This window comes from Microtus pennsylvanicus, chromosome 15 (assembly GCF_037038515.1).
Source record: "Microtus pennsylvanicus isolate mMicPen1 chromosome 15, mMicPen1.hap1, whole genome shotgun sequence".
Lineage (NCBI taxonomy): Eukaryota > Metazoa > Chordata > Mammalia > Rodentia > Cricetidae > Microtus > Microtus pennsylvanicus.
In genome coordinates, this window is record NC_134593.1 from 57,827,104 (window position 1) to 57,967,519 (window position 140,416).

A 140,416-nucleotide genomic window follows, 5' to 3' on the forward strand; every position below is an offset into this window, starting at 1 on the left:
GGTTCATACCTGTCACCTCTCTTGTGAATGCTCTCCCAAAATCTGAAATCCCTCATCCTTTATCTTCCAGAAAGTCAAATCTTTTTTTCGGGCCTCTATCATCTGGCCATAGCTTCTTCAACAATTACCAAAATAATTACTAACAACAATGCTTCAATCTTTTAGACTCCATCTTTACCAAAAGTAACCCTCCAAAATACAAATATTTGTAGGGAGAAATTCTATTTTCATTAGTGTCAAAACACATAAGGTATCCTCTGAACAATGCCTCATTATTCGTTTTGAGCTCAGATGTCACTGCCTCTGAGGAATCTGCAGCAAATTCCTTGAGACAAGTTACTCGCTTCCTTGTCTAAGCTTCACAAGACTATTATAGCATTTAATACCTTGTATTATAATTATCTTCCAGGATGTCTGCGTTCCCCACTGGGCCATGAACTCCACAAGAGCAAGACTGCATCTTATTCACCTTTCAATCCCCATTTCAATTCAATTCAGCAAATATTCAATACCCAGAGCTGTGTCAATTTCAAAGTTAGCACTTAATAAATATTTCATGAGAGAATGAAAGGGTGAAGGAAGATAAATTTACATTATTTTAAAATACTTCCCAAAAAGTTTTGGCAGAAACTACTTCTTAAATTCTTACTTTTAAGAAGAAATGCGTTTTTCCAAAATCCATACTCAGATCAAGGAACTCCAATTTTTTTCTTCCAGTTTGTTTTTGTTTATAAATTTAAATTTAGAAGATAAATATGTAGCACAAATTCTAATTGGTCTTAATTTTAAAAAAAAGAACAGAGTCAGACATCAGGGGGTGAAAGCTGAACGATCAGAGAAGCAGAACAGCCAGCACTAGTCTTACCTCTACAAAACCCTCAGACCAAACTGGGTGTTCCGTCTCTACAAGTCCTCAGACTGGATGCCCTCTCTACGAAACCTAAGACTGAATCCTGAGCTCCTGTCTCCTTCCACCTTATATTCCTCTCTCTGCTCAGCCATATCACTTCCTGTCTCCATCTCCCTAGTTCTGGGGTTAAAATTGTAAGCCACTACCACTTGGCTCTGTTTCTCTTTTAGACTATTCAGTCTAGTGTAGCCCAGGGTAGTATTGCTCACAGAGATCCATCTGCCTCTGTCTCCTGAGTGCTAGGGTTAAAGGTGTGTGCCACCACTGCCTGGCCTCTATGGTTAACTAGTGGCTTAGCTCCACACTCTGATCTTCAGGCAAGCTTTATTTGTTAGATTACAAAGTATCACTACACAAATGAATTGAATTATATAGCAGAGTACAAGCATCCTTGAAAGCAATGTAGTCTACAGACAGCTAATATATGGCACATATGGCCTGTTCTCCTCCTCCTGAACCCAAATCAGATAGCATTGACTCACCATGGTGCTCTTTCTCACTAAGTCACGACTCCACCTTAAACTTTACTGGTTAGCACTCAGCAGACCACTGTTAAAAGAGTTGGTTCTCCAGATGAATCCTATGTGAGCAACATGGATCTAGTTCCTTTTCTCTTGTTGCAAAAAGCCAAAGAAGTCTCTGGGAAACTAAATTACTGTTTTAAGTCACAGAGACAGTTTTCAGAGCCTGAACCAGAAACCAACTAGCCTAAGTCTCTTTTTACACTATACTCATTAGAATATACTTTAATTTTTTTGTTGAAAAAATTTCCACCCCCTCCCCGCCTCCCATTTCCCTCCCCCTCCCCCCACTCCTCTCCCCTCCCCCCACTCATCTCCCCCTCCCTCTCTGAAGAGCAGTCCAGATTCCCTGCCCTGTGGGAAGTCCAAGGTCATCCCTGCTCCATCCAGGTCCAGGAAGACATGGATGGAAATAGAATATACTTTAATTCAAAATAGCTAGTCAATAATGTGCATCTATGTATATATACATATAAATGTACATATACAAAAAAGTAATATTCTCAATGACTATTTGCCCGTTTAAACCAGATTATGTGAGTGTATGCTATTTAACTATATAGTTTATCTGTGTAGTTTTATATATTCAGTACTTTCTGAAAGCATACCATTAAAAACAGATAACAGATATCAATATATGTGAGTGTATGCTATTTAACTATATAGTATATCTGTGTAGTTTTATATACTCAGTACTTTCTGAAAGCATACCATTAAAACAGTAAAGCATGGACTGAAGAGAATGCTCAGTAGTTACGGGTATTTGCTCTTCTTACAGAGGACCCATGTTCAGTTCTTATCACCCACATGGAGGTTCACACAACAGCCTGTAACTCTGAAGGATCCAAAGCCCTTTTGATCACCACAGGAACCGGAATGGAAGGATCTGATACACTTGCATACATTCAGATAAAACATTCATATGCATAAGATAAAAAGAAATCTTTTAAAAATAGTGAAAGACAAAAATCAAATAAACTGACTAGTATAATCATTTGCATCTTTCTCAGTTTCTTGTCTAAGATACAGCTGAGAAAAAGGGTATAAAATTAAAATAAGTCAGTCTTGTAAAGTGTGTTTTATCCATTGCTATGGAAAGAATATTTTATTAAATTTTTATTTTTCACTGAACAAACACTGATTCCTAGTACAAAGAGGAACTGGGAGCTCAGAAAAGCTTTAGTGGTATTTCAATCTGTTCAATTCCTATAGACTCCTATCTTACCATGCAAAAATGTGCACATGTCAAAAGAATGTATACCAAAGAAAATGAGGTTACCTAAAAGTAATCATAAGCTACTGTTTTCTGCTTCAGTACAAGCTTAAATTCTCAAGAGGAATAGACATGTTTCTTCCAAGTCAGTAAACAGGGAATGTGAAAAAAACCCACAAGGGGTCAAAATAAAATATCATATTCTTTAACCTCCTTTGCTTTGAGAAGAGAAACAGAAAAATACTTTCCAAGAATTAACACCCAGGATACCTCATTATCAGAAATAAAAAGGCAAATAAGACAAAAAGTAAGGAAAAACAACCCCACTGCCTGCAAATAGACAAAAAAGGACAAGAGAAAGATCTTGGACACAAAGTACACAGAAGTATGTCATATGAGGAAAAGAAATGAAACAAACTATTAGAAAATAGCAATGATAGCTTTGGGGGAAAAAAGCTGATCTTGTGAAAAAAAGTTGTCACTGATGTCTGATTAACACTTGGGCTCCATGTGTCCATCTGTATCACTGTGTCTTGCATGTGCCGGCAGTTGTCTTATAATGTGCTTCTCAGGCATGTGTTTGAAAGTGAGGTTCCAAATTAAGATACTGGCGCTCCTAGTTTGCCAACAACCACAGGGAGCAATGCTGGTACCAACTGTCCCTCAGACTCTGGACAATCTTCCCAGCTTCTGTAACAAACAAGATCTAGTGTCTGAAAATTCCTACACTGCCTTGACAACTGATTTCCATGTAGGTCTCTCTTTGGATCCTCATTGTTATCTACGTTGGGATTGTGAATTGTAAGCTGATTTTCTTTGCTTTATGTCTAAAAGCTACTTAGGAGTGAGTACACATGATATTTGTCTGTCTGGGTTACCACACTCAAGATGATGTTTTCTAGACCTATTAATTTGCCTGCAAATTTCAAGATGTCATTATTCTGCTGTGTAGTGCTCATTGTGTAAATGTATCACATGAATGTGGGAAGAACTTTGAGGAAGAGAGATCAACAGAGATGAGATTAGAGAAGGGAGCTTATAATAACCACAATGCATGTTACACATACATGAAATTGTCAAAGAACCTAATTTTTCATTAAAAAATTTCCCCTCTGCAGTCCTTCCAAATCATTCTCACCCACTCACCCCTTTCTTCCTCTCACTTCAAAAATCAAACAATAACCAAGCCCAATAAGCAGAAACACATACACACAGTCCTACAGAAACACAGAGTCAGAAACCATAATACAAACCAAAGACCAGTAAGACAAAATGTCCAGAGTGATATGAGACAAAGTGTACAAAAGCACCATTGAGTTCATTTTTGGCCATTTGCTACTGGGCATGAGTCCTATCCTTATGAGTGGCTAATATGAGACTCCGGTGAGGAATGTTAATTTTTCCTCTGCAAGCAGGTGTCTTAGGTTTACTACTGTTATGATTGAAACACAATGACCAAAAAGCAAGTTGGGGAGGAAAGGCTTTATTGGCTCACACTTCGACATGGCTGTTCATCATGGAAAGAAGTCTGGACAGGAACTAAAACAAGGCAGGAACCTGGAGGCAGAAGCTGATTAGATACCATGCAGGGGAGGGAGTGGTCATGCTAACTGGTCTGCTTTCTTATAGAACCCAGGATCACAAGCTCAGAGATGGCGCCACCCACAATAGGTGAGTCTTCACTCAACAGTCACTAAGAAAGTGCCTTACAAACTTTCATACAACACTCCATCTTATGGGGGCCATTTTCTTAATTAAGGCTCCTTCCTCCTAAATGACTCCAGCATATGTAAGTTGACATATCTAGGAGGGTGGGTGTCAATTGCAGACAGCTTCTTGGTCAAGAATACAATCTGTCTACTCCCCTCTCTATTGCTGGCACCATCTGGTTTGTACCTGTGCAGGCACTGTGTATGCTGCCTGTGATGGTTTAAAAGGAAATAGACCCCAAAGGGAGTGGCACTATTAGGAGTTGTGGCTTCGTTGGAGCAGGTTCAGCCTCACTGGAGGAAGTGTGCCACTGTGGAGACTGGCTTTGAGGTCTCATATTTGTCCAGCATCTTGTCTCCCAAAGAGAGCAAAGTTTGAGATTAGCCTGGGATACCATGTGACCATGCCTCCATCCTACCCAAACTGCTAAGAATCATGATTTTCAGAGCTCTGAATAAAAGATATATTACATTAACTCAATAATGTACATTTTAGGCATTCAGTGAATCAGTAACCTAAAATGTAATACTCTGCAATGAGTTATTTAAACCACAGTCATACTAAATTATACCCAAGTTTTCCTATTTCTAGTTAAATAAAAACTTTGCCATCAGGTAGATATAAAAAGTATAAATTTAAAAAAGTATAAATTATATAGTCCAATATAAAAATTTCTAGTTTTGCCACCAATCACAGAGCCTGTGCACTGGTCTGCAGGAGGCCCTCTGTATACATGCCATTGTTGTTTAGTTTGGAGTTTTTGTGGGACTCCTGAAAGTGGGAATGGGGGTGTCTCCAACTCTTTTTGCCTGTTCTCAGGACCCTTTTCCTGCTGGATTACCTCATTCAGCCTATATGAGGGTATGCGCCTAGTCTTATTGTCATGTTGTGGTCAGCTATCACTGGAAGTCCTCTTTTCTAAAGGGAAATGGAGGAGCAGTGAATCTGGGGAAGAAGGGAGGCGGAAGGAAAGGGAGGAGAGGAAGGGGAAACTGCAATCGGATATACTGTATGAGAGTAGAGTGAAAAAATAAAAGAAAAAATTCAGGTTTCCTTAAAATACACAACTATATGTAATTAAAAAAAGACTAAAAAAGAAAAAAAAATCATTCTTCTGAAGAAATACTTTTGGGTAAAGAAGAAACTGATAACATAATCTAAATATCAACAGGTGGCTGTATATTTGTGTGAATGTGTACATGTGTGAGTGTTTACTTGTAAGTAGATACAAACTTTAATAATTTCACCAAGCACCATTTTTATAAGAAATTTTACTGTTTATAAAAACTAAACACACACACACATAAATCAAGATTTACATCCTTAAAGATGTATTTTTAATCCCCAGACTGTCACAAGTATACTGACTACCATCAAGCTTTTTATGCCTGTGAGATGTATCCCTACAATGACACACAAAATAATATGTAATATTTGTAATAACATTAACTATGAAAGAAACATGCTGAACGTGAGAAAAGAAAGCCAAGTCAGACCAGTGAGGAAAGGGGTCTACATCACCATCAGGTTACAAGGGGGACTTGTGAAAACATTTTTATGAGTCTATGGATCACCACTGTAAGCATTTTATACACAATTTCACTTTCAGACTCCATAGCAGTCACTCGTAGTCATGAGTGCAGTATTTCTGTACTCATCATTCAACACAGGAAGACCTTTTTGGCCACCAAATGGAAGAGAAAATTCAGCAGTAGAGAAGCAGAAACTAAGGACAAATGGTAATTAAGGGTTGTGCATGTATGGGAAGAGGCACTGGGGCTAATAACACACTTGAATCATGGCTGACCTTAACTTCAAGTGAGAACAGAGGGTAGACAGCGAAAGAAGAAACGTGGCTGCTTCTTCACTAACAGTTTCACAAGTCTCAACTGTGTATGCATGGTGGATAAATATATTATTTATATAAATATAACTGTTACAAGATATAGGATAATTTTAAAAACATTAACAACTGTTTTTATTAAGACTATTTTATTTTTAAAATTTTCAAAATATAAAAATAATAAACATGGATATTTAATAAACAAAACATAATTCAACTATAAATAATAGAAGTGTTGACAACCCACAGAAACACAGTCACTATAAACATTCTGTGCATACAAGAGTAATTTTCAAGTTCAAGTTTTACCTTTTCAGTTCAAGTTTTATCATCACTTTTAAAAATAGACAAGGAAGCTGCTACAGCTTAACCAATTACTTTCGCTCCACTCAAAGAGCAGGGAATTTCCCCCATGCCAACACGCATTCATGAAATGGGATAATTATGGGCACAGGTACTAACCACTGGAACAACCCAGTCTTCAGACAAGAAAAAGACTCAGATTCAACAACAGTCCATAGGAACTGAGTTAAAACAAACCACTTATTAAAGGCAGTCTTGTGCCAGACAGCATGTTCAGAAGAAGTATGGTCAGAGTTGGGATTCTGAGAATCAGAAGTAAACATGTCGGAGTGTTCTGCTGATACTTCACTGTGTCTCAGGAACACTCAACTAAGGTGCTAGAATAAAGTCTTGGGGGCAAAACGGAAAATGCACATCAAGGGAAAACTTTTACAATGTAGTAACTCATCACATACTCTGTAAGTGTCTGTAGGAAACACGCTGCCTTCTGCTGAGCAAAGGACAGACAAGAGTTTAAAGCAGAGTATAATGACATAATTATTTTATGACTAGAAAAGTTTTCCATTTCAAATGAGGGGAAAGCCATGCTTGAATATATCACCTTAAAATTCTAATCAAATTAATAGCCTTCGTCTTATCAAAATAAACTATTTTCTTTTGGGAGAAGCTGGGCAAAAATAAGGGTACAGTCATTCTGCATCATTTTCTTAAACTATTAGGTGTTCTCTAATGGGGCTAGACTCTTACCCGACTTAACACATACCATTTTATAGTTCTGCAGCTAGCGGGATTATTGTAAGCGATAATAGAGTAAAGCCTAGCAAAGACTAGACAACAGATTCAATGACACGGAAAGGTTTTATAGCACCAATGACTGTTTCCTAAGACACTTGAGGGGACTTTAAAGTATTATCTTGTAAACAAGACCAAAAATATTGAATTGATCTGTATTTTGAGCATATTTATAAATTCTATTAAAAAAACAAATATAGCATGACTAGAGCGACAATAGTGTAAAATCTAAGTATATTGAAAAATATAAAGATATATAAAAGGCTTCCATAATGCAGTCATGCAGAGGTAAACTGCTTCATTCAACTACACAAAAAAACGATTCTATACAGTTATGTACATATCACTCCATGACGAGTTTATTAAAAAAAAAATGTTAAAAGCGAATCTCTAGTAACCAATATTTAAGGATTTAAGTATAACTGACCAACTGACTCTCACAAGAATTTTCAAAAAAAAAAAAAGAAAAAAAAATCACTGATCTTAAGGAGATGTCAACTTGACTTTTCATTCCCAAGGGCACATTCCACTTTGTTTTGCTTTTTGATTCAATAGCAAAAAGAAAAAGTAATAGCAAAATAAATTTAAGGTGACAGTATGTAGCACTCACCAATGAAACCATCAAGAGTTACTGGCAGGTATAGTCTGTTCGGACCATGTTCTTTGGCTCTAACTTAAGCAGCCACAATACTACCACTATAAAGACTTCTTTGAAAATAAAAAATGTCAATTATTCTGGTATGAATTCCTCATGGCTATCTAATAATTTGTGAAAAAGAGTAACAAAAAAAAGTGTGTGGGGGGAGGGGTAACAAAACAAAATGCCTTGTAGGCTATTATGTACTAATTACCTAAAATACATGCTTTACCTTTAACCATGCATGTATAATCAATGTGGATCAAGACAGACAATTTATAACATGACTAATGAGTTTGTTACATTTTATTATTCATGAAGACAATCACAATACATACTCAAGAGGGAAAAAGTGTTTGTAGGATATCAGCTTTGTATAATAAAGTATGACTGAATAGAACTTAAAAAAAATCAGAATCAATATAATTTGGTTTTTCTGAAGAGTAGCTATGATACTAGATTTCTCAAATACCTCTAAGGATCTTATAATGAATACTCAAATCAATTAGTAAAAAAAAAAAACTGGTGTGCTATAAAAAGGGTTTTGTTAATATTTAGGATGAGAACTTTCTAAGTTTAAGCTATAGTGCTTACTATTAGTACATACACTTTTAAAGCAGCTGAAAACTAGCCATTAAAAATAAACAACACTATTTCCCCTTGCTTGTAAGATTGTCTTTGATGTCTTGATTATAAGTGATGAAAATTGTATAAATTAGACAAATTTAGTAGATATATAATTTTAAAACACATAGGTCATTATTTATTACTTGAAAAGAAATAAAATTATTTTCCTTGTTTTTGAAGAGTAGAACAACAACAAAAGTTCACTGAAGTAAGTGGTCCTAGCAATCACATCAATTTATACACTCACAATAACAGACAAATTAATTACAATGTGTAAAAAGTACTTTATAGTTGTCTCGAAATTATTTTAGTGGCAATCCTAATTCAATAAATACATCTCAAAAATAAGAAAAATTAAAGACAAGCTTATGTTTAACTTTTTAATTCATTTTCTTCATTCTAAACTGTTCAGTTAATGCTTTCATGGCTTTATATTTACCAGACACAATTCTCAGTTTGGCTGAGATGTACTATATTTCGTAAGGAAACTAAAAGGCCTCGTTCCTTCCTAAGGTCTTTTACAAATTAAACTGCTATAAAATAAGGAAAGAAAACATTTATGAATAAGGTCAGAAATATCACATATTTGATACACCTCTGGACCGAGATGTGCTCGTACAGAACTGTAAAGGTAAAATGGTCATCACAGTACATGTAAACATAAACATCTATTCAGATTGGAAAGGGCAAACCCAAATGACATGATGATGATATTAACAGTCATCTCCAACAGGACGGGACAGGACAGGGCTTGCTCATGTCGTCACAAAGCTAAATTCAGGCAGTGATGTTCTCTCTCTGCTGGAAAAAGAGAACACTTATTAAAAAATAAAGAAATAAATAACAGAAAAACTCCAAAATTGAATTGCAGTATGAACTAATTCTAACTTACTGAGGCATTTTTAAAAGTCTACTTGAGAAGGATCAAAAGTTACAAATTGTATCCAAGATTATCTTTGACTTAAGTGATTTTTTAACAAAATCTCTCGATATCATGCTTTCTAAAAATATTAGGTGTCAATATCACAGCACTACAAAACAGCTGTCATTGAAACTGGGGGAGGGGCTAGAACATCTACTGAGGTCAGGTGGTATTTTTACACAGAGCTGTGAGCAGGCAAAGAGATTTTTAAAAATCACGTACAAGCCTCAAGTCACTGTAAATAAACCAAAAACAAATTTCTTACAGTTTCCCAAAGATTTTCAAAATAATCATAAGGATACCTTATTTCCTTAAACGCCATACAATTATCATTTCTTTCTTTAATTATCCTATATGACACAAAATTCTAAACCAAGCACCAAGTGCAATGACAAAAATTTAAAAAGAAACACATAATAAGACAGTGCCTGGGATGAGTGGATGAAATAAAGAAATAGAGGGGAGGTTTAGATCAAATATAAAAAGATATATAATACATGAGATCAAATATAAAAAGTTGATACAAAAAAGCTTTAAAATGTTCTCACTTAAGTAATGAACATAGAGTACTAATAAACTATATCAAATTAGATGCTTTTTACCAAGCATATCTGCTTTCATTAGAAATTACTGATAATGGCAATCATGGCCAGTAATTTTTTTTCCTTTCATAGAACTGGGTAGCTATTTACAAGATTACAATTCTGTGTGATAAGAGACAAAAAATAATAATACCACTCTTTTTTAAAGCAACACATGCACACCATGGAGCAGCCTTTTTTAGTTCAGAGAACTGACAAAAGTGAGCTCCTTATATCTAATGTAAAAGAAGGGTGTATTCTTTTTGGTTTATAAGTATTTTATACTTGTGACTTAAAATCTATTATTAAGTGTCCAATTTTAGTTCATTGAATTTTAGAAGAAAAAAAAGTACTAAGAAAAAACCCAGAGTGAGTAATACAAAACTTCTTTTAGGACAACCTTGTTTTGAAGGCTTATTGAGATTTTAAGGGGGATAGGGCTACAGATATTTATACAAATGCTAGAACTAAAACTAGTTTTCTGTAATTAGCCTACATTCATTGTAGGAGGGGAGAAAACATATTTTGATAAGACCTGCACAGTACTCTGAGACAGTCACTGATATTTCAACAAATCCAATAAGCAAACGTTTGATTTCTTTTTGAGCCATTACACCCAATGGTCAGTGTTGCAAGTAGAATTTGAATACAGCGCCTCTTCCCTCTCCCCAGAAAACAGTCCTGGTTACAAGATACCTTCTTCAATGAGACTTAGCCATACTTGCTATACGTAATCAGCTAAAACAGTAGTGTCTTTTCTTCATAGTAAACTACTGGTTTGTTACATTTGATCATATAACAATAGAACAGAACCTATGGAATAGTCTTCTATTTCTTGCAACATGTTTTCATTAAGTGTCGGGGCATCCGTTACTTGTTAAAAAATAAAATTACAATTTTCCAATAACATATAAAACATTGTTTAGAGATTAAAAATATTCAAAGTGACAACCATCCCTTGAAGTAATCCTAATCAATCTTTTAACCAGAAATACATAATTTTCCCTATAGTTGCCTACCTTGTCTCTAATCTTTTCCCCACTCCCAATTCTACCTGCACAGACAGATAACCAGATGCGTACAACAAAGCAGCGAACTTATCAGGAGAGCTGTAGAATTAAAAAGGTTTCTCCTTTTAGGTGACATATTGTAGAAGGAAAAATGGAGATGGAAAAGAAGATATAAATCTGCATTTGTTGAAAACTGGTATAATAGGCAAATAGTTTTATTTTTAAACCAAGTTTAGAAGCAAAGAGTAAAGTTTTAAGTGGGAATGAGTAGAACTTGTAAAGACAGAAGTTTACTTGTACTTTATAGGCTAAATGGAAAACTTGTGTTGGCAAATGCAAGCATTTGGAAACATACATACAAAACTTTAGCATGAGGTATATGTAAATTATTAGAATCAAAGCTAAGTGGTTTCCACTGATGAGAAAAAGAATGTCAGGTAGGAATAACTGGCTTACAGATAGACGTATTTTGAACACTAATGTATCATCACGGACAGTGGAGAGATAAAAGAGACATTAGCGATAATTTAATACAACCCTTTTCGTTTTATATATAAGGAACAAACTCTGGGAAAGGCAAGAGACCTGGCCACAGAGTTACCTACAACAGTTGAGAACAAAAGATGAATCTCTTGATCCTTGTTCAGTTCTCTAAACTGGGTCATCTATGGACCAAGAGAAATTTAGTGAGATGGTCTAGATTGGTGGCTTTCAGCATTTCTAACCATGCATTTTAATAAAAAACCCAAAGATAAATTAACCCCTAGAAATGACTACAGTCTTTAATATTACACCATCTAGATGCCTTAACTGGGGACATGTCAGAATTGGTTCTAAGTGTCTACCTCAATCACTACTTTTAACCCCTGTGATGAGACACATAGCTCTATCACTTTATAAAATGGCCTCCATGACTGAGGAGGCTATCCAGAGAGTTTAGAAAATTGATAAGAATTAACAAGGGAGGTAATTGTCAACCTCATTACTATAAATTTAAATATGCATCCATTCATTATTTCATCCAACAAACATCTAAGTGCTCACATGAGCCAGGCTTTACTATAAGCACTAGAGATAAAAAGATGAATAAGACATGGTCCCCTTCCTAGAGGAGCTTGCAATCAATCTAGTGGGGGAAGACAAACATATAAACCAGATAAATTATGTTACAACATTAAATATTATAACAGAGATATGAACAAAGCGCTTTTTAAAAGGGTAAACATATGAACTGTCTAATGACCAAAGAGTCTACTAATTCTGTGCAGTATTCTGAGGTAAAGACTATCATGGTTACTATAAACACAATCTCATGGTCGATTAGTAAAAGAAGGGAAAAGACAGCAGCAGAGTTCTATAATTTTTTCTTGTTTTGTAAAGTTGGTAATGAAATCACAAAGCTTATATCTAGTTCTCCCACTGGCTCACTAGGACTTTAGGTAAGCCACTCCATTTCTAGCAGCTTGTTTTCTTATTAGTAAAATTAGAACTACCATCTACTTAAAAGAGGTATCTTAGGTTTTAAATAAAAAATATAAATGTGGACAGAGAGTACTAGTATTTATAAACATATTCATGAATTAAAAACCTAGTAGCAATGCATCAGTAAATATTTATAATAAAAGCCAGACTAATTCTTATAAAAGTACAACTGTAAATCTAATGAATACTGGAAATATGTAACCCTCATGCTAGAGAATGATAACGAGCCACAGTTGGTCTTCTGATTCATCCAAAGCACCATGCCTTAAAATTAAATTATTAGGCAATTTCAGGCTAGGGAAGTTGACGAGCTATTTCTGAGCTTAAAAGAAAACTGGAATTTCAGTGACATTTCTAGGGAAATTTACAATAAAATTTGAAACTATAATCAAATCATAAAGCCAAAAATAGAATGGAGATTTAACTGGCCTTGGAAAGATTTACTTTCTTTATAATACCTGTTTGGTGTAAAGAGAAGAAACGTGAGCCTCTGCCAATTTGGCATCTTTCACGACTACTAAAAAGAAAAGAAAACAAACTTACCTAATGAATGAGAATAGCACAAAGTAAACACACAAGAGACTACATAAAAATATACCACAGTCTAAGCAAATGTTAGAGTCATTATTGTAGCAAATGGAATCTGAGTTTGAAATTTTATATATAAATGTGTACTAACTGCAAGTCAAACATTCCTATAAAATAGTACTGTCATAAAAACATACAACTATAAGCCCAGTGGGGAAAAAGACAAAACACCATCTGAGTTGTACTACTGCAAAAGACTGGTACTGGTGGGATTAGGTTTTGATTGTGTTGGCCCCAAAGTGGAAGAAAGTAGTTTAGATTTGTTAAAGAAGTGTTTTAAAAAAAAAAATCATAACCTTGAGAAGCAAAAATACTTGAAATAAATATAAAGACTTTAAAAAGTAAATACAGTAATCTCCTACCCTCATTCTACAAAGAATATATTTCCTGAAAATGGTTTAACTAACTTTCAATAATTATATTTACGTGCCAGAGAATTCCACTTAAAAAAAATCACAATATTGTTGTAAATGTGAAAGATTTTTATATAAGTATAGTAAATGCACACTTAAAATATCAGACGGGAACACTTACCAAACAGTGTTTTCCTAAAGTGGTATCTATAGTACATTCTTTATTCATACATCTTCAAATGGGCAAGTTCTCTTTCATACATCCAAAATGTAATATGAAGTTGTCTTAGTCACCAAATGTTAGCGCTACTTGAAGTCTGGTTCCAAACTAATCAGCCTGCTTTTAAATTTTAAGACATCTGTTGAAAATGTATATGATCAAACCAAACTGAAGTGGTATCAATTTTAGACATTGGATTGTACATCATTATAAAGGTACCAGTACCCATTATTATTGAATGATTATAGATCCTTTTGATAGTCAGGGGAAGGCAGATCATCATCTGGAATGGTCTGTTTCATTTTCTCTTTTTTTTCTTTTTTCTTTTTTTTTTACTTTTTCTTTTTTTTTTTTTTAAATCAAGGAACATTGTCATGGATTTTTTTTTCATTGCTTTTTTTTCTTTTCTTTTTTCTTTTAAAAGACCATTCCACTTTATTTTTAGCATCCAGATGCATAAGGACTCATATGTAAAGCAGTCATACACCATTATCATTAACACCCATGTGATAAAATACATACACAAATCCAACAAACGGCTAATACATAGTAAAGCCTAAGCATACTACTATGTAATATTATGAATACATAACTTGGAGACTTTAGTTAGAGTACTATGTCATCTATCCATTTTTGAAAACATTCATTAAGGTTTTAAATGCAAACTCATTCCTTATTTGGAGTAAAACAAAATCCTCTATGTTATGACAAGAACTGGGTCATAAGTATTCAAATCTATTCATTAATTTACAAATAACCCAAAGAATTCTGTAATGTTCAATAGAATTATGTAATAAAAACATTGCATATGTTCTATTGTGATGTCTTTAGCAATTGTTTACTGAAATAAAATGCAAACATCAATCTTTTAAAATACAAGATCAGAAGGTAGTTTTCTTCTCTTTCATCTATTTGTGAAATCCATCTTCATCATATTTTACCAAAAATTGTTTTTACAAACATGTAAAAGTACATTAGATAATACTAATGAAACACAGGTAGAGTCCTAGCATATGCAGATCAGTGATCAGTCAAATCATCTTCTCCAAGAACGAGATTCATTGTCCTCTTCTTCTTCATCATCATCTTGAAGTAATGAGTCATCCACCAAAGACTCTTCCTGAAACTTTAGGTTAAGATGTATTTAGGAATTTACCCAAAATAAAAAAAGAAAAAAAAAAGAAAAAAAAGAAAAGAAAAAAAGGAAAAAAAAAAGAAAGAAAAAAAAGTAACACTTTTAAATACTTTCTCGCTCAAGAGTTGAATACAAACGGTTATTTCTATAGCTAAAACATGTCCTTATCCACTCAGTCTCTCCACAGTATGTTTTACTGCTTACATGAAGCAAGCAATAAAGATCAAGTTAAAATTTTGTACATGCCACTTCTACTCTGACAAATCATGCCATCTGCTGTACTTTAAAATACTGCTCAATCCTTCTTTAAAAAGGGAATACATCAATTTTCACTGACTTACCCTAACTCTCAACATTCAAACAACCAATGACTTATAAAAATTCTACCACAACTTTAATTTGTTTTTTTGCTATCTGTAAAATATTTTTAAGGAAAACCAAACACCTCTTTCTTTTCCCCATTCCCTCCATAAAAACTTCTCACACTGCTTTCCCAAACTTCAAAATACCTAATACCAGGAGCTCTCCTGCTTTTCTCCCCATTCAATTCAAACTCAGGGAAGGACAAAGGTATAATCTAAAATATAAAATGACAAATCATGTACATGAGTTTCAAATACACATTTATTCTTGCATTTGACTATGGATATGCATAACAGACTTGAAATGCTCTTCAAACAAAGTGAAGCACCATTATGGAACTCTAACAAATATAAAACAGAATCTTTTACTTTCTTACCTTTATTTTTTAACTTCTTCAAAATTTTCCTATAGCTTTTTTCATGATTAAGCAAAACACAATTGCTTATTTTAAATTCTTTTGTCTTAAAGGCTTTTATCATTCACTGTCTTACCTGCCAAACCTTTATTCCACTGAATAGCTGGTGTTACCTGAGAAAAATGCAATCTCCCATTCTTATCCTGAAGCTCAAATTCTGCTGAAAATGCCTTTCTCAACTACATTCCCAGTGCCAGCACATAGTTACGGAATACTACTATATTCAGGACTCAGCCCCATTAGCAATAAGCCTTTAAGAGTGTTCTGGACAGATACAATTAGTCTTTCCTGAGAGCTCCCCCAGCATGTTGTCCAAGTCTGCATTTGGCACATCAATATGCCTGCTATTGCAATTAGTTCCTTCTGTCTCTGTCACCACCCTCTTTTCCAGATTATAAGCTCCTTGATGATAGGGACCGTGTCTTATTCATTTTTGAGCCTATCACAAAATCTACCACATAGCAGGCAGTCATTCTAATGTACTAAAGCAATATGAATTTAAAAAAGGCTAAAATGTTGATACAGCAATTGAATAAATTAAATACCCTAAAACATAACATATTATAAGATTTCCTGTGAACAAAAATCTAATGAAGAATTATTATCTTCTAGAGGAATTAAAAACTGATATATCACATATTCTTTTTAGGTTAGCCATCAGCAATTCTTCTCATTAATCCATAAAATATAAAGTTGTCTGAATTTATCTGATCTCTCCTGGTTGGAATATGGCTTAGGAATAAAAGTATTATGTTAAAAGCACAGCCATAAAAATACCTTTTATAAAAGAAATATGAATAATGATGGGAAAACAAGTGAAAAAAAATAACATACTTCCTCTTCATCAGGTTCAACTTCTTCCGTTTCCACAGCTGAAATATTGGTTATTGGTTTATTCCACGCCAGTTTTAAATCCTGCCCTTTGAATCGAGCTCCATGAATTGCAGCCTAAAACAAGTAAGAATATGGGGATGAAGAATAGTCTCATAAGCAAGTACTATTTCACTCTTGGTCAAATTTTAGTAAAAATTAGTATGTTTGCCAACTTACAGCCCAATGACAACTACTACTTAGACAACAATCCCATTATCCATCAAGATTTCAGCTCTAGCTTCTAACGTCTATTTTAAGATCAACATACTAAATGAATTTTGCTTCATTAACTGTCAGTTTACATCTGATACATATAGTAACTATTAACTAGAAACCTTTAACAAATTAATGATCAAAACCACTGTAAAACGATGCATAACTAACACAAACTATAAAAACCTTAAGGGAAAGGTCACAGCTCTGAACTTATCTACAAAAAAGCAGTGTTTCCTATGAAAACATTTCGAAAATGATGGTGATGACAGCTGAAAAAAAAATGTTCAGGTCTAAGGTTAGTGCTATAGTCAGTAGCGGGTACGGAAATACCATTTTTAAAATAACAAGAATGAACAAAAATCAATGCTAGCAACATTTTAAAGTAACTCATGGTCACAAAAGATTTATAGTACAGACTCAAAGTACAGAATAATAAGAAGCATAGAAACAATTATATATACAATAACACCTGAAAATCTGTTGTATGTAATATTAATGGCCCAACATACAAATTTTAAATACATACATACATACATATGGATGTTTTAGTTCAGAAAAAACTGAAAACTGAAGCTGAAATCATTTCATAAGTATATCAGATTACTTTTAGGAATAATAAACAGCACATGCAAAATACCTATAAATTTTTTTTCTATTTAGCCAAAAACATAACTATAAAAAGTACAAACTATGATCAGCAACCTATACAGTAAATTTTAGGTAAGCAGTTTATTTTGTTTCTGGGGGAAAGGGTCTTTGCTATGTATCTCTACCAAGACTTGAACTCACACTCCTCCTGCTTCAGAGTTTCCTACTAAGGAACAATACAGTTGTATAATACTACACCTTGCAGCAACAGGTTACTGACAAATTTTTATAACAAATGAATTTTGTCCATTTCTATATTCAACACATATTTCAAATTTGTAAGGTAAACTTTTGTTTTTCCCAAGACAGGGTTTCTCTATGTAATAGCCCTGGCTGTACTGGAACTTGACCAGGCAGGCCTCAAACTTACAGAGAATCGCCTGACACTGCTTTCCAAGTGCTGGAATTAAAGGCGTGCACTACAGCTGCCTGGCATAGGGTGAACTTTTAACTTTATATCATTTTAATTTTTTAAAAACTGGATGGAGGGCCAAGTAGTCTCCAAAACACCACTATTACAGTTGCTCTTGGATACTGGAGGTTTTTAAAAACTAGGTGTTTTCAATTTTTAATGAATTTTGTTCTTTAGAAACTCTTAACAATCCAGGCTATATAAACCTGTGAAACAACTTTGAATTTTTGTTCCCTGAAGATGAAAATTTAATTCAAGAAACCTAAGCTTTTCTTATAAGAAACATTAAGTTCCATGATTATTTTCATTGTAGTAAAATCTATTTATAATAAGCCTTTCAGAAATTAGAATGTAATTCAGGTAATTTAAAACATAATTATTTCTGTAACTCGCCCATTTTATCTATCTATCTGTCTATTTACCTATCTATCTAACTTTTCAAGACAGGGTTTCTATTTGTTTACTTATTTTTTTCTGTTTTGTTGGTTTCCAAGGCAGGGCTTCTCTGCATAACCCTGTCTGTCCTAGAACTTGCTCTGCGGACCAGGCTGGCGTTACACTCAGATTTGCCTTCCTCTGCGTCCCTAGTACTGAGATTAAGGAAGTACACCACTACTCCCAGGTTCATTTTATATTTTTTAAAATTCAAATTTAAGTAATATAGTATAAAAAATTATTATTCATAATTATCATTATTATAAGGCTAAGAGATAGCCACCACTATATAATTTGGGACAGAGGGCAGTGCTAGTGGAAGTCGGAAGAGGACACAGGATCCCTAGGAGCTGGAGTTATAGGTGTTGTGAGCTGTCAGATACTATCCAGAAAAATAATTCACAAAATAGGTGAAAGTGTGTAAGGTTTAGAGACATAAAAAGATAGTTTTGGGTTGGTAATACAAGTTAAAATAGAAAATGAATTAGTAGAACACTTGAACATACCAAGGCAGGGCAGGTAATGGAGTATTTTCTCTGAATTTGTCAACTGCAAATGGACTAGACATTGTTAATGTAATTATTATCTACATACATTTGTATGTAGCTACTGTATATAGTTTTACTATATTAGCTAAAACCATTGCTTTTTATTTAGACAAAAAGAGAGAAATGTGTAATATTTTGTGTTCTTATATATAAAGCTTGCTTGGAGTCAGAGGGTGGAGCTAGCCACTGGTTTTAGCCATAAAGAGGAAACAGGAAGCGATAAGGCTGGGGCAGAGAGAAGACCCTTCGGGAGGAACCCCAGGCAGAGGTAAGAAGTCACTGGTGAATACTCTGCTGCTTCTCTGATCTTTCAGGTTTGTACCCTGGTATCTGACTCCTGGTTTTTATTGATAAAGATTAATTAGATTAACACTTCACCTGATGCTAGAAACTGAACTCGGGTTTTCTACAAACAGCAATAGTCATATTTAAGCACAAAGTCACCTTTCCAGCTCCTCATTAACTTTTTAAACAATGACGCCTGCTTGGATTTTTCTAATAGAAAAAAATTTTATCATAATTATGGGAATGTAATTTTGCAAGATAATTTATTATGTTTTTAAGAAGTAGTTATTCTTTGATTTTAACAGAAAGTTTTAAATTTTTATGTAATAGAATTTATCAGACTTTTCCTTTGTAGATATGTCCTGGGATTAACTCCAACACTAGGGAGGTGAAGACAGATATGGGATATGGCTTGCCAGAGAGAAAAATATACAGTGGAGAGAGACAGGAGCTCAAGCATTTGGTCTGAGGACTTGGAGAGAGAGGATGCCCTATTCAGTCTGAGGATTCTGTGGAGGTAATAACTAGTGCTGACTGCTTTCTCTGGTCTTTCAGCTTTCACCCCCCAATATCTGACTCTGGATTTTTATTATTAAGACCAATTAGAATTTGCACTACAGTGCAGTAATGTTAATGGAAATAGGACTATATATAAAAATGCACAAAACAAGAAGAATAGAAAATAGTCCCATGTCAGTGTAAACACAGTTAAAAATCCACTATATTTTCAAAATCCTCCAAGTTATCAAAATTCACCCAGAAAGGTTGTTTCATTTGGTTTGCTTTTTGTTATTATTGTTGCTTTGAGACAGTTCTGTTATACAGTCCTAGCTGGTTTCAAATTAACTATGATGACCCTGAATAATGAGATTAGGAACACATGTCATCAAGCCCAGCCTTTAAAGGGAAAAAAAAATTCTTAAAATTTTTTATAGTAAAAAAAAGTATTATTTCAAAGTACTAAAAAAGATGGAAATTTTATCATCACATTTTGTAGAAGCAAGTATCATTAATATATAGAGGGAAATTCTTCATGTAAAACTAAAACCTCTCAGAAAATTTAATAAAGTTCTACCTAACACACATAAACTATTGTTTTTAAATAATCACAATTTTTTAAAAAAATGTGGTTTTTTTTTTTTTTTTCAATTTTTTCAAAACAGGGTTTCTCTTCGTAGCCCTGGCTGCCCCAGAATTTGCTCTACAAGCCAAGGTGGGTAATTAAAATGTTAAGTACTTCCCACATAAGCATGAGAAGAATTCAGATCTCTACTATCCAAGCAAATGCCAGGAAGGCAGTAATCCTAGAATTCAGGGGATCCTTACATCAAGGTGAGCTCATCAAGAGGCACAACCTCAATATAAAATGAGAGTAATTAAGAAAGAGACACTGAACATCAGTCTCTGGTCTCTACAAGCACATGGATACACATGCAGACACACCCACAAACATGCAATTACACAATGTACACATGCACACACACATAAAATGAAGATATTTCTGGGTTGTCTTTTGAAAGACAATTCAAGCGCAAGGCAGGGGCATGGTGATGCGTACCTTTAATCCCAGTACTAGGGACACAGAGATAGGCACATCTCTGTGAGTTCAAGGCTAGCCTGGTCTACATAGTGCACTCAATGATAACCAGAGCTACACTGCCATAAAGATCCCATTTCAAAAATACAAAACAAAAAAGACAATTCAAAGCATATCGATTAAGATAACAATATAACAAGGAATCTAAAAGCTAGAGTGACATATCTTCTCTTGGACAAATAACAGCAGCCTATTCAGGCATATACTAAACAAGAGATGCTTCTATAGAACTCAACCTGCAGGGACCCGGAACTCATAGGTGAAAAATAAATAAAAAGGGCAGGCAGAATCACACTTTCTCTACATCTACCCTAGATAACTCTTACCATTATTCTACTAATGCAGACTTTGTCCAGATAAAACAGTAAACCGTGGAAAGAGTGGCCCTAATTTCTGTAAAAGGAGCTTATGACATCTTCGAGTTAAAGCAATATTAAATTCTACTTGGTGTCTAACTTATACATGCTATATGATGTAGTAGTGTTTCATTTGCATTTTAATAAAAAAAGTTTGCCTGAAGATCAGAGAGTAAAACAGCCTCATAGGTCAGCCTTACCCACCAGGCAGTGGTAACACACACCTTTAATCCCAGTAGCCACACTAGTTGCCACAGAAACCGGGAGGTTCATGCCTTTAATCTCAGGGGTGCACACCTTTAATTCCAGCCCTAGAGAAGATTTTAAGATGGGAGGAGAGAGCTCTCAGACAGAGTCTCATTCTGAGATTTCTGGAGGCAGGATCGTCATTTCGGACTGAGGTAGAGGTAAGAGCCACTAGCTGGCTGTTTTAGTTTTCTGACCTTCAGGTTAAACCCCAATATCTGACTCTGAGTTTTTATTATTCGTGCTTCAATATTACATTGTATTAGTATTATATTTATTATATTAAAATGTTACATACAGATTCCCTAAGAAAATAAAGACATTTCTTTCATAAACGCAAACTTGCACTTCAAATATTCTACCTTCTGTCAAAGTACAATTAATCAGTAAACTTGAAATTTATATTAAAACTTAAGGAAATAAAAATGATTTAAATTGGAAGTTTTAATTATTTTAATACTTACAGCTTCTGCTTCTGCTCTTGTCTTGAATGTAATTATTGCATGAAGTGATGAGTCGTCAATCTGACAATCCTCAATTTCCCCATATTGCTGTAAATTAATAAATTATTTCCTCAAAATAAATGTTTTAAAATATCTAAAACCCCAACTGCATTAAAAAAGTAATAAGCATAATCCAAAATATATAACTTATACAGCTTAAGAGACAAATAGTTATTTCATCTAATCCCATCTTCCAATCTCAGTTCTAATTCTATACTTCCCAGAATTAGTGACATTATGCTCTATTTGAGAAATAATGGATAAAATAATAATGGTCAAAGCCTGAGGTTGCTTACCAACCTTCCCTATTACGCCAACCTCAGGACAAGGTAAATTTGTTCTTAAACAGTATACTGAATCGTCAAAACTAGGAAATTCTTGTATCATTTTTAGTAAAAGGGAGGAAAGATTCAGAGAATTCAAGCAATTTTCCAAGCAGTCAAGCAAATTATCAAGATGAAGATCCAGGCCTTCTGATTGTAAATTCAACATTAACTGAGCATGGGTTCCCTTACTATGCATCCTATTATGGCTTACACAATTTACAATACTTAAATACTAACCCAATTATACTATGCCTGATTGGAGTTTGCTGTATTTTCCCCAAATTAAGGAAGATTTTTCTAAACAGCAATTTTACTACTTTTAGTTCTTTGTATATTACTAATATTTTCCTTTTGTTCCAAAATAAAAGTACAGTCATAAATTCATGAAATACAAATTTTTGTGAACTAATTTATACTTGTACAAGTTATTTAATCTCTTCAGGTTTCATGTCCTCACCTTAAAAAAAAATGGGCAAAATAGCAGCCAATCTTAGTGTCAACTTAACTATGTGGAATTAACTAAAACCCAAAGATGGGGCACACCTGTGAGAGTTGTTTTGCTTTGTTTTTAATTAAATTATTTGAAATGGGAAGACCCATTTATAATATGGATCTTTGAGGTGGGAAAATACACCTTTAATCCAGGTAGTTTGATGTAGAAAGATCCATCTTCAATTTGACCACACCTTCGGCTGGCAGCCTACATAAAGGACATGGAAGAAGGAAGCTGGCTCTCTCTGCCTACTGATAGCACTCTCAACAGCAAGTCCATTCCTTCTCTGGCAAGAATGGTCTATTTTGGGGGGATTTCGGTGTATTACTGAAGCTGAGACAGTCAGTCTTGTGAACTGGACAACTACTGGATTCCTGGAACTTCCATTGGTACAGACAATCACTCTTGGACTAGCTGGACCATAGCCTTTAAGTCATTCTAATAAATCCCCCCTCACTCTTTATGAGACTCTATCTTTTAATTTCTGCTCCTCTAGAGAATCCTGACTAAATCAAGTGGTCATTCAAGTAATTCTTAATATCCCCAATAAATTTCAACTGTTTTTATTACCATTGTTACTGGTTTAACTAGATAAATTTTAAAAAGCATTTGTTAAATGCATTTTTTCTGTCAACGCTCCTTAATCTCTATACCCTGTCTCTTATGCTCAGAGATTAAAAGGCTAAACTTTGAAATGTATACTCTTAACACTAGTATTCTTCATGAGCAAATAACCACTTCTAACTTAGAGCTAAAAAACTCCAAGTTTATGGAACAATTTCTATTCTTAAGTTTCTGAATATTTATTTCTCAAACATCTTAGTCTCAGCAAAACACAATTATAACAAACGATTATTTTAGCATATTGATTGCTAGTCCCCTAATTAGCTCAATAACTATATACAAGACAGGTAGATTATCTGGATCTCCTTTCCTTTGTAGAGTGGGACACAGAGGAGGAAGAGCTGAGTTGCATCGCCAAAAAACATTTCTAGTTCTCAGTCTTTATGCTTCTGAATCCAACAAGCACAGGAATCACTTTAGTTACTTCATAAACATCAATTATTTCTTTCAAAACTTCCTTATATTTGGATAAATATTAACTAAAAGCTTGAAATGTGAATGCCAAAAACCGAAATAAATTTCTAAATGATGAAGACAGCTAATACCTATTCTTCTAGTTCTCAGTTTCAATTTTATTAATTGCTAAACTTTCCTCCACTGATCTTTTCACCACACGTCAGGGTCAAACTAGTCATTGGGGTCTTTTAAGTGTTTAATAAAATGAAGTTTGGTTCAACTGACCTGCGTCAAAGCAATGTATCTTAAAAGCTCTGTGAGTAAAGAACTGATGGTTCTTCCTCTCTCTGATGTAATTACCAGAATACCTAGGTTAATACTGACGTTTAGTTACTTATGTTCTGGCTAACACTAAACACTGAAATAACTACAATGAAAGGGTAAGGCAGGTATAGTCTCCATTCTGCACATTAGCCTATGAATCCCAGGAAGTCTAAACAAACAATGGACGATTAGGGACTAGAATCTCCTTCTCTTAGCCACTCTACCATTAGATAAACTCTCTTAAATTTTACCCTTGATCTAAGTAAGACAACTTTTAGATTATACATCAAAAGTGTATCTTCCTTCAATTTTACTAGGCTCTATGAAAACCTTATAATTTATTTTCATATTTAAAAATTGTCTAGATAACCCGCCAATTTTTCTTTAAGTTATCAACATAAACCTACTCATAAGGTCCCTCTCTGAAACAATGACGCTTAAATAATTAGCCTTATAGTATTTAAAGGCCTATCTAGTTTTGAGAATTATAAAATTTTAGCTGGTCCGTGGTAAAGCACACCTTTAATCCCAGCACTTGAGAGGTAGAGACAGGAGAATCTCTGAATCTGAGGCCAGACTGGTCTACAAGTGAGTTTCAGGACAGCCAGGGCTACAAAGTGAAACCTGTCCTGAAAAAAAAATTATTTCTCACAAATAGTCAAAGAGACCCTGTTTCTGTTTTATAACTAACAAAAACTAACAAAAAAGACTACTATACATTTTCCTAACCTTTCCTTTAGTTATATCTACTAACCCAACAATTATTTGTATTATTTTTGCTAGAGGTTAAGAAAGTACCGCAAAATGAGGAAGAAGATCTTCTCTGTCACTCTCTGTAAATGCGGAAATCTCCAAGGCTCTGGGCCTGTGATCCACCACAGCATGTCCAGGAACACCTCGTCCTCGACCTCTACCCCTGCCCCGGCCGTGAGCTGCACCGCGACCTCTTGGATGAATTCCTCTACCTCGGCCAGATGAAAGAATTCCTCTTTTAGCAGCCTAGAAAAAGAAAAAGTGCATAGGTTACACATGTAGTAAGTAGGCACTTAGACCTTTAATTTGAAAAGCCTAACTCTGTGTTTCTGAGCTTTCAGATTTTAAAATATTTCCGTTGATTTTCTTTACTTGTTGAACATAACAAGTAAATTCAATACTATACCTGTGTTAACTAAAGCCATGTGTTACAATTTCAAAAATGATTCTCTAACATCCATGGTCATTATCCATACATGTGGTACATATACACACATATATGCAAGCAAACACTCATTCAAAAGAATAAAATAAAACTTGGGAGCAACTCACCTAAAATTTGGTAATTCTGAATATATAGAGGTTGAACAAAGAAAGGGTGTGATCAAGACTCCCTCCATATTTCTAATTTGAGTAACTATATATACAAACGTTGTAAGCAAGATAAACAATGATGAACATGCTGATAAGGGTATTTGACGTCCAAGCAATAACATCAAATTATGAGCACCAAAAATAAACACATAAAATCAAATAATAATGCTTAATGAAATAAATAAAGCAGGCACAGAAAGACAACTACTGTAAGATTTCATTTACACACAGAATCTGAAACAGCAATCTCAGAGAAACAGAAGAATGGCTATTACCAAGGGCTGTGTTGGTGTGGAAAATAAGGGAAATGTTGGTCAAAATGTACAATGGAATAAATTCTATCATCAGTTGTATTGTATAGTGAGTACAACTGATGATAGTAGATGATATATGAGAAGAGCTAGGGAAGAAAATTTTTGATATATTTTCATAAGAATTTGAATATGTATGAATTACTTTGATAACTCATTTCATGATATATGCATATACTAAAACATCATGCTACATACCATACACATATACAACTCTTAACTGGTCAATTAAAAAATACTGAAATAAAATAATACAGTTTAAAGGGGCAAGGTTATTAAAATTAAATGTATGAAAAGTATGTCCTGCAGAATATTACTGACACACAGATAATCCCTGAAAATTAAGCTACAGCAAGCCTATAATTTGGAGATTCAATCTAAAGGTCTCTAAAAAATCCTATAGTCAAACAGCATATTCAGTATGACCTTTTCAAATTATACTTAATCTTAGAATATGTGTTAACGAGTCTTTATTAATGATAACAGAATTACTATAATGTGCATATTCTGGAATATACTACATTACTGCATATATGAGTATTATTGAAAACCAAAGCTGAGTCACCATAAAAGAACAGAAAATACCATTTTACCTTTGGCTGAATTACAACAAGTAAAACATAGAACAATAAACTTTTGTGTTATTTTTATTTATTTATTGTTATTTACTTACTAAAATCATATGTCAGAAATTTTACAATACTAATGGTACAAAATATTCTTAAGGAGAAAATAATTTTAAAATTAATGGAAGAAACCTATTGTTTTGGGTAGAATATGTAGGCAAACCAGATCATGTTTCAAGGGAATGCAAGTGTATACATGTTTAGGACAAAATTTCATAGCTTTTTCTAACTTTCAGATAAGACCTAGCCCAGGACATAGCCAGTAGGTTCTAAAAGTTAAATCTTTAAAACTTATACAGCACTAAATAGATTTCTACTGCAGTGTAAGGTGAAGGGAAAAAAAAATCAGTGTCAACATACTCTGTAAGAAAAGTTTAATTAAGCAAAATGATCTAAAATGTTAAAAAAATATAAAAATAAAAAACCTTAGATTCTATCAAGCAACAGTAAACAGACATTAATATAGTTTCATATTGTTATATAATTTTATTTCTATACATTTTAATAAATGTTAAGCATCATGTTTTATAAGAGATCAATTGCATGAGGAGTTTCTTATATAACCATTAACTGAATTATAAGGTAGCTTATCTTCTCTTTTAAAACAGCCACAGCACCATCTATAGGCCAAACTTAAACAAGCATGTGTTTAAAAAGGTTTACAGCTGAGTCTATTTTTTAGCCACTCAACAATACAATATGCCTACATAACTTTACACATATAAAGACTGTTTTCATACAATTACCTGAAAAGCCTTTAACTGTATTTAATCCAAAGAAGAAAAAGAGAACAAAAACAAAGAAGAAATAAAATTCACTAGAAATGGACACCAGGGTGTATAGGTAGAAGCAGTAAGATGTCTCAGAGGGTAAATACACTGCAGTCAATGCTCAAGAGCCACATGGTAAAAGGAGAGAACACACCCCACAAACGGCCCTCATATTCCTATGCAAATGAATAAATTAACAAGCAAAATAAACTTGTTTTTTTTAAAATATTTTCTCTAGTCATTCTGTAAAAATCCACCCCTCACAAATACACGGTGGTCAGCAATTGTTAACTAGACCCCAAACCCACATTTTCATGTTAACCATAACTGTAACCACTTCTTCCAAGTCAACTGTGTGACTGTAATAAACATACCTCCAACTGTAATTCTGTATACTTCCTCCTTAGTTCTGTGACTTCTTCTCCAGCCTGCATCTTCTTATATAAATCCAATTCTGTGTCAAGCAATTCTTTCTGCATCTGAAAAAGTTATTAATGTTCAAATAACAATTAATATTCTGATCTTATGTAAAATTTTTACAAGATCCTTTTGCTCATATTCCTTTTCTCCCCCTTTCTTTTGGCACGGGCTAGTTATATATAAAGTCAAGATTCTCCTGTGTTGACTTCATGAATGACAAGATTAAATGTATGTGTCACTATGAAAACTGACATTCCTATTTCATGTGATATCATTCTAGCAAAAGTATCCTAATCCTTATTCTCATTGATTTCCCTAAAATTCATTGTCTATACCACAGCCAGAGTATGATTTCTATGAGCTAATAATGTAATAACTTCTGGGAGGAAAAGGGCTAACAAGCAATATACGAATTTACATGGGTAAATACACAAAGTAATGACAAAAGGTACCAACAGGAGTTGTGTTAGGGATACTGTTATCAAGGGCTGGAGAAAGGAGTCTCTTATATGTATCTTTTTATGTACTTTTGAACCATGTTATTATTAGTTACTTTAAAAAATTTTAAACCAGTAAAAACTAGAATCAGAAGAAAGAATTCAAAACTGAAAACAGGCATAGACCTAACTTTATCTAATTAAGAGTATTTACAAAAAGGACTCAAAGTAAAGCAACATCATAGTCTGATCTAATCTTTTTTTAAAAAATATTTATGTATTTATTATGTAAACAATATTCTGTCTGCGTGTATGCCTGCAGGCCAGAAGAGGGCACAGATGGTTGTGAGCCACCATGTGGTTGCTGGGAATTGAACTCTGGACCTTTGGAAGAACAGGCAATGCTCTTAACCCGAGCCATCTCTCCAGCCCCGTCTGATCTAATCTTTATTGGAATACAATTAGTTTGTAAAGAATATAAATAAAATGGACTGCAGGTCAACTTGAACGATGAATAAACTGATGTTATGAAACCAAGTCATCACTATGGAAACTGACAGAGCATAATTTTTAAAGAAGAGTAAGGATGTGATTTAGATTGAAATTAGAAATGTCAGTGTGGCTTTATACACACACAAAGAATACTTTACCACCTATATTTTACCACTTGTTGCCATCTAAAAACATCTTGCTCATTTGTTTAGATCATCCAGAGTAATACATCTGAATTTTTTCCCTTTGCAAATTCTTCTGGACAGTGATAATAGGTTACTTCCTATCATGAGCCTTTTATATTACTAACTAGTAACAATACATAGTTCAAACTTCTTGATCATACAATCAAGTACCCATATCATTTTGTCCGAAACTACCTTTCCAAAATTATCCATAATAATTTTATAATAGCAGATTTCACACTGTAAGAAGTATAGTTATGATTAGTCCAATTCTGAACAAAGGATACATCCTAAAAAAAAACCTTTAAAAAATCATGTTTGATATTTTTATTTTAAAGCTCTTTAAAAAACTTATTTGTATTTATTATACATGGATGTTTCGCCTGCATATGTATCTGTGCACTATATTCATTCAGTGCACTTGGGGGCCAAAAGAAAGCATGAGATCCTTTGGAACTGGAGTTACAGACAGTTGTTAGCTGCCAAGTAAGTTGAACCTAGGTCCTCTGAAAGAGCAACTTAACCACTAGGCCATCTCGCCAGACCCATGCTTGATATTCTTAGTAAGCAGTCATATGGAAAACAAAACAGAATACCTGAGTCTTCGTTTTTATACTTTTTGGAAGACAGCGACCAGGAGATGTAGCTTTGACTTCATCTTTCAACTTGGTAATATTTTTTGTCAAAACCTCTAATGTTTTCATTATTTCTGCTTTATCTTCAGACTTCATTGTTTTGTTTTTCTCTAGTTTTGAAATTAGCATCTGGCAAGTTTTAAAACAGAAATCTTAAGAGACCTACTCCTACTACTGATAACAAAACAAATAAAGTAAAACAATTAAAACAAATACTATTTTTAGTTTATTGTTCTCAACAAAGCTGACATATCTAAGTGTATAAAGATAGAAGAGCAGGCTTGGGAGCTAACAGCATAATTACAACCAGTTTACTTTGGGAAGAACTTTACTATTATTTGGCTCTCTTAGAACATAAGATCTGAACAGGAGAAGTAAGATAGGAGATATCACATGGAATTGTGTTCTCGGAGTTAAGATAGTTTCAGTTTTGTATGAAGCACTATGATTTCACCTTAATGAAGTATATCCAAAATAAGAAAAGACCATATTTATAATCTTATGTAAGTTTTTCAACAATCTTAACGTGTAGCCTACACTACAAATTACTAAGTAATTTGACAGCCTTCGTCTCAGCTGTACTCCAACAAAACATTTTTTCTAAATTTTTACATTTCTACTACATTATAAAACATATCAAAACTAATTTCTAAGCCAGATAGTGGTGGTGCACACCTTTAATTCCAGCACTCAGTAGGCAGAAGCAGGCAGATCTCTCTGAGTTCAAGTCCAGCCTGGTCTACAAGAGCTAGTTCCACAACAGCTCTGTTACACAGAGAAAACCCTATCTCGTAAAAAAACAAAAACAAACAAACAAACAAAAAAGCTAATTTCTAATTAAAATGTCATAAATTAGAGAGCAATCTGCCCCAAAAATGTCAGCCAAGAAATGCCAGCCGCATTAAGTAAGTTTTAAAGATTTAGTTTATAATTGATGTGTATGTGCTTGTGCTGTATGCATGCAGATGGCCATGGAAGCCAGAAAACAGGGTCTGGTACCTTGCAGCTAGGGTTACATGCAATTGTGAAGCACCTGATATTGGTGTAGAAACCCAAACTTGGGTCCTCTGAAATAGTAGTGGCAAATGCTCTTAACCATTGAGCCATCTCTCCATGTCCAAATAATTTGATTGTTTTATCAATCACATTAAAAAGATAAAAAAGGAAAAATAAAGATTATGTTGGCAGAAGCCATTCGTTCATTTCCCGGCCGCCCAGATCTGAGATAACAACACAGAAACTATATTTATTAAAACACTGCTTGGCCTATTAGCTTATGCATATTTCTAGCTAACTCTTACATCTTAAATTAACCCATTTCTATTAATCTATGTATTGCCACATAGTTGTGGCCTACCCATAAGTTTCTGTGGCAGCTACATGGCTTCTGTTTGACTCCGCCTACTCTCTCCACCTCTGTCTGCTTGGAATTCCCACCTTGCCCTATTCTGCGCTGCAACAGGCCCAAAGCAGATTCTTTATTAGATAGTATTCACAACATACAGAGGAGAATCCCACATCAAAATTAATTAATTTAGCCTAGTGTACCAAAATGCACATTTCAACAATAAAAAAATTCTAAGATGTTTTTCTTCATACAATAGCTTTGAAGTCTGGCATATAATTACAATTTTCCTCACAATTTTGACTAGACACAGGGCAAACGGATCAGTCAGGTGTGGCTTTTGATTACTCTTGTATAACCCCAGAGTAGAGAATCCCAATTAGTGAAAAGCATGTCAATAATAGTAAAAAGATTTCATTTCATTATTCACTGACCAGACTACAGTAGCAGAGTTAAATAAACTTATTTTCAATTTGCGTTGATAGCCATTTCCATATAAACTATACGTACACTTCATAAATTTCTTCAACTACAATGCTAATAAATTAATACACATGATACACTAAGTTTTTTTTTTATTTTTACCACTACCAATTACAATAAATCTGCTCACACTATGAATTAAAAAGATTAAATTCAATAGAAATAAGAATGCTGGTATTTTGCCAAATACTTTTATTATTTTACCTTCTGTGTTTCAATGTGCTTTTCTAAAATTTCTTGCTTCCTTTTTCTTACATCCTGCTGAAGTTTCAGTGCCTCCTAAAAGAATCAAAATATCATTTGAGTAATATCTAACGATATCTAAAGATAGATAAAGCAATACAAGAAAGGCAATTTTAGTTGAAGAAGCGTGACAACAAAAGCAATACACTAAGTTTCTATCCGTGAAGCTTAGAAAATGCATGCAAGTGTCAAAGATCAAAAAGAAGAAACTTCCCTTTACATAAATGGAAAATTGGGGGGAGGGGGCTACTTATTTCTACACACAGATCTATCTATCTAGTCTCACTTTGTGGTAAGTGCCTTATACACACACTGACTGGAGGAGTCTTCCTAAGTGCAGATTTTATGTCATGCTATTTATGCTTACCTGTTTCTTTTTCTGTGCTTCATTACTATCAACTGCAGGGGTAGAAACTAGTAAAGTTTTCTGTGCAGCCTTCAAAGCAGCTGGATTATACACCGTTTTTGTAAGGCCAGTAGATGTAGACAACACCTACCAACACAAATTCAATTTTTTCAGAGTGTTATCATTCATAATTTCTTAAGTCTTGCTTCTAAGAAGCTCAAACTTTAAAGCATTCCTGCCTAAAATTAGCATGATGAACTAAATGTATTATATACTTAAAATAACTAAATCACATTTTATGACTTGAAATGAATGGTTTGAGTGAATAAGCCCTAAACCAAACAAAAATTTCCTAGTGACTTAATATCTGTTACAAAACTTCAAAGCCAAACATGTAAATCTTGAAATCAAAGAAGAAAAAGGACTGCCATTACTGTATTTCTCAGAAAATACTTGTGAATATATCTCTACCTATTTCTACTGAAGCAAAAAAAAAGCACAAGAGAAAAACTGAATGTCATCCTACAAACAATTTAGTATTATCACTATAATTTGAAGTTCCAAAATAAATGCAGCCATCACTCTCCATTCCCTGCAGGCTATATTCTTCCTGTCTGAAGTGATCTTAACCTCTTAAGCCAAGCTCAGATTCAGTACAAGCCAAAGCTCTAACCATTTCTCTTTTCTGCCTAATATTTAACAAACAACTTTTTATTCCTTAAGCCATGATATAAAATACCATTAAATGTTGTTAGGTAATATAAACTATTTAATACATTTTAAAAATTCTGATAGTGATGTCTTCCTTCCTATCTACACTGCAAGAGCCTTGAAACAAAAAAATACTCTTTCTCTTCTTTGTGGTTCTTGAATCTAAGTCTTACTGACAGAGAATTATGAGACTTTGGTTAAAGTAAACTTGAGAGGTGGGGTAACTTCTTATCTATAAACTGAAGGTTCACTCCAAAACACAAACTCAAAGCTCTTGCTCTCCTTGAACACAAATTACTGTTTCACTTTTATCACTATGCTGTTAGCACCTAAAACAGATGATAAATATTTCCACACTAAATTAAACAAATGATTATAGATTCAAGTGGAATACCCTTTAAAACACAAGGTTTATTTTAAAAAAGGACAGCTCTGACAATCTACTCATTTCCTTTACTAAGCTCCATGAGGTGACGGATTCCCAGAAAAGATGGTATCAACAGATTCTATTAAACCTAATCAAGTAACCATACACCATGAATTTCCAGAGAAAATATTATTGCTTCAAATGTCTTAGAGTTCCTAGGCTAAAACATAATACCCAGGGACGTAAGAGTATAAATGAGAACTAGCACCCTATTTTTAGCTACTATGTTAACATCTGGTGTAGCATAAAGCAGCGATTTGGAGAGCACTGTCTAATCTTTCCTCATGGAATTAGAAGGGAAAAAAATGGGCAACTCATTACTCTTCCATGTATCTATGAATGTCTCAAAATCTAAATAAAATAAAAACTGTTATTTTACCTCCACAGAGCACACCTGATGTTTAAAAGATAAAAGAAAATAGTATTCTAAATGTACCCAAATTTCATGTGTAATTTTCGTCAAGGTTAAAAACTGTCACATATCACTAATAAACATGAAATAGTAACTATGAAATCCTTGCATTCATTAGAATATAAAACATGGATTTAGCTTACAGTCTAATTTCAGTGATTATTAGTGAATAATTCAGAGAATGTCTTTGAACCTAGTTTGCTATGTAACAAATGTTAAAGTGAATGATTATACAAAAGAGAAACAACTTATGGAAAACATAAAACAGTCTCACTTTTTAAAGTATATATTTAACTACTTTAAGTATACCATTTTTTATAAGAATGCCCTAAAAAGTTAAACAGCTTACAGTAGAAAAGTTTTCCACACTCAAATAACTGTGATATTGAGTATCACAACCATGTTTTCAAATATCAAATATATATAAAACAATCTGTTTAAACACTAGTGTTTTCCTCACTACAGTGGTTATGGAATATAGCTTTTAAAGCCATCTTAGCATTTTATATCAGACTACGGCATGCTGGCTCAAAGTTTGTATCTGATGAGAATAGAACACTTCTTTGTTTCTACAAGCTGTCTCATAAGCACATCCATAGTCCTATCCACTGATTTCCTTCTGTAATGATAGGATATATGATAAACTGTTCCACAAAGCCTCAATATCTCAAGGACTCCTTAAAACTCAAAGATAAAGAAACAAGAGCACAGAAGTTACACTTATAACTTTATTTTCACAATGGTGAAACATAGCCCAAAAGTGCCAAGATGTAAAATTAAAACGTGTATTGGAAATAATGAACTGTAGAACTACATTGTTTTTTATTTGAACCTATTTAGTGTTAGAGATTAGGTACTAAAATAGTAAAGAATATCCACATTTCAAGATGTAAAATTTATCCAGGCCTGGTGGCATGAGCCTGCAAAGGCAGCACCTGGGAGCGGGAAGCACCGCTAGCAGCACACTAAGAGCTACTAAGAGACTGGAGGCTGGCAGCACAGTCATGGGTTCAACCTTTAGCACTGTCGATAAATAAATACATTTAAAATGAAAACAGTGGAGGAAGCAAAACAATTCCAACAGACAAGATTAAGTTACAATTCCTAATACAAAGCATGGCCTTTGCAAGTAAAGACAGCATGTTTATTTTCCAATTTTTTCACATAATGTAACTTACCATGGTGACATAATACTAGCTTAACTTCTGAAGATCTAATTGTATTCACCATCTCGACTGCTTCTAAGTTTATTTTGGATTTTCTATACATATAATAATTGTGTCACCCATATACAAACAGTTTTATTTCCTCCTTTAGAATCTTTATAATGGTTTATTTCATTTTACTACTTTACTATATTGGTTATGCCCTACAGAAAAATCTGCAAGTGTTTACAGTGGACATCTCTGTCTCATTTCCTGAACTTGACAGATGGGAGACATTCAATATGCTTCACCATTAAGTTCAATGTTAATTCTGGTGGGTAGGGATGCAAACATTCTTTATCAATGTAGAGAATCTGCCTATTCCTATTTTGTAGATTGTTAAATATTTCACCAAATGTTTTTCTACCAAGTTATTCATGTGAGGTTTTTCTTCTCCCTTCCAATACTAATGTGGTTAGTTAAATAGATTTCTTGATGCTAAATCATCTTGAGTTTCTAGACTAAATCTTTTCTAGCCACGATGTATTATGCATTTGACATTCACTGGAAATTACTAATATTTTATTTGGAATTGTGTTTATGTTCATAACTGGTGTTAGTCTATAATTTTCCTTTCTTGTGATATCCTTTGTCAAGTTTTGGTAGCAAATATAAACACAGAAGATGGGTTAAGAGGTCTATCATGTGGTAAGCTTTCATTAATATCTCCTATAACCAAGACATGTCAATTCTCTAAAGAGGTTACACTTCACTAACACATTTTCTTTCTTTTTCATTTAGATTTATTTTATATGTATTTGCGTTTTGCCAGTATGTTACATATATGCATTATGTGTGTCTGGGGTCCAAGGAGTTCAAAAGAGGGCACTAGATCCCCTAAACCTTCTGAAGTTACAAGGGTTCTGGGAAACGAGCCTGGGTCCTCTACAAGACCAACAAGTACTCTCAACTGCTGAGCTGTTTATCTAGTTCTCACATCTCTGTCTCTTACATACAACATTATCACCCATACTAGTACTAGGTCGTGGAAAAACCAAACATTTTCTTGCTAAGGATGGGAGGGAAAGACTATTCTGCAAAAAAAAAAAAATTATTTACTATTTAGGATTACTATGAAGTCATCTAAGCTTCATTTTTAAAATGTTCAAACTGAAATTTAATATAAAAGAATGTAAACACGTTAAAGAAAGAAGTTCTAGCAGGTATTTAAAGCAGAAAAGAGAAACTCAGTTAACTTTAAAAGTATCTGAGGTACTATATATACAGGAAAATTAATACACTTAATGTTTTTGATTAAGTATGCATCTATTCAATAAAGTGGAATGTTTATTTACAATATTACTTAACAGCATAGATATGCATTCTACAGCACTGGCCAGTGGAGATCTGTGAGAAGAACAAGATTTAAAGGTTCATTTAAGCATTCTGAAGATTCTTCTCAACAATATTAGGTACTTTTTAAAAGCTTAATTTAATCAACAGTAAAAAATTACAACTGCCATAAATACATTGTGTGTATATGGATGTGTATTTGTGTATCTCTTGTATATGGCTAAACTGAATACTTGCAATGCCTCACATTTTGGTTGTGAGGACACTTAACATCATGGCTATTCACTGAAGTTATCATGTTGTACTTATGTTCTGAAATTATTTTATAACCTTCAAATATCATAATTTCCTCACCCTGGAGCCCTACTAACATTACTCTGCTCCATGAATTCAACTTTTTAATTTTCCATATATGATAAAGGAATTAATGACCTTACAGAGAAACATTTTAAACAAAGAAAAACTATTTGCAATCCATAATCAATCTTGCTACAAACTCTAGCTCCCAGAAAGTGCAGCCAATCTTTTAAATAAGTCAAATTTTCCGGCAATCCAAGAAGTCGGGAGGTGGTGATGCACACCTTTAATCCCAGCACTCGGGAGGCAGAGGCAGGCAGATCTCTGTGAGTTTGAGGCCAGCCCGATCTACAAAAGCTAGTTCCAGGACAGGCTCCAAAACTATAGAAAAATCCTGTCTCAAAAAAAAACAGGGAAAAAAGTCTTCGGAGGACAATGTACTAAAAATGAAAATAACAAATAATGGGAGAGAAAAGCTTCGTTTATTCTACCAATCTTTGGATTTATATTAGCAAAACTCTACATCAAATCAAAATTTAAGAGAACTTGCTCAATGTCATTTCCAATGGCTAAATGAAAAACTAAAGTGTCTATATGAAATGTAGCTCAGTTATACCACACAATCTCCAATTTTAAAAAATTCCAAATACAAATGTTAACTTTCATTATAAACAGGATAATATATACCTCGGAGTAAAAAAAATATATTAAGTCGGGAAGTGGTGGTTCATGCCTTTAATCCCAGCACTCAGGAGAAAAAAGCAGGTGGATCTCTGAGTTTGAGGCCAGCCAGGACTACAGAGAAACCCTGTCTTAAAAATATCCAAAATAATAATAATAAAAAAAAAAACATTCTTTTAGGCCGGGCGGTGGTGGCGCACGCCTTTAATCCCAGCACTTGGGAGGCAGAGGCAGGCGGATCTCTGTGAGTTCGAGGCCAGCCTGGTCTAGAAGAGCTAGTTCCAGGGCAGGAACCAAAAGCTATGGAGAAACCCTGTCTCAAAAATACAAAAAAAACAAAAAAACATTTTTTAGTTCAAAAATGAACATTCTATGATAAGTTTAATATCTAAGACTGGCATATTAGACACCAGGGCAGGACATTTGATTGGCAAGGTAAATGCACTCCAGGAGAAGCACTACAAAGAAGCTAAAACTAGACCAGGATAGAACAAAAACAAAATAGAAGAGTGAGCTAGAAAAGAAACTGGAAGAGAACAAGACTGAAACCTTGGGTTGAAGGTCAGAGACAGTACACAAGTTATTCCTAATGTAGATAATATAGATTGCACAGCAAAAGTGAGACAAACTACCAAGGGCAGAGGTGTCTATGAACTGTTTATGAAACAAAGTAACTGTAGCCAATAAATTCACATTTTCTATAATAGACACTGGAATGGTATTGACACATTGGCAACAAAGTAAAATTTAAAGAGGAGAATGGCAAAGACACCTGCTAATAGGCACCCAAAAGCCAGGAAACTTAAGTAGAGAAAAAGTGGTAGACTATAAATACATGCATCGTGCCCATGAGGTTTTAAGACAACCACTTCTAGAGGTGAGGACTAGAAATTAAAATTAACTTCTATATGGAAAATAATTCATTTTAGGCACTGAGATGCCCAAGAGGAAGGCCTGATGCAAACTGAGTTTCAAATTTCTAGAAATGTCAAAGACTACAAAGATAAATAATAATAATTTTAAAAAAAAACAGTACTCTAAAGTACAAATGGAGGGCAGTTCAGGAGATGCTTGATTCATTTTCATCATGAATTTCCACTGTAACCTTCAGACTAGAAAGAACATGGACTAAAAATCAGAGAAACACAAATCTTTTGGGGCTTGGTTATACTTGGTCTTTAGATCATTCAGTTCGAATATCCTATAGTTTCATGTATTTCGAACAAAACAATATTATCAGGGAAGTCCCTAATACCGCAACATGAAAACAAAACACCCTATGTCTGTCTATTCAAAAGACAGAACCATAAACAGCTGTAACAATCTGTATTTACCTTCTTTTTTAAAAAGTGTATTGTAAAGCCTTAAAGAGATAACTGTCAGCAATAACTTTAAACTGCCAAAAATAAAATAATTAGATCATCCTTCCCATTTATAGACTACTTTTAAGTAAACAAAGACACACATCACCAGCCTACCAATACGTTAAAAGACTGAGAAACGTTAAATGCACTGCCAATTATCATGCAGTTAGTAAACAGAGAGCTGGGGATCAAATTCTGATAATATTCCTAGCTCATGACCCTTTCTATTACACTACTAGAGTTTTGAAACTAAAAAGCATGTCTCTTTAGAAAATAAACATAAAAGAAAACAAAGAATGGAGCACACAGAAATAAGAGAAGCAAGTATTACAATGTTGATGTAAAAAAGAAAGTAGCTAGGCTTTTCTTTTTCAGCAAATAGGAGTAAGAGCTACCAATACTATTAAGAAGCAGGAGTTTGGAGCCATGAAAAAAAAATTAAAAATGAAGATGCCACCTGGAAAACATTTATGAAGCCAAGACAAACACATCATGCTATTCTTACCTTTTCAGTTGCTGAAACAGATGGCTTTGATACAAAACCCAACCTGTCCTTCACAGATAACTTAGTTACATTCTAAAAAGATTAAAACGGACATATTCAGTGTTTCCCCAAACAAAAATTAAGTCTGTTGGGATTTTGAACATCCTGATTCTGCTATATATACTGAGTTTGTGTATAACAATACTAGCCACAGAAACTTGGGTCTTTAAAAAATATGGGAGAGAAACAAGGAGAAAGAAGAGAAGGGAAAAGAATAAGAAGATAAAAAGGAAACAGATGTTGAAAAACAAAAAGTCCTTAATATTAACCATAAAAAAATTACAATGTAAAAATCTGTCCAAGTAGTTGCCTCCTAATGTCCCTTCCTAGAACTGTACATTAATAAGTAGAAAGTCTGCACATTTAAAAATAGATGTGAACATTTAAAGTATAAACCTGCTTCATAAGCTTAAAAACAAGAGTCATTTATTCCTAAAATATGCTTATATTTAAATTCTCTATAATTAGTGATTACTTACATAAAATTTAAAAGTAACTGCTTATCAATTTGCATTCTGAACCTTCATATAGAATGTTATTATCTTACTCTATGCATCAGGAATTATCAAAAAGAGCATCTACCATGGCATCTATTAGCTAAGTAGGATACTACATCCTAACCCAATTATGTACAGCAAGTCTTAAAACATCTAGAGAAAAAGAAAAGCTAAATTTCTGAGACGGAGAGTGTAGAGACAAAAAACTGTCGCTCAAGTACAGAATTTGGAAAGCAACAACATATATAAAGAGAATCCAGGCAGTAGTAAGTGGTGCAAAGTTCTAAGCAGGGCAAGTGAGTTCCTAAAACAATGTATCATCATCCATCAAGCACATGTAGACTGATGATGTAAGTCTTCCTTTCTCAAATGTTTTCTGTTCACCCTACTGCATAATTATTAGGAGATAAAACACTAAGCAAAAGGACAATAGAAAAAATAAGATTTAGTATACTGAAACTCCACAAAGTGAAAAAGAGACCTTTCTCCTAAGTATTCTCTAGCAGAAGACAATGCAAATGTTACAGTAAAACTAACTTACAGGAGAAGTTCAAAGACATAAATACCATATTTCTGTGTAGAACATACATCATCAAAATTCTAGTTACCAAGGAAAATGAATAAGAATCTATTTGACAGACTTCTTGATAAAACCTTCTATTTACCTGGGGAAGGTCTGAAGTAGCACTCTGAGCTTCTGCTGGTTCAACAGTAACTGATGGTACAGGACCCAACCGCTCTTTGACAGATTGTTTCACAACAGGTAAAATGGGCTGTTGAACTAACGGCTGTATTACCTCGGAACAAGTGGAAAGATTAAAAACAAGCTAGTTAGTAAAGGAAGATAAAAATCCAACCAGGGTGATTTTGTACTCATTACCCATATAAAGAATGTTTAAATGTAGCTTATAATCAAACTCAACTATCTTTCAATTCTTTCAGTGTATAAATCTTCTTTGTAAGAAATGAATTATAAAAGTACAGAAAAATAATTAAATCATCATTGTTTGCTTTAACAATGAGAAACCAGACTATTCTATAACCCCTAAAAAAGAGAAAGAGAGAAAAGTGAAAGGAAGAAAAAGAATTCCAAAGATATTGTGTAGTATAAACTTATAAGATATATAGTCATCTCTTAATGAGTGATTACGTCCCAGCAAATGTTCCAGATGCTTTACACATACCATATTATAATTCTCTAAACTAGGATTAACCTCACAAGCTAATGAAAAAATAGTCTGGATAAGTAACTTTGTCAAGTCTCTATAGTAGGAAAGCCAGGCACCTCATAGCTCAAAAGCCTCTGTTTAAGAACTGTTAAAAGTCCCCAAGAAACAAGAAGACTTCACACAAATTTCTCTTACCTTTGGTGAAGTGGTCTGTAACTGCTGAGTAGTTCCTTCTCTGTGCCAATAAACCTTAATAAAGCGGTTATTTAATACTGCTTCTGTACTTGAGATTGCTTTCTTTGCCTCTTCATATGTTGCAAATTGGATAAGGGCACCTTCAGGATCACCATTATAGGCAACCTAAGATTTAACATATTGAGGACAGTTTACTTCTAAAGGAATACACAGCTCTAGACAATTTCTCAAGATGTGAAATGCTGGTCCTTCCAAGTAAGTAAGGAGCTTATCATAACAGTTCCTTAGACCTATTCTATCAATACAACGTGCCAACGCAGAGTTATTTCTAAAGAGCATGAGGAAGTTCTTTGGTTATTTACTTATTTGTTTATGGCAGTAAGAGAAAAGTTTATTTGGGGGCCAGATCCGAGTGACCATGGCCTGGATAATCATTTAGATTTCAATGTGGAAGCAGTTTCATGGCATTTTTTAGTTTCCCAGAAAAAGACAGGTCAAAACAAGCCACTAGTGCCAGCAGTGCTGGTAAGCGGTGAGAATCTTTGAAGAAGTGAGGCTAGGGGTAGGTTATCAGATCATTTAAAGGGGCTGTCCTTACAAGCTATGCTGGATAGTTTTGTGTCAGCTTCACACATACTAAAAGTCATTTCAGAGGAAGGAACCTCAATTAAGAAAAATGCCTCCATAGGCCATGCACAAGTCTGTGGGGCATTTTCTTTACAAGTGACTGATGTGGAAGGGCCTAGTCCACTGCGAGTAAGGGACCTCCCTGGGCTGGTGGTCCTGGCTTTTGTAAGAAAGCAGGCTGAGCAAGTCAGTAACGTGTACTCCCCCATGACCTCTGCAACTGTTCCTGCCTACAGGTTCCTGCCCGGCTTGAGTTCTTATCCTGACCTCCTTTGATGATGAAGGCTGATAAGGAAGCATATGGTGAATAAACCGTTTCCTCTCCAAATTGCTTTGGTCATTGTGTTTCATCACAGCAACAGTAATCCTAATTAAGCCACAAGATCTCAGGGATCCCTGGGCTCTCACAAGACAAAGGTGTATGGGAGTGAGTCTGACCACTGAATCCCCCTAGCCCAACCATCTCTCATCAGAGACCAAACTAACAGCATTACTTCATCTTACAAAATATCTCTTTTCTTTATTAAATGAGCCCTCTTCAGGTATTTCATTCTAGTAACAGGTAAAATAATCTGAACAAATTTTCTAAATCTCTATAAAGTTTTCTTAAGTTCTTTAAATAATTACTGACAATAGTATCATTCCACACCTCTTACCTGTAAGTTAACCAATGTTCCAAATCTACTAAAATGTTCATTAAGTTTGCTGATATTATTTAATTCCGGAGGAACTTTCCTAAGTTCAAGTTTAGTATTTTCATTTCCAAACTGAACCTTCTTCTGGAAACCTGGGCTGTTTGTCCTATTAAAATTAGGTCTGTAAACAAAAATCAAGTCAATCAATATATTTCTAAATGCTGACTCCAACTACTACAAAGAAAGAAGTTTTACAAGTAAAATGGATATTCTTAATTTAATCAATTTTTCTCCAAAACTAGAGGTACTAGTTGATAAGGAAATTTTAAGTTTACTTTCAACAAGTTTCCAAATTTGTAATGTTACTATCTTCTATGGACACCATATCCCTCTTTACTTACACTTTTCATCTTCTGCTAACTATTTTTATCAAAAAGGTACTACTATTGCATTTAGTCAAAATGTACACACAAATCTTTTTCTATTCTGCAAGTTAGCTTACTGAAAAGCATTTCATTTTAGGAACTCTTTACTTTTTGATTTAAATATGACACCTCAACCTGTCTCCAGTTTAAGAAACAAAATTATTGGAAATATACATGATACTTTGGCACATAAATAAAATAATATCTGTGATATATGAAGCTACCTTTTCCCTTAAATAGCAAAATCAGACATAAAAACTATTGAACTATTAGGTGTGGACCTAATCTCCCTATATGTGTGAGATTGTTTAAATGCAATGTCAAACTGACTTTCTTCCTTTCTTCAAAGTTCTTCCTGATCTATTCAGTGCCTCTTCAGCCTCTCCGCCGCCCCCCACCCCCAAAGCCCTTTTCAGTTCCTAAAAGGAAGTGTCTACATGCTGCAGTCTCCACCCAGACCGTCTACATTCTTCTCCCACGCCACTGGGCTCCTAACTATCCTGTGCACAGCTTCTACTCAATAATACAGCTAACATGTAGAAGGGGTCGCTTCTTTCTGAGGTGGAAGAAGAAAGCGTAAAATTGTGTTCTCCACTATTTTCTAAGAAAAAAGCTTTGTACTGCCAAACCAATTTGTATAAATTTCTAGAAAACAAATATTGTAGCTGAAGACAGCCTACATATCAGTATCTTTTAAGAGAAAAGACTACATAGTCATAATAATATACAGTAGTAATCAATGTAAAACAAAATTTATTAATAGAATTAATTCTAATTTAAATAAGTTTAATATTTAATTACTTATCAAACCACGTCTTCTTTGTAGAAACTCCAGGTTCTCCAGACCCAATGGTTCTTTTCCTTGATTCTGAATCCACTACTATCCTCATACTGCTTTTATTAGGAGGCTTTTCTGTGTCAAAACAAAAGTAGACATTAATATTTTTGTGTTTATCTCAGCTACTTCTCCAATGAAAGAGTTCATTTCTCTCCAAATGAATATATTTTATAATCAAAAGGGTCAATATACATTCAAGTACATTATTTCAAGAGAATTTTAGTCTCCTCGGAAATTTTAAAATTTCAGATGCAGTTTTTTAAATTCACACTTAGCTCTAAGACTCAATAAAGTTCACATGACAAATATGGTTCTATAGGCTACTTTTTTAAAGGCAAAATCCACGCCACTCCTCCAATTTGTATCTTTTATCATAAACCAAAACATATAGAAATAAGTCACTTTAGACTTTAAATTCATAGTTTTGAAATCAAAGGCACAATTATAAGCTCAAACACATCAAACTGCCTTTGCAAACTAGCAAATTGCAATTATACTGCTTAAATAGCAACATTAACATAATTGAAAATATATTTTAAAAGAAATATTCAAGATTGAATATAGTGCTAGAGAATTATAAACATCTATTAACCAATATTTTACAAACATTCTGCTAAAGCAATCTTACAAGCTTGTCTTTTTACATAGCTTGTTGTCTATCCTGGGCTTCTAAATTCCCGCTTTCTCTAGCTGTCTATCTAAACATAAAGACAGAGCCTCCAATCTATGTCTCGGAGCCCCGCTGCTTGCTTCCATTTTCTAACTCTCCTATGACACTGGAACATCAGCAGCACCTGATATTACAGTTCATATTCCTCCATATTTACAAAGGGGCTTCTCCTTTTACTCCTCTAGTTTCTCTCTACATATCCTACATCTAGTCCCTAAGAGATATTTACATCTGACTATCTCTTCTTCCTTACCACACCCAATCAGTCACTAGTCCTCTGGAAATTGGTAGCTGTTCACATTACTAGACTTATCTTGTTCATGGAAGAAAAATAAATAACTGATGTCACAATTTGATACTTAGGAGTATGAATATTCAGTCTTTTCCCAGTTGTGTATGGGTACTTTGCCTGAACACTGTACATGGTGTATATGCCTGGTGACTGCAGAGATGGATGGGTCAGACGTGAGCCACCATGTGGATGCTGCGACTGGAATGAAACCCTGGTCTTCCAAAAGAGCAGTAAGTGCTTTTAACATCTTAACCACTTGTCCAGTCCTACTTCTCAGTTTTTAACTGGCCTCCAAGAGACATTTGCTGCTGCTGATTACCTCCCCTCTTAGGTATCACCAGTTCTGGATTTTCAGGAATCCCTTTTGTTTGTGGCCTTTTGTTTCCAGTCCCTAGTAAGCCTGGCTCCCTCATCTCACTTCATTATCTCCCTAGTGTCCTCCTTTTATCTACTATCATTCATCTTTCCCGGTGTTTCTCAGGAGTTCCGGTGTGTGGAGAGCAGGGCAGAAATATGGGGGAGGGATGTGAAAATAAACAGAAAAGACTCTTTGTTCCATGTGAGTCAGCCATGCAAGAGTCAGTGTGGTTCATTCTATTATTCTTTACCTCCATATTTATGATTCCAAAGTAATTTCCAGTCAGCTGTCTTCAGGAAGCTGAGACTTAAGTATTTCTAATCAGATGACTTAACAGGCATAATAACTAAACAGTAACAAAATTTATTTCTCTACCAATCCATTCTTTTTGTAGCAAATGTTATTATCACTTCCTAATTATCAAAACAAAAACTGGTATTTGATTTCAGCCTTTACATTACTCTTCCAATCACATTTAGTAAACCATGCTGTCAAAATCTCAGTTCCCACGACTGCTAACCTAGACCAGTTCTATCACCTATTTTAAAATTCTTCAAATTGTCTTCACTTTCCTGTGAACTTCCACACCTCCTTCCTTTTTGAGACAAAGTTGAGTTTCTTAGAAGTGTGAACTGTATATGCTTTAAACTGTTCCCTTTCTCTCACTGACCAACTTATTAGTGTACTGTATGAATTGTTGGTACAAATGTCATGTCATATTGATCTCAGTGGGAAAAGATGGCATTGGAGTTAGTGGTGATCAAAGTGCAAGTTGTGGTTTCTGTGGGTAGGAATGCACTCACATGACCAGTTCTCCAAGAGTACTTAGTCCCTTAGTGTAGGCACTTAGCTCATTGGCTCGTTTGAAGAAGCTCTAAGCTATTCAATACCCTTTTCCACTAAAACAAACCTCAATTATCTGAAAACTAAGAAACACAGTAAAGTGTTTTTCACCCAGTAATTGGCACATTTGCTACACCTCTATTTTCTTTCAGATTCATTTTCACTAAGGTTTACTTGAAAATAAGCATTATAAACAAAGAAATAAGTATTTCATGATATGCAATTAGCAAATGCATCTAATCATCTATATATAACATTTCCAAACAATATTATCAGTTCTATAGTATTTCTGGTTAAAACTAACAGCACCAGATAGTTGCCTTAAGCTATTAAATTCTTCCTGCCTATATCTACCTGTGGGAACATCTATCCAGTTCTTGTCCTTAGAAATATAAAAATAATTTCAAGGACAAAGAAGTCATTTTTATATTAGAATTCCATAGCATAAAAAGTGCCCAAGATGTTTTATTTAATGATTACCTCATATCAAGATTTAAAGTATGAAACCTAAGTCAAATTATCAAATAATACCCCCCATGACAAACTAATGCCATGGTTCAGGCTATCAGAAATGCATAGTAATTAAGTAATTCATATCACTACAAGCTTTTCACACAACTGTCACAATCCAGAACAAGAAATTTGAAATCTAAAATGGGGATTGAAAAGAACATATTGGGATGAAAAGAAAGGACTGAAAAAAAGACATGAAATTCATATAAACAATCCTCAATTTAAACAGTTTGCTAAATCAGTTGACAAATTAAAAGTAAAAAATGCATTTCTAAATTATCACACAAAAAACATGATGTATCTAACTAATATTAAAATAATCATTACACAATTATGACTATGAGAAAAGGCAGTGTACATTCATCTCTCAATAAGAGCACTTCATTCATGTATCCTGCAACATTATTCAAAGAGCTGAAATTACCATAATGCCAATGGCTATGTCATAAAATTTACATGCAAAGGATTTGATTTCTCTTCCTTCTCTCAATCAAAACTAAAAATCGGTCTGGCACTGAACAGGGTTTAAAATATTATTACCCATAGCAGCATACATTTATGCCAAACAAAAGAAGCAAAACATGAGTGAAGTAGTAGTTACCAGTAACAGCAAAGACTATTGATAGGACTTTTAATGAAAATATAGGGCTGGACAAAGAGCTCAGCAGTTAAAAGGGAGTACTACTCTTGCAGATGACCTGAGTTCAGTACCCAGCACCCACATCAGGCAGTTCATAACACCAGAGGAAATAACACCCTCTGCTGGACTGCTTGGGCACCTACATTCACATACAAACCCACAGACAAAAATACATAATTAAAAGTTATTGTTTTTCTTTCTAAGTGCTAAACTGACCCAAGGAAAGAAAGAAGACTCCTGTATACTAACCAGGGTGGGAGAGAAATTCAGAGGATAAGTAAACATTATTAACAACTATAATCTGAAGGGTCTACTTTCCCATTATATGCAATGTATATGTCTCATTTATAGAAGCAACTAAAAAAAGAAAACTTGCTTTCCTGCTATCACTGATGATTAATTATTGAATATCTTAGAGAGAATTTAATGGTGCATTGGAGAGAAACATGCATGAAGGTTCTCAAAGAGGGCAAATATGAACAGATGCTGTGATACTTCAGAGGATATAAATTTGAGTTAGATTGTTCTTCATATCCTGCCACACATGCTTTTCAAATAGACAAAGTAGATATTCAGAATCTGACAAATTCCAATAAATAATAAAAACCTCAAATTATAAGCAATCCTAAATTTACTACTCCACATAAGTACTATTATTTAAGTTGGGCATTTATATGCAACTGAAAAGTCTTAATACTTTTACTCTACATAAGCCAGAAAGAAAAAAAACTGGAATGCAAATTTCAAATGATATGATTAAAATAAAACACCTCTTTCCGCCACCATAATATTTTGTCTAACAATCTTTCATCTCCTTTATCATGTTATCTGTAAGTGCTATACTGTTTCATACTGAACCACTGTCACAGCTTGACGCTAGTAAAGAAGTTTTGTGGCCTGGCTCAGGCTAAACACTAGTTTTTAATAATTTACTGTCTCTCCTAGAATTTGAAAGATGAATTAACTGCTAGCCCATATTTCCTTTTGCTAAAGTATCAAATTTTAACATGTCAAGTATACAAAAAATCTGCATATGGAGTGCAAGTTTTAGATAATTCCATTATCTAAACTAGGACAGACGTCAAGACAAAGAATTCTATCTTACTCTCATCAATGTTCTCAATGCTGCGACTCTTTAATACAGTTCCTCATTTTATGATGACCTCAACAACCATAAAATTATTTAATTGCAACTTCATAGCTGTAATCTGGCTACTGTTATAAGTTGTCATGTAAATACTTTTGGAGATATAGGTTTGTCCAAGGGTCACAATCCACAGGTTGAAACTCTCTGGTTTAAGTGAATCAGAAAGACCACACATGAAACAAAACAATAAGTTTCGTAAGACATAACGTACTTTGGGGGAATTTCATAAATATGGAACTCATGACAGACCAGAAAACCAAGTGAGCAAACCACCACCATCCCTTCCTTAAGCTTTCCTCCTTTCTCTGTCAGTTGTTTGTTTTGTTAGAGATCAACGCAGGGGACCCTGTGCTTGATAAGCAAGCTTCCTGCTACTAAGCTAAACCCCATCCTGCTGTTCCATCATTAATGCTGTGAAATAAGAAAAGATTGATCATAATACCTCTGGGTGGCAAATCCATATCCCCTGATGTTAGTCCTATCAAGTTAGGCCTTTGCGCATGCACTCTGTGTCTATACATAGGTCTGGAAGTGTTTGTTATGCTTGGTGCTTCAGGATTGTAGCCATCTGTATCATATGTATCTGGTAACACAAAAACTGTAATTAAACAACAATTATAAAAAAAAACATTTGGTAACTTTCAAACAGTGATAATAGAAAAAACAAAAAGCATAACTTATAATTAGTTTAAAAAAAACATAAAACTAATGTGTTTGAAATATATGACAGAGTTGTATTAAAAAAGTTACTAATAGAAGTCCTCCAAAAGATCTTAATTGAGTGATTTAATATTAATTCATCAAGTCCACTTCACACTGTATAATTTTAGTGAGAAATTTCTTCCCATATTTTTAACTGACTAGGTAGTTTTAAAGCAGAGCTTTACATTACAAATTTAGAGGGGACCAAAACTGCACCTGCAGTAAAGAGAGAGGGTGGAGCAGGAGGCGGCTGGTGATGAATGCCAGTTGTTACTACAGTGGGGACAGAGCTGGTTGCAGAGTTGGGTGGAGCATCCATGCCAGATGGCTGTAAAGGAGGGAGTGGAGGAGGTGGTCCTGTCAAAACCAAAGAATAAGAAATATCATCTGAAAGCAAACAAATAAAATAAATTATTATACATTCAAACCTAAAATGCTCTTTTATCAACTAAAATGTTTTCTATAAAGAATAAACTCCTACAAGTAAGTTAACTTTTTTACAGTAAATATTCTTTTTAATTTATTCCAAAAGTTTGCTGTAAACTATAAAGACCTACAAGCAAGGGAACATTATCCTAATGTATGCAAGCCACAGGCTGTTACAAATCACAGTAAGTAGTTTATAGGAAAGGTGACTTGTGCATGGTATCCAAGTGGGGGAAGAATACTTCGTTTCTACCAGGTTTACTTTAGAAATTATTAACAAAAACAAGTATGAAATTACTAATTTCATAAAAGACTATAAGTAAGCAATATATACTAGGAAACAACGTAATCTACTGACCTGTGACAGGTGGCAGACTGGGTGGTAATGGACCTGGTGGTGGCACTGGGGGTCTGAGATTCACAGGTGGGGGTGTAAGAATTGGAGGAGGTGGAGGCAGTCCAGGAGGAGGTGGTCCTTCAACAACAGGTGGCTGTGCTGGAAAAGGCAGCATCCCAGGCAGGTTCACATCTTCTACCACTACTGGATCACTTCCATGATCAAAAGGACACATGTCTCCTCTCATACAAAACCCCTTTTCTGAAAGTAAAGGATTATTAAAAATAAATGTGAAAAGCTCTGGAAATACAAATTATCTCTGAGTTACCAAACAGCAAATACGAGTATTTTTAGTATTGGGCAAAATTATAATTTACACTTGCACAAGAGCTCTATTCATTCCTAGTAATATAAGCGATTATCAACTAATAATATGCCTAACATACAAAATGAAAAGAAAATTTAAATAAGCATAATAAATAAAATAATATAGTTACATGCAACTTCCTATTTATCATTAGATAACACACTTAATACTTAAGTCTCTCATTTTACACCAAAAACATATTGCAACTCTGCTTTCAATACTAAACAAAATCTTTCATATTAAATCCATACGTCTGATTCTTTTGAAAAATCTTACATAGGATGTGTTTACTTCATAGGTCCTACATATACTTCAATAATCACTGATGTCATAAAAATGATTTCATCAAAAATGTTCAAGTGAGCAGATTCCTCGAAAGGAATGGTACTTACTTGAGTTAATGGTAACTCAAATGGTATTTACTCTTTTTTGGTAACTCCAACATTATAAACACAATCTAAAGCGTTAGTAGCAATGACCTAATGGGAAATGACATTATGGAATTCATAAAGTGATAAAAAGCTAATCTGTCCTTTCTAATATTATAAACTCCTTTTGAATTATTATACAATCTAAACAAATAAAATATATAAACACAAAATAAATTAGACAAAAATAGAAAAAAATCCACGAGTGACTTACCATCATAATCTCTACACCGTTTCTTTGGCATTGGTGGCCTCACATAAGAGTTGTGATCTACCTGGTCTTCATGAAATTCAGACCAGCTTTCAGTGGTGTTATTACCATGATGAGTGGGAGCAATCACAGTAATGGTGCTGCTCAAAGTAGGCACAGGATAGTGGCCAGATGAAATATTAGATACTGAAGAGACTGGTGTATAATTATTTTCTAATGGATCTGTTCTGTCCAGGTCATATTTAGGTTTCACCAGATCCCTTTCTGAAATAAAACATAAATAACTTGCAAAACTATATTTAAAAAAAATACAGATTTTAAAAAAACAGTGTCAGTTTTTGCTAAATACATATAACAGTTCAAACTTTCACAGATGTTCTCCTTTATAAGTTACTTAATAACTCGCTGATCAAAGTGTAGACGTAAGGGACTGTCCTACACAGCTCAGTCCTACACAGACAGCTAGGTCCCAGCCTTTCCCAAATATCTGAGGAGGAGACAGAAAGGTTGTAGAGACACAGTTCAGAAGACCAGTGTAAAATAGTGTCTTCTGGATTCTGCATTCATGAACACACAGCCGATATGGCTGCCTGCAGATCACACTGACTCCAGCATAGAGAGAAGAGACTCAGGAGGCCCCACTCTTAGCTCAGGAGCTATCAGCTGCTGCTGGCTGCAGGGGCAGGAGTCAGTATACTTCAGTAGCACAGCCTACGGTAAGCTGGCTGTGCTACAGTGGATGGTAATCTAGACTCATGCACATCTTGGCAGCACTAATTTGATTTGATGCGATATTTAAACTATTAAAAAAACCTCAAATTGGAAAAGTGAGGGGAATAGATCTGGGTGGATTTGGGAGTATAATAGTAACAATATGTTGTATGGAGCAGCAGAGCTGCGTCCCGCCACCCGGTTAGCTTTACAACCGAAATAACAACACACAAATTGTATTCTTTTAAACACTGCTTGGCCCATTGGTTTTAGCCTCTTACTGGATAACTCTCACATCTTGCTTTAACCCATTTTTAATAATGTGTGTAGCACCACAAGGTGGCTTATTAGGGAAGATCTTAACGTGCGTCTGTGTCGGGTGGGAGAATCATGGCGATTGACTCGGCTTCTTTCTCCCAGCATTCTGTTCTGTCTACTCCACTTATCTAAGCTGCTGTCCTATCAAAGGCCAAGCAGGTTCTTTATTAATTATCTAGGTGGATTTGGGAGTATAATAGTAACAATATATTGTATTCACATATAAAATAACCAAGAAATATTTTAGACTTTAAAAATAAAGCTGTCCAATAAATACACATTGTGCCAAGCTCAGTCAATATACACGAAATAAAAGTCTTTAGTAGAAAAATTTAAAGAGTATTCGCAAGCCAGACTTGGTGGCACACACCTTTACTCCCAGCTCCTGGGAGGCAGAGGTAGGTGGACCTCTGTGAATTCAAACTGTCCTATCGATAGTGTGGTTCACGATGGCCAGAACTACATAGTTAGGCATTATCTTGAATGAAAACAATAAATAAATATGTAACTTTTTTTAGGAAAACATTCCTAGAAGCCAACCATGGAGATGCATGCCTTTTATCCCATTACAAGCATGCAGATCTCTGGGTGTTTAAGGACAGCCCGGTGTACATAACCAGTTCTAAGCTAGTCAGGGCTATACAGTGAGAACTTGTATTCAAAAGAAAAGAAAAAGAGAAGGCATTCTCAAAAACTATAGTAGGAGACTGAACAGAGGAGGTGCATGCCTTTAATCCCAGAACTTGGGAGGCAGAGACAGGCAAATAGGAAAGATAAAAGACGACACACTGAGCAGCATGGAAGGATTTTCAAAGTGAAGAACTATAACCAAACCACGAACACATGGATTACTAACCCCGGCTTCGTGTCCGGCTTCTGCTCCTTGTCCTGCTTCTATCTCTGTCCCGGTCACGAAGCCGCTCTTTACTCCAGCTTCGGCTGCGACTCCTGCTGTAACTGCGACTTCTCCCTCGCCTTCTGTTATACCGGTCTCTATATGAATCTCTTCGAGGAGGATTTCGATCATAATCTCTTTTGCGAGAACGATCATCTTTTTTCCTCTCATCGCGGCTTCTAAAAAATGTATCATCACTTTTATGTGAATAATGCTGAAGTACATGTAAGGAGAAAAAAATCTTTCAAATATCTAAGTTGTATCATTATCATAATACAAACAAGGGCAACTTCAAAAATTGAAAATTCTGAGTTTGTTTATTCTAAAAGTTTTTAAAAAGAAAAATCAAGCTGGGCATTGGTGGCGCACGCATTTAATCCCAGCACTCGGGAGGCAGAGGCAGGCGGATCTCTGTGAGTTCGAGGCCAGCCTGGTCTACAAGAGCTAGTTCCAGGACAGGAACCAAAAGCTACGGAGAAACCCTGTCTCGAAAAATCCCCCCCCCCCAAAAAAAAGAAAAAACCAAATCTCTTAATTCTTAGTCTTATGTACAATATCTATTCAATTATGTATCTACACAGAAGGCATCTACATGCGTCTTATATTACAAATAGTCTATACATACAATCACATTTACAAGTATCACTTATATAATACTCCAAACACTTTTGAAATCATAATAGGAAAAATAATTTAAACACACTAAAGGGAACCTTCAACCCCCAACCCCACTGTTGCCCAAAAGAGCCCCAAATAAAATCTTTCACTAAGAGCCACTGCATCTGAAGTTAGGGAAAGCAACATCAATACCAACCAATATACAAAGCACTATTCCGATCTCACGCTCAGCACATGGACCTAGATATTCTTGGTAGAAAAGGACCCAATTATACTTTCCTGAACAGTAAGAGAGCATGAGTGCTGAGAGTGCTGATGGCTCATGTCTGCAATACAATCCGAGCACTCAGGAGGCAGAGGCAGGACTGCCATGAGTTATATGCCACCTAACTAGCAAGATCCTAGATTAAAAATAAATATATATATATATATATATATATATATATATATATATCTCCAAAAGAACAACGAAAATGTAAATGCTACGTATCCCTATGTAAAATATAACCTAAATAATAAAAAATGAAAGCTAAACAAATCACCTGTTGTCTCTGTAGCGGGAGCTTGACTGGGGAGGACTATGATTCAGCCTTCTGGAAAACTTCTTCTCTCGTTCTTCCTCCTTTGTGAGCTAATATAAAAAAAAATGGACAACTTTACCAATAGCAATTCTTTGCCACATTATTATTTAAAAGACTTAATATTAAGCTTAATTTATGTACTAGAAATACAAAACTATTATCACAATTTCAAGCAAAATTAATTTCTCTACCAAATTCCTTTAATTTCTTTAACCTGTAACCTGTAATTGTCTAAAGTTAAACTGAATAATAGTCATAGACCCTTACTTTAGAAAATAGTGGCAAAAAAAGAAATGTAAACAAATGTCTTCAATTCAACATTTGAAAGCCAATTACTTCAAAAGTCTGGCATACATCCATACTTCTGTTTCATGAACTCAGTCTGACATCATAGAACAGAGAAGACATTAGTACTAATCAAGTCATAAATAAAAAAGACTACACGAGACTATATAAAATGAAAGTTTATTTAGTATAATATACATATAATAATACAAAACAAAACTGTCATTTTAGAGCATCGTGTCAGCTCTAAAATGTATATATCACTGTTTCCTACAGGCTCTATTCATATTTTATAGTTATAAAGCTATCACAGGAATATGCCTTTAGTCATTACTACACTATCTGAATTATACTTCTCACAACACTATTCCGTAGGACATTAGTATGAGATTAGAATTTAAAAGTTAGACAAATCCAGGATATTGACAAGAGATTCTGTAAATATGCCAAGGCTTTGAAACTTGTGTATTTTAAATAAGGACATAAAGAAATTCTGATGCAGACAATTTATTAATATACATATCCAAATTTATGTCAGCCTTCCCAGAAACCCTCTAGGATACACACACACACACACACACACACGTAAAGCCCACTGGTATGAAACCACATGAATTAATTAATTAGAAACATATCAAAAGTCTAACTTGAAGAAATGCTTCTTTCAATAATTTGCTCCTCCATTGTTTTTCTCTTCCTACCCACTACAAATTCTCTTGCCAATCCATAAAAAAACAAGTACTAACAAAATCCACCTGGGTAGTTTTATTTCAGACTTAGACTCACTATGTAGCCAAGGCTGGCCTGAAACCTTTCTTTTTTTCTTTTCTTTTTTTTTTTTTTCTTTCTTTTTTTTTTTTTTTTGATTTTCGAGACAGGGTTTCTCTGTAGTTTTTGGTGCCTGTCCTGGAACTAGCTCTTGTAAACCAGGCTGGCCTCGAACTCACAGAGATCCTCCTGCCTCTGCCTCCCGAGTGCTGGGATTAAAGGCGTGCACCACCACCGCCTGGCTGGCCTGAAACTTAAAAACATTCTATCTCAACCTCAAGTGCAGGTATAAGCTTAAAGATATCTAGGTCTCCTGGAGCACTTTCCCCCTTCTACTTGCCACAATGTATTCTTCCAAGCAGAACAAGTTACATTCCATCCTACAAACATACACAGCAATATAGTAACATATTTTACACACACAGCAACATCCCATAATACATGTGCAACCAGAAATTTTTTAGTGTTCCCACACTATGTGGTATTTTGATAATTCTGAAAGCTCATCTACAAAAACCTTCCACAACTAATCAATAAAAATATTAAAAATAACAACTTTGGCAACAAAGAATAATAAGCCTTTGCCATCATCATGCACTGGGACAAGGGTCCAGAGTTACTCAAGAGCTCTTGAGAATAAAATATAATTTAAAGCTAGATACAGCAACATGCACTTATAGACTGTCACTGCTGCTAGGTGTTGCTTCCTCTCGCCCACACACGCGCTCTCCTTCCCATATGTATATGTGTATGTAAACATGGACATCTAAGTACATACACACAAAATTAACTGCAAGTAATCCAAACTTCTACCAGTAGGCAAAGTTTAATCATTTTATGTTTCCATGCAGGCAAAGTAATGATCAGTAAAATGGTGGCCTCCTTACACTGTATCTACTATATTGTCAGGATTACAAAACAGTCACAAAAGTATATTATGATCCTCTCCTTCAGAAAGCTGACTAAGATAATGTGTGTGTGTGTGTATTCATATTCAGGTACAGAGATTAAAAATAGTTTTGAGAATTATTACATATTTATTATGTATCTACCATTATACAATAAGATGTGTTACTTATAGGATTAGAATGGATTAGGAAGAAGGAAAAAAACCAAAAGCCACACCCACTTCTCCCATAGTACAAGAATCTTCCAACAGCAATGGACAGTACTATCAAGTTTATCAATTGCTATATATACATTATTTTACTTGTTCATCACTATAACCCTGCAACAATTCCATTTTACAGCTAAATAAAACAAAGCTTGGGAAATTACATTTTCAAAATCATGCCAAAATTTTAGTAAGACTGGTATGTAGGGCCTACAGAGGTAGTACAGAGGATAAGGGCATATACTGCTCTTGTAGAAGACCTGAGTCTGCTTCCCAGCACCCATGTCAGGCAACTCAGAGATACCTATAACTTCAGGACATCTGATCGTGGGCATTGGCACTCATGCCCACACAGACATACAAGCAAACATCATTAAAAATAAGATTTTTAAAAGGATAGGCTGGGGTCAAGTATGGTGACATACAACTGCAGCAGGAGGCAGAGCTAAGAGAATTATCAAAGAACTGGAAAACATCTTAGTATATACTTCGAGTTTCAGTCAAGATAGGAATACATAGTCCCTGTTCCAACACTTTTTAAAGTAAAACTAACTGAATACAAAAAAGTACAGTATGAATGCCAGATACTGTTTTCTCTGGCACAACTGTCCTCGGTCATCTTGATTTTTACCAAATTGAGAAAAATCTTAATTATTAAGGTTATTAAGCAAATGGAAACACAAATTATAAAATGTAATTTAAAACTTCCAAAAAATTTTAAGTATAAAGTAATTTCTATTGCTTTGTGAAAGTTCCTCTTTGACTATGTTGAAAATATTTTGACTAAACATATGAAGGGCAGACAGTACATTTCCTGTTATCCTGATGAGTTTCACAGAACAACTATAGGATTCCATGACCAATAGAGTTCAAAGCAGACTTAGAATGCTAAGTTTTAAAAAGGCCTACATGAATATAAGACTGGTTGATCTTCAGCTACCTTCTGAAATTTCCCCACCATTTCCTGATAAAGATGGCTCACTGTACTGTCTTTGCAAAAACACAATGGTTTATGCCAACACTTGCTTTTCTCTTGGGAGTCTGGAATTCTGTTACATGTTATATAGTAGGTGCCTACTCCAAATAAAAATTAAGCACTGCTGCTCTTCCAGAGGACTCAGGTTCAATTCCCAGCATCTACATGGTGGCTCACAACCATCTATAACTAACTCCAGTTCCGGGTTGATCTGAGACCCTCTTTTGTCTTATATGTACACACGTCTTATAGGCACACACATGATACATAAACACCTAGGCAAAACATCCATAAACACAATGAGATAATTTTTTTTTAATTCAAAATACTTCTTGCTGCTATAACTAGTCTCGAGGGGAATTAATCATATCCCATGTGACCCCAGTGAATCTTGATACTTGCACTAATTTTCCACCAGATTTCCTCGCAAACCATTTTTCTTTGGTAACTTTTAACTCTTTTGTATTAACTAAATCATTGCCATGATTACAACTAAATTCCTAGTTCATTAATTACTCCTAGAGAAGTCCCTAAACTTAGGAACAAGTATTTAGGACACACAGTAGAAAAATGCAGAAAACTTGACTAATTATTCCTTCAAAGAACTTAAGGAACCAACACAATATAACGAATCTCACCTCTTCTTTTTTTATATCTTTTTCTTGGTGCTGAAGAAAATCTACCTTCAGGCTTCCTGACGATGGTTGCTCTGGAGGAGGTAGGTAACTCTTTGTATTCACAGCATCAAAAAGCTTCTCCACAAATATCTGTGTCTCTAAAAATAAAACCAAAAAGTTCACAGAATAAAATATATTCAGTAAGACTTTAATGGGTTCTACACAGCAAGTTCCTTAACACCCTGATCAATAGCTTGCCAAGCAGTGTAATGGAACAAGTTCCATGACAACAATTCATTCATGTCTCAAGACTAGAATGACAAGTTTCTCGGTCAGCTGCTTCCATCCATGACTATTCTTTGACATGTAGCACAACTAATACATAAATACAAGAACTAGTTGTTATCTAGATGTGGGAAACATATAACAAAGTTGAAAAGATGCCCTATACAAAAGTCCAAGATATTTTCTTAGTATTATCTAAAATAGGCAGCCATTTCCTGAATATGTTAGTCTATGTTACAAAACAACTATAAAAGATACTGAGGAACCTAGTCATATATATAATCAGTAATATGTGTATTCAATATTGTTACAGCTAAAAGCTTTGTTACAACGAGGGACTAAATTCCTTTAATATTCAGTCCATAATCTTATTTTATATAACTTACTCAAAAGTATTTTAAAACTAAAGGTGTTACCTTTCTGAAGAAATACATCAAGCTGATCAATACATAATGCTTTTAATTCCTTTTCACTTTTGTCTTTCTTTACCAGAGCCAAAACATATTTTGCTAGGGCTGATGGATCGGCATCACAGCTAAAAGGGAAAAGAAAAATTAGAATGAAACTTAACCATAAATGATTTCACAGTCTATAACTGAGTTAAAACTTGTAAAATATGACATATAATTGAGTTAATATATGTAAAAAAAACACTTAGGCTCACGAAAGGCCCTGGATGAATATGTTTTCCTTATGTTAATATATTTTACATGCTGCATCACTTCTTAAAAACATAATTTCTTAAAAGAATGTCACTGGGAATGGAGAGATGGATGAGTAATTAAGAGCACTTGCTCTTGCAGTTCCTAGTTCAGTTTCCAGAATTCAAATGGAGGCTCATAACCATCTGTACTCCAGCTCATGAGGATCAAATACCCTCTTCTGATCTCCAAGGGTACCAGGTATGCATGTGGTACACACATATATGCACGAAAACAGACAAAACACTCTACACATAAAAAGAAAATAAACCCACACAAATAAATAAATAAGTGGTTAAGTGAATGAATGAATAGATAAATAGGTAAGTAAGTAAGTATATCACCCCCCTTGATACATAAAAGGACAGAAAAGCTAGAAAGCAAATCAAATGCATTAGGAATTTATATTTTATAAAAATAGAATTCAAGCAGTATGAAATTTGGTAACTATCTTTAAAAACCAAGTTGGGGGGGGGGGGATAGAGATGGCTCTGAGGTTAACAGCACTGGCTCTTCTTCCAGAGATCCTGAGTTTAGTTCCCAGCAACCACATGATGACTCACAACCACCTATAATGAGATCTAGTGCCCTCTTTTGGCCTGCAGGCACAAATGCAGGTAGAACTCTGTACACATAATAAGTAAATCTAAAATAAAGGTAGGTTAGATTTTAAAAAAATCTCATTAAATTGAAAGTAGAAACATGAACCCACTATAGAAAATTACTAGCATTAGAGAAAAACCTGAGTCATATTATAATACAAATTTCTTGACAGCAAAATACCACTGTATAAAAAAGTCTTCAGAATAAAGAGTCAAAAAATAGGACTAAAAGCTCTAAAACAGGGGTTTTCAATCTTCCTAATGTTCCAATACAGTTCATGCTGCTCCCCAACCATATAATTTTTGCTGCCACTTCATAACTGTAATTTTGCTATTGCTATGAATCATAATGTAAATACCTATGTTTTCCAATGGTCTTGGGTGACCCCATGAAAGGGTCCTTCAACCCCCAAAGGGGTCACAACCCACAAGTTGAGAACCGTTGAGTTAAAAAAAAAAAAGACAGATTCCTCAAGCACTAAGTTTCTATAATTAAGATTAACTCAGTAACACAGGCAGGGAGTTGGGGAGGGATGGCCATTTAAAGAGAACTAGAAAAATTAATTATATTAATTGGGGGACGACAGGCAACAAAATACTCAAAAATAATATACTTAAGAAAAGGAACTTCTTTAATATGAAAAGCAGCGTATAGAAAAGTGTAAACAATATGCTACTATTTGTAAGGAAGAGATTATATACGTGGACTGTTACAAATAAATAATACATATGCATAAGTATAAACTAATAATTATGGTTACTTGTATGAGGAAGTGTTGGTTGCTTCAATAAAGGAGAGACTGGGTCAGAAAGGAATGCTCTAATGCTGAAATCATGTCTGTCCAACTCAAAAACTAAATAAAATGTGTTATTTAATTAAGGATCACTTAACAAATTAAACAACAAAATCACAGCAACAGCTAGCTTTACTGAACTCGTTCTGTTCCATAAACTAGGCTAGCTCTACTATTATATGGAAAGTTCTCACTTTACTGAGAAAGAACTGAGGTGAGTAGGAAAAAGTTAAGCAGGTCCCCTGAGACTATTAAAAAAGTAGCGGATGAGCCAATATTTAAACCCAAACTATTCAACTCTAACCACTGTGGAGGACTCCTTCTTTACAATGAAATGCCCAGAAACTAGATAAACAATTCATCATCTCTCTACATGATGAGTGTTACAACCACCAACTCCTATGCACCTCCCATCTTATTTTCTGTAAAAATCCTCCTGGGCTTTACCTCTCAACAGCCTCAGTTGCAGCCCAAGTCAGTTCCCTTAGCTCACATCCTGCACTCTATCCTTATTATTTCCTTATTTCTTCCTTATTTCTCAAAGACCACTATTTCACAATCCTCTGAATTCCTCAAACTCCCACACCCATGCCTTTAGAGCCTCCAGGATCCTTACGATCCACTCAATGAAACCCTAACTCAGAAACGGATACCTAGCTTGATTTAATGTAAAGGCTTAGCACAAAAAAAAGCAACTACTTAATTCACACCAACAATGAAAGTAAGAAAGATTCTATTAAAAGTTACTGAAGATAGGGGCTGGAGAGATGGCTCAGAGGTTAAGAGCACTGACTGCTCTTCCGGAGGTCCTGAGTTCAATTCCCAGCAACCCACATGGTGGTTCACAACCATATGTACTGAGATCTGGCGCCCTCTTCTGGCCTGCAGGCATACATGGAGGCTGAACACTGTGTACATAATAAATAAATCTTTAAAAAAAAAGTTACTGATGATACAAAAATTTAACAGTAACTTTTAAATATATATGGTATTAAAGGATCAAAGAAACAAACCAAACAAAGCTAGGTACAAACCTTTAGTCCTAGCACTCAGGAGGCAGAAGCAGTTGGATCTCTGAATTCAAGGTTAGGCTACCAACAGCAAGTTCCAGGACAGAAAAGATTACAGAGAGACCCCTGTCTCAAAACAAAACAAAAATACAAAAGCTGGGGAGATCGCTCAGTCCATAAAATGTGTGTTGAGCAAGCAATGAAGACCTGAGTTCAGATATTTAGCATCCACGTAACAATAAATACAAAAATAAAAACCAAAAAAATACTGTCATGGCATACTTAGAACTGCAGCACTGTGGGGACAGACACAGGCAGATTTCTGTAGCTATGGCCAGCTAGTCAACCTAACCAAATCAATGAGCTCCAGGTTTGGGAAGAGATCCTGTCTTAAAAAAAAAATAAAAAAGCTGGAGGCAATCAACATAGACCTACAGCCTCCACACGCAACGTACACACACATAAACACATACATATACATTCAAAAAAAATACAACACTTACTATCTATATTGCAAGGAATTTTCAGTCTACATCACTGGTAATTTTAAAATAATATCCAAAAAGTCTTCATTCCTCCCTTCCAAGAGTTGCCACCTAATTCTCTCCTCACTTGAGTAATAGATCAGTTATGCTTATGCATGGCAGATTTTATGGCATGTCTTACTTATGGGCTGGGGTAAAAATGGCATTGTGGCATCTCCCTTGCTTTTTCTCTGTCACCTTTTTAATCATATTCAATATCCTAGAGCATTCAAGCAGTATCATGGAGACTATCCTAGGGCAATAAATGAAATTAGGGCGCAAAACAAAATGCAAACAGTACATGTAAATAAGCCTCAGAGCAGATTCTCAAGTTCCAAGGAAACCTAAGTTTTACTTCCAACAGTCTGACCACAATCCCATGAGAGAAGGAAATATCCAACTAGCCTAGTCCTAAATTCCTGACTATAAAAACTTTGAGATCATAAATGCCTGCTTTGTTGCTAGGTGCTCTGATATCTTGTTACTCAATAACTATAAATCGATTTTCTCGTAATTCTACTTCCATATTCAAGACTTGAAGTTAGTTATAATGGAAATAGAGGAACATTTTTAATGGTACATGAGAAATTTTATGAAAACTTATTTTCAAAACTTCCTTTGTACTAGATAAATGATCTGATGGTTAAGAGCACTGAACATTCTTCCAGAGGTAACAAACTCGATTCCTACTACCCATGTGGTGCCTGAACTCTTGTAAGGATCAGAACTGAGTGCAAGCATACTTTATGACTGTTTAGAAAAGACAGCCTAGGCCAACAGAACCCAATAGAAAGAACCCAAGGTTTGGAAAGAGTTAACACCAAAGAAAGATTCCAGCAAAATGGAATAAAATGAACATAAAACATCTGAATTACCCACCAGATTAACAACAGTTTCAGTGATTCTGGACGAATTATTCAGATTATTATGGTCAGTCACAAAATTACTTAAAAGCCTAAGAATAAAACTTCATCACTATATGAACAAACCTTAATAAAACTACTAAGAAAACACTTTTAGTTTTAAAATGGAGTTGCAGAGGTCCAGCTCCATACCACTCATTAAAAGCACAGGGACGGAGGCAGTGAAAGGACTCAGTGTGTCAAAGTAACCTAGCAAGCTGCCACAGGCACACGATGACAAACATGCCTATACACATATACACAGAAGATAAACATTTTGAAAAATATAAAAAGAAAGCATATAGGGGGCTGGAGAAATGGCTCAGTGGTTAAGAACAGTGACTGCTCTTCCAGAGAACCCGGGTTCAATTCCCAGCACCCACATGGCAGCTCACAACTGTCTGAAGATCCAGTTGCAGGGGATCTGACACCTTCACACCAATGCACATAAAATAAAGTTAAATAAACCATAAAAATATTTAAAAAAAAAAGAAAGCATATAGCTATTAAGAACATTAGTCTCTTCTAGATAGTAAGAAGGAAATTATACTAAATGATGGAATTAAAAGAAATGGAGAAAACCAATAAAATTCTTGAAAATAATTAAACTGTTTTAATAATTTAAGCTAGAATCAAACTAAGCCTAAAAAGAAAAGCTGTAAGCAATTCTCTAACACGATCATCACATTTGTATTTTAACTTAATGATGTCAGATTGGTAATAATAGTACGGAAAACACTGGCATTCCACCATATATATATATATATATATATATGGCTGTACTTCAAGACAGGGTTTCTCTGTGTATCCCTGGCTGTCCTGAAACTCAGGCTGTAGACCAGGCTGTCCTTGAACTCAGGGATCTGCCTCCCTCTGCTAGATGAAAGGCACGTGCCACAACCACCCAACTTCTACTATAGTATTTTTAAGATTTGCCCTGGTCAACTATCCTAAACTTTTTAGAATTTCAGTGGAAGATAACTGATGGAATTTAACCCAAGTTTCCATTTGTGAGGAGCTGGAGATTACCTGGGGTGGAAATTAAAACTTAAATAATCTCAATAGCTTTAGAACATAGTTACAAACCCACATCTGCTCTGATCAATTTTTTATTTTATATTCATGAAAACCATTTAATTTGCAAGTCATAATTCTATATTCTATGCTTAGGATTAGTCTTTCAAAAAACCCAAATTTCAAATTGGGCAGTGGTGGCTCACGCCTTTAATCTAGCTCTTATGGATCTCTCTGAGTTCAAAGCTGGCTGGTCTACAGAGCAGTTCCAGGTGTAGCTAGAGCTACACCAAGAAACTCATGTCTCAAAAAAAAAAAATCAAAAGCAAAGAAGAAACAAATTTCATGGCAAAAGATATAATACATAGAATATGAAATTTAATTACTATAGCTTCATTACTATACTGTTTTATTCAAACAAACCAAAAACACTTGCACATAATTTACTTACAATAAAGGCTATTAAGAATTATGAAGCATCTACATTACAAAATAAGATTATGAAACATTTATACATTCTTTACATAACCATCAAAATCCATTTTTAGATTATTAATTGTAGGCTTCACTGGCAATTTCATATGTGTAATGTAGTTGACTCAGATCCACTCCATTTCCTCCCTCTATATACTTTCTGGTTTCCTTCCTTTTCCCAGATACTTTCAGGCTTGGTTTTTAAATTCAGATTCTGAATAAGACAGGAAAACAGTAGTAATTTTTTTCTGAGTCCAGTTTACTTCACTTAACATACAACCTTCAGTTCCACCATTTTCCCGTAAATTATATAATTTTGTTCAACCTTACTGCTTACTACTTTATATAAAAACCCACCCACTCATCCACTGATAAAACACACAGGCTGATCCTGTAATTTGGCTACAGTGAATATTCCCAATAACAGGGCATTCCAAGTATCACTGTTGATTTTGATGATATAAGCAGTTGTATGGGAAGATCATATTAGTACTATTTTAGTTTTTTGAAGATCTTCCATACTGACTTCCATAATGACAAGACTAATAATACATATTCCTTCTTTTCATTTTCCCAATCATCAGAGCCAGCAATGTTTTATGTGTGTGGTATAAGTCTGCATATGTGTGCAGGTATGTGGAGGCATGTGGTCATCTCTGATTACTCTCTACCATATTTTTTATTAAAATAAAATTATATCGTTCCCCCTTCTCTTTCCTCCTTCCAATTCCTCCAAGTGCCCCCTCAAATTAGAACCTTTTCCTTTACTAACACATACATAAACACATTAATATACAAACCTGATGAGTCCATTTAATAATACTTGAATGTATATGATTTCAGGACTGACTACCTGATACTGAATAACTAAGAATTCACCCCCCAGGTAGCCTAATTCTCCTGCTCTAATCATTCCTCTCTTGTTCTTTATCTACGGGTAGAGTCCCATGAGATTTTTCCTTTGGCCTATCTAATAAGTGTTGTTTTTAGTTCAGGCCCTGTTTAGGCCAGTCAAACTGTTGAGGTATCATGGTCAAGGTTTTGCTATCATTACTAGGATACACAATCTCACAGTGGCTTTTGGTCAGGGTCCTCTGGCTCTTACAATCCTTCCATCCCCCTTCCAAGATGTTCCCTGAGCCTTAGGTGCAGGAGTTGTGTTGTAGATGTATCCACAGGGGGTAGGCATCCCACAATTAGCTGTTCTTTGCATTATGAAAAGTTGCAGTTTACTGAAATGGTCTCTGTTGCAAAAAAGAAAAAAAAAAGGTCTGTGGTGAAGGGGTGAGAGCTATGCATAGGCCGGGCGATGGTGGCGCAGCCTTTAATCCCAGCACTCAGGAGGCAGAGGCAGGCGGATCTCTGTGAGTTCGAGGCCAGCCTGGTCTACAGAGCTAGTTCCAGGACAGGCTCCAAAGCCACAGAGAAACCCTGTCTCGAAAAACCAAAAAAAAAAAAAAAATTACTTCTTTGCATAGTTTTGCTCAAGTTTTCAGTACATAAACAGAACATAGCCATTGTTGTAAAACAGTCCCTAGCCTAATTCCCCTAGTTTTCACTGCCCGTGTCTCTTGGCATTCTGGTCTTCTGAACTCAAGCAAAAAGGTCCATCAACCACTGCTAACAGCATTCTATAGCTAGCTTCCCTAGCCTGCAGTTCCAAACTTTTCTGTACTTTTTCAACAAACCAGTACACAAGGTTTACAAATCACATGATCGGGTTTTACAGCAACAGTTCCATTTCTTGACACCGTTTTTCTACATTTGTTCCTTGTTCCTGTGACTAAATATCTGAAAAAAAAGCAACTGAAAGCAGATGTTAAGTCTGGCTCCTGGTTTACAGGACATAGTCTACCATGGTGGGGAAGGTATGGTGGTAGAAAACTTGGTGGCAGCATAGGAGACAGCGGCTGCTTGCTAAGATCTCAGTGAACCAAGAAGTCTGTACTTCTTTTATGAACTGTTCAATTCATTTGTTCATTTACTGCCTGGATTAGTTATTCTTCTACTGTTTGTTGTTTTGAGTTTTTTATATATTAAGCATATTAATTCCACCAGATATACAAATGGCAGCAATTTTTCCTCCTTCTATTAGCTGTTTCTTCACTCTATTGTTTTCTTTGCTATACAGAAGTTTTTTGATTTCATGTCACCCAGTTTGTCAATTCTTGTTATTCCCATCATGTCCTCAGAAAACTGTTGCCTATGCCTAGATCATGAAATATTTCCCTGTGTTTTACTCTAGTATTTTTAGTTTCAGCTCTTAAATTAGGTCTTCAGTCTTTTAACTTATTTTTTGTACAAATAAAGGGGAATCTAGTTTTATTCATATGGCTAATTCGTTTTCTATATTAGAAAAGGTGCCATTTTTTAACTACAACACCATTTTTAATACCTTTAATAAGAATAAGATGGCCAGCCGGGCGGTGGTGGCGCACGCCTTTAATCCCAGCACTCGGCAGGAGGCAGAGGCAGGCGGATCTCTGTGAGTTCGAGACCAGCCTGGTCTACAGAGCTAGTTCCAGGACAGGCTCCAAAGCCACAGAGAAATCCTGTCTCAAAAAACAAAAAACAAAAAACAAAAAACAAAAAAAAAAAAAAAAGAATAAGATGGCCATGCCTATGTAGGTTGACTTCTGTGGGTACTATACTAGTTTTTGTTGTTGACTGTGGCTCTGAGTATAACTTTTTTTTTTCTTTTTTGGATTTTCGAGACAGGGTTTCTCCGTAGCTTTTGGTTCCTGTCCTGGAACTAGCTCTTGTAGACCAGGCTGGCCTCGAACTCACAGAGATCCACCTGCCTCTGCCTCCGGAGTGCTGGGATTAAAGGCATGCGCCACCACCACCCGGCTCTGAGTATAACTTTAAATCAGGGATTGCTGTACCTCCATTTTTAACCCTTTACCTCCAGTTGATCTGACCTTTTGTTTTGTTTTTCAAGACAGTTTCTCAGTGTAACTTTGAAGCCTGTCCTGTAACTCACTCTGTAGACCAGGCTACCCTGGAACTCACAGAAATCTGCCTACCTCTGCCTCTGAGTACTGGAATTAAAGGCGTGTGCCACCACCACCCAGCTTTTTATCTTTTTTGGTTCCATGTGAATTTGTGGGATTTTTCTTTTAGTTCTACAAGAAATGTCAATTGAATTTTGATGTCTATTAGGTTAAATCTGTAGTTGGTAATTACTTTTGGTAACTTTTGGGCACCAGATAAAGATGGACGCTAAAAAAAAACCTACATAACTCAGAATTGATATAATAAAGGGTTATTTATTTAGGAGTAGACACACAGATCACAGCTCAAATGGGAAACAGCAACCAAATCCCGCAGCCAGAAGGGGGCAACTGCGTGCTTTACTTCAGCATTGATAGCATGAGGCCACACCCAAGAGGGCGGGTAACTAAAAGGCTACTGGCTGCAGATGTAATCGTTTTACAGTAATATAGCCCTTCTGTAAACACAAGGACTTTTTATCTTCTATTGTAATAGTTTTACAATAATATAGCCCTTCTGTAAACACAAGGACTTTTTATCTTCTATTGTCTTTTTCAACTTGCATTCAATGTTTTACAGTTTTTCACTAAATCCACACACTGCCAAAGCATAACACAATTCTCATAATTATAACATAATACTTGTAAATATAATAAGCTTTTAGTCCATTCTTTCACTCCCCTAAACTAGCCCAAGAAACAGCATTTTCTTATTTTTCTAAGAACGGTTCTTCAAATGCTTTCTAAGAATCACTCTATATAGTGGTATATATTATTTGTGTTTTAATAAATAAATCTTGCCTGAAAATCAGAGGGCAAAGCTAGTAAGGCTTATCAGCCATAGAGGCCAGGAAGTGGTGGCACACACCTTTACTCCCAGGACCCACAAGACGGGCAGACAGGTCTCTATAGTTCAAAGCTACCCTGGGCTACACAAAATTGAATCTGAGCCGGGCGGTGGTGGCGCACGCCTTTAATCCCAGCACTCGGGAGGCAGAGGCAGGCGGATCTCTGTGAGTTCGAGACCAGCCTGGTCTACAAGAGCTAGTTCCAGGACAGGCTCCAAAACCACAAAGAAACCCTGTCTCGAAAAACCAAAAAAAAAAAAAAAAAAAAAAAAAAAACCCAAAAAAAAACAAAATTGAATCTGTCTAAAAGAGAAAACAGCTCACAAAAAGGTGATCCCAACACTTGGGATCACACACCTTTAATCCCAGCACTAGGGAGGTGGAGACAGGCTTAATGTGAATGGGTGGAGAAGACAGGAACTCAGTGTGGTATGAAGTCTGAGTGAGGATTCATGGAGGGAGGATCTCACCCTTTCTGTCTGAAGATTTGGTAGAGATAAAAGGTTTCTCTAGTGATTGGCTGCTTTGTTTTTCTGATCTTTAGCTTGAGCCCCAATATCTGTCTCTGGGTTTTTATTATTCATGCTACAACTCTATGCTTTAACTATTAGAACTCCAAGGAGCTTAAGTGTTCTACCAGTATCATTATTTTAAAAAACTAACATTAGCATAAATACTTTTAAGTAATTAAGAGGAAGACTTCTTTGATGTAGTAATTGTAAATCCAAAGGTAGTACTGGCTTTACATGTATCTGGCTTAAGAGATGTTCAGAACACCAGGACTGACAGCCTCAGTGGAAATTAAATATTGTATTTTTAAAAACTGAGTAACAGTGTTTCATATTTTTTGTAAATATTTTATAAAGGCTTGACTTAATAGAACACAGGCTGATTCATTTCTTGCTGTACAGTGATTAACTTTAAAAAAACTTAAGGAATTGTCTGATTTTTCTTAAACATTATTCACCTGCTATAGCTTAGGTGTCTCTACAAAAAGGGAAAATTAATCCGCACTGTGAGGTATTATGATGTGGAACCAGGTGGGCCTTTAAGAAGTATTTAGGATTAGATAAGTACCTTAAAGTGGGGCCCACACAATTGCAAAAGAGGCTTTTTGTCCTATGGCAGGATAGCACATCATGGTGAGACCACATGGCAAAACAGGAAGTGCCCACTTACTTCAAGGCTGAGAAGTGAACAAGAAAGAAAAGGAATTGAGTTCCTACTATCCCCTTAGAGTTCACACCTATAGTGACCTAAAGACCTCCCACTAAAAAGCAATCTTAATTAATCTGAAGCAAGCCAAATGTTTCAGAAAACAAGTCAATATCTAGATGTCAATTATATTTCTAAATACTAATAACAGTTGCAAAGTGAAATTTTTAAATGCTAGTCATAAGACATGGGAGAAAAAAATCTAATCTTTGTAAGACCTCACCAGCGAAAACTATAAAATATTGTTTATATGTAAGTAAAGTATTTCAGAAAGGTGCACTAAGAAATCTCAAACTGATTTTACTGTTTACAAACAGAAACCAAATTAAAAATAAGCTTTTTCTTGGTACAAAAATAATTATTTGAACACTGTCCTGGCTAGTTTTACGTTAACTTGACACAAGCTAGTCATATCAAGGGGGGAACCTCAACTGTGAAACTGGGTGAAAGCGGGCCAGCCTGTAGGGCATTTTCTTAATTAATGATTAATGGAGGAGGGCCAAATCCACGGTAGGCAGGGACTTCCCGGGGCTGGTAGTCCTGGGTTCTATAAGACAGCACACAAACCAGTAAGCAGCACTCCGCCATGGGCTCTGAATCAGCTCCTGCTTCCAGGTTCACCTGGTTGGCTTCCCTCATGGTGATTGTAATCCAGGATATGTAAACCATATAAACTCTCTCCTCCTCAAGCTGCCTTTGGTCATGATTGTTCATCACAGCAATAGTAGCCCTAACTAAGGCATACACTAAAAATATGTTTTTCTCACAAAAATAAGGTAGTGAGAAGTAATAAATCTGGTAAGAAAGGCTTATCACCACCTCCTTCATCTCATTCATTCTCTTTGGAACAAGGGAAGAAAAAAAGCTGAGAAATTTGTTCGAGCTTGACTTGGCCATTTTCAACATGTACACATCAAACAAGGTAATATATCCATTTTGCTCCCAAACCTTTCCCTATCTTGTGGTTTTTAAGTAATTTTATTTGAGACATACCTATAGGCCAGTCAAATTGCTAAAACGCATTTTAAAAGGACTAAATTTAGTAACTCAAACTTCAAATGGAAAATTCAAGTAGTATTCAGCAATAAAATATGGTCTTGAGAGCCATTTATCAAGTTAAGGAGATACAGAAAGTAATGAATATAAGCATCATAGCCAATAATTAATTACACAGTATTAACTCTTCCACTAACTAAAATTAATATATAATTAGAATTATTACTTTTATCCGGCTCCATGAACAGAATATTGAACACAGAAACCCTCAACTTTTTCTTTAGTAAACATGAACTCATCAGTGCTCTCATCAAAAAAAGAAAAAAAAATCACTAAACTATTTTAACTAAATTTAAGCTTTAAATTTCTAATCTTAGCTTGGTGTAAATTCCAGATTTTGGGAAAACTGAGGCCAGCCTACTAGGCTACAAAGTGAAACCTTGTCTCAAAACCAAATGGAAAAAAATTCTAATTCTGAAGGCACTCTGAAATAGAGGCTTCTAGTAAGATGGTTAGGAGTTAAAGGTGCTTGTCACCTAGCTTGATGACCTGAGTCCAACCTCCAGAATCACTCTTAAAGGCTGTCTTCTAACCACCACCATGTACCGGTGCCTAGGCACACTCACAAATGAGCAAAAGGTGTTTAAAATACTGAAATAAAAAGAGAAATTTACCCCTCATGTCAGCTACTCTGAAAGTTAAGGTAACAGTGTGGATTTTAGTTTTATACAAACGAGCTTGTCACTCAGATTTTCAGTCAACAAAGGAGAAACTTCACTGAATGCATTTAATACTGAAGTCTGTGTCATAGACACATAGACACACACACACACACACTCTAGGGGCTACCTAGAACAGGAAGACAAACTGCAAGAGACAAAGTCGGCTTTCACCTGCCAGATTCCAACAATAATGCTAAACCATGTATGTAGCATGTGATGCACGTAGTAAGTTATGTAAGACCGATTAAAGAGTTTTGTTGGAAAGAGTCACAATTCCCAACTAGAAGGATCCCAAAAAAGCTTCTGGGGAAAATAGTTCATATCAGATCTCTATTTTAGCACTGACATGCAACACATATACATAAACAACATCTAAAGTCAGGAGGCACCACCACACAAAGCTTCAGAATCAAAATGTCTTCATTTGGAGTCCATCACCATCACCTACTGGTTATATATTCCTATAAGATTGCAGCAACAGAATATGGTCTTGAGAATCATTTATCATATTCAAGCCAGTAAGGTGTGCTACTAAATGGTCCTAAGAGTCCATTTTGTCATCTTTAACAGACCTTGTTCACATTCAATAAAGGCAAAATAATCAACATAGAGTAAGCTGTCAATGAATTTAAAATGGGAGAAAGGGGGCCAATATAAACAATGTAACAGAGAATAACAAAGTGTAGCTTTGCAGAAACTAGATGCTAATAAAATAGGATATAAGTAGAAACCAGCAAGAAGGCAACGGTAAGAAAAGTACGGGGATAGTTTCTGCTATTTTCACTAATGTGAAAGCAGACTCACTATGCCAAAGGTGCTACTCTGCAGTAAGGGAAAATTAAGAAGAAAATCTAATTAAGGTTCGGGGGTAAAAAGGTCACTGTGCATCACAAAAGAACAATCTTTCCATAATTCAAGATATAAAAAATAAATTTTAAAGAGTTTTTTTTTTAAAGTACTTGTTAGTAGCAAATATAAGAAAAAAGTACTACAAAAACTCCAAGGAGCTGGGCGGTGGTGGCGCACGCCTTTAATTCCAGCACTCGGGAGGCAGAGGCAGGTAGATCTCTGTGAGTTCGAGGCCAGCCTGGTCTACAAGAGCTAGTTCCAGGACAGGAACCAAAAGCTACGGAGAAACCCTCTCTCGAAAATCAAAAAAACAAAAAAACTCCAAGGAGGTATCTCTCAAACTGTGTGTAATGCTTTTAGAATCTTGTTCCTTTTCAAATGGGTTCCTGTGAAAGAGTCTAATAGTTTAAAAAGGAAGTATACCACTGGAAAGAAAATATTATCCACACTACCACGCTCTGGAGCGTGCATGTTCAGATCAGTCAAGCAGCGCTCAACCTTCCTAATGCTGTGACCCTTTAATACAGTTCCTCATGTTGCGGTGACCCCAACCATGAAATTATTTTCATTGCTTCTTCATAGCTGCAATTTTGTTACTGTTATGAATCCCAATGGTCTTAGGAGACCCCCATGAAAGAGACATTCGGCCCCTGAAGGGGTGGAGATTCACAGGTTAAAAACTGGTGCTCTAGAGCATAAATAAGGCTTGAACTTAATTAACTGTGAACTAATATTTAACTTCACACTTCAGTGCCTCACTGTCATCATCACCTGCAAAACAGAGATAACACTCCATCAAATAAAAAGGAATAGGAAACACCAGCAATACACGCAAATGTTAGTGGTAGCAGTAATAGTTATGTAAGCTATTTGTGTTTAATCAAGCAGTATTTAAGAAAGGAGGAAAGACAGCAGAATCTTAAGCGTCTAATTCTCTTCTAACTATACAAAGAAACTATCCTCCCCAATTATGTCAGTAAGGAAAGGGAGGTTCACTTCCCTACCTCACTAAGCTAACTGATGGCAGAAATGAGAATACTGACAGAATACTGACTATGTATGAGGTCAGGTTTGCTTTCTTTCCTCCACACAAACGACTTTCACAGCAATGCACAGCTGCAGAAGCAAAAACTAAACTCCAAAGTCTGAGCACTAGTCTGTCTCTCAGTTTTATTTTCTGAAAAATTAAAGGATTTGATTGTATTTTGAGGAATCCCTTCATAGTAAAAAAAATCTGATTTTTTAAATTACCACATATGGTAATAAGCCCACAAAAAATTAGTGAAGGAAATTTTTTCTATTTAAAAAAAAAAATGAGAAAACGTAGGTAAAACCCTTTAAGATTTATGCACAGGCTAGGACTTACTGAAAACTACTCTAACAGCAGAAATAATCCCAAGAATTGACAAGTGAGATTACCTGAAATAGAAGCACAGCAAAGGAAACAATTACCAGAGTGAAGATACAACCTAGAGAATAGGAAAAGAAATTGCCAACTGTACTTCAGATGGAGTTACCTAGATTATATAAAGGACTACAAAAACCAAATCCCCTAGCCGGGCGGTGGTGGAGCACACCTTTAATCCCAGCACTCGGGAGGCAGAGGCAGGCGGATCTCTGTGAGTTCGAGACCAGCCTGGTCTACAAGAGCTAGTTCCAGGACAGGCTCCAAAACCACAGAGAAACCCTGTCTAGAAAAACCAAAAAAAAAAAAACAAAAAAAAACCAAATCCCCACAAACAAGTCCACAAATGAAGAAATGGTTCTCAAAGGAAGAAATACAAATGGCCAATAAATACCCTTAGCCATTAAAGAAACGACTTAAAATGCTTTCAGGAGACTGCAGAGATCGGTAAAACATCTGCCTTAAAAGTATGAAGACACAAATTAGAGCCTGGTTTGGGGGTGGTGAACAGGTAGACCCTAGAGCTCACTGGCCAACTAACCTTAGTCAAATCAAGGAGCTCGAGGTCCAATGAGAGACTTTATCTCAAAATACGAAGTGTATTGCAGTAGGAAAATACCTGAATTGGACTACTGACTTCAAGACTCTGGTTCACCCCAAGGAGAATGGCCAGGATCAAGAAAACAAATGACAGGCGGGCAGTGGTGTCGCACAACTTTAATCCCAGCACTCAGGAGGCAGACAGGTGACCATGTGAGAGAGAAGAGATCTTAGGTGGGGAGAGGGTGAAAACAGGGTAAAGGAATAGGAAAAAAGGCAAATGCAACCTGGGACAAGTGAGGTCAAGGCCACAATTAAAATGAGGAGCGATAAAAACAAAGTACAAAGGTGTGTGTGTGTGTATATATATATATATGTATGTATGTATGTATGTATGTATATGTATATGTATATATATATGGAAATGCCAATGCCATTATAAAGCCCACTACTTTATATGCTAACTTTAAGGCTGAATCACTATCACAAATACCTTATTTGCAGGGAGGGGGTGTCAGGATTTCACATTACCAAAAGGACATTAGTAGTAAGGAAAGAACTAAGAAAATTGTTGAAACCAAAAGATAACAATTCTAAGTACTTCAAGAGGAATTTTAGTATCTAAATTCTCAATGATTTATGAAGAACAGAAATCTGCTACTACACAGATGGACACATTTGTCACTCTGCCTGAAAATGCAGCCAGGCTCCCAGGGGCACCTCACTCCCCATCACTCTCCAAACTCACCTAACCCTTTACAGGCTTCCTAAAAGAGACTCAATAGCTTGACTCAACAAAGTCCTGTACGACCTGGCTCTTCTCCCGTCACTAACCATTTCTATTCTTCCTTTGCTCTTTCAATTTCTTTCATTACTTCCACACAATTTTACCCCACCTCATTTTTAGGACTTTCATACAATATGCTCTCCAAAACCTAGAAAGCTGTTCTTCATCCAAGCTGAGATCTAATGTTACCATTTCAAAGAAGTCTTTCTTGACCTCCACCCAATGCCTCTCCAAAGCATTTTGGACTTCTTTACCTCACACAATACTATAATTACTTGTTCAGCATCTGTCTTCCCTAACAGATGAAAACCTTGCCACATTTCCCACTCTGACTAGTACAGAGTAAGTACTTAAAAGTTTGCTAATATTCTTGTGAAGGCCTTAGGCCTAAAGGCCTCATCCTTCCCACTCTTGCCCCACCCCCCTTTTAAAACATTTACTGTGTGTAAAAAAAAAAAAGTTTGCTAATACATTCACAATTCAGGTTAGTTAAAAAAAATAAACAAATCAAATAATACTTCACTATCATGATAGCTAAAAACTATATAAAGTTCCCTTCATATAGTTTTTCTTCAAAAAGTATTATTTTATAATTACATGTCAACAACACTAAGCAAAAAAAAAAAAACAACTCTTTACATTAAAAAACCAAAAAGACAGACACCCTGTGGTGGTGGCACCTGCTTCTGATCCCAGCTGATCCCAGCACTTTGCAGGCATTTCTAGGCCAACCTGGGCTACAAAGCGACCTCCAGACAGAGCTGAGACGGAGCTGTTATAACTGTCTTGAAAAATCAAAAAATGAAGAGAGGGAGAGAGGGAAGGAGGGAGGTAGGGAGGGAAATCAATGGGGGACTGGGCGGTGGCGGCACACGCCTTTAATCCCAGCACTCAGGAGGGAGAGGCAGGCGGATCTTTGTGAGTTTGAGGCCAGCCTGGTCTACAAGAGCTAGTTCCAGAACAGGCTCCAAAGCCACAGAGAAACTCTGTCTCACAAACAAACAGAAAGAAACGAATGGCGGGGAGGGCGCGCATGCCTTTTATAATCCCAGCACTCAAGGAGGCAGAGGCCAGCCGGGTCTACAGAGTGAGTTCAAGAATACCCAGTACTGTTTCACAGAGAAATTTTGTCTTAAAAAAAAAAAGAAAGAAAGAAAAGAAAAAGAAGCCAACAGCAGTAAATAATTATCACCTAGCGGAAAAGAGAACACATGGAGACTAAAAGAAGCTAAATTGTACAATGAACATTAGAAAGGGCCCCTGAGTAGACTCTACTAGCAGTAACTGTTTACTGTAATCATGAACTAACAGTATCTGAGTAGTGCTCCATGCTTTTCTTTAATTAAAAAGCATACACACTAAGAATATATATTTTAGGTTAGTGAAAAAACATGAACTAACAAAAAAAAGTTGGTTTGAAACATACTAATTACAAACCGGGCAGTATTTTGGATTTTCTTTATGTATATATATATATTTATTATTTTCCCCATTTTGCAAACAGAAACATGCACCGAGTTAAGCGACTTATCCAATATTATACAACTCGCCGGAGAGTGTAGCTGCACAGTTGAAAACTATCATTAAGGTCGGGGCCTCCCTCTCACCTGTTTGATATGTTACTTTGCAATCCACTGAAGACAATGTCTTTTTTTATTTGAAGGTAGAGGGTAGTGAAGATTTAGTCTTTGGCTCTGCATACCCTCCAGCTCTCTGGAATAGAATTTCTATACCATTCTGGTCAACTGTTTTGCCACCTTGCCAAATCTAAGAGCTTCTAACTTACTGTACTGATCAAGTTAATAATAACTCCACCCCAGCCTTCTATATCATCCATGCAGCTGTAGAGTTAACTTCGGGCATCATACTTGATTTTCCTTTCCCTGTCTCCCACATCTGCTCTATCAGCAAGTTTTCTCAGATCATTGTGGAGTACATTTGGTTCTGACTGCACTAGCATCCAATGCAGTCTTTCTCCAATACCCTCAAAACAGCCTCCCTTCATTCCACAAAGCAGGCATCTTTAAAGTCAAATCAGTCCTGCCCAAATTCAAATAGCCTATCTTTCACTTATGTGTTAAATAAAATCTTAATTCCTGACCTTGATCTAAAAGCCCCCATATGATTTGGCCCCTGCCTGCTTGTAATTTCACTGTCTTTCCTCCCTTCTCTACAGAAACCACAAAGATTATGTCTTATACCAGGCCTTTCCATTCTTCCGACTACCACATCTTATCATCTTAGTTTGTTAAATATTACTTGCTCGGACAGCTCCCAGCAAGTGCTGAAACAGCCCCCATCCTAACCACACATACACGATCCTCTACTATTAAAATGGTTCAAACTAGCCGTACCTGAAATGGTATCTTACTGTTAATCTGGGAATTTTAAAGTTCTACCCAAACCTTCCCTCAGCACACTCTAAAAACTTAAGACGTGTATTATATGGGTGAGCTATCTGCCGCTGCATTGTGTTGTTATTGTAAATAAATCATACAGAAAAGAAATTTATCTATGCTGTATTTTGCATTTAACAAATCCACAAAACATTCCTAAAAATTTTCCATCTAAGACATTCAACAGTCGCACGAACTACTACTGAATTCCCTCCTTAAACTGCTAAATATCCCATATGGATAGAGATTTGACTTTTTCCCTTCTCCACGTGAGTAGGGCGTGAGTGGAACAGGGGAGTTCTACTGGGCACATCAGCACCTGTTACATCTTCTTCCATCAAAAGAGGTGCGTATGAGCCAGACACCACATGGAAGACGTGGCCTTTCTTTTAAGGGACCGTAAGGGAAACCTCGTTTAAACTCGGACTGCCCCCATAAAAGCCATTCACTTCGCTTAAAGAAACAATGTCAAATAAGCTACGGCCAGGATCACACGCTAGCAGCCCTGGAGAGCGAAGAAACCGACGTGAAGGCCCTCGGAAAACACAGGTGTCTGGGGAAGTTTGCCATCAGTCTACACGTAACGGGAAAACAAAAGCAGTAGACAGCGGTGCAAAGATCGGTTCAACGACAAAAAGCAAGCACAGTCCCAGCCTGGGCGACCTCGATTAGGTGGAGGGAGAGGAGACAGCAGAACCCTAGGACCCCCGTTCTTCGCTCCGGCCCCCACCACGGGCACTTCGGGTCAACTGCACCGACCTGGGCATCCGCTGGGGCCACCCCCGCCATGCCTGCAAGGACAGCTCCCCAGGGTACTCACATGGGCTCGAGGGTCTTGCTGAGCCAAGACTTGAGGGCCTCGAAGTTTTCAATGATCATCTTAGAAACCATCCACCGCGGCCCCGAGGCCGGTCACACTCCTGCGCTCGCCCAGGTGGCGGCCACCGCCACCGCCGCCGCCCCCTCCTCCGCGCGCCGTCCGTCCGCGTGGGCCGCGGTGGGAGGTGCCGGTGGCAGGTCCCCGCGAGCCGAGCTCGCCCAGCAGCCCGGCGGGGCCGCCGCAGGCCGCGAGCCCACCTGCTGGCCCGGAGCTTCCCGTCGGCGGCCCCCGGCCCGGGGCTGAGGCAGCAACGGTTTCCCCGGGCCCTCCCCCTTGCCCGGCTCCCCCCAATGAATCTTCCCGAAGGACAGCCGGACGCGCTGAGACCCAGGCGTTCCTCTCAGCTCTGGGGTTAGGTGCTTGTTGGCAAAGCGGCAGAGCAGGAGTGAAGGCGGGCGAGAACGGAGGGCGGCTCAATGGGAACGGTTCGGGGGTCTTCCCGGCTTCCAGCACCCCCAAGAAGATGGCTGCCCGGCAAATCTCGCGAGAATTAATTGAAGTCTCGCGGTGAGTCCCAGGGCATGCTGGGAAGAGACGCAAGTTCGGCGGACCGTAGGCTGAGCAAATGCGGTGTTGTGTTTTGTGTCTGCGTGGGTAGAGGCCCTGGTCCCTTTGTACCCATCGGCCCTCGTAATGAAGAACCACAAGCGCCGTCGTATTTCACAAGGAGGGAAAGGCCACCGACTCCCAGACATTTCCTCTAAGAGGATTGTGCCTATGTGCGCGGGAATGAACGGGCAAGAAGCGGGAGCCCCTTGAGAACGCGGCCAGCCGTCCGTCCCGCCCCGTGCAGCCTGCCGTAGCTACCTCAGCACCCTCCCAGTACAGTATTCCTGTGTGTGCTGTCCTGTGCACACGATGCATAAAGACAGACAGCTCTGATGCCCACCGAGACCTCCAAAGGATTAGTGTCAGAATTTTGTGGCATAGGTCTAAGGGCCTATGCATTGCCCCCCCCCCCAATACCTTGATGAGGTCCAGCCTAGCTAAGGGCAATTTTGTTACGCTTTCAGTTCTGGTCACTTAAAAAAGACTCAATAGTTTCTCCAAGAAGTTACAGTGTACCAAAGCAGAGCATGTAAATTAGCATGCTATATGTCACGGGTGACCCAACAGGGTTTGATTCTATTATATAATGTTAAGAGACTAGCAAAGACTATAAAGTCCATGTAATACAAGTGAGATGAAAATAGTTCACAAAGAGATTGTGAACCGTAAAGAAATTCTTGGTGAGACAGAATTATAATTTGCTGCAGTGCAGTGTTCTTTAAGAATTAACTAAGATTTAAAAAAAAAGAATTAACTGAGATTATAAAATACAAGCTAGATGTTTGCTCTAAAAGACAGTGTCTTAAGTCAGCCATTAATTATAATCAAGCTACTGATTAAGTGAGATAATCCAGATATGAAAAGATAAATATGTCTTTATACAGGTTTCTAGCGGAACAGGAGAGACAAGAGTGAAAGGCAGAATGGGAGGCAAAAAAAAAGGGAGCTTCGGAAATACTCTCAGTGATACATAGTTTCAGTTTGGCATGATTAATAGAGTTCTGGGATGGATGGTGTTGATGACCGAACAATTTGACTATATCTAATGCCATAAAGTTGTACGTATACAATTATTAAAATGGTAAATTTTGGATTACATATAAAATTGATTTATAAATACTAAACTGCTACGAGCCATGTGTTTCTGTTTAAAGCCACTATAGGTATCGTTGATTAATCGATACTGAGTTCGTGTTCAATGCCACTGTAACACATGCTTGAACAAAGCCCTATAATTCTCGTACTTTTCTCTGGAAAATACGTCACACCCTGGTTTTTGGTTTTTTGGTTTGTTTTGAGACTGGGTTTCTCTGTAGACCATGCTGGCCTCGAACTCACACCTGCCTCTGCCGCCCAAGTGCTGGGATTAAAGATTAAAGGAGTATGCCGCCACCACCAGGCTGCACCACCACAACCGGACTCTTAGGTGTTTTTTTTTTTTCCATCACATCCTTTTTATATAGGGACCATGGAGAGTAGCTCATTATTGCGTATGGAGTATGGGGCATTTTAAACAGTGACATCATCAGCAAAAAGCTCATAAATGAGGAAAATAAAACATGGCACCAAACAGATCACAAAACGGGCACTTGTTTCCATTGTGTGAACTGTGAAAAGGACGCTGGATGTTTTATAGCCCCTTGTCCAACCTCAACTGAGAACACACATCATTGAACCTGAAGTTTTATCCACTCAGGCTTTGGCCACAGTTGTTCACTGCAAACCCCAGAATGGGTCTGGGATTTACAGATAAATTCTAAAGGGTAAGAAAACTCACGAATATAAAATATAAACTCTGTGAGTGACAAGGATCAGCTGTATTTCCGAATGAAAAAATGAAGCTTCCAAGAAATGTCCCTTCACCATCGAGAGTAATAGCAGTTCCTCCCCTTCCGTATTACAGTGCTTGTTAGCACTCAGCCTTTAAGTCATGGCTGCCCCCGTGCTTTGCTGGCTTATGCAGTTACTCAGTCTGTGTTACGTCCTTCATTTTCTTTAGACCTCTCTTCAAAGACAGAAACTTGGCTAATGCAGTAATACTACTACTCGGAGAATACTAACCAGCAGCATAGACATCTTAGAGCTCGGCATTTGTTACTTCACATTTCCCAAAGTACATTGGTCTTTCAAGATTCTGTCACTATTAATGCTGTTCCTTTTGCACAGAATAGTGTTCCTCATTGCTCACACTCCGTCTCCTCGTGGTTTTAATAGCCGTTTGGTTTCTAGATGTAGAATAAAAGTTAACTTTTTTATTTTCTAGTCTTTCTCATCTTCAAATATGCTGAGCATCAAATTCCCTTTTCATCTTGACAGTAGCATAATATCTGAAGCAACATAAAATTGTCAAAGGATATTTGTTGCACTTTAAGCAGAAAAGAAACAGAAGAGAAACAGTTTCAGTTACTCCTGATAATGATACATTTTCTACAGGTTTGTATCATTTTATGCTATTTTGTCTCCAGTCATCTTTCCATCCCCCACCCCTAGGAGTTAGCGGGCTTAACTTCTTAATTCTTTCCGTTTTCTTACATAGCTGGCGAATATAGTCTGATCACTCTCAGTAGTGGTTATAGAGCCTTGTTTAAAAACTCAGGTTGTGCCCGGGTGGTGGAGCACGCCTTTAATCCCAGCTTTCGGGAGGCAGAGGCAGGCGGATCTCTGAGTTTGAGCCTAGCGAGTTCCAGGACTGGGGTGTGTGTGTGTGTGTGTGTGTGTGTGTGTGTGTGTGTGTGTGATGATCCCCAGCCCCCCCAAAAAAACCCACTCTGCGTTTCAAGATCAAAAAGATAGTCTATATTTTCTTCAATTCCATCTTACCCCCTTCCTCCTCTCTAGGCGCACCTAGAGTGGTGCACCCTGAGATGGTGGGAGGTTGCTGTCAGCCTCCTTTTTTGCTCTAGAGCTGAGCTAGTTTTTCTCTATAGTGCCCTTCAGTAGCCCGTGGGAAATGTTATTTATCATACATCACATTCCTATTTACACTTGACTCAGGTTATGGCTTCCTATTGAGTCTGTCTATTTGTCTATGATTACACCAGTTACTGTGTTGTTTGCTTTCTGTTGCATTAATACTTCTCTGTCCTTCTTTTCCAGATTAAACCCGGCTAAATGAGAATGTTTAATCTTCCAAATATGTAGACATTCAGCACAGAAGAAGAAATAGATTATTACAGCAATGCAGATGAGGAAGTCTCATGTCTAGCTTCTTATTTTTAATTTTTTTAGCCATGCCTAGCTTCTTTAGGGATATAAAAAATTTAATGATTAAGAAAGATGACTAGAGCCGGGCGATGGTGGCGCATGCCTTTAATCCCAGCACTCGGGAGGCAGAGGTAGGCGGATCTCTGTGAGTTCGAGACCAGCCTGGTCTACAGAGCTAGTTCCAGGACAGGCTCCAAAGCCACAGAGAAACCCTGTCTCGAAAAAAACCAAAAAAAAAAAAAAGAAAGAAAGAAAGAAAGAAAGATGACTAGTAAAAAAAACTAGCCATGTGAAGCAAAGTACAAAGCAGAACATTTCAGTCCTATATGATAGCTTGTAGGATGTTACTGGCACAAATAAAAGCCAGACCTTTTTGTTTGCTTGCTTGCCTGTTTGTTCTGTTTTGGTTTTAGAGACAGGGTTTCTCTGTGTAACAGCTTTGACTGTACTGAGACTTGCTCTGTAGATCACACTGGCCTTGAACTCACAAAGATCCACTTGCTTCTGCCTCCAAGTGCTGGGATTAAAAGCGTGCACCACCACCACCTGGCTCAAAAGCCAAGACCTTTAAAAAGATGTAAGAAGTAGGAAAGTATGAATGTGGATGGAGGAGGAGAATGACTATGGGTCAGTTTTGAGATTTAAAGGGGTAACAAGATCTCGAAGCTGCTGAAGAGTGATCAGTATTGCAGGGCAAATTAAAGTCATGAGAACACCTTCACCTCCTTCTTGGAGCTGAAATCTGAGAATAGGCAAACTGTTCTTTAGCATAATAATACCAGAGATTTTGTTTACCTAGGAATAATGTCAAGGTCATATTTATAAAGGGAATATATTAAGAAACAGAGACCCAAGAAACGAACAGACCTCTGAGAAGGCTGGATGGAGTTCTGTGAGAGCAGAGACTTGGCCTTCTGAGGAATGCTGTGTGTTCAGTGCTGGGCAACGTGCATAACACGTTGACGGCTCTCACTGTGTGCTACGTGAATGAATGCTAGAGAGTGCAACGCAGATTTTGTGAAAGAATCTGGTCTTTTGGAGTGAGAAACAAATGTCCTGGGGTTCACTCACCTGTCATGTCACATCTGACAGTTCATTATCTAAGTTTAAATTATTATTGTCTGTGATACGTGTGTGTGAGTGTAGAAACAAATGTCCTGGGGTTCACTCCCCTGTCATGTCACATCTGACAGTTCATTATCTAAGTTTAAATTATTATTGTCTGTAATACGTGTGTGTGAGTGTAGGCACGTGTGCCGTGACATAGATGGGGAGGGCAACGGATAACTTCCAGGAATTGGTTCTCTTTCCGCTGTGGGATTTCAAAATCAAACTCAGGGTTTGTTAGGCAAGTGACTTTACCCTCTGAGCCATCTCGCCAGCCCCTGTGATATAGTTTTTAATTTTATTTTTTAAATTGTGTATGTGTTTGTGGGTATGTACATGTGGACGCAGGTGCCTACAGAGGCCAGAGCCATCAGATCTCCCTGGAGTTAAAGTTACAAGCAGCTGTGAGCTGGGTTCTGTGCCTGGCTCAGGTACCGGGAACCTTACGTGGGGCCGCTGGAAAGCAAGGGCATCTTAACCACTGAGCCATCTTTCCAGAGCCCCACTATGTGCCTTAAACATAAATACTTCAGCCCTGGGAGGTATAGGTAGGTTCTCCAGTAGAGCCACCCTTGATTGCAAAAAGGATTTCCAAGGTGCATGGGAAGCCTGTTTTTACACAAAGGGGGAAGGGGAAGAATCCATCAAAAATGAAAAAAAGCTCTACTCTCCCCCAAAAAGTCGAACACAAACTTCTACCTCGGGATCCCATGACAAGTATTCATTCACAAGCTGGCACACACGTGATCCCTGTAGAGTTGCTTCTAGGGACTCTGTCACATCCTTTCTTTCCTATTTTTCAATTAATAGTTACGGTGCTGTGCCTTCATGCTTTAAGCCAAAAGCCATTGAGAAAATAAAAATTTTAAAAAAAATGCACCTTTTACCCAGCGCTCCCTTTCCACTTCCTTCTTCTCTAACTTGAGTGGGGGAAATGGCTAACTATTCTTTTGAAGTCGGTCCACCTTTGCATGTTATTCTTGGTGTCCATTAGCCCTGGGACAGAACTGTCTGCTATGAAGGTTAATGATGTGGAACCTAAATTAAAGCTTTTGATAATCAAGGCCATCATTTTGAAGACCAGACCCTGGACAGAAGAAAACAATAGCAGTGAGATAGCATAGAGCAGCCAAATCAAATGCTCTCATGAGGCATTGCCCATAGGTTTGGAAGCTGCACTGTCCACTGTCACAGCCATCAACAGTGTATGGCCACGTAGCCCTTGTAATGTGGTTAAGTAGTATGAACTGTGATAAGCATTAACTTTAAAATACATGGTGATCTCCAAAGTTCTTTGCTTGACAGAGTATGAATTAACAGGAAAACAATATGTTTGTGTGTAAGCATAGGCGTCCCACAGAACAGACTTATTTCCCTTTCCCAGGGGGAATCTATATATATATATATTTCTCTTGGGGTTCTCCTTATTACTTTGCTTCTCTAGGGTGGTGGAATATAGACTCTTTATTCTTTGCTTTGCAGCTAGTATTCACCTATGAGTGGTTATATACCATGCTCACCTTTCTGGGTCTGGGTTACCTCACTCAGGAGGATTTTTTTTTTCTAGTTTCATCCATTTGCAAGCAAATTTCAAGATGTCATTGTTTTTTTACTGCTGAGTAGTACTCTAATGTGTAAATATGCCACATTTTCTTTATTCATTCCTAAGTTGAGGGGCATCTAGGTTATTTCCAGGTCCTGGCTATTACGAATAGTGCTGCTATGAACAGAGTTGAACAAATGTCCTTGTAGTATGGTTGAGGATCCTTTGGGTATATGCCCATTAATTGTATTGCTGGGTCTTGCAGTAGGTGCAGTAGGTTGATTCCCAATTTTCTGAAAAAACACCATACTGATTTCAAGGTGGTTGTACAAATTTGCATTCCCACTAACCACAGAGGAGTGTTCTCCTTACTCTGCATCCTTTCCAGCATAAGTTGTCATCAGTGTTTTTTATCTTGGTCGTTCTTACAGATGTAAGATGGAATCTCAGAGGTTTTTTTTTTTTCGAGACAGGGTTTCTCGGTAGCTTTTTTGGTTCCTGTCCTGGAACTAACTCTTGTAGACCAGGCTGGCCTCGAACTCACAGAGATCCGCCTGCCTCTGCCTCCCGGGTGCTGGGATTAAAGCTGTGCTCCACCACCGCCCGGCTCAGAGTTATTTTGATTTGAATTTCTCTGATGGCTAAGGATGTTGAACATTTTCTTAAGTGTCTTTCAGCCATTTTAGACAATATCTCCTGAGAAAACTGAGAGTGTGGGGGTAGGGGGAGAAGTGAAGAAAGGAGAGGAGGTGGGAGGGGAAGGGGAAGGGGAACTAGAGGGAACAGGAAGGTTGAGATAGGGGAAGGACAGAGACAGAAAACATGGGAAAAGATACCTTGATTGAGGGAGCGATTATGGGGCTAGCAAGAAAACTAGCACTAGAGAAATTCCCAGGAATCCACAAGGATGACCCCAGCTAAGACCCTAGGCAATAGTGGAGAGGGTACCAGAACTGGCCTTACCCTGAAGTCAGAGTGATGATCATCTTAAATGTGATCATAAAATTTTCATCCAGCAACTGACAGAAGCAGATGCAGAGAACCACAGCGGAGCATTAGGCTGAACTACCAATGTTCAGTCGAAGAATGGGAGGAGTGAGAATATGAGCAAAGTAGTCTAGACTGTGATGGGGACACCCACTCAAACAGCTTACCAGAGCTAATGGGAGCCTTCCAACTCTGGCCTGACACCGTGGGAATCAACATAAGACCAAACTAGTCCCTCTGAATGTGGGTGACAGTAGTATGTCTGGGGCAGACTGTGGGGCCACTGGCAGTGAGACCAGGATTTATGCCTACTGCTTGTTCTGGCTTTTTAGAACCCATTCTCTCTGGAGGGATACCTTGCTCAGGCTATATAGAGTGGGGAGGGCCTTGGTCCTGCCACAAAGCAATATGCCTTACCTTACTCTGAGGAGTGGATGGGAGGTGGGAAGGGGGGAAGATGGAGGGAGCAGGAAGGGAAGGAGTGGGAAATGGATTTGGCATTTAAAATGAGAAAAGATAGGGTTTTTTTTCAAGAAATTAAAAAGAAATTGGGAAAAAAACCCTAAAACCCTCTTGTACATATTGCATACATGGAGAGAAACTTCCTCTGAAAAATACACTTATGTGGTACTATTTTGGGGGGAGTATAAAATCATTTAATCATGATTCAAATAAAAAGTAAACATTTAACATTGAAATGTTAACGTTTTAAATATCATATATAATAATTTAACATAATATATATGAAAACGTTTTAAAATTGTTCTTTTATATTAGCAAAGTGAACCATGTGTATTCACACACGCGTGCACATGTGCGCACACACACACACACACACACACACGTACATTTGGTTATGGTACTACAGATCCAGTAGAGGGAGCTCACACATTTTTGTTCAGTTAGTAAAGAAAATCTCCTTTAAAAGCCACTGCACTTAGAATGTCATTATTATTGATACACTAAAAATACAGTAGTAATCCTCATTGTCCGCTATGTTCAGCGAGTCCGGTTTTATCCCAGGCTTTTTCAGACCCAGGCCAGCTGGCCTTGGTGAGTTCCCGATAGAACATCCCCATTGTCTCAGTGTGTGGGTGCACCCCTCGCGGTCCTGAGTTCCTTGCTCGTGCTCTCTCTCCTTCTGCTCCTGATTTGGACCTTGAGATTTCAGTCCTGTGGGGAGACTTAATTGGGGGAGGGGGAGGGAAATGGGAGGCGGTGGCGGGGAAGAGACAGAAATCTTTAATAAATAAATAAATTAAAAATAAATAAATAAATAAAAATACAGTAGTAAACAAAAATATCATACTGTTGGTTAAAATAAAAATTATTGCAATGTAAAAAGATATTAATGTTACTCATTTATATTTAGAAGTGGTTTTAAAATTACACGCTTTCGAATTATTTTCCCAATAGCATATATATACTTTAATTACTTGTTTTAGAGTGCACAAAAAGAAATTTCCAGCTACAAGTCAAAAACAAACTGGACAATATATGATAAATAAGTCAGTTTATTTATTTATTTATTTTCAGGTAGAGGGCATACAGCAGACTCATTTATTTAACATAAAAAATATACCCTCCCAGCACCAAGGGGTTCCCATGTGTTGACATCACGTGGGTGCCTCTCATTGGTATGCACAATCAGAATCTCTGACAGCATCTGTTGCTAGGCTCTTAGGCGGCATCACATTGTCACTCCTCATTGGCTAGGTACAATCAATAATTCTGACAGCACCAGGCAGGTCTAGGTTGGCTCCTGTTGGCCTAGTAGGCCTTAACTTCCTACAGGAGAGGTCTTGACATTCCAATGTCATGCATTCAGTAGGTTCATTAATGGAAGAACCAATCTCTACAGTTCCATTCAAACTATACTGCTTCCATCTTAACTTTGAGAGTATTTCCCTTGATGGGAGCCATAAGGACTCCAGTCAATGAAGTCTCTGTGAGAGATATTAATGAGCACTCAAGGTTTCTCACTCTTTTTTTATTGATTTTATTGAGCTATACATTTTTTTTCTGCTCCCCTGCCACACCAACTCCAGTGTCGTCTGTGTGGCATGACATACGTCATTATGCTGGATAGGAGCTATGTGTCCTATGGAACTAGGCTTCCTGGAGGTCAATGGCAGACAGACCAGTATTGGCTGTCCTTGAGCCATAGACAGTTTCTCGATTAGCTGGCTATGCGGGATATGGGCTTTGCACAATCTCTTTTATAATAATGATAGTCTTTATCTACAAGACAAGGATTATCTCTTCAGGAACAGCTCTGGGAAGCACAGTGTGGGAATGTATAAAACTACAGCAGAACCCTTGTCATACACGGGGGTGTATGATGAGCAAGGGAATAGATGGGTTAATGTTGATGAACAAAGACTGTTATATTATACTTTGAACTTTATGGATAGGCTTGCTAGATCCCAACCCCCATGGTGTCTGCTGCATAAGAAGGTACAAAAAAGTATATTTCAACAGGTGCAGAGAACTGATTAGGCATATTTGGTCACTAGATGAGATAAGAAAGGGTTAGAAAGAGGAAGGGCATGAGAGCGATAATGAGACAGAGACTTTCCATTCTTAGATAAGATGAAACCACTTGTCTGAGGTTTACATTCTCAAGGACAAGAGTTCCTCTTCTAAGGATGTTTTATGTCTAATACCTGTCCCTGATAATATCCTTTTCTTAAATATTGCTGATGTGACTAAAAGAAGCTTTCATACTGTGCCAACCAATGACACATGACCTTCTGATTTGTTCTTTGTTTGAATACTATATAATGAAAACATGAATTCAGTAAAATTGCAGCAGATTCCAACCACTCTCTTGAGTGTTGTGTCTATCTGTCATTTGCCGAACTTGTGCCTTCCTGTGCACCAAGACCCTGCTTCTCCCACGGTCTGAGTATATATGATAATTGTCTTTCTGGGTCTGGGTTACCTCACTCAATATGTTTTCTAGCTCCATCCGTTTGCCTGAAATTTTCAAGATGTCATTTTTTTCTACAGTGTAGTACTTCATTGTGTAAATGTACCATGTTTTTCTTATCCATTCTTTGGTCAAGGGGCATTTAGGTTGTTTCCAGGTTCTGGCTAAAACAAACAATGCTGCTATGAACATAGTTGAGCACATGTCCTTGTGGTACAATTGATCATCCTATGGGTATATACCCAAAGGTGGTATTGCTGGATTTTGAGGAAGGCTGTTTCCTAAATTTCTGAGAAATCACCATACTGATATCCAAACAGGCTGAACTAGCTTGAACTCCCACCAGCAATGTAGGCGCGTTCTCTTTACTCCACAACCTCTCCATCATAAGTTGTCATCAGTGTTTTTGATCTTGGCCATTCTTACAGGTGTAAGATGGAATCTCAGAGTTGTTTTGATTTGTATTTCTCTGATGTCTAAGGATGTTGAGCATTTCCTTAATTTTCTTTCAGCCATTTTAGATTCCTCTGTTGAGAGTTCTCTGTTTAGGCGTGTACTCCATTTTTTATTGGATTATTTGTTTTTTTGATGACCAATTTTTTGAGTTCTTTGTATATTTTGGAGATCAGACTTCTGTCTGATGTGGTGTTGGTACGGATCTTTTCCCATTCTGTAGGCTGCTGTTTTGTGTTGTTGACCGTGTCTTTTCCTTTACAGAAGCTTCTCAGTTTTAGGAGGTCCCGTTTATTAATTGTTTCTCTTTGTCTGTGCTGCTGGGGTTATATTTAGGAAGTGGTTCCCTTTGCCAATATGTTCAAGTGTACTTCCCACTTTCTCTTCTATGAGGTTCAGTGTGGCTGGCTTTATGTTGAGGTCATTGATCCATTTGGACTTGAGTTTTGTGCATTGTGATAGATATGGATCTATTTTCATTCTTTTACATGTAGCCAGGTGGAAGTAAAGGCAGGGCAGGAAAGTTAAGCTTAGTGGAGAAAACTAGCTTTTTTCTTCATGATCCAGGTGCCTAGGTTTGGGTCCAGGTCTGGTCTGTGATGGTGGCTAAAAAGCCTCAGACAAATGGTTTTTTTCATGAATTTGTACCCCAAGCATTAGGCATCAAATGAAGCACAATTAATAAAAACTCGGAGACAGATATTGGGGTTCAACCGGAGACCAGAAAAGCAAAGCATCTAGTCACTGGTTTTTACCATGACCTTAGTCCTAAAATGGCTACACTGCCTCCAGGAAACCTCAGAATGAGACTGAGATTGAGAGTTGTCTCCTCCCATTTTATAATCCTCTTTAGTGTGCACCACTACCCCTGGTTTCTATGTCAAACAAATGTGGCTACTGGGATTAAAGGTGTGTGTCACTGCTGCCTGGTCTGTAAGGCTGGTCAATGTGGCTGTTTTACTCTCTGATCTTCAGGAAATCTTTATTTATTAAAATACAAATGAAATGCCACTACAGAGAGAGACAGGGAGGGAGAACAGAAAGACAGGCAGGCATAAAGAAGAGTTAGAGGGATGGAAGAGGAAAGGGGGTAGGAAAGAGAAAGAGAGAGAGAGAGCTAGGAATGACACTAGGCTTTGGAACCTCCAAATCCACCCCCCAGTGACAAATTTCCTCAGGCAAAGTCACATCTCCTAGCTTTCCCCCGAACTTCCACCAACTTGGGTCGAGTGTTCAAATACAGGAGCCTATAGGAGACATTCTCATTCGAACCACTGCAACTTCTTTGCAGATTGTTGTTGCTCTTTCAATCCTGACTATATAACAGATTATTTTTATGATGCAGTAGAGAAACCTGGATTCAATGAACCAAAGTAGGATACATGAAGATCCAAGAAGCAGATTGATAATGGCCTAAAATGAAGCATGATAGTAAGGATAGAGAGAAGGCTTAAGAAAGAAAGACTGTGAGCATAGACAGTCATAGAAAGAAATAGTTTAAAAAATAATAGTAAAGTCTTTAAAGAGAGAGTAAAAGTAATATAGGAGAAAAGCGCCACCTAAGGTGGGAAACACACAGGGAGTCTGGATCCTATAAGTACTGTGTTGATTTTGAATTTTTTTGAATGCTGTCAAGCAAACAAGAGCTGCTAAGAAACACGGGATTGAAAGAGGACTGATGAAATAAACCAGCCTAGATATTTGAAGAATGCCTTAACTTTAAAATGGAAGTCAAGGAAATGTATTTGTAAAATGAAACTTAGAAGATGTCTTGTTCTGAAGAAGAGGTTCTGCTTTTGTTTCCACAGGAAGCAAGAGACTGTGAATTTACTCCAGATTACTATGGAACAGGTTTGATCAAGGGAGACCTCTTGAATCTTGACAGGTGAGATCTATCAACAAGGGTTAGCACTGGTCTTCCCAGGAGTGGGTCATTGTTTCTAACGATATCTTCACCTCTAGACAACAGGAAGCAGACTAGGGAACAGGATGCCCACATTTGTGGTGTGGGTGGTCTTTGGTTATTTGGTGGGTTATGGATGTTTGTTATCATTTTGTAGAATATAGGATAGAAAGGTGGTTATTAACCTCAGACATTTTGCACTGATATGGATTTTGGTATATTGATACAAGTTTAAAGTTATTTTGTTACACTGTATATATGTTTGTACTCTTGTTTGGGGAATTGTGCTTATGCATTTCATTTTAAAATGCAATGTATAAATAAGAAATGAGGTTAGTAGTTAATCTATAATAATCAGACTTGTAGCCACATTAGGTATGTTTTCAAGGCTAAATCATTAGACAGATGATGTTCAAGCACTTCAGAGACCTATAAAATATGGCATTTAAGATGTTTAATAACCTAAATTTTTCATGACAATAGGACAAATCTGATCCTGGCAGCACCAGTTTACTTAATAAAAGGACAATGAGCATTGAAGAAACTCCAATGAAGTTTGCTTTAATTGTGGCAAGGTTAGTCACTGGGCAAAGAAATTGCTCTTGCCTTTGACTGCTGACAATATGCTATACAAACTAGACATGCAGGACCCACAGGAAAGTGACTGCTGAACTTTTACAATACATGGTAGGACAGTCCTTTAAGTTTCTTGCTTTACTGGAAAGTCTGCCATAAATTCTAGACCTGTAGGCTGAAGGTGGATGCCCCAACATTGCAGAGGAACTTTGGGTGACTGTCCAGGCAGCCAAATGTCTCTGTTGTTAGGTAATAGTACATCCTTCTGGGGAATCTTTGATAGAGTTAAAGACTAAATTATTAGAGTTACAGTTTTCCTTAGTTATGATAGAAAGTAAATTAGGTATACAACTTTAGAATAACTAAGATAAGATAGATATAGGAGTCTTTTCTCTGAGTTTGCTAAATACAAATGTACTGAATGTTGTAAATGTAATTCTTACTTGACAACTGTTTTTGTTGTGTGTAGTTTTACTACTTTAAAACTAAAACCTTTCATTTTGACTTAGAACACATTCACAAGAATCAGGTATGGCTTTGGCCATTAAGGGATTATTTATAAACTGCTTACCTTTTCTCTCTGTTCTGCCATTTATGTGGGCTAGAAATATACTTGAAAATGTTCTCTTCTTTAACTAGAAAGAAAGCTATAGGGAAGCCAAGCTTGCGTTCTCCTGGGTTAGCAAGCCCAGTGGGAAGAAATCACCTGTTTCTCAGGAATTTCCCTCTGAGCTGGGCAAGGCACTGAGGTCAGTGGTATTCCATGCCCATTCCTGAGCTGATCACTGCAGACTTGACGAACACTGCTCAGACTGATCGTATTTGCTCCACAGGCTCCTTCCTCTGAGGTCAGCTCCAGTAAGTCCTGTGGAATAAGCGGAGGGAGGCAGTTACCTGAAGGAAACTTGCTCGATGGTGCCAGAAAACACCAGATGGCCAGGCAGACAAAGATAGTGTGTTTGGTAGAGAAGGTGAACACTTGCAAGGGAGGGGGGGCGGGGATAGGTATTTCCAGCCTAGAAATGTAAAGAGACAATATTAAAGAGTCAGTGGACCCATTTCTGTTTTTTTCGTTTTTCTTTGTTTTTTTTTTTTTCTTTTTCTTTTTCGAGACAGGGTTTCTCTGTGGCTTTGGAGCCTGTCGTGGAACTAGCTCTTGTAGACCAGGCTGGTCTCGAACTCACAGAGATCCGCCTGCCTCTGCCTCCCAAGTGCTAGGATTAAAGGCGTGCACCACCACTGCCCAGCGACCTATTTCATGATATCCAACCTCCTTTACTATTTATTTCCTCTCTGACGCTGTCCAGAGATGAAGCACACTGCAGAGCAATTCTCGTTTGAGCTTTGTGAAAAGCACGTGCAGTCCCCAAACTGCAAGCCAAACAGCAGGAGGGGAATTGCAGAAGGGGACTATTTATAAGGATGCCTGCTTGAGGGAGCTTCCTTACCACTTAAATCGCAGGATTCCAAGAGACTCACACTCACAAATTGGTCCTTTCAGCAGTGGAGCACAGCTCGGCGGGACAGATCCTGAAGAGGACACACAGCAAGTAATGTCCTCCCCGCCATGTCCAAGGTCAGGATTCTGCCAGTGACCAACCGAAGCTGCTGACTCCCAAAATACATGACTCATACTTTTTTCCATTTCCATATCTTATTTTAGCATATTGCAAAGACGGGTCTCATTTGTTGTATTTTTGTAAGTGATTGGCAGGAAGTGAAAATGGCCATATGTTCAAAAATGAGCATCATCTACCCTAGGGAATAACAAATTACAGAGAAGAGAAGCACAGAGTCTGAGACGAAGAAGTGGCACACAGGGTAGAAAATCTACAGAGACGATTTACCAGTAGCCAGAAACTAACTGTGATGTATAAAGGTGAGCGTAAACACCTCAGGGTTTGGTGTGACATCAAGGACATTTAAGACTAAACATCGTATTTCCCTTTTAACACAACTTTATTTTTATGGAACGCTAAGACCAGGGCAAAGAATTCAGAATAACTTCTACCCAAATTCCCAATGCTAACTTTTGTTATGTTTGTAGTCTCCTTTTTTATCTTCCATTCATTCATTTTCCTGTTTCTTTCTCCATCTACCTGTGCACACGTACATGCACACAGTTTTCTAAAGCATTTAGGTGTCAGTTGTTGTAGTTACGTATCTCCCCCCCCCGCTACCTAGCCTAGTGTATATTTGCTACAACCAAGGACAGCTGCTTATATAACTACATAATAATTATAAATTATAATTATAAATGATAAATGTTGTGATCAATGCTGATGTGGTACTGCCACATAAGGGACAGCCTTTCTTCAGATTTCACTAATGGTTTTGGTAATGGCAAATACGGTAGAAGAAATTCAAAATCATCTACATCTGTTTGCTTTCTTATACTCCGACTCTTTATTCCGTAAAGCTGACATTGAAGAGTGCAGAACAATTATTTCATGGTGTCTTCCTCACTGCTATTGCTGTGAAGAGACACTATGATCAAGGCAGTGCTTAGGACAGAAAACATTTCCTTAGAGGTTTGTTTACAGTTTCAGAGGCTTAGTCCGTGTCAGTAAACGTGGCACTGGAGCAGTAGCTAAGAGAGAGAGAAGGAGGGGAGCCGGTAGAGGTGGGGGATATCCTTGGGTTTTTGAAACCTGAAAGCCTACCCCCTTTGACTCACTTCCTCCAATAAGACCACACTTCTAATCCTTTCAATCCTTTCACATTGTGGCCCCCCCGGCCCCCAGTGTCTACGTGTTCAAATATATGAGCATCTTATTTAAACCACTATCTATGGCAAACACTTTACCAGCTGAGCCACCTCACTGGCCTTTTGTGTCGTTTTGCAAGGCAGAATCACATTTATGTGAGCTTTCCTTTGCTCACTTATTCATCTAATAGCCTAGCTCCAGAGAGTAGGATTTCAGCATAAAGACTTGGTGGTAGGAGACACAAACGTTTAGTCCTTTGAAACTATCAAGAAGGTAAGATTAAATACAGAGTGACTTTGACTTAGTGACCAGAATAAATAACACTTTGAGATCGCTACAACAGTTTCACAGTGATAGGAAAATACTTGTGCTTTTCTAGGTAGCAAAGTCAGAGACCAAGATACTTGCTGATATCCATACCTAAAGGAGTATTTAAAATTCAGTTAAATGTTACTGAAAGCAATGATGCAATATTTCCATCCAATCAATTTCAAAGATCCCCTGAATTTGTTTAAGAGCTCCAGGGTAAGAGTTTCTTAAGCAGAATTTTATGACTTTCATATTCTGTACCTGATATGATTACAGAATTCTTAGGACAGAGTAAAGACACACGGAAAGCCCCTGAAAAGAAGGGGGACATTTCTGGTTTGGGATGTCAGCTCTAATTACTTGAAAATAGAAAGACAATTCTGTATCTTTCAAGATTCTTCCCTACAAGACGTGACTATTTAGTGCTGCCGCTTTAAGGAATGGTGATGGGGCAGCTCTCCTTGCTCTCTAGCCTCGGCTCTATTGTTTCTGGGCTTATTTCCAACCTGGGGTTTTCCTGCCTCATCATTTATAATAGGAAGAAATTGATCTCTCATTTCTCATTTGTTATTTCTAGTTTAAAGTCTTTTTTTTCTTTTCTTTGGTATTGATTTCTTCTGAAATTCACTGCAAGATAAATCTATCCAATTACCTGTTTCTGAGAAGTTGGTTATTTTCTAATATGATACTTAGACCCAAAACATGGCATTAAATTCTTACTTCTCTTTTACAGTGGGGTAGGACATGGAGACTAGAGAGAAGGTTTCTATACTTCTACACGAGTCAAAAGCCAGGTGTCTGGAAGTCAATAGGAATTAAGGTATAATAAGGTGTATTTGTTGGATGTCAGTCCTGCAATTTAACTCGAATTATGACAGATTAGGTCCTGCTATTACTGTGTTTCCAGACCCCGTGTGGAAAGTAAATGGTGATTTCTTATGTTATCCGTAGAATGCTTCATACTTCCGAAAGCCTGGTCAGTCATGGCTGTCTCACACAGGCATCCAGGAAAGCTGCTGACGTGGTCGGTGCCCCGCCTCGCTGGCAAGTCTGGTGTGGCCATCCCATAGCTGTTTGGGAACTTTGTGTAGCAAAGGCATTCGCCACAACATGGTGGAAGAGAGAGCTGACTCCTGTAGCTGCTCTCTGACCTCCATATATGTACCGGGGCACGTGGTATCCCCTTCATTTTTCTTTAAAAGATGTTCTCATTCCAGAAACATTGCTCTCTTGCTTTCAATACAACAGAGAAATCAAACACACACCCTTGAGAGTTACAGCTGCCATTCAGTAACTGGCTTCACCCTTCTTCCTAAGGAAACCAGTTGTCTGTTAAACTGTACTGAATTTAGCACAGTAACGAGATTGTATTCTCTCTGGGAGCTCCCTCCTTCTTCTGAGTGCACACTCTCAGCTCATCATTTCAACAAGAACTCTACCTCAGTCCTTCACCCCAACTTCTCCATGTTCTCTGATAAGTACTATCTTTCCTCCTTTAAAAAGGGTTTAATTAGTTCATTAATTTTTTGCATAGGGGCGTTTTGTCTGTGTGTATGTTTGTGTACCATGTCTATGCCTGGTACCTGTGGAAGTCAGAAGAGGGCGTCAGATCCACTGGAACAAGGTTTGTGAAAGGTTGTGAGTTACCGTGTGAATGCTAGGAATTGAGCTCCAATCTTCTGCAAAAGCAGCAAGTGCTCTTAACCATGACCCATCTCTCCAGCCCCAGTAAAATGCTATCTTATAGTATGTATTCAGTAAATCTTCTGAAGCGACTGGATAAATGAATAAATTTAGTCTATATAATTGTGAGCCATGTAATGTATAAACAACCTGAGAAGGCTTCATGGAGTCTTCAATAATAACTATATATTGGGGCTATTTCTTAGTATGTGCTACAAATATATCAATAAATCTGCCCTTGCTCCTTTTTGATTAAATGAATTAATTTCCAGAAGAAGCTTTATCAAAATGTGTATTGAGTGTTCATCAGAGGATGTACTCATCCCAGCCGCTGGCCAAAGTGAGCAGAGATATGGACTCAGTGTTCAGGGAGGCAAAGAGAGTATGGAGGCTCATATTCGCGGTGTTCAGCACCTTGGGTTAATTATTTATTTCTAACTTAAGGGTGGTACATTATCAACCTAATAGTGATACCATATTAAGAATGTATGAGCAGACAGCGTAGTAAGTGCTCAAATGTGAGGCTAACTTTCAATTATTCAGTAACAGAGATGAGTAATGCGGATGAGTGGGTTGGAACACATTATACAATTGGTACCAGACCTACAGAGATCAGGCCAAACTCTGACTTATTATCATTTTTTTCTTTTTAAATAACTGCCCGGATGTTTTTAAAGTGGAAAGAAATTGTGTAACTTTTAAAACTTTTTTTATGGAAAGAAATTTTCTGATATTACTCATCAAAACAATTACAAGTGTAACAGAAACCTTGTTTTGTAAAACAGTGACTGTCTATGCGCAGCAGACAGGATGTTAGGTGCTTGGGTGTCAGGAGTCTACAGTGACAGTCTGTGTGTAGCAGACAGGATGGTAGGTGTTTGGGGTTAGGACTGTACAGTGACTGTCTCTGTGCAGCAGACAGGATGTTAGGTGTTTGGGGTTAGGACTCTACAGTGACAGTCTATGTGCAGCAGACAGAATGGTAGGTGTTTGGGTGTCAGGACTCTGCAGTGACAGTCTCTGTGTGGCAGACAAGATGATAGGTGCTTAGTGCTCAGGTGTCAGGACTCTGTTCCCCATTCAACTCTAGACACGAGTTCCCTGGCTTCAGGATATGAGTTTCCAATAGATAACGACCCCCCGTTTGGGAGTTATCGGGGCATTCCAGTTGAATGCAGTGTCAGCTTCAGAACTTTTACTTCTGCATTTCTTGTGATTCTCACGCAGCTGAGCTAGAAAAATGACTTTCCATTAATCCCTTCTCGGAAGGCAAACATTTACCTCTTGAATGTAGTTCAAGCAGACGTTGTGAATCTCTTTTAGACATGTGAAATGAAAACTCAATTTTCTTTTTCATTTAATAAATAATTCATGAAAATATAGCTCCATATTCATTTTGTTTATTTTAAACCTGGCCTTCAATCTTCATAATTCTGTAGATCAGGCTGGCCTTGAACTCACAGAAACCTCCCAAGAACTATGATTAAAGGAGCTCACCACTATACCAGACATGAACTTTCCTTGATTTTTTTTTTTATTTGTTTGTTGACAATGTCTCTGCAGTCTGGCAGGCCTTAAAAATCACTGTATTGCTAAGGATGGCCATGAATTCCTGATTCTCCTGCCTCCATCTCCCATGTTCTGGGATTACAAATGTCTCATCACATCTGGCCTAATTTTGAGTATTCTAAGAAATGAAACCAATATTTAAATGTCTGTCTTCTCCATAGTGTCTAGCATACGTTAAGCATTTTTTAATCCTCACTGAAGATAAAGTTAAAAGCTCCTTGTATTCTATTGTGATGGTTGCCATAAACAAAACACAGGCCATTTTCTTATTGTGACTACACCTTGTGTTTCTTCTGTGTACCCACACGTCTGTTTTCAAATTCCATTATTATAAGAATCTCAATCATATTTTATTAGGGTCACCCATATAACCTTATTGTGGTAGGTTGAATGTAATTGACCCTTGTAAGTTCACAGGAGTGTCACTAGTAGGAGGTGTGACTTTGTTGGAGTGGGTGTATAACGAGGGCTCTAAAAGTCCAGCTTCTAGGGTAGCCCTCTCAGGGTTCAAGAAAAGATTTCCACAATAAGTGAGTTATAGGGTTAAAATTCTGAGGGTAAAGAAGTCTACTCACAATGGGGATCGTCTGTCCACATTTCTTTATTCTTCTCTCTCTTTTTTTGTTACAAATGTTCCCAGTAATATAAATCCTTAAACCCAGCAATTCCCCAGCCCTAGCAGGTTCCAGGGCAGGAATTATTTTGCCCCAAAGAAAATCAGATAATCAGATAAGCGTTTTCTTTCTCTCTCTCTCTCTCTCTCTCTCTCTCTCTCTCTCTCTCTCTCTCTCTCTCTCTTCTCTCTCTCTCTCTGACACACACACACACACACACATTTGTGGTTGCAATGGTGGGAGTGGCTAGTTGAAGTCGGGTGAACTCTTTAATGGAGAAAGTTAGATAAGAAAGGAAGTAAAGAGCTGGGCAGGGGTGGCGCACGCCTGTAATCCCAGCACTCGGGAGGCAGAGACAGGCGGATCTTTGTGAGTTCGAGGCCAGCCTGGTCTACCAAGGGAGTTCCAGGACAGGCTCCAAAGCTACAGAGAAACCCTGTCTCGAAAAACCAAAAAAAAAAAAAAAAAAAAAAAAAAAAGGAAAGGAAGTAAATCATCAGGGGATTCTAGAGGGGAAGGTTAGTATGCAATGCTACATTTTTAGGTGGTTAGTAAAGGGCTAGAATGTTTATTTCTAGTGCACTGCTTTCTTACTCTCCTAGCATGCATAGAATCAGGTAACCAGGCAACCTACGTAAACAATCAGGAAGAAGCCTTGGATCTTTTTTTTTTTGCTTCTTTGTTTTGTTTGTTTTTGTTTTTCGAGAGGGGTTTCTCGGTAGCTTTCGAGCCTCTCCTGGAACTAGCTCTGTAGACAAGGCTGGCCTTGAACTCAAAAAGATCTGCCTGCTCCAGTGCTGGAAGGAATTAAAGGCGTGTGCCACCAACGCCCGGCTGAAGCCTTGGCTCTTGATCAGATAGCACACACACCAGATGCTGCAGTTTCTTTTTTTTCTTTTTCCTTCCTTCCTTCTTTTTATTTGTATTTTTATTTTTTTTTTTTGAGTCAGGGTTTCCCTGTAGCTTTGGAGCCAGCTCTGAAACTAGCTCTTGTAGACCAGGCTGGCCTCGAACTCACAGAGATTCTTCTGCCTCTGCCCCTGAGTACTGGGATTAAAGGCGTGCACCACCACCAGACACAGCAATTTCTATAGGCCTACAGGTTAGGAGTTACACACCTAAGCTGTAAAGTCAAAGGGGAGAGCCAGGCCTCTAAATTATCAGTTCTGGAGTAGGCTGTTATCAGCTGTTCTGGTTGGTGGGCCTACATGTGTCTGTAGTGCCAGGGGGAAGAAAGTTTTTCTGTGGTAACAGTTAATTATCTCTCCTGCTGTCCTTGAGAGTAAAACAGAAGCCATAAATTTTTTGAATCAAAATCATCAGTGAAAGTGAGCAGAAAGAATTAAGAATCTTTTAAGTGGGGCAAAACCAGATCAGCAGCTTTGGGCAGGCAATTCTGTGTCCTCGGAGACCTGTGACTATCCTAAATGGAATGCTGTTTCCTTGACTCTAAATACTCTAAATAAAACCCCTGCTGATAAAGATAATTGCAGGAAGGCAAATCTCTGTGCTTACCTAGGGGAGGGGAATGGAGACCAGGCAGTGAGAAACTGTTTTCACACGTAGCTAGGGGAAAATAATTCTGAACTGAGGAAATTAATTCCCAAATATGTAACAGAAGGGAAGTCAGCCACAGTGAAAAATCTACAGCACAGGACAGCAACTTTTTCACAAAGCAGTAATGCCAAAAAGCCTTGCCTTTTCATTTAACCTTTATCAGATCCCTTGATTCTGATAACTCACTTGTGAAAAGAAAGATGACTGAGCAATTACTGTACAGTGTTGCAGCTTGTAACAGGTGTGGTCTTGTTGGAGAAAATGTGTCACTGTGGGGGTGGGCTTTGAGGTCTCATATATGTTTAAGTCACGCGCAGTGATACAGTTCACTTCCTGTTGCCTGAATATCAAGATGTAGAACTCTCAGCTACCTCCCCAGCACTATGTCAGCCTGTAGGCTGCCATGTCCCACAATGATGACAATGAACTGAACCTCTGAAAATGTAAGCCTCCTAATAACATGTTTTCCTTTATAAGACTTACCGTGATCATGGTGTCTCTTCATAGCAATAGAAGGCTAATTTTTAAAAGCCCTATCTCTGTGGTATGAGAGATGGCACACACGTGGTATATACATATAATATCAGCAGGTGGATTCAGAGTAGCCTGGGCTACATATTGAAATCGCATCTAAAACAAAACAAGACATACCTCATCTATACAATCATACTTCAAGATACTGAGGATTTGGACTTCAGCATTGAAATCTTCAGAAGGGGCAATACTGAATCAATAACACTCCTTTATAGTTCCTAGAATTTTGTCTCTTATTAAGTTTATATTCTAAAAGAAAATATAAATGTACTGAGGTCTTTTAAAATAAGAGATATAAAAAATAAAAGCATTCTTTTCCTCATCATCAGTTTGAAAAATTTTGTGTTCTAATGGCAATGTAGGAATTGCCGTAAAGTGTATTAATAGAGTCTGATGAATTGAGTTTCCATCTCCCAAACTTTCCACATAATCAAATATAGAATTCATTGATTGAAATAAGTGTAGCTTTTTCATTGACACCCCATCTAATGAAGAAGGCACATGCCCAAAATATGTGTTTTATTTCATAAACAAGTAACTTGACTATATTATCTTTTCAGTATACTCAGTTACAAAATAAGTTTGAATGTGACATAAGTGAGAAAAATTCTGGAGCAATTTTTCATAATATTACTTTTCTTTGTGGGAACTACATTTAGAGCAATGTCATTTAGATGGGAAACTTTTATTTTGTAACTAAAAGCAGAACAGACTATGCTTTGAAACTTGATATCATTTTTTAACCCAAAATATGATTGTTAGAAGATACTATCATAGATAGCTTCTTGGGAATAAAGAAAAAAACAAAGAAAGAAAGGAGAGAACATTGTTATTATACGCAAATGTTTGATCCACACCATCTATCCGTTACAAAAAAAACTTTACATCAGTTTTATAAAATATGAACATTTTATCACTTTTATCAAGTTTATGCAATATGACTGACTATCTTATAGCACACACACATATGCATACATATACACAGAAGGTTGGCTTTTTGTAGAAACCCTTTACAAGTGGAAGAAGTTCTTGTACATACATGTATTGAGTTTTTATCATGACTAAGTGTTGGATGTTGTCATGTTTTTTTCTACATCGATTGATGATAAACATTATTGTTTCTTCCTTAGGCTTGGTAATGCACTAAATGACCATGATTGAATTTTAAATTCCCAGTATGTCTCACTTGGTTGCTGTGTATTTGCTTTTTTTCTTTTGTTAGCTCTTATTTGCTAATATTTTGCTGAGAATATTACAGGTTTGTAGGTGTGGTTTTGGAAGGAGAGAGAGGGAGGCAGCAAGAAACAAGAGAAAGCAAGTAGAGCACTAAGCAGGGCCTGTGTATCAGGAGTGGGGCCCGGAAGCTGGGCACTATCTGGGGTGTGGTACTGGGAGGGGAGTGAGCTGGGCAGTCCAAATGGTACAAGTAGGTGTCCCAGTGGGTTGAGGATTTCTGTGTTTCCAAGCGATTGTGTAGGTTAACAGTTGCTTCTCCAAAGACTGGGAGTAATTCTTTTGCAAAATACTCTGCGCCTAGTTTTTTTTTTTTTTTCCTCTAGAAGATTCATAAGCTGTGAATCCAATTTCTTTAGTGATTGTGGTAGTATTCAGGTTGCCCATTTCAACTTAGATGGTTTTTGGTAGCATGTGGCTTTCAAGGAATTCATGTTTACAAAAGGTCTATTAAGTGTATGTACATAGAGTGTTCCTAATATTTCCTTAGGATCTTTGTATTGTCTGTGAGGCCTGTGGTGTTATATCTCTTTCGTCGTTTTTGGTTTGTTTCGCTTGGGCTTGTTGTTTTTCTCCAACAGCAGAAGCTGGCCTTGAACTCCTGATCCTCCTGCTTCCGCCTCGGAAGTGTTAGGACTGTCTGCGCTGCACTTCCAGCGTCCCTCATTTGTTTCTGACGTTGACACGTTGTGTCCTGTACTATTCTTTAGCCAACTTTGCAGTGGCTGATCAATTTTACTTTTATTTCCTCCAACAAATTGCCTTTTTGTTTCCTTAACTCTATTATTTGTTTGCAAAAACTCCATTCATTTCTGCTCTAATCTTCACTATTTCCTTCATTCTTCTTGCTCTGGATTTATTTTTCTCTTCCTTAGTTTGTTCCTAAATTGGAAGCTAACATTATTGATTTGAGACCTATCTTCCTTGCTAACATAAATATTTGATGGTGTAAATATCCCAGTAAGCACTGCTTTAATGTCAAAGTTTGTTGTGTATTAGACTTTTAGACTCTGTATCATGCATCATTGGTACATGTACTCCTCATTTGGAAGTGTAGTTTGACTTTGCTGGTGGTGTGGGGTTTGTTAATAACGAAAAATTTAGCTTTATATAGTCAAATTCATTATTTTATTAGTGCCCCTAGATTTTGAGGCATTAGAACTCCTTCATAATATCAAGATTAAAGAGGAATTCACCAATATTTTCTTCTAAGATTTGTGGTCAGCTTAGAAGTTATTTTTTGTGTATGATGTAAGGTGGAACTCTGTTTATCTTTTTCCAAATAACTATTTAGTTGTCTCGGCCAATTTATTAAAAAGATCATTTTTATTTTATTACACTTTTTATTTATTTGTGAGCATGTGCACATACACACTCACGCACATGCCAGACCATGTGTGAAGGTCAGAGGATCTGTTTTCTTTCCCTTATGTGAGTGCCAGGGATCAAACTCGGGTCATCAGGCTCCGAAGCAAGCGCTTTTACCTACTGAGTCTCAATATCGCTGGCCCTAAAAACTTATCTTTTATACATAACTATATCTACTGTATGTGTGAGTGCCTGGACAAACTTAGGAACACCCCATGCAGGTCTAGTACCTGCAGAGGCCAGGGAAGGGTGGTGGATACTATGAAACCAGCGCTATAGGCTGCTGCGAGCCATCGTATGGATGCTGGGATACTCTGAGCATGCTTTTCCAGGCAACGCTGACCTAGGACATGCCGGGAATGCATGTTTAACTATTCTTTAATCCAAGCCAGCATTCAATTGATAGTTCCCTGCATGTTTCATAAGCGTGTCATGTGGATAATGGATTCTAAGCCATTTTCATTATCTGCTCTAAAAAGCAAACATCAAAATCCTCTCTTAAAAAAAAAAATGTATGGACTCCAAGGCGTGGTAGTCACTGACCTAGTTAAATAGGACACAGTGCACTGAAAACATAATTATGGTGCTAGTTATTTGGGTGTGTCGGGGGGAATATGAGGTTCTGTCTTACAGAGTATAAGTTTTTTTTTTTTTTTTTGGCTTGGGGGCATCCTTCCCGCCACAGCCTCTAGTAGTGGAGATCAAAAAATAGATTTGGGAACGGATTTTCTTAATATTGTACCTAAGAAGTCACTTACAGAAATTTTGCCTCTGATCTCAGAAATTTTAGGTTTTGCTTATGCCAAGATCTATCTCTGAGGGAACGTTTCCAACAGAAAATCAAGAATGCTTCTATTGACATGAAATCTAAGTTTGCCACCTTTCTTTCTTTCTTTCTTTCTTCTTTCTTTCTTTCTTTCTTTCTTTCTTTCTTTCTTTCTTTCTTTCTTTTCTTTCTTTTTTTTTTTTTTGAGACAGGGTTTCTCTGTAGCTTTCGAGCCTGTCCTGGAATTAGCCCTTGTAGACCAGGCTGGCCTCGAACTCATAGAAATCTGCCTCTGCCTCCCGAGTGCTGAGATTAAAGGTGTGCACCACCACCGCCCAGCACATTTCTTTTTTTTTTTTGGTTTTTCGAGACAGGATTTCTCTGTGGCTTTGGAGCCTGTCCTGGAACTAGCTCTTGTAGACCAGGCTGGTCTCGAACTCACAGAGATCCGCCTGCCTCTGCCTCCCGAGTGCTGGGATTAAAGGCGTGCGCCACCACCGCCTGGCACATTTCTATATCTTGAAATCAATTCAAGGAAGAACAACAACAAAAAAGATCATTTAACAGACTGGTACGTAATTGTGATTAGCTAGTTGGCATATGAGTTACGAAGGGGAAATGTGGTAGTTGCTACATGCAGAAGAAAGAACACCTTGTACTCTACACTGTCTTTTAGTAATTCCATGCACTATAGTTTGTTGTGGGGATTCATTCAGCCAATAGCCTTTTGGATACCAGCCCATTAGGGTGTGGTCTGAGGTGCTACATGTGGACTGACAAGCTCAGATGGGAAGCATGCTCGCTCTCTTGGGTGGTGGTCAGAGTTCTGTTCGCAGCTTCCAATGCCCACAGAGGCAGAGGAGCATGGCTCTTTACTCTTGGGAGTTATTCCTCAAATACATATCTGCTATCCTTTATTCCAGGCTCTTGTGGACTTCCTTAATTATGCCTACATTTTGGCACCCATGTCCTTCTATATATGTGTTGCTTTTATTGGTTGATGAATAAAGTTGTTTTGGCCAATGGCTTAGCAGAATAAAGCCAGGTGGGAAATCTGAACAGAGATAGAGTTGAGGAGATGCCATGTATCCATCCAAAGGGGGAGATGCCAGAACATAACTGTAAGACCCAGCCTTGTGGCAATACATAGATTAATAGAATGGATTAATTTAAGATGTAAGAGCAATATGCCAGAGCCATTGGCCAAATAGTGTTGTAATTAATATAATTTCTGTGTGGTTATTCAGGTGTTGGAGACTGGGAAACAGTAGCATAGTCTCTATTTACAATAGTTTATGAGAAACACAGCAACAATCTCCTCAAAAACAAGTAAAATAAGTTGTTTTAAACATAGAGAAGCAAGATTATTATGAGTACAGACACTCCATAATTGCCATTTCATTCTTTCGTTAAAGAGATCAGCCAGCTCAAATATTTCTCCAAATAATGGAAATAAGAAGTCATATATAGCTTCGTGGCCAATTGCATTTTCTTGCTATGTGTGCACACTTATTAACATAATGCTATGTTAATAATTTTATCCCCCCTCATTTATTATTTTATATACGAGCTTTTATATGTTAAGTCAGGTTAGATTTTAGATAACTAGTTAGTTGGACTCTGGTACTGAATGTCTTCTCATTTGGGGGACTGAATGAGAACTTAACTGGAATGATAGCTCCAATCTTGGGAGGAAACTTGTACTGGATGGTTTTATGTCAACTTAACACAAACCAGAGCCATCAGAGAGGAAGGAGCCTCAGTCAAGGAAATGCCTCTATGAGTTCCAGCTCTAAGGCATTCTCTCAATTAGTGATCAATGGGGGAGGATCCAGCCCACTGTGGGTGGTGCCATCCATAGGCTGGTGGCCTTTGGATCCATAAGAAAGGCTGATCAAGCCATGGGAAGCAAGCCAGTAAGCAGCACCCCCCCCCCCCCCCCCCCCGTGGTATCTGCAACAGCTCCTGTCTCCAGGTTCCTGCCCTGTTTGAGTTCTGACTTCCTTCAAGAATGAACAGCAATGCTGGCGTGTATGCCAAATAAAACTTTTTCTCCCCAGTTTGCTTTTTGGTCATGGTATTTTGTCACAGCCATAGAAACCCCAACTAAGAACTCAAGCTGCTTTGCTATTGAGTGGGAGGTCTAAGTATGTGTAAAGAGGTGTGGATGGAAACTGAGAAGCCAAAGGTTGGCGGGGCTGCTTTCAATGTATTGTTTCCTACTCCTAAATGCTGCCCTTTGCCTGGCTTTTTGATATAAAACCCCCAGATTCTCAGGAGTTCCTGGGCGACAACAGACAGTTTGCCGGTCATGTCAACTGATGTGACCCTGAAATGCCAAGGCAACAAGAAGATCCTTTGCTCTCAGATTCCATCCTTTAGGACTCAGGGGGAGTCAGCTAGGCCATGTGCTCTAGCTATGGTCTCTTTCTCAGAAGGGACTGACACTCCCCGCCTGTCCAGGCCTTCCGCAATGGTGGCCATGTTCACATACTGATGCCAACCTGGACTTCGGTAACCACATTCCCACTACTTTGTGCTGGTGTTCTGTTGGTTACTTTTGCCTCAGGTTAGGCATCAGCCCTCTTCAGGTATCCAGTTCCTTTCATCTTAGCCAGTCTGTGCTTTCAGAGACTGCAGGGTGTGGTGGCTGTTGTTTTACATCCAATACATTTGTGTTGTTGTTCTTAGTTATTTCTATTATGTATCTCTGGCTGTCTTGGAACTCACTATGTAGACTATGGTGGCTTTGAACTCATACTTTCTCCTGCCTTTGCTTCCTGAGTGCTGGGATCAAAGGTGTGTGCTCCCATGCCTGACTTACAAGTGACACATTTGGATTCCTCTAAAACTCCAACTCCTCCAATGCTGATTGAGGGCTACTTTCCACTGTCAAACAATTTCTCATATTTCCTGTTCAAATAAGTGGCAAGGATCCTGATGCATAAATTCTATCTTTATCCCGCTGCATTGCTGTCACAAGACTAAGACAGGGTAACTTATAAATAGTAAAAGTTTGTGTATCAAAGATCAGGAAGTTAGGAAACCCAAGACGCAGTAGCATTAGTGTCTAGTGAGAGCTGTTTCCTCATAGATGGGGCTGCAAGCGTCCACGCATGGGGGCTGGGCAAGGTGACACAGACAGACAACTTCCTTACACCTCTTCTGTGGGCTATACTACCATTAATCGCCCACAAAGGCTCTCCCTATAATACATTGGCCACTAAATTTTAAAATATGTATTTTGTGGAGAACACATTCTGATCAGAGCACCCTGCGAAAAGGAAACCATATTCTTATCAAGCAGATTGCCTTCTGCTCAGTGAATGCGTCAGGACAGGCTCAGGTTGCATTTTAGTTTGCAATGTACTTCCTGTTCTCTTAGCTCCTGTGCTCAAGGAGAAGAGGACATGCTGGGGAGCCTTAGTACCCGAGTTAGTGTGGTGGTTTTGAGAAGCAGGGCTGTACATATGCTCTTAAGATGGAATATAGCTGGGGTGAAAATTGACGATGACAGTACAAACGAATCGCTCAATCAGAGGCAGGCTCACCGAGTCCCTCCTTTGTTTGCATCTCTTATTTTCAGAGCTATAAAAAAGTTTCTTGTAATTCTTGGTGGTTAAGAAAATGGCCTTCTTTTCTATAGCAGGCACTTTTTGTTTTTAACAAAAAATATTTGTGCTTTATCTCTAAAGTCTAAATACAACATAAAGATCTTAGGTGTCCCTCTCTCTTTTTTAAATAGAAAACTCTTTTGACGTAGAATAATCCAGACAGAAACAAGCCCTTGGGGTTAGTCCGAAGCTGTAGCTGGTGTGTGAGGAAGGCACTCTCCTACTGTGGCGTGTATGAGAATCAGAATCTCCAAGTGGACTTGTGAAGCAGATTGCTGGATACCAAGCCCTAAGTTTGCCGCTCAGTAAGCAAAGCAAGAGATTTTGCATTGCTAGCACATTGTTAGGTGATGTTCATCTAGGGAACTATATTTCAAGAGTCGATGTTTTGGGGAACAGTTTCCAATACTGTCTCTTTTCCTGTATTTGATCCTAAACTGTGTATACATATCATTACTATTACCTTTGTGCTATCAGTTATGTATTGTGTGACAAAACACCTCAGTAGAAATGCAAGAAATGATTTATATTGATCTTTGGTTTGAGGGAATAGAGCATCATTGTGAGAAAAGTGTGGCAGAATTCATGGCACCAGGAACCAGAGACTGAGACTTCTCAAACCTGAGGGACTAAGAGGCAGAGTTAGAATAGGAAGAGAGACCTGGCTGTAAACCTCAAGCCCCAGGGGAGCTGAGCCCCCCCCCACCCCACTGAAGGTCCCATGCCTTCTCACCTTGAGCTTCATAGTTGGGTACCATTATCTGTCTTCAGTTCAGGTAATTCGTTTTCTATTCTTTTTGAAACTTGGGCACACTCTTTTCTTCTTGACTTAGCATATATACTTTCTGCCTCAATTCCCAGTATGCTTTCATTCCAGCCCTTTAACCAGTTAATGTCTTTCCCGGTCCTCCACCCTCTATTTGCAGGCGCTCACACACACCCTCTACTGGCAGTAGCTAGCAGTAAAATTAGGAGATTTGGAGTTGTGAGTTGAGGTGATTTCAATTCTAAAAGATGTATTATATTTGATTGTAACAGTTTTAAATTATAACAATAAAATAGAAAACAGAAACAAATGTATAGAATTGAGATGATTTATTTTCAAGTTTTTACTACTGCAGAGTTATGCACATTGGATGCATCAACTTTGCATGCAATGGCAATCATTCTCATTCTAGAGTGTTGTATGTAGAGCGATGAATAACAGATCCTGCACAGATTGCAGCTCTTCACATTACTCCAGACAACTACTGATAACATTATTGGGGAATATTATATCAACTTTCTCATAGGATAGAAGTTCCTCTTGTACTATTTTTTGTTTGTTTGGGTGTTTTTTGGTTGTTGTTTTCTCAAATGGAAAGAAAATATTCTGGTTGGGAAGCAGAACAGAGAAGTAGCGTTATATAAATGATATGTATAACAAACTGATTCATTTTTAAACCCAATGATAGCATGTGTTCAAATAAAAAGGCCCACAAGTTACAAAATAAATAAAGCAGACATAATGCCTGTCTCTTTAAAGGGCCGCTAAAGAGGAGAGAGGATGAATCAAAAGTCACCTCAACAGAGCTGAAAATTGTGGTGATTCTCCAGAACTCAGTATGTAGGGAAGATGGGAGTGGAGAGGTGTCACTGCTAATCAAACAAGCAACCAGCAACAACAGAGTCAGGATAGCTCTGACTCATCCACTAGAGGAGGCAACTGCCATTACAAAAGACAGAGTGAGCTAAGTCTATGCCTTCAGCTCTATACAGTCTCTGTCTTCCAAGGAATGGTCTGTCAGATTGCCTCTCCCTTATCCTATACTCAGTTACCCCAAGATTGTCACTTCAAGAGAATCCTACCCATATGAAGTGTTTCACTATCTGTAAGGAAGGCAAAGGTATCATGTTGATCCCAACCCAAACTGCCCTTGATCTTCTAAGGGGAAACTAATACAGTTAGATCATCTTGGGAGTAGAGAGAGGGAAATACTGAGGCTAACTTGACAGCTGAATACAGTTCAAAGATTCCTGGTAACTAGGCTGGTCATTCATAACAGATGTTAAATCCACAATTCCCCTTTAAAACTATATACAAGTAAGCACTAATCAAGAAGGAAGCAGGGAAGACAGTGTGCCTGATTTCTCTGCCTTCTCAAAATGCAAAACTAAGTAAATGTCTGTTATATAAATGTAGCACTCCACTTTCTGTAGCCAGGGAATACTGTAGCCAGTAAATTAGATGGCAAATTAAATCTGCCTGAATCTTTTATTATTGGGAGGAAAGTCCTCTTTTGTTAGAAGATTCTCTAGCTGATTAGAGTGTCTTGGTGATTGTTCAAACCTACCCATGTACTAAATTATTAGACTAGGAAAATCCTAATGACACATTGAGAAATAAAAAGTACATTTCACCCTTTTCCTAAGGATCTTAGAAAGTGGATTAGCTTTTTAATATTTGTTCCATGTTTTAGAGACAAGGCTTCATGTAAACAGGCTGGCCTTCAAATTGTTCTGAAGCTGAAGCTAAACTTGGACTTCTGATCTCCCTGCCTGACTTGAAAGTTCTAGGATTACAGTCATGTGGCCCCCACAGGCAGCCTAGCATATTGGTTCTAATATTTCTCCAAAGGAGGTGGCTCATCATGTCACTTTGACCTGATCCGTAAACATTGCTACCACATGCATACCTAAGGTTCCCCAAGATTTACATTAACAACAAAAATAAAAACACAATAAAATGAAAATAGACAAAGAAGAGCTTGTAGAAATAAACAACATCAAACTTTCAAAGTTATAAAAGGTAAAGTTAAGAAAATCTCCCAGAAAAGTAGGAGAGAAGGAAGAGGGAAAAAAGACATAAGTAAAGAAACTTTAATAGATCCCAAGGGTGGATGTCAGAGAGCTTCTGGAGAAAGAGCAGAACCACAAAGAGAACAAGACGGTCCCTGGGGATTCTCCGAGGCTGCACATCTTCAGATCTGAAGGAGCCCAGTGAGTCAGGACAAATGAGAAAAGATCTACATGAAGGCGTATTGCGTGATGCTTCATAATATCAGCGTGAAGGAGTCTGAGGGTGATTTTAGAATCAGCTCTCAGGCAATGGGTTCAGAGCCTGGCATCAGGTTGGTTAGCAGCAGTTTAGTTCCCATGCAGAACACTAAGCTTGTGAAACAAGGGTTTTCTCCTAAACAAACTTAAGTATTAGGATAAATAAAGACATTTAATACATGAGAGTTAAACTATGTACTTTTGTAAGAAATACCTGGAGAATATGCTATACAAGATGAGGGAGATAAGACTCTAGGGACGTAGGAAAGATGGTAGGTAGCCAAAACAGATAGGGAAGGTCTCAGAATAGGAGCCTTAACTTGTTAGTTGGAGGGCTGGAGAGATGGCTCAGCCATTAAGAGTATTGGCTGCTCTTCCAGAAGTCCTGAGCTCTCTTCCAGAGGTCCTGAGCTCTCTTCTAGAGGTCCTGAGTTCTTTTCAGAGGTCCTGAGCTCTCTTCCAGAGGTCCTGAGTTCAATTCCTAGCAACCACATTGTGGCTCACAACTATTTCTAGTGGGATCTAATGCCCTCTTTGGGCATAAAGGTGTATATGCAGATATGAACACTCATTTTTAAAATAAATCTTTAAAAAAAGAACTTCTAATTTACAGTTGTGCAACAACCCAGAAAACAATCAGGACGAAACCTTAAAGATGGGGTCAGAACTGATAATCTACCTGATATGGTTTGAGTACTTGAAATACCTTGGTACGTATTTGATATCTGAGATAGAGCATGCATAAAACTTCTCATAAGAAACTGAGAAGTGAGACAATAATTTATGTAACAAATGTTATTACTAATGTAGGAAAAATAATGTTTTATAGGAAAGCGTTGTTTTATCTCCATGTACAGCGGCTGCGCCTGTTTCAGGCAATAATTGTGGCTCTGAAGTTACTGGCCTGCTTCTCTGGTAGTGGCCCAGTGCCAGGTTCGCCTCCCCGTCCTGCACCAAATGTAGCTTCAACTAAATCTCCATTGTTCTGTTTTTCAATAAGACTCAGGAGTCAGAGGCTGGGGTGGAAACCTGCTAGGTCAGAGAGGTTGAGGAGCAACCAGCTGACCTTCCCTCTTTGTCAGCATCTCCAAAGAAGAGAGCTTCCTTCCACTCCACCAAACCAAAGAAGACCACCCCACTTGAAGTCCCTCCCTACTACTCCATCTTCCAGCTGTCCTCTGACTCTCTATGAATACTTTGTCAACAGTTGCTAGCTTCACCTCCTGACCCAAATGCAAACTCAGTGTTCACGGTGTTATCATAGATCCCAGATCCCAGAACAGGAAAGGACTTCGCTTCGAAAATTCAGTATTTACTAGTAGTAAAAATATCACTACAAGGAGCTGAAAACAAATGTCTCAAAGGTTAAGAGCACTTTCTTGACAATCGTGAGGATCAGGGTTCCTAGTAGGTTCTAGAACAGACATAACAAGTAGGGCATCTGTCAATGGAGAAAGGAGGATCGCAGCCAGGCGGTGGAGGCACACGCCTTTAATCCCAGCACTTGGGAGGCAGAGGCAGGCGGATCTCTGGGAGTTCGAGGCCAGCCTGGTCTACAGAGCTAGTTCCAGGACAGGCTCCAAAGCTACAGAGAAACCCTGTCTCGAAAAACCAAAAAAAAAAAAAAAAAAAAAAAAAAAGAAAGAAAGAAAAGAAAAGAAAGGGGCTGGCTGAGTTTTAGCTGTCTTAAGAATGGGTGATACAAAGGTTCAAGGAGAGACTCTGCCTAAAAAGGAAAAGGCAGAGTTATAAAAGAGGACTCCAGACACCTTCTTCTGTCCTCTCTGTGCACACAGAAACTCTCAGTCCAGCCCAATACCTATACACACATTCACACATACAATAAATTAATTATTATAGTAATACTTATGTATTGTGTGTGTTCACATGTGCATTGCCATGGCACACATGTGGGAGTCAGTTCTCTCTACCATGTGAGAGAGTTCAGGGATAAACTCTGGTTGTCAAGTGTGACGGAAATGTCTTTGCCCATTGAACACTTTGTTCAGCCCCTGAATAAATAAACAAATTCACCTCTTAATTAAAACGTCGACACTGAATATTTGCAAAGCTCAAAATTGCGATACACCTACCTGGAAGATGGAAGGAGGGTATAAATGATACATCTTTTTTACCATAACAGCAGTAGTACTGATAGCACATTAATACTAATTTACGTTGATAAATAAGATAGAATATACACACACTATTTAGAAATATGGTGTCAAATGCCAGAAAGAAAATACAAGGAGCCAGTTTTTGTTAATTTTCCCGGGCACAAAACAGAGAAGGGCCGGGCGGTGGTGGCGCACGCCTTTAATCCCAGCACTCGGGAGGCAGAGGCAGGCGGATCTCTGTGAGTTTGAGACTAGCCTGGTCTACAGAGCTAGTTCCAGGACAGGCTTCAAAGCCACAGAGAAACCCTGTCTCGAAAAACAAACAAAAAAAAACAGAGAAGGGCACTGGGATTTTAGTGGTAGTGCTGTTTCTCCCTCCTGACAATCTTAGAGTAGCTCAGGCTAATTTTAAACTCACTTTTCTTGCACAGCCTCCTGTGCAAACATTATACAAGTGAACCACCATGCCAGCTTTCTTGTTTTGTCTGTCTTTTTTGTGACTTTATTTTAGAGACAAGTCTCATTATGTCGCCTACAGTGACCTGAAACCCCTGAGTAACTCTCCTGTCCTCAGCATACCAAGTGGCAAGGAAGCACATGCCATGGTACTGCACCCTAAAATACTGTGGTTTTAAGTTTATTTATTTTAGGTTTAGTGTGTATACATGTGCATATCCATGTGTGTGCAGGTGCACATATATGTGTGGGGGTATATGCATGGGTATATACATACATGTGTTTCTCCTTAGGTGCTGTCTACCTTGTTGTTTTAAGACAGGGTCTGACATTAGCCTATGTTCACAGATTAAGCTGAGCTGACTAGGCAGCAAGCCCCAGGGATCTACTTGTCCCCGCTTCTGGTGTCCCGGAATTACAATCATGTGCCACTCTGCCTGGCTTGCTTCTTTGTGGAGGCCCAAAAATGTGAGCCTATTTCCACCTTGATCAAAGGTCAGAGAGTTGGAACTTCAATACCATTGTGTTTCTACCTCAAACAAAGGTCCCACCTAGATTTAGATCAGAGAGTTCTGTTCTCTCAAGGTTATTGTCAACAGCCGCGGCTAATAGCCAGACCTTGTACTTCAGGAATAGAGAAGTAGATGTTTCTACCTCAAACAAAAGTCTAAGGATCCAACTAAGGTTCCAGTTCCTTTAAGGAGGTAACATTGGATTCCATCCAGGGAGTGGTTTGCCTACAGAATGTTTTGATCTAGGGTGTGAGCGTGACTTGCGTTCTAGCAACAGAAGGTTTAACTATGGGTATAGTCTGCGACAGACAACTGGTCTGTTCATTTCCTTGTATCATGTTAATGTAGTTTTTTGTCTTACTCCTACTGTTTGTGGTCAGGGGTATTTTAAGCAATTGGAAATTAAATGCAGGTGATTTCAGTAGAACTCCCTCCTGGTACTATTCTATATGTTTTTCTGTCTTATTATTTTCTTTTTTTTTTATTGAGAAAAGGAAAAAAAAGTTTCAGCCTCCTCCCAGCCTCCCATTTCCCTCCCCCTCCTCCCACCCTTTTTCCCCTCCCCCCACTCCTCTCCCCCTCCCTCTCCAGTCCAAAGAGCAGTCAGGGTTCCCTGCCCTGTGGAAAGTCCAAGGTCCTCCCCACTCCGTCCATGTCTAGGAAGGCGAACATCCAAACTGGCTAGGCTCCCACAAAGCCAGCACATTGCGTAGGATCAAAACCCCGTGCCATTGTCCTTGGCTTCTCATCAGCCCTCATTGCTCACCATGTTCAGAGAGTCCGGTTTTATTCCAAGCTTTTTCAGTCATAGTCCAGCTGGCCTTGGTGAGCTCCCAATAGATCAGCCCCACTGTCTCAGTGGGTGGTGTCTTATTTTTTCAAGTCTTCATATTCTTTACTAATATTTCTAAATACCAACACCCCTACCTTGGTGAGTGGTATTTTTGTCAAGGCTAGTCTCCGACACTTCTTCTATTTTTCCCTCCCTCCCTCCCTCCCACCCTCCCTCCCTTCCTTCCTTCTTCCTTCTTTTTCTTTCCCTTTCCTCCTTCCTTTCTCCTCTCTTTCTCTTTCTTTCTTTCTTTCTTTTCTTTCTTTCTTGCTTGCTTGCTTGCTTGCTTGCTCCCTCTGCCTCCTCGCTTTTTCCCTCTGCCTTCTTTCTTTCTTTCTTTCTTTCTTCCTTCCTTCCTTCCTTCCTTCCTTCCTTCCTTCCTTCCTTTCTCTCTCTCTCTCTCTCTCTCTCTCTCTCTCTCTCTCTCTCTCTCTCTCTCTTCCTTCCTCCCTTTCTTTTCTTTTCTTTTTTTTTTATTTTTGAGACAGGGTGTCTCTCTGCATAGTTGACTGTCTTGGAATTCACTATGTAGATTAGGCTGGTCTCAAACTCAGAGATATACCTGCCTCTGCCTCCTGAGTGTCGGTGTTTGCCATGACACCTGGTGCTTTTTGATTTCCTAATATGGGGTTATGGCTACTGAACTCAGGTCCTCATGCTTCCAGCACTACAGATAGCTATATCTCCAGCCCTGTACTGAAGTTTTCAAATTACTATTACTTCATTAGGAGTTCCCTATGTATATAGGTTCGAAGCTCTTCCTTGATAACTCTTCCACTCTTGACCTTATTTTTTGTGGTGTGGTCTCACCTTGAAACCCCAGAGCTCAGTGATAACTTGTAAATGGAGACTGAGCTTTTGTTTCCTGGCTGCCCAGACCTGAATAATCACACAGAAACTATATGAATTACAGTTCTGTTTGGCCAATAGTTTAGGTGTATTCTTAGCTAGCTCTTACATCTTAAATTAACCCATTTCTATTATTTTATATTTTACCATGAGGCTCGTGGTTTGTTACCTCACATCTTGCTTTTTGGGTGGTTGTATGGTGTCTGTCTGATTCTGCTTTCTTTCTACCTGCATTCAGTTTAGTTTTCCTGCCTAGCTATATTCTGCCCTTCCATAGACCAAAGCAGTTTCTATACAAACCAATGGTAATAAAACATATTCATAGCATACAGAGGTGAATCCCACATCCATGACTGACTAGTCTTGCTCACCACTTTGCTCAGAGGCCCCCTTTCTCCACCTCTGAGACTGAGATTATCAGTGGGCTGCCCTTTCCTCCTAGTATTTACATGGGTTCTGGGCATCATCCAAATTTCTTGACTACATAGCAAATACTTTACCTACAGGGTGATCTTCTAGCCTCTGATTTAATTATTTAGAGATATTGTATCTATGATGAATTCTCAGCTTAAATTTCAATAATTTGAAGTCAAGCGATGTAATTGAACATAATCTTCCATTTTTCATTATGCAGTAATCTTGTAATTTAATTTTTTGTTTTTCTGAGGGAAATAAATCTTTACTGAAAAACAGTGTGCACAAAGAATGTTCTAACCAGAATGCAGCCGTGCAGAGTTCCCAGCCTTTGTCACTGTAGGAAGAAGACTTCTGTTGTCTACACCACTTACTCTATGGTACTTACTTTTTTACTATTTTCGTTGCACTATACATTTTTCTCCACTCCTCTCCTTTCTTCCTTTCTCCCCTTCTACCAACAGAGACATTATATATCACTGTGAGAACCATTTTTAAAATATATGAACATATCTAAAAGTAGATGAAAACATAGCTGAAAAAATAAAGCCCAACAGTTCTTGCTGTCATGTACATGACAATATACATGTGCCTTTTCGAAACCAACAAACAAACCCAGTTAGTTCTTCTGACTTCAACACCAAAAAATGTAAAAATGTGTGCAGTTGAAGGTCACCCATGTACTGCTAGGAGAGACACCACAGATCAGTTCTCAACCTTCCTAATGCACTTTCACACAGTTCCTCATGTAGTGGTCACCCCCAACCATAAAACTGCTTTCATTGATACTTCTTCACGGTAATTTTGCTACTGTTATAAATTGTAATATAAATATCTGCTCTGCAAGGGATCTGATATGTGACCCTTTGAGAGAGTCATTTGACCCCAAGGAGCTCACTACCCATAGGCTGAGAACCATTGCCAGAATTGGCAATGAGAGAATCAGTATGTTTTATGACTTCTTTGATAACCCATCCAAAAAACCTTCACAAACAAACTAGAAACAATAGTATTTATATAGCTTTAAACAAAATGAATAATTATAATGAAAAAAACAAAATAAAAATAATAAAGTACGCATTAGTATGGTCACCATAAAAATAAGACAAAAAGGTAAAACTTAGCATGGATTTGGAAAAGTTGGGCCTTGTGTGCACTGCTGGGGACTAGACGGTAGAGAGCTACTGCAGTGGAGAGTACGCAGTGTGCACCGCTGGGGACTAGACGGTAGAGAGCTACTGCAGTGGAGAGTACGCAGTGTGCATGGGGACTAGACGGTAGAGAGCTACTGCAGTGGAGAGTACGCAGTGTGCACCGCTGGGACTAGACGGTAGAGAGCTACTGCAGTGGAGAGTACGCAGTGTGTACTGCATGGGGACTAGACGGTAGAGAGCTACTGCAGTGGAGAGTACGCAGTGTGCACTGCTGGGACTAGACGGTAGAGAGCTACTGCAGTGGAGAGTACGCAGTGTGCACTGCAGGGACTAGACGGTAGAGAGCTACTGCAGTGGAGAGTACGCAGTGTGCATGGGGACTAGACGGTAGAGAGCTACTGCAGTGGAGAGTACGCAGTGTGCACTGCTGGGACTAGATGGTAGAGAGCTACTGCAGTGGAGAGTACGCAGTGTGCATGGGGACTAGACGGTAGAGAGCTACTGCAGTGGAGAGTACGCAGTGTGCACCGCTGGGACTAGACGGTAGAGAGCTACTGCAGTGGAGAGTACACAGTGTGCATGGGGACTAGACGGTAGAGAGCTACTGCAGTGGAGAGTACGCAGTGTGCATGGGGACTAGACGGTAGAGAGCTACTGCAGTGGAGAGTACACAGTGTGCATGGGGACTAGACGGTAGAGAGCTACTGCAGTGGAGAGTACGCAGTGTGCATGGGGACTAGACGGTAGAGAGCTACTGCAGTGGAGAGTACGCAGTGTGCACTGCTGGGACTAGACGGTAGAGAGCTACTGCAGTGGAGAGTACGCAGTGTGCATGGGGACTAGACGGTAGAGAGCTACTGCAGTGGAGAGTACGCAGTGTGCATGGGGACTAGACGGTAGAGAGCTACTGCAGTGGAGAGTACGGAGTGTGCACTGCTGGGGACTAGACGGTAGAGAGCTACTGCAGTGGAGAGTACGCAGTGTGCATGGGGACTAGACGGTAGAGAGCTACTGCAGTGGAGAGTACGCAGTGTGCACTGCTGGGACTAGACGGTAGAGAGCTACTGCAGTGGAGAGTACGCAGTGTGTACTGCATGGGGACTAGACGGTAGAGAGCTACTGCAGTGGAGAGTACGCAGTGTGCATGGGGACTAGACGGTAGAGAGCTACTGCAGTGGAGAGTACGCAGTGTGCACTGCTGGGACTAGACGGTAGAGAGCTACTGCAGTGGAGAGTACGCAGTGTGCACTGCAGGGACTAGACGGTAGAGAGCTACTGCAGTGGAGAGTACGCAGTGTGCACCGCTGGGGACTAGACGGTAGAGAGCTACTGCAGTGGAGAGTACGCAGTGTGCACTGCTGGGACTAGACGGTAGAGAGCTACTGCAGTGGAGAGTACGCAGTGTGCACCGCTGGGACTAGACGGTAGAGAGCTACTGCAGTGGAGAGTACGCAGTGTGCACCGCTGGGACTAGACGGTAGAGAGCTACTGCAGTGGAGAGTACACAGTGTGCATGGGGACTAGACGGTAGAGAGCTACTGCAGTGGAGAGTACACAGTGTGCATGGGGACTAGACGGTAGAGAGCTACTGCAGTGGAGAGTACGCAGTGTGCACTGCTGGGACTAGACGGTAGAGAGCTACTGCAGTGGAGAGTACGCAGTGTGCATGGGGACTAGACGGTAGAGAGCTACTGCAGTGGAGAGTACGCAGTGTGCATGGGGACTAGACGGTAGAGAGCTACTGCAGTGGAGAGTACGCAGTGTGCACTAATGGGGACTAGACGGTAGAGAGCTACTGCAGTGGAGAGTACGCAGTGTGCACTAATGGGGACTAGACGGTAGAGAGCTACTGCAGTGGAGAGTACGCAGTGTGCATGGGGACTAGACAGTAGAGAGCTACTGCAGTGGAGAGTACGCAGTGTGCACTGCTGGGACTAGACGGTAGAGAGCTACTGCAGTGGAGAGTACGCAGTGTGCACTGCTGGGACTAGACGGTAGAGAGCTACTGCAGTGGAGAGTACGCAGTGTGCACTGCTGGGACTAGACGGTAGAGAGCTACTGCAGTGGAGAGTACGCAGTGTGCATGGGGACTAGACGGTAGAGAGCTACTGCAGTGGAGAGTACGCAGTGTGCACTGCTGGGACTAGACGGTAGAGAGCTACTGCCGTGGAGAGTACGCAGTGTGCACTGCTGGGGACTAGACGGTAGAGAGCTACTGCAGTGGAGAGTACGCAGTGTGCACTAGTGGGGACTAGACGGTAGAGAGCTACTGCAGGAGAGTACGCAGTGTGCACTGCTGGGACTAGACGGTAGAGAGCTACTGCAGTGGAGAGTACGCAGTGTGCATGGGGACTAGACGGTAGAGAGCTACTGCAGTGGAGAGTACGCAGTGTGCATGGGGACTAGACGGTAGAGAGCTACTGCAGTGGAGAGTACGCAGTGTGCACTGCTGGGACTAGACGGTAGAGAGCTACTGCAGTGGAGAGTACGCAGTGTGCACTGCTGGGACTAGACGGTAGAGAGCTACTGCAGTGGAGATTACGCAGTGTGCACTGCTGGGACTAGACGGTAGAGAGCTACTGCAGTGGAGAGTACGCAGTGTGTACTGCATGGGGACTAGACGGTAGAGAGCTACTGCAGTGGAGAGTACGCAGTGTGCATGGGGACTAGACGGTAGAGAGCTACTGCAGTGGAGAGTACGCAGTGTGTACTGCATGGGGACTAGACGGTAGAGAGCTACTGCAGTGGAGAGTACGCAGTGTGCACTGCTGGGACTAGACGGTAGAGAGCTACTGCAGTGGAGAGTACGCAGTGTGCACTGCTGGGACTAGACGGTAGAGAGCTACTGCAGTGGAGAGTACGCAGTGTGCACCGCTGGGACTAGACGGTAGAGAGCTACTGCAGTGGAGAGTACGCAGTGTGCACTAATGGGGACTAGACGGTAGAGAGCTACTGCAGTGGAGAGAACGCAGTGTGCACTGCTGGGACTAGACGGTAGAGAGCTACTGCAGTGGAGAGTACATAGTGTGTACTGCATGGGGACTAGACGGTAGAGAGCTACTGCAGTGGAGAGTACGCAGTGTGCATGGGGACTAGACGGTAGAGAGCTACTGCAGTGGAGAGTACGCAGTGTGCATGGGGACTAGACGGTAGAGAGCTACTGCAGTGGAGAGTACGCAGTGTGCACTAATGGGAACTAGACGGTAGAGAGCTACTGCAGTGGAGAGTACGCAGTGTGCACTGCTGGGACTAGACGGTAGAGAGCTACTGCAGTGGAGAGTACGCAGTGTGCACTGCTGGGACTAGACGGTAGAGAGCTACTGCAGTGGAGAGTACGCAGTGTGCATGGGGACTAGACGGTAGAGAGCTACTGCAGTGGAGAGTACTCAGTGTGCATGAGGACTAGACGGTAGAGAGCTACTGCAGTGGAGAGTACGCAGTGTGTACTGCTGGGGACTAGACGGTAGAGAGCTACTGCAGTGGAGAGTACGCAGTGTGCATGGGGACTAGACGGTAGAGAGCTACTGCAGTGGAGAGTACGCAGTGTGTACTGCTGGGGACTAGACGGTAGAGAGCTACTGCAGTGGAGAGTACGCAGTGTGCATGGGTACTAGACGGTAGAGAGCTACTGCAGTGGAGAGTACGCAGTGTGCATGGGGACTAGACGGTAGAGAGCTACTGCAGTGGAGAGTACGCAGTGTGCATGGGGACTAGACGGTAGAGAACTACTGCAGTGGAGAGTACGCAGTGTGCACTGCTGGGACTAGACGGTAGAGAGCTACTGCAGTGGAGAGTACGCAGTGTGCATGGGGACTAGACGGTAGAGAGCTACTGCAGTGGAGAGTACGCAGTGTGCATGGGGACTAGACGGTAGAGAGCTACTGCAGTGGAGAGTACGCAGTGTGCATGGGGACTAGACGGTAGAGAGCTACTGCAGTGGAGAGTACGCAGTGTGCACTAATGGGGACTAGACGGTAGAGAGCTACTGCAGTGGAGAGTACGCAGTGTGCACTGCTGGGACTAGACGGTAGAGAGCTACTGCAGTGGAGAGTACGCAGTGTGCACTGCTGGGACTAGACGGTAGAGAGCTACTGCAGTGGAGAGTACGCAGTGTGCATGGGGAATAGATGGTAGAGAGCTACTGCAGTGGAGAGTACGCAGTGTGCACCGCTGGGACTAGACGGTAGAGAGCTACTGCAGTGGAGAGTACGCAGTGTGCATGGGGACTAGACGGTAGAGAGCTACTGCAGTGGAGAGTACGCAGTGTGCACTAATGGGAACTAGACGGTAGAGAGCTACTGCAGATGAGAGTACGCAGTGTGCACTGCTGGGACTAGACGGTAGAGAGCTACTGCAGTGGAGAGTACGCAGTGTGCACTGCTGGGACTAGACGGTAGAGAGCTACTGCAGTGGAGAGTACGCAGTGTGCATGGGGACTAGACGGTAGAGAGCTACTGCTGTGTTGAGTACGCAGTGTGCATGAGGACTAGACGGTAGAGAGCTACTGCAGTGGAGAGTACGCAGTGTGTAGTGCTGGGGACTAGACGGTAGAGAGCTACTGCAGTGGAGAGTACGCATTGTGCATGGGGACTAGACGGTAGAGAGCTACTGCAGTGGAGAGTACGCAGTGTGCACTGCTGGGACTAGACGGTAGAGAGCTACTGCAGTGGAGAGTACGCAGTGTGCATGGGTACTAGACGGTAGAGAGCTACTGCAGTGGAGAGTACGCAGTGTGCATGGGGACTAGACGGTAGAGAGCTACTGCAGTGGAGAGTACGCAGTGTGCACTGCTGGGACTAGAGGGTAGAGAGCTACTGCAGTGGAGAGTACGCAGTGTGCACTGCTGGGACTAGACGGTAGAGAGCTACTGCAGTGGAGAGTACGCAGTGTGCACTGCTGGGACTAGACGGTAGAGAGCTACTGCAGTGGAGAGTACGCAGTGTGTACTGCATGGGGACTAGACGGTAGAGAGCTACTGCAGTGGAGAGTACGCAGTGTGTACTGCATGGGGACTAGACGGTAGAGAGCTACTGCAGTGGAGAGTACGCAGTGTGCATGGGGACTAGACGGTAGAGAGCTACTGCAGTGGAGAGTACGCAGTGTGCACTGCTGGGGACTAGACGGTAGAGAGCTACTGCAGTGGAGAGTACGCAGTGTGTACTGCTGGGACTAGACGGTAGAGAGCTACTGCAGTGGAGAGTACGCAGTGTGCACTGCTGGGACTAGACGGTAGAGAGCTACTGCAGTGGAGAGTACGCAGAGTGCATGGGGACTAGACGGTAGAGAGCTACTTCAGTGGAGAGTACGCAGTGTGCATGGGGACTAGACGGTAGAGAGCTACTGCAGTGGAGAGTACGCAGTGTGCACTAATGGGGACTAGACGGTAGAGAGCTACTGCAGTGGAGAGTACGCAGTGTGCACTGCTGGGACTAGACGGTAGAGAGCTACTGCAGTGGAGAGTACGCAGTGTGCACTGCTGGGGACTAGACGGTAGAGAGCTACTGCAGTGGAGAGTACGCAGTGTGCACTGCTGGGACTAGACGGTAGAGAGCTACTACAGTGGAGAGTACGCAGTGTGCACTGCTGGGGACTAGACGGTAGAGAGCTACTGCAGTGGAGAGTACGCAGTGTGCACTGCTGGGACTAGACGGTAGAGAGCTACTGCAGTGGAGAGTACGCAGAGTGCATGGGGACTAGACGGTAGAGAGCTACTGCAGTGGAGAGTACGCAGTGTGCATGGGGACTAGACGGTAGAGAGCTACTGCAGTGGAGAGTACGCAGTGTGCACCGCTGGGACTAGACGGTAGACAGCTACTGCAGTGGAGAGTACGCAGTGTGTACTGCATGGGGACTAGACGGTAGAGAGCTACTGCAGTGGAGAGTACGCACTGTGCATGGGGACTAGACGGTAGAGAGCTACTGCAGTGGAGAGTACGCAGTGTGCATGGGGACTAGACGGTAGAGAGCTACTGCAGTGGAGAGTACTCAGTGTGCACTGCTGGGACTAGACGGTAGAGAGCTACTGCAGTGGAGAGTACGCAGTGTGCACTGCTGGGACTAGACGGTAGAGAGCTACTGCAGTGGAGAGTACGCAGTGTGCATGGGGACTAGACGGTAGAGAGCTACTGCAGTGGAGAGTACGCAGTGTGCACTGCTGGGGACTAGACGGTAGAGAGCTACTGCAGTGGAGAGTACGCAGTGTGTACTGCTGGGACTAGACGGTAGAGAGCTACTGCAGTGGAGAGTACGCAGAGTGCATGGGGACTAGACGGTAGAGAGCTACTGCAGTGGAGAGTACGCAGTGTGCACCGCTGGGACTAGACGGTAGAGAGCTACTGCAGTGGAGAGTACGCAGTGTGCACCGCTGGGACTAGACGGTAGAGAGCTACTGCAGTGGAGAGTACGCAGTGTGTACTGCATGGGGACTAGACGGTAGAGAGCTACTGCAGTGGAGAGTACGCAGTGTGCATCGGGACTAGACGGTAGAGAGCTACTGCAGTGGAGAGTACGCAGTGTGCATGGGACTAGACGGTAGAGAGCTACTGCAGTGGAGAGTACGCAGTGTGCACTGCTGGGACTAGACGGTAGAGAGCTACAGCAGTGGAGAGTACGCAGAGTGCATGGGGACAAGACGGTAGAGAGCTACTGCAGTGGAGAGTACGCAGTGTGCATGGGGACGAGACGGTAGAGAGCTACTGCAGTGGAGAGTACGCAGTGTGCACCGCTGGGACTAGACGGTAGAGAGCTACTGCAGTGGAGAGTACGCAGTGTGTACTGCATGGGGACTAGACGGTAGAGAGCTACTGCAGTGGAGAGTCCGCAGTGTGCACGGGGACTAGACGGTAGAGAGCTACTGCAGTGGAGAGTACGCAGTGTGCATGGGGACTAGACGGTAGAGAGCTACTGCAGTGGAGAGTACGCAGTGTGCACTAATGGGGACTAGACGGTAGAGAGCTACTGCAGTGGAGAGTACGCAGTGTGCACTGCTGGGACTAGACGGTAGAGAGCTACTGCCGTGGAGAGTACGCAGTGTGCACTGCTGGGGACTAGACGGTAGAGAGCTACTGCAGTGGAGAGTACGCAGTGTGCACTGCTGGGACTAGACGGTAGAGAGTTACTGCAGTGGAGAATACGCAGAGTGCATGGGGACTAGACGGTAGAGAGCTACTGCAGTGGAGAGTACGCAGTGTGCATGGGGACTAGACGGTAGAGAGCTACTGCAGTGGAGAGTACGCAGTGTTCACCGCTGGGACTAGACGGTAGAGAGCTACTGCAGTGGAGAGTACGCAGTGTGTACTGCATGGGGACTAGACGGTAGAGAGCTACTGCAGTGGAGAGTACGCAGTGTGTACTGCATGGGGACTAGACGGTAGAGAGCTACTGCAGTGGAGAGTACGCAGTGTGCATGGGGACTAGACGGTAGAGAGCTACTGCAGTGGAGAGTACTCAGTGTGCACTAATGGGGACTAGACGGTAGAGAGCTACTGCAGTGGAGAGTACGCAGTGTGCACTGCTGGGACTAGACGGTAGAGAGCTACTGCAGTGGAGAGTACGCAGTGTGCATGGGGACTAGACGGTAGAGAGCTACTGCAGTGGAGAGTACGCAGTGTGCACTGCTGGGGACTAGACGGTAGAGAGCTACTGCAGTGGAGAGTACGCAGTGTGTACTGCTGGGACTAGACGGTAGAGAGCTACTGCAGTGGAGAGTACGCAGAGTGCATGGGGACTAGACGGTAGAGAGCTACTGCAGTGGAGAGTACGCAGTGTGCACCGCTGGGACTAGACGGTAGAGAGCTACTGCAGTGGAGAGTACGCAGTGTGCACCGCTGGGACTAGACGGTAGAGAGCTACTGCAGTGGAGAGTACGCAGTGTGTACTGCATGGGGACTAGACGGTAGAGAGCTACTGCAGTCGAGAGTACGCAGTGTGCATGGGGACTAGACGGTAGAGAGCTACTGCAGTGGAGAGTACGCAGTGTGCATGGGACTAGACGGTAGAGAGCTACTGCAGTGGAGAGTACGCAGTGTGCACTGCTGGGACTAGACGGTAGAGAGCTACAGCAGTGGAGAGTACGCAGAGTGCATGGGGACAAGACGGTAGAGAGCTACTGCAGTGGAGAGTACGCAGTGTGCATGGGGACGAGACGGTAGAGAGCTACTGCAGTGGAGAGTACGCAGTGTGCACCGCTGGGACTAGACGGTAGAGAGCTACTGCAGTGGAGAGTACGCAGTGTGTACTGCATGGGGACTAGACGGTAGAGAGCTACTGCAGTGGAGAGTCCGCAGTGTGCACGGGGACTAGACGGTAGAGAGCTACTGCAGTGGAGAGTACGCAGTGTGCATGGGGACTAGACGGTAGAGAGCTACTGCAGTGGAGAGTACGCAGTGTGCACTAATGGGGACTAGACGGTAGAGAGCTACTGCAGTGGAGAGTACGCAGTGTGCACTGCTGGGACTAGACGGTAGAGAGCTACTGCAGTGGAGAGTACGCAGTGTGCACTGCTGGGGACTAGACGGTAGAGAGCTACTGCAGTGGAGAGTACGCAGTGTGCACTGCTGGGACTAGACGGTAGAGAGCTACTGCAGTGGAGAATACGCAGAGTGCATGGGGACTAGACGGTAGAGAGCTACTGCAGTGGAGAGTACGCAGTGTGCATGGGGACTAGACGGTAGAGAGCTACTGCAGTGGAGAGTACGCAGTGTTCACCGCTGGGACTAGACGGTAGAGAGCTACTGCAGTGGAGAGTACGCAGTGTGTACTGCATGGGGACTAGACGGTAGAGAGCTACTGCAGTGGAGAGTACGCAGTGTGTACTGCATGGGGACTAGACGGTAGAGAGCTACTGCAGTGGAGAGTACGCAGTGTGCATGGGGACTAGACGGTAGAGAGCTACTGCAGTGGAGAGTACGCAGTGTGCATGGGGACTAGACGGTAGAGAGCTACTGCAGTGGAGAGTACGCAGTGTGCACTGCTGGGACTAGACGGTAGAGAGCTACTGCAGTGGAGAGTACGCAGTGTGCACTGCTGGGACTAGACGGTAGAGAGCTACTGCAGTGGAGAGTACGCAGTGTGCACTGCTGGGGACTAGACGGTAGAGAGCTACTGCAGTGGAGAGTACGCAGTGTGCACTGCTGGGACTAGACGGTAGAGAGCTACTGCAGTGGAGAATACGCAGAGTGCATGGGGACTAGACGGTAGAGAGCTACTGCAGTGGAGAGTACGCAGTGTGCATGGGGACTAGACGGTAGAGAGCTACTGCAGTGGAGAGTACGCAGTGTGCACCGCTGGGACTAGACGGTAGAGAGCTACTGCAGTGGAGAGTACGCAGTGTGTACTGCATGGGGACTAGACGGTAGAGAGGTACTACAGTGGAGAGTACGCAGTGTGCATGGGGACTAGACGGTAGAGAGCTACTGCAGTGGAGAGTACGCAGTGTGCATGGGGACTAGACGGTAGAGAGCTACTGCAGTGGAGAGTACGCAGTGTGCACTAATGGGGACTAGACGGTAGAGAGCTACTGCAGTGGAGAGTACGCAGTGTGCACTGCTGGGACTAGACGGTAGAGAGCTACTGCAGTGGAGAGTACGCAGTGTGCACTGCTGGGGACTAGACGGTAGAGAGCTACTGCAGTGGAGAGTACGCAGTGTGCACTGCTGGGACTAGACGGTAGAGAGCTACTGCAGTGGAGAGTACGCAGAGTGCATGGGGACTAGACGGTAGAGAGCTACTGCAGTGGAGAGTACGCAGTGTGCATGGGGACTATACTGTAGAGAGCTACTGCAGTGGAGAGTACGCAGTGTGCACCGCTGGGACTAGACGGTAGAGAGCTACTGCAGTGGAGAGTACGCAGTGTGTACTGCATGGGGACTAGACGGTAGAGAGCTACTGCAGTGGAGAGTACGCAGTGTGCATGGGGACTAGACGGTAGAGAGCTACTGCAGTGGAGAGTACGCAGTGTGCATGGGGACTAGACGGTAGAGAGCTACTGCAGTGGAGAGTACGCAGTGTGCACTGCTGGGACTAGACGGTAGAGAGCTACTGCAGTGGAGAGTACGAAGTGTGCACCGCTGGGACTAGACGGTAGAGAGCTACTGCAGTGGAGAGTACGCAGTGTGCATGGGGACTAGACGGTAGAGAGCTACTGCAGTGGAGAGTACGCAGTGTGCACTGCTGGGACTAGACGGTAGAGAGCTACTGCAGTGGAGAGTACGCAGTGTGCATGGGGACTAGACGGTAGAGAGCTACTGTAGTGGAGAGTACGCAGTGTGCATGAGGACTAGACGGTAGAGAGCTACTGCAGTGGAGAGTACGCAGTGTGTACTGCTGGGGACTAGACGGTAGAGAGCTACTGCAGTGGAGAGTACGCAGTGTGCATGGGGACTAGACGGTAGAGAGCTACTGCAGTGGAGATTACGCAGTGTGTACTGCTGGGGACTAGACGGTAGAGAGCTACTGCAGTGGAGAGTACGCAGTGTGCATGGGTACTAGACGGTAGAGAGCTACTGCAGTGGAGAGTACGCAGTGTGCATGGGGACTAGACGGTAGAGAGCTACTGCAGTGGAGAGTACGCAGTGTGCATGGGGACTAGACGGTAGAGAGCTACTGCAGTGGAGAGTACGCAGTGTGCACTGCTGGGACTAGACGGTAGAGAGCTACTGCAGTGGAGAGTACGCAGTGTGCACTGCTGGGACTAGACGGTAGAGAGCTACTGCAGTGGAGAGTACGCAGTGTGCACTGCTGGGACTAGACGGTAGAGAGCTACTGCAGTGGAGAGTACGCAGTGTGTACTGCATGGGGACTAGACGGTAGAGAGCTACTGCAGTGGAGAGTACGCAGTGTGTACTGCATGGGGACTAGACGGTAGAGAGCTACTGCAGTGGAGAGTACGCAGTGTGCATGGGGACTAGACGGTAGAGAGCTACTGCAGTGGAGAGTACGCAGTGTGTACTGCTGGGACTAGACGGTAGAGAGCTACTGCAGTGGAGAGTACGCAGTGTGCACTGCTGGGACTAGACGGTAGAGAGCTACTGCAGTGGAGAGTACGCAGAGTGCATGGGGACTAGACGGTAGAGAGCTACTGCAGTGGAGAGTACGCAGTGTGCATGGGGACTAGACGGTAGAGAGCTACTGCAGTGGAGAGTACGCAGTGTGCACTAATGGGGACTAGACGGTAGACAGCTACTGCAGTGGAGAGTACGCAGTGTGCACTGCTGGGACTAGACGGTAGAGAGCTACTGCAGTGGAGAGTACGCAGTGTGCACTGCTGGGGACTAGACGGTAGAGAGCTACTGCAGTGGAGAGTACGCAGTGTGCACTGCTGGGACTAGACGGTAGAGAGCTACTGCAGTGGAGAGTACGCAGTGTGCACTGCTGGGACTAGACGGTAGAGAGCTACTGCAGTGGAGAGTACGCAGTGTGCACTGCTGGGGACTAGACGGTAGAGAGCTACTGCAGTGGAGAGTACGCAGAGTGCATGGGGACTAGACGGTAGAGAGCTACTGCAGTGGAGAGTACGCAGTGTGCACCGCTGGGACTAGACGGTAGAGAGCTACTGCAGTGGAGAGTACGCAGTGTGTACTGCATGGGGACTAGACGGTAGAGAGCTACTGCAGTGGAGAGTACGCAGTGTGCATGGGGACTAGATGGTAGAGAGCTAGTGCAGTGGAGAGTACGCAGTGTGCATGGGGACTAGACGGTAGAGAGCTACTGCAGTGGAGAGTACGCAGTGTGCACTAATGGGGACTAGACGGTAGAGAGCTACTGCAGTGGAGAGTACGCAGTGTGCACTGCTGGGACTAGACGGTAGAGAGCTACTGCAGTGGAGAGTACGCAGTGTGCATGGGGACTAGACGGTAGAGAGCTACTGCAGTGGAGAGTACGCAGTGTGCACTGCTGGGGACTAGACGGTAGAGAGCTACTGCAGTGGAGAGTACGCAGTGTGCACTGCTGGGACTAGACGGTAGAGAGCTACTGCAGTGGAGAGTACGCAGAGTGCATGGGGACTAGACGGTAGAGAGCTACTGCAGTGGAGAGTACGCAGTGTGCACTGCTGGGACTAGACGGTAGAGAGCTACTGCAGTGGAGAGTACGCAGTGTGCATGGGGACTAGACGGTAGAGAGCTACTGCAGTGGAGAGTACGCAGTGTGTACTGCTGGGGACTAGACGGTAGAGAGCTACTGCAGTGGAGAGTACGCAGTGTGCACTGCTGGGACTAGACGGTAGAGAGCTACTGCAGTGGAGAGTACGCAGAGTGCATGGGGACTAGACGGTAGAGAGCTACTGCAGTGGAGGGTACGCAGTGTGCACCGCTGGGACTAGACGGTAGAGAGCTACTGCAGTGGAGAGTACGCAGTGTGCACCGCTGGGACTAGACGGTAGAGAGCTACTGCAGTGGAGAGTACGCAGTGTGTACTGCATGGGGACTAGACGGTAGAGAGCTACTGCAGTGGAGAGTACGCAGTGTGCATGGGGACTAGACGGTAGAGAGCTACTGCAGTGGAGAGTACGCAGTGTGCATGGGGACTAGACGGTAGAGAGCTACTGCAGTGGAGAGTACGCAGTGTGCACTAATGGGGACTAGACGGTAGAGAGCTACTGCAGTGGAGAGTACGCAGTGTGCACTGCTGGGACTAGACGGTAGAGAGCTACTGCAGTGGAGAGTACGCAGTGTGCACTGCTGGGGACTAGACGGTAGAGAGCTACTGCAGTGGAGAGTACGCAGTGTGCACTGCTGGGACTAGACGGTAGAGAGCTACTGCAGTGGAGAATACGCAGAGTGCATGGGGACTAGACGGTAGAGAGCTACTGCAGTGGAGAGTACGCAGTGTGCATGGGGACTAGACGGTAGAGAGCTACTGCAGTGGAGAGTACGCAGTGTGCACCGCTGGGACTAGACGGTAGAGAGCTACTGCAGTGGAGAGTACGCAGTGTGTACTGCATGGGGACTAGACGGTAGAGAGCTACTGCAGTGGAGAGTACGCAGTGTGTACTGCATGGGGACTAGACGGTAGAGAGCTACTGCAGTGGAGAGTACGCAGTGTGCATGGGGACTAGACGGTAGAGAGCTACTGCAGTGGAGAGTACGCAGTGTGCATGGGGACTAGACGGTAGAGAGCTACTGCAGTGGAGAGTACGCAGTGTGCACTAATGGGGACTAGACGGTAGAGAGCTACTGCAGTGGAGAGTACGCAGTGTGCACTAATGGGGACTAGACGGTAGAGAGCTACTGCAGTGGAGAGTACGCAGTGTGCATGGGGACTAGACGGTAGAGAGCTACTGCAGTGGAGAGTACGCAGTGTGCACTAATGGGGACTAGACGGTAGAGAGCTACTGCAGTGGAGACTACGCAGTGTGCATGGGGACTAGACGGTAGAGAGCTACTGCAGTGGAGAGTACGCAGTGTGCATGGGGACTAGACGGTAGAGAGCTACTGCAGTGGAGAGTACGCAGTGTGCACTGCTGGGGACTAGACGGTAGAGAGCTACTGCAGTGGAGAGTACCTAGTGTGCACTGCTGGGACTAGACGGTAGAGAGCTACTGCAGTGGAGAGTACCCAGTGTGCACTGCTGGGACTAGACGGTAGAGAGCTACTGCAGTGGAGAGTACCCAGTGTGCACTGCTGGGACTAGACGGTAGAGAGCTACTGCAGTGGAGAATACGCAGAGTGCATGGGGACTAGACGGTAGAGAGCTACTGCAGTGGAGAGTACCCAGTGTGCACTGCTGGGGACTAGACGGTAGAGAGCTACTGCAGTGGAGAGTACGCAGTGTGCACTGCTGGGACTAGACGGTAGAGAGCTACTGCAGTGGAGAATACGCAGAGTGCATGGGGACTAGACGGTAGAGAGCTACTGCAGTGGAGAGTACCCAGTGTGCACTGCTGGGGACTAGACGGTAGAGAGCTACTGCAGTGGAGAGTACCCAGTGTGCACTGCTGGGACTAGACGGTAGAGAGCTACTGCAGTGGAGAATACGCAGAGTGCATGGGGACTAGACGGTAGAGAGCTACTGCAGTGGAGAGTACGCAGTGTGCATGGGGACTAGACGGTAGAGAGCTACTGCAGTGGAGAGTACGCAGTGTGCACCGCTGGGACTAGATGGTAGAGAGCTACTGCAGTGGAGAGTACGCAGTGTGTACTGCATGGGGACTAGACGGTAGAGAGCTACTGCAGTGGAGAGTACGCAGTGTGCATGGGGACTAGACGGTAGAGAGCTACTGCAGTGGAGAGCACGCAGTGTGCACTGCTGGGACTAGACGGTAGAGAGCTACTGCAGTGGAGAGTACGCAGTGTGTACTGCATGGGGACTAGACGGTAGAGAGCTACTGCAGTGGAGAGTACGCAGAGTGCATGGGGACTAGACGGTAGAGAGCTACTGCAGTGGAGAGTACGCAGTGTGCATGGGGACTAGACGGTAGAGAGCTACTGCAGTGGAGAGTACGCAGTGTGCACCGCTGGGACTAGACGGTAGAGAGCTACTGCAGTGGAGAGTATGCAGTGTGTCAGAAATCAAAATTAGAATTGTCCTGTGAGCCAGCAACTTCATTTCTGATACATACCAAATATAATTGGAAGGACCTAGAAGAACTCTCTGTACACTTATATTCAATGAAACATAACTCAAATATATTCATGTATATGTGATATATATATATACATATGAATTATATGTGTATGGTGGGATATAATGCCACCTCAGAAGGTTGGAAATTCTGTTACAATGTGTGCAAACACTGAGGAAAATCAGCTAATCACAGTCAAAAATACATCCCATTTGCATGAGGCAGAATAATTAAATCCCAGAGACAGAGCTGGATGACATCTGTAAGGCATTGGTGGAGGGACTCATGACCTGACGGGACAGAACTTCAGCTCTGCCAGATGACGCTCTGGAGAGGGGCATGCCATGGCTGTGCAATGTGAAGTTTCTCACAGCTCTACTCCTAAAATGGCTAACGTGGTCAGTTTTGTTATGTATACTTTGCTCCAATTGTGGAAAAAGTAGCTTTATCCTATTTTCAACAGAAAACAAACATCATGCTTACAGAGTGAGACAAAATAGGCTGATAAGTATTTAGCGCATTGGTTTGCAAACCCAATGTGGACATGCAACTGACCCCAGCACACCCGGAAGAACAAGGTTCACGTGGGGAAGCTGACTAGTCGTTAAAAGGCTCATAAAAACATAAAAGGTCAATGATAATTGTCAGCAGAAGTGGAAAGGAATGAGCTGACTCGCTCGGTTAAAACATTCTATTCAGGGTAAAGTAAGGGCTGAGCAGTAGAGTGAGAAACTTTCCTGCTTTGCAGAGAGGTCCAAAGCCAAGAATGAATAGACAGGACAAACTGCATTCAAGTTAAGGCCGTTGGTTGGATTTACAGGATGCATCAGGAAACTCAGTTGCCATTGCAGGAAAGAGAAAGGAAAATCCAGAAAGCCAAGGTACAGAACCAAATGAGCAAAAAAAAAAAAAAAATAATACAAGAAGCAGCTGAATGTAGAATTAATTGGTTTTGATGGAGTATATACTTAAATTTGAGTCACAAACGGAGGACAAGGGTTCAGGAATTCTAGGTATCCTCGCTGGGCTAGTCTCATTTTCTGGTAGTGAAAAGCCACGTCAGTGAAAGCAAAAGTGCTTGGCAACACCGATAATGGCTGGGAATAAGAGGGACGCTGGCTGACCAGCCATAGGTGAAAGTGGCAGTCTTTTGGGAAAGTTCCACTGGGTTAAGATGCTGCATTCAGATGGATACCAGTGGGTACCGTTGTGTTCTATCCTTCATGAAACGTTGCCCACATAAATTTAAAAAGGTAATGAATACATTTTTAGAATAAGTATGTTCTTTTTTTTTTTTAAAGATTTATTTATTTATTATGTATACAACATTCCGTCCATGTATGCTTGCATGCCAGAAGAGGGCACCAGATCTCATTACAGATGGCTGTGAGCCACCATGTGGTTGCTGGGAATTGAACTCAGGACCTCTGGAAGAGCAGTCAGTGCTCTTAACCACTGAGCCATCTCTCCAGCCCCCTAGAATAAGTATGTTCTACGTGATGTTGGAAACATAAACTCAGCTTCTTTTTTTGGTTTTTCGAGACAGGGTTTCTCTGTGGCTTTGGAGCCTGTCCTGGAACTAGCTCTGTAGACCAGGCTGGTCTCGAACTCACAGAGATCCGCCTGCCTCTGCCTCCCGAGTGCTGGGATTAAAGGCGTGCGCCACCACCGCCCGGCTAAACTTAGCTTCTTAATTATTTGAAATTCAAATGTATCTGACCATATATTTGATCTGGCATCTCTGCAGAATGAGAACTTGGACACACCAGAAGTCAGGATTATTACTTAACCATTTTAGTGAATTTGGGAATTACTGTACAAGCTGTCTTCATTTTTTAGTCTTTGTTCTGTTGTGAGGTGCTTTGAAAGAAAATGGCCCCCAACAGGAGTAGCACTATTAAGAAGTGTGTCTTTGTTGGAGAAAGTATAGCATTGTTAGAGGAAGTGTGTCGCTGTGGGTGTGGGCTTTGAGGTCTCCTATGCTTAAGATACCGCCCAGTGTCTCAGATCACTTCCTATAGCCTTCAGATCGAGACGTAAGAGTGCTCAGCCCCTGTTCCAGCACCATGTCTGCCTGCACACCACCATGTTGCCCCCTGATGATAATGGATGAAACCTCTGACAAAGGAAGGCACTCCAGTTAAGTGTTTTTCCTTTATAAGAGTTTCTGTGGTCATGGTGTCTCTTCACAACAATAGAAACCCAACCAGGATGGTTTGCAAGCATGATTCATGGTTAGCCACAAACAGCATTGAACACACCCTAGCAACAACCCCAAACAACACTGACTAGGTCACAGCCACTACAGCTCTCCTTCCCACTTGCTCCTGTTTTATGCCCCAAGGCATTCGCCTTCACCCCGGCTTTGCAATCAGTGTCTCCTGTGTATCTTTTGATTTGACCAGATGGAATCCTTCAAACCAGCAATATTCCTGTGTTCATTATGAAGCCTGAATTCTCACAGGAGATTATATTTCCATTCAAAAAATAAACAACAGCAACAAAAAACCCTGCCCTCAGCATTTAAAGTTTCTGTCTTACATAAATGGGAGATTTTACCAAGGCACATTTGTCAGGTCACCCCACAGCATAACTCCTAGGACATTATTCTTATGAGACTAAGAAAAGCAGGTCAAATTATATAAATATAAATTGTATTTTTCTAGGCTAGTTATTAGTGCTACAGTTTTAAAATGATTGGGCCAAGAAAAGAGTTGATCCTTATATATAGGCTGACTTCCTAAGCTACCAATTTGGAGATATTGTATCTCCAAAGGATGATGTATGTATATTGTATGTATGTATGTATATTGTATGATCCATGGACCACATAAAATGACCAAGTATATGTGTATGCCTATATATTTTGTGTACTAATGACCAAACTCAAATGGCTAGCAACCCATCTCTGATTTTGTCTGACAAACAAAAATGATACTGCTTAAAACCAGACTTTTGAATTGACATTTTAACCTCTATGAGGTTGGCAAATAGATTGTGGGCAGAAGAAAAAGTGCATGGTTCACAAATTATCCCTGTCTCCTTTCATTGATTTTAGTATACTGTGGAAGTTAAAATGACTTTTCAAAAAGCAAGATATATATTGTACGTGTCGGCCTGGATGTTGTCTTAGCTGTGTGGAACAGACTCTTCAGTTGTCTACTATCAAGGAGGACCGTGTCTAGCTGCCAGGTGATAGATACTCAACTATTTGGCAGGCTCTAGATACACCAGGTATTTTGCTTTCTTATTAAATCTTCACATACACTACAGTGAGGTGAGTAGGTACGTTCATTTTTATTTTCAATAAAGGAATTAATGTATAAAAAGAATACTCAACTTAGCTAGGCTTAACTGATATCCAGTGACATGTCCACCTTTAAAGTGCAGTTTTGCCTTGGGCTGTAGTTACAGAGATTAAATAAATAAAAATACCTCAAGTGGAAACAGCCCAATGTCTATTCAAAAATGATTATATAAATTAATCTCAGCTTATTATACAACAGAACATTATTTTTACCGAATAAATAGTTCTAACACATGCTGTAACGTGGATGAAATTCTGACATATCAAAAGAAATACAATTTGAGACACTATATACGTGCACGTGGCTGTGTGATTGTGTGTGCGGTGTGTATGTGTGTGTGTGCACACGTGTATGCATGTGTGTGTGACGCACACAGAGAGTCGGTTCCCTCCCTCCATCATGCTGGTCCTGGGGATGGAACTTAGGCCATTAGGCTTGATCGCAGGTGTTGCCGTCCAGTGAGCCATCTCACCAGCCCAACGTGGGTAAACTCTGAAGAATTTATGGTAATTGAAATCAAGTCAAAGAAAAACAAATATTCTATAATTTCACATAGATGAAGGACTTTTCTCGGTAAAAAATGACAGAGGCAGAAAGCAGAATGCTGACCAGCTCCCAGAGCCGAGGAGGAGAAAGCCACTTGTAGCTGCCGTTCAATAGGCACACCGTGACAGTACGTGGTGATGACAGCTGGGCGTGAATGCGGGCTGCAGCAGAGACAAGAGCACAGGATTGTACTTAATGCCAGTGAGCTGTACACTTTACATGGCTAACGGGGCAACTTTTCTATTAGGTTTATTTTACCGCCATAATAAAGTGACTTTTGAAAACCCAAGTTGTATTGTAGCTCATTACAGAACCAACACTTGATTGAGATCCTAAGAGACTCTGAAAACAGAAAGGAGATGGCATTTAAGTGGCCAGACCCCATTTACACTTAGGGAAAGTCAACGACAAGTATCAGCGGCTTCTTAAACTCCATCTGCAAAGCGTGGCACTTCTGTTATGTCCTGCAGTACTTCTTTGTTAAGACAGACAATGCTTACTAAATGAAGTAGCATTGTATCATCATCCCATCGTTGTGATGGGATAGGAACATCAGTCAGCTAGAGGTGATAAAGCGATAAGGACCCACAGTGGGTTCTGAGAGAGGAAGAACCCCATCCCGGGAATATTATGAATAAATCTTAACAGTTTTAGAGCTGAGGAAAGGGGAATCAAGCCTGATGAAAATTCACGAATAGAAACAAGCAGCTACAGTCTCTGAAAGAGACTTCAGTAGCAGCTCCCAGAAACAAATGCACGTGCATTCACTCCTGAAACCAAGTTGCTTAATGAGGGAAAACAGAAATCTTCACACAGTCCCTGTACTGACGGTTTTGTATGATTTACAGCTCCCGTTTCTGCTTTAGAGGATGATTTCCCCTTCCATCACTGATTGGCATTGTCCTGGATGATTTCTATGTCAAGCTGACACAAACTGGGGCCGTCTGGGAAGACAGAATCTCAATTGAGAGAATGCCTTTATAAATTTTGCCTGTACTTCATTTTCTTGATTGACCACTGATGTGTAAGGACCCTACTCATTGTGGGCAGTGTCATCTCTATGCAGGTGGTCCTGGATGGCATGAGGAACAGGCTGAGCAAGCCATGGGGAGTGCTGCTTACTGGCTTACTCTCAATTGAGATTCTGTCTCCTGTCTACCGTCAGCTTGAATTTCTGCCCTGGTTTCCCTCAATGGTGAACTGAGCTAATGGGAGCTCACCAACTCCAGCTGGACGAAGAAGGAACAAGCATAGGACCAAATTAGTTCCTGTGAATGTGGTTGACAGTTGTATGGCCGGGGCAGACCGATGAACCACTGGCAGTGGCACCAGGATTTATCCTTCCTGCTTGTACTGTTTTTTTGGGAACCTATTCTCTTTTGATGGATACCTTGCTCAGTCTAGATCTAGTAGAGAGGACCTTGGAACTTCCTCAAAGCCATGTGCATTACCTTCTCTGAGGAGTGGATGGGGGGGGGGGAGTGGTGGTGGGGGTCTGTGGAGGGAATGGAAGGAGGGGAGTGAGTGGGAACTTGGATTGGTATGTATAATGAAAAAGATGGAAAGAGAATCCCGAGACTCAAAAAAAAAAAAGGAAGAAAGAAAATGAGTCCTTATGAAAAGATACAAGTGTCATGAAAAGTAACGGAAAATGGGAGAAACTGTCACAGACTAGAAGAGTCTGGCAGAAATGACGACCAAGTACTGTGTAAAACTGGAGCAGAGAGCAAATGTAAGTGGAAGCATCACTAACGTTCACGTAAGTTCTGTGCTCTAAATAATAGCGTCACACTAAGGCCGATCTTCTATTCTTGATGATGATGGTGAGGATGTTACCTTGGTCCTCTAAGATGCCAGCATTAGACAAAGCTATGTGAAAAATATGTGAGAACGACAAGTTGTTTCTGTAACATTTCCTTAAGCTTGAAATCAGATAAAAATAAACTGACTTTTGATTGTTTGGGAAAAAAAGAAAAACAAAATGGATGCTAAGGTTTACTGCCAACTTCAAAGCTATCTCTAACAATGATAAATAAAATAAATTAGTGAATAAATACATAAAACAAAAGGCTGCTGGCAAATCCAACAACAAAAAGCCAGTGTTACAGAAAACAGACAAGTGAGCAGTTTAGAAAAGATGACCTGACCAAGGTGCGTCCGAAAGAGTTCAAACTTATCATTAAGAGAAGCAAGACTCTTACGAAACTGACTAAAATTAAATTTAAAAAAGTTACTTGTTGTGTGTAGGAAGTTAAGGCCTACCAGGCCAAAAGGAGTCAACCTGGAGTCTGCCTAGAGCTATCAGTTACTGACCATGCCTAGCCAATGAGGGATGAGCAACCGATGTTTCCTGGGGGCCTAGCAACAGGCATTGTCAGAGGTCTGGATGGTGCCTAGCCAATGAGGAGAGACCATGCGATGTCAACTGTCAACGGATCAGAATGCCTGGGTGCTGGGAGAGTATATAAGTTTTTTACTGTTGTTAAATAAACGAGTCTGCTGTACACCTTCTGACTCCCAGTGTCTGAGATGTTGACACTGCGCCTCCTCACCCCCTCCCCTGAGGAAGATGTCAGGTGTGTATGGGTGTTTTGCCTGCATGTATATCTGTACACCTCTTATATGCCTGCTATACACAGAGAAGAGGGTGTTGGGGCCCCTAGAAATGGAGTTACAGATGGTTGGGAGCCACCATATGGGTGCTGGGAATTGAGCTGAGGTCCTCTGGAAAAGCAGCTGGTACTCTTAACTGCTGAGCCATCTCTCTAGTCTGAGAATGATTGATCCTTAAGAAACAAGGTTTTTTTTTTTTTAATTGCAAACCAAATGTTTGTAAAGCTGTGGATCAATTTAATTCCCATACACTTATTAGGAACAAAACTAATCTTATAACCATTTTCAAAAATCATTTTGCTGCATCAGCTAAAGCTGAATTATATACACAAACATACACACATTTATACAAATATTTATTACAAACATACTTATAATATGTATTATTATTAGGAATATATATTTTAAAACATGAACACATCTATTCACCAAAACATGTGTGAGAACATTTTTAGCAGTCTTGTTCACAATGTTTCTTTTAGGGGTTGTATTTTGTATTTCCTGCATTCCTGTGTTGAAAGCTCTGGCTTGAGAATTTGAATTTATCAGGAAATAGTGTTGCTGTAGAAATCTGTAGCACAGATGAAATCAGACAGCACTTGGGAACCTAATCCACTAACTGGTGACCCTTTTTGTACAATGGGTCCTTTCTGCAGAAGCAGGAACACAGAGAGTACCATGAAGAGATGAAGAGAGCAAGAGAGTGATACATCTGCACACAAAAGAAAAAAAAATGATACACCTGAGCACAAGAGATTGCAAGGAAACCACCAGAAACTGTTAGGGAGGCACAAAACTGATTTTTTCTTATGGATATCTGAAGGAACCAGGTCTGTTGAAACCGTGATCTTGAACTTGGAACCTGCAGAACTATGAAAGCATATATTTCTGTTATTTAAACCACATATGGTACTTTACTGTGGTGAGTTCCAGGAAAGGAATATAATAAGTCATGCTTACTCAGTAAAACTTGTATAAATGAAAGGATATGTAGTGTCAGACTAGATAAACAACCACATTCAACAATAAAACTAAATCTTAATTATATAAGATTAAACAAATGAAACAATAAATTTAATGTAAGTTTTGAAAAGTAAAAACTAATTTTTAGTGCCACTAGTCAAGTTATTTGTTATTCCTTGCACAAGGTAAAAGATAAGAAACAAATGACTGTGCTCTTTTGGGTGTTCTGGAAATAATTCTATTTCTTAACTTGGATTCTGGCTACATGAGATTAAATATTTTACAAAAATCATCAAGGTATAGACTTTTATGCGTGTATACTTTCTTGTGTGTGGTTATATTGAAATAAAATATGGTTAAATTAAAAGTATAATATGGTACATCCCTCTTCTCTGACTTGCTTGTATCTTTTGGTAACTGAGGGTTACAGCTCAGGAGGGAAAGGTATCGTGACTTGTCGGGAAGTCAGGCTGTACCTGGGGCTTCAAAGGGACAACTCTGGATGCTGGAGTTGCAATAGGAAAGCTCTGGAGGGAAAGGTATCCTGACTCGTTGGGAAGTCAGGCTGTATTTGAACCTGGGGTGTTCTGGGAGATGGTCTCCCCACAGTTTGTAGCAATCCTGCTCTTCTCCTAGAGAGCTGAACTCTGCCTGGTTCCCCTAATGGAATGTTCTAGCAGAAGTATTCATTTGCTTGTTCAGCTCCAGCCCAAGATATTACTTCTTAGGCTTCACTCTGGCTAAAGGAAAAACCCCTACAGAAATATAACAATCTCCTGCTCCCACAAAAAATTTACTTTTTCTGCTCCACTCCTAAGGATGTTTCTTAGAAAATGTAACTGTTTCTTCTGTTTTTTTTTTTAATTTAATTTTTTTTTCTGCTTAGCACCCCTAAGGTTCTGCTTTATGCAGGGTAAAGAAGATCTTCATCCAAAACTCTTTTAAGAGATTTATTTGAGAAGGAGCCAGGAAAGTGGCTGACTCAGCAACTAAACAGGAAGAGGGGCTTATATAGGACTTCTTTTTAAAAAATTTTTTTTTATTGAGAAAAAAAATTTCCGCCTCCTCCCAGCCTCCCACTCCTCTCCCCCTCCCCCCACTCCTCTTCCCATCCCTCTCCATTCTGAAGAGCAATCAGGGTTCCCTGCCCTGTGGAAAGTCCAAAGTCCTCCCCCCTCCATCCTGGTCTAGGAAGGAGAACATCCAAACTGGCTAGGCTCCCACAAAGCCAGAACATGGAGTATATAGGACTTCTTAGGGGTTGAGTTTTTCCAGGGAGAAGATTTTCTGCTCAGGGATTGATTGGTTTAGTTGCCCCGACCTTTTTTCTTAAGATTTTTTTTCTCTAGTTTTGGACCAGGACATATTTTTTCACTGGCTCTGGTCTCAGGGCTAGGGTGGGTTTCCTTGGCTGGGCCTTTTATCCTACACTAGCAACAATAGTGCTTACTCCACATGTTTACTCTGAGAACGTAGAGAGACAATATGTTATGAAACACTCAGCAAAACTGCTGGCAACATTATCCATTATTACCATAATTACGATTGACTAATATGCCACATCATAATTTTACTACTGGATAAACAACTTCAGACATATTTTCTATGGTGACACACAGTGAAGTCTATTACTTTATGATGGCTTCGTATGTACAGTATAAGCCTAGTCATACCAGAAGAACATATGATATGGTTATGGTGGGGAAGGCCTGACTCATTTCAGTGTTATACAGAGATCATTATACTTATCCCCAAATTTAAGTGCAAACATTTTAAAGCTTTTGGAACACAAATGTTAAAAAAAAGGGCCTCTGGAAACAATAGTCCTTTCTGTTTGAATGGTTACATTTTTACTTGAGCTTCAGAATAATCTATGGGACAGATGGAGAATAAATTATTATGATATGAAAGATAAGCAAAGCAGTTCAGCAAGTTGATTTATCCAGGTGTTACATTGCTAAGCCATGGCAAAGTTGAGAACAAGGCCATTACAAAATTAGTTGGCTAATTCCGGAAGTGAAGGGAGGTGGGGATAGTTCAAGGTGAATAAGAGAATGTCTTATTGAGCAACAATGTCCAATGGACCTTTCTGTGATGTAAGTGTTCTGTATCTATGGTGATCAGTACAGTAGCCACTAGACCTACCTGTGGCAACTGAATATTTGAAATGTGTCTTGGGTGAGCGAGTAAAATAATTTGTAGTTTATTTAGTTTATATATAAATGACTATACATGACTAGGGCCTGGCATGTTGGACAGTGTAGCTGTATTGTTTTAGGAAACACATCAAAATGGACATGGCCATAGAGCGGAGGCTTAGTCAAGGGAGACAGAATCCTACTTACTCTATCTCTACATTTAGGTTTTCTTACATCTTCAGCTCTATATAAATGAAAAGGATTGTTTGACGTTCAAGCCTGAATGTGATATCTACTATATTTGTAAAAAAATGATTTATGGGTTACATATTTTACTGCATTTGTCCTATTTGTTCCAAAGCAGAAACCTGGAAAGAATTCATACCAATTTAGACACTTTTGGAGGCAATATATTTACCTATCTTATTTCTTCTAAAAGAACTTAACATACTGAGTTCATGTCTGCTGGAGTTCTACATTACTGACTTACAATAGTAGTAATGTTTTAGAGAGCTATTTCTTGTTGGATGAGGTGGAAAAAGCCAAAAGTATTTTGGATTTTTTTTTTTAAGTTTTAACTATTAAGCAAAGCTGAGAGAGAAGTGGTAATGGATTGCAGATATAGCCCAAATGTCTGAACTTACCTCTTACGCTTCAGTTTGTGCAAGCCACACACACACACAGACACGCACACGCATGCATGCTTGGCATGTGAACATGTGGCATGAGGTGGCAGTCAACATGGCTTTATCCCTCAGTCATGTCTACTTTGTTGTTGTTGCTTTAGGCAGGGTCCCTCATTGACCTGGAGCCCCCCAATGTGTTGTCTGAAGTTTCTGTCCTGCACGGTTCCCACAGTTATTAAGTACCCAAAGAAATCACACAGGTCTACATTAATTATAAATTGATTGGTCTAGAATTTCAGGCTTCTTATAACTTATTTTAGCCCATAATTCTTGTCTATGTTAGCCACGTGGCTTGGTGACCTTTTTCAGCGAGGCAGTCACATCTTGCTTGCTCTGTGTCTGTCTTCCTCTGTGTATGGATGATGACTGAGAACTGAAACTTTCCTCTTTGCATAATTCTCA

General features: G+C 39.5%; 1 protein-coding gene across 14 annotated transcripts; it reads right to left on the reverse strand.

Moving 5' to 3' along the window:
* Positions 1-6,695: 6,695 nt before the first annotated feature.
* Rbm26 (RNA binding motif protein 26) lies at positions 6,696-77,120 on the reverse strand. 14 transcript variants are annotated; one of them, XM_075949944.1, is made up of 22 exons: positions 76,562-77,120; positions 57,386-57,504; positions 56,706-56,842; positions 52,886-52,974; positions 51,687-51,904; positions 49,805-50,065; positions 48,817-49,056; positions 48,249-48,419; positions 47,773-47,928; positions 42,831-42,942; positions 41,626-41,785; positions 40,343-40,507; positions 39,644-39,775; positions 38,443-38,514; positions 31,569-31,694; positions 31,163-31,237; positions 29,092-29,259; positions 27,336-27,440; positions 24,706-24,906; positions 21,706-21,792; positions 16,460-16,573; positions 6,696-9,354 (listed from the first exon to the last, which is right to left on the reverse strand). In XM_075949944.1, exons 1-22 carry the CDS (start codon positions 76,630-76,632, stop codon positions 9,334-9,336), a joined length of 3,000 nt encoding a protein of 999 aa, XP_075806059.1. In that variant the 5' UTR covers positions 76,633-77,120; the 3' UTR covers positions 6,696-9,333. The 14 variants fall into 14 exon arrangements, with proteins under 14 accessions (XP_075806059.1, XP_075806058.1, XP_075806061.1 ...); XM_075949943.1 differs by having other exon boundaries at positions 6,696-9,357; XM_075949946.1 differs by having other exon boundaries at positions 47,773-47,913; positions 76,562-77,119.
* Positions 77,121-140,416: the final 63,296 nt, after the last annotated feature.

What these genes read in the sequence shown, in the direction of transcription:
- Rbm26 (XM_075949935.1), bottom strand. Translation starts at nt 76,632, where the DNA reads ATGGTTTCTAAGATGATCATTGAAAACTTCGAGGCCCTCAAGTCTTGG. An exon ending in TCCCGCTACAGAGACAACAG is followed by an intron (nt 51,905 to 52,885) that starts GTGATTTGTTTA and finishes TACATTTTTTAG; the next exon opens with AAGCCGCGATGAGAGGAAAA. An exon ending in AAGCACAGAAAAAGAAACAG is followed by an intron (nt 31,238 to 31,568) that starts GTAAGCATAAAT and finishes TGATTCTTTTAG; the next exon opens with GAGGCACTGAAACTTCAGCA.